The following is a 132,662-nucleotide window of genomic DNA, read 5'->3' as shown; positions in this document are numbered from 1 at the left end:
TGTGATAGACGGAACTGTGTATCACCTTTACCCCGCACTTTTGTAAGAATGTGGAAGTCACTGCGCTGGTGAATAACCCAACTCGTGCGAATACTGTCAAAAGCGCGTCTACTACTTCGGTGGAGCTGAGCTTTTTCAGAGGGATTGCTTCTGGAAACATTGTAGCGGGACACAGCATGGTAAACAAGTACCGGTAACTCGACTATGTCTTTGGTAGAGGCCCTACCCTGTCTATCACAAGTCGTCTGAAAGGTTCTGTTATTAAGGGCACTACCGTTAGTGGAGCTTCCCCTGTTTCTACCCGAGCCCTGGCTTACAAAGTTTTCTGCGTCTTTGAACAAGCCATGCCAGTAGTATTCCATAAACAATCTTGCCTTTGATTTGTTTATGCCTAGGTGGCCAAACCACCCATTTCCACGACAGGGACTCAAGCGGTCCTCCCTGTACTTAATAGGTACAACTAATTGATCCAGAATCCTACCCTTTCGGCCTCTGTAGTGCCGATACAACAATCCTCCTCTGTCATGTATCGTCACGTTGCGCCTGGCAACGTCTTCTTTAGCTGTGAGATGCAATTTAGCTAAGCTGTCATCATTCTTTTGCTCGGCTGCCAGTGGCTCGGCTGCCAGTGTCCATAGGTAAGAACTGATCAAAGTTCTCTGAGGCCGGTGATACTAACGACCCTGTCTCGCTTGCGAGTGCTTCAGCTGGCTCTTCCTGCAGGCGTAAACTTTGATACCCTAGTGATCCGCTCTCAATGAGCTGGTCAGCTGGCAGGCTTTCCTCAACCGTCGTTTCGTCCCCCGAGCCTAGCGTGGATTCGGTTACAGAAGTTACCGCTTTTGCTACTTCCGCTGCAGCAGCCTTTGCATGTTCAGCCGAAAGCGACGCGATTTAACAAGCTTGGGCTCGCGACAATGCCTGTACTACACCCTATCCCAGTTTAAGCAGTTTGTCATGGAGTAACTGATCAGACCGCTTCGAAAAAATGTAAGGGTACTGCCGCGACAAAAATTTGGAAACTGCAGCCTCGGTCACGAGCTCCTCGAACGGTCCACTAATTTTGACTTTGACCATGGGCAGACACGCGCCGTGTTCTTCTAGAACCTGTTTAATCCATGCTACTTCTCCAGTGAAGTCATCTACCGTCACGTAAGACGGATGGACAATGTACATCGTGGCGGCACTGTCTCGCAGCACCCTGAATGGTTTGCCATTAACTTGGAGGTCGTGAAAATATACGCTCAAAGTTCCGTATTTTTGTCTTTTTCATCCACGTAGGAGAAAACTGCGCTAGGCTTCCCGCAGTTTGCAGCGATACGTCCCACTTTGTGGCACTTACAGCAGCGTATTTGTTTAAAATATTCGAATTTTTGTTTCTGCTCTTTTTCTACGGTTTCCCCGTTTGATTTCTCCTCGCTCTTTTTGAGGGCTTTTCCTCCACGTCTACAGGCTGCAGTCGTCTAGTCTGCGAACACTTTTTGAACGGAAATGGTTTCCGCGGTCCATTTCGACCGTCTCAGTCTCCGTCTTCGGCGTTCGGTTTTCTACGCATTGCGTACTTTTCGCCTAATTCAGCCGCCCTTTCCACAGTGTTTACATTTCCTCTGTCTTGCACCCACAGTTTCACAGATTGTGGGATGCTTCCGTAAAACTGCTCTAGACGCATGAACTCAATAATCATGTCTCTGCTGTCGTACGCTTCCGCGCTTTTCAACCACTCGACTAGGTTGGCCTTTAAGCTATATGCAAACTCCGGATATCCCTCGCTATCCTTCTTGCCTGTGCTTCTCTACCTCTGCGGAAAAGCTTCGGCTGAAAGACGGTACTTTTTTCAAAAGACTAGCCTTAACCTTTGCATAAACATATGCACCCTGTGCACTGAGTCTGGCGATTACTTCCGCAGCCTCACATGGCAACATAGACAGCAACCGCTGTGGCCATGTAGTAGGATCGAAGTTCATCTTCTCGCAAGTCCTTTCAAAATTTTAGAGGAACAAAGCTATGTCGTTCGCGACCTCGAATGGCTTTAACAGCCTGCCCATGTGGTATATTGCCACATGGTGTGGCACAGCAAGGGGACTGAAGAGGAAGAGAACGAGGTTCGTCTCGGATCGCGCGTCAACGGTTAGGTTTCGTGAAGTACAAACGCCTGCATCCCCATTCAGCGTGTATACTTCGGCAGGGTATACGCGACAATATTTATGCCTGACTTGATCGTCCCAGAGCCCCTTCACTTAGTCGAGACAACTCCAAACGTTTGCTTTCAAGTTCAAATTTCATATTTCTTAACTCGCGATCTTTCTAGCGCTCCCCCCTCTCTCTCTGTCCAGGTCTCCTTCCCGTTCTTCTCTCTCCCGTTCTTCTCTTTTCCTAAAACGTTGTAACCCAATTTCAATGTCTTCCTCACTGGCCTGTTCGGAAATTAGTTGCAATAATTCCGATTTTTGCATTTCCTTGTGTACCTCTAGGCCCAGTTCCTCACCATCAATCAACAATTCGTCTCTCAGCAGTGTCCTTAAGTCCATGATTGCTGCTTTACTGCCTTGGTCCTGCTCGCTAAACCTACCTAGGAAAACACAACTTAGCTAACAATCAACAATCCAGCTTCCCTAGTGTTCTAAACAGCACAACCACAAAATGAAGCCTAGAGAGTCAAAGCAAGAACTAACCACTCACCGCAGACACAGCACCACGTCGCGAAGTCCGTCTCACCGCTGTCAGCTAGTTGTAATGTTTGGGGTCGGGCATGAAATAGAAGGTAGCTGGCCCATGCCGTCATCCAAGTTATCCACGCTTAGGACGTTGTTAAGTGAGAGTCTTGTTCTCTTTGAGAACGAGGAACATGGGTTTATTTACAGTAGTTACATGAGAACGTTACAGTTCATCAGTCTAACATGACTGAAAGAGGAAGGCACACTGAGGAGCCGCCAATGGCTCCTTAAATACACTCTGGCCTCCCTAGATACCTAGGTGAGGGAAAACGGCCGTTCGACCAAACGGAGCGTCCAAAGGCATCGTAGCCGTCCCGCCTTTGAGGGGGAGGGTTTACGCACTCATTTCCGACAGCTTTTACTGATCACACCGAGGTGAGAAGGTTCTCGCAGACACGGGTCCTGCCCCGAGCTGGCACCTCTTCATTCCAGTGTTGACCCTGCAGACAATGGCCACCGTATCTGTCTATGACTTCTAAGCCCCGTGAGATGGCCGCAAAACATCTTCTCTCAGGATTTCCGCCACTTCTAACAAGCCATGATGGCTACGGCGAATCCACTAACAATACTTGGTCCGCCGACCGCGTTTAGTGATAGCGGAGCCGAGGTAGTGTGGATGCGGCACATCGTCGCCCCTACAGTACGAGTCGCCGTAGCAGGTGGGGGAGAATTCCTTGGTCGCTTCTCGGAAGCTCGCGGCCTCCGCAGTTGCAGCTGACTGGGAAAATTTTGTAGGTCGGTAACCTTGCAGGCCATGCGTAACACTGCCTTCTCGATATCTATTTTGCTCGCGCCTGGATCTGTGATTTCTGCTGTAGCAAATTCATATTTTGTTTACGATGAGCATAATTTGTTTCTTTTGATGATTTGAATGGAATTTTGTATACATTATTGCACCTTATGGTTTTCTCCTGTTGCTTATCAAATGCACATCATGCTGTACTCCATCATGCGAAAATCGCTACTTCCGACTGCAGTATTTACAAACAATAATAAATAATTACTATATTCTGTTTCATACATACCAATGAACGCTGTGGAAGATACGCAAGAAGTTCGGCCAATAAACGTTATCACTTAGCGCGTTGCGTCTATGCTTCGCTGTTCCGCCCATGATCCGCTGCGCGACAACATCGCTCGCTAGCGCGAGAATGCGTGTCAGGCTTTTCAAAATAGGGTTGCAAATAAAAAAAAAACCGTAAAGGGTGACAAAAATAAAAATTATCTAAAACGAGGCATTAGTATACCACAGTGTGTTTATTTCTGAGGATTAAAACTTGTTTCATTGAATATTGAGCCTATATAAATAACAGTTACGAACAAGTTCGGTCAAAACACATCGAAATATATCCAAGTGTGAGCGAAGCCACTGCAAGGAGTCTTTCTAGCCTCCACAGCGTTTATAGAATGGAGTATAGAGGAAAGTTGGGCGCTGTCGTGTACGGGAGCAACAAGCGGGGCAGTTCAACCAGCATGTGAATGATGGGTAGAACATGGATTTGCCTATGCTTGGCCCTACTGGTTTCCAAGGGCTTCGGAATTATTCATTTTTCTCGTACTGCTGTGTAATAAACACTGAATTGAACATTATTAAAAGTGTCCTAGTGCAGAATTCGAACACAGGACCTCTGTAGAGAACCAGTAACCAAGGGCGCTAAAACATAAAGCTATTCCAAACTTTTCTATTCCAATTCTTCAATCAGCCCGCCGCGGTTGGTCAAAAACTTTTTTGGACCACTCCCACTTCGCATGTCTATCATGCGACGTCACGAAAACCGCGATTGCTCCCAATCTGACATGACGTGTACACACTGATTATGCATGATTCTACCGAACAAAAGCAAAATTATTATTTCTGATTCGAGGCATTTTCGCCATTAAACCTCTGCTTTTGGTCAAAAGGTTTCAGGCTGTAGCCACCTCACCTGTTTGTCACTCGATGTCAGAAAACCGCGAAAGCTTATTGCGTTACAGGGACGTCTACGCGTTAAAGATCCATTAATATGTCGAACAAAACTGAATTTTCTTCTGAATAGCCGCAGGCTGCCCCGATCCGAGAGGAATAAAAGATGGCTGCCGCCGATCGCTCAGGCACTGGCTACTCACACATGCCGGAGGGCATGGGTTCGTTTGCTTGTAACCAAACTTTTTGCGTGGCAGTATAATTTTATGGAGTCCTTTCGGCACGCATGCGACATCGCTTTCCCAACTCTTCTTTGCTGACGATTCGTTTTAGTGGCATCTTTAACCTTCCGTTGCACGCCACCGTGATTTTACACGCAAGCTAGCTAAGGGAAAGTGGACCAATCGCAGACGCCGGCACCTCTCTCTTCGTCCGGTAATCTATTTCCAGTCTGCTGGCTCGGCCTCACCAAAACCCTCTACACTTTCGCGTCCTCCTCGCGTCTTGTCAGCCAGTTAGATAAGGGCTCAATGTAGGCAATGTTATTCGTTTTGAAAGCAAACAAAAGTGACCTCCTATACACGGAGAGAGCGTTTGATTGAGCTGTTCAGGCAATGCTGTGGGTCACCGCCCGATACTTGCGTCGGCGGTTGCGTAAACTTGACGTAAGAAAATTGGAATAAAAACATATTGGAATAGTCTTACGCTATAGGGTTCGCAAGGGACGCACAGATTGCCAATCGATCGAGAACGCTCTTATGAATTTATCCTCTGCAAGCCAGCGCGGGTGTCGATTTGGCCACCGTGACAGCGGTGGCAGGCTGAGTAACTCCAATTAGTAGCCATCGTGTGTGTTCGCACTCTTCTGCGCTTAGAAAAATATAGATTTCCTTGAAATTTATGTCAATGAAGGCGCATAAAACGTAGCAAATCAAAGCCAGAAGAACATCCGAACATCCACATGCGCGAAGTCCAGACACATCCATGTACTACCCAGGTTCCAATGGCGGCTGAACGATTCCAGTGCCAGAGTTCCCTCTAGTAGTTATTGTAAAAAACCCTACAAGCGCGGCCACAAAATCAGCTTAAACGTCCGTCGAGTGAAGTAGTGTCGAAGATATGGTGAACTTTATCGAAGGCAGGTTGCGTACGCAGTTCCCGCGCCTACTAGGGCGCCCCTCACAGCGGCGAGCGCGCACTTGGCAGGATATGACCGGCCCGCTTGCGTTCGGAAAGCGTGTCTGTGCACTGCCTCGCGCGTATCTGTACCTTTTGTGAGCATTGTCGAAATGCAACCCGAATTGTTGCGTAGTGGTCTCCAACAGCACGTACGGCAACTCACCAGGAACGAAGTTTTGTAGGTTTCCGAGCCGACCGTATGAAGTAGAACGGCGTCAACGCTGGATCTCGCTCCTCCGACAAACAGAAGTAAGCAGTTATGCGCTCCCGCGTTATGACAAGTGCGTTAACACAAAATTCGTTGCTTTTACAGCAATGATGGCAGCAACTGGACACCTGCAGTGCGTATCAGGATACGCAGCAAACAAAGTAGTTTGTTTCCACACTGTACCACACTAAAGCTGTGAAACTCTTTCCCAATCCTCTCCCATTCAAACAGCGCCTAGGCTTGCTGAGAGCTACAAGGAGGGGTGGCAGCTGGCTGAGCTGGCATACACCCTTCTGCGCCCAGCATATCGACTAAGCGGCAGTTGCGATCACGAAATATTTCACGACGTGGTTTATCGGAACCTCCTTTGCGCGCACTGAAAAATCGCAACAACATAAAAAGTTTCGGATATCCAGTAACTTGGGCGAAAATATTTTCCCAGCGCAGTGTAACACAACTGGTAAGTTCCTCAGCTTATTTTTTTGTTTTGTTTTGTTTGGGGAAGGCAACGCTAGAATACCTCGGGTAGGTCTTACGAGACCTTGGTACGCCCCACGTTCATGGATGAGATGTTTTGGAGTCGCATTTACCGTTGTTTATGTACAGGGCAACTACCGTGGCGTGCTTGCACTTCTCTGCTATGCCAGCACGGCAATCGCAGCTCCCCGATAGGATATCTCTGCTGTCGCTGACCTGCAGGAATCAATGTCACCTATAATTTCATGCGTCCACATCGTATATAGCGATGTAACTTACGCTGAGCTTCACGCATCTCGTTGGTGGGTTGATTTTTGTTTGCGGAATACACCTAGCAGTCACTACCGATCCGTGCGAGTGCAGCAGTTCCCTCACGTCGTACACGTGCCGAGCTTCATATAGACGACTTCCTTTCTCCGAATTCTTTCCGCAAAAGAAAAAACAAACTGTCAAGATCTTGTAATTTCCGAAACCCGGCTAAAATTAATATCCGCACACCGTTTCGCGCCATCGCTACCGTTTCAGAGGGTGCCAAACACGCAGCGCGACCTGCTGACGCCGCGAGAAATCCTACCGCGTTTACGCAACTATTCGCCAGATGGCGGTAGGGTTCCGCAAGACAGGCTGCCGCCTAGCACTTGCAACGTGCCCAGGAGCGCGTTTAAACTAACTCGCCTACTATTTACTACCTCAAATATTGAGGAAACACTAATTGTTGAAATTTACAGCCGAGACTCGCGACATGATAACGAGGCACAGTGTAGAGATGTGGACTAATCTTGCCTATCTGCGTTTAAACAATGTGCCCAATGCATGCTACGTGAGAATGTTCGCATACCGCCCCCATCGAAATGCGCTCACCGCGGCTGGGATTAAACGGTCGACCGCGTGTTCAGCAGCGCAACACCACAGCCACTGAGCTGCTGCCACGGTTGAACTACTTTTCGCGTTGCACCTAGGGTGAGAGGTGCTGAACATCTATTCAGCCTTCTTTCGGCGGTGAGTTTGCGAGTCTCGCTTGCAAAGACGAAGTGCAGAGTAAGGTACTTTGCAAGTGAACGCGGTTGGCGAGATTTTTTTTTTTTGTGTGTGTGTGATTAGGCCACTCGTACTTGGTGCCTAAATGTCGTTGGATATTAAATTTGTGCGTGGGCAAGTGTGGCCAGTCTTCTACTGTAATCTTTTGCTAGACGATTATTTGTTAAACCCTTCTCTGCCTCAGGCATAGCAATTGTGTTCTGCAACAGGTTGATTTTCTGATCATTCCGCCTACACAGAAAATTAAGGCCAGATACCTGAGGTCGGTCAATATTTTATAGAAGTGAAATATTCTCACAAAACGACTGCGTCACTCATGGTTAGTAATATCACAGTTCCCCACAGGAAATTCCAGTCTGTCGTATTTTTCCACGTTTTCTTTCTGACGTTCTGTTGCCTGTATTGTGAAGTCCTGTAGTTGGACGTTCTGTAGTTCTTCATCAATGTTTCATTAAAAATTGACATGGGCCGCTTTTGGGCTATGTGAATTTGTTAGTGCAAAAAGTAAAAAAAAAAACTTTTCCGCCCCGGTTTCTACCTTGCCACGTGATGATCCCGAACCCAGCATCTTACCAGTGCACCACACCTAATTTTTTTTGTTGTTGCACGGAATTATGAGTTGTGTCAAACCAATACGCGACGGTACATGTACATTTTGGTCATGTAAACAGTAACGATCTCTGTGTGCGTTCACGTTTACATTTGTGTGTTGCAGAGCCAAGGTGCGCTTTCACTTCGCCGCGTCAACTGACGCCTCTCTAGAAGAGTAAAATTGTTCTTACTATGGACAAGTGCATCGTGGAGTGCTAGAACATCAACTTTACTTTGCGACATCTATATTAAACAAGAAATTCAGAAATACACAACGGTGACCGGGGACACTGTTAGGGTTTTTCTGCTAATATTTTACAGCTGTCTCTCGCTCTTTAAACTTTTGAGCGCGCATATAATGCCTGTGCTCAGTACCATATAGCTACACAAACTTTTATAAATAAGTATTCATTTAGACAGCATACCGGTTTCTCACGGCAGCGCTTTGCCTGAATTCTGACAACCGAGTGAGACAGCTTTTCACGCCACTTTGTGGAACAACCAAAAACTTCTTTTTCGCTTCGCAGAAGCTTCTGCAATATTTCTGTGAGAAAACTAATGTGTCAGCGTAACGACACGTGCAAGTCCACAGGCCTGTGTGCCACATCTTACCAAATAAAACTAAATCGATACGCAGCCGTTCCCTCAGATGCTATGATTTTGATCAGCTGCCGAATTTGAGGAGGCGGGTAGGGAATTGTTGGTGTCTCGTCGTCACGGCGCAATTAGGACAGTTGGCCAAGTCGGCTTTATTACCGGTGTCGCGGCTACCAACATTGCCGAATTAAGAGAACGCACTGTTGAATACCGCGCAAGAGAAAAATACAGCGTACACCGCCGATGTTAAACTGACATACAATTTTAAAGAGTCCTGATGCAAAGCGCTCAGAACTGTCGTAGCGATAGAAAGTGGCACACTTCTAACGCCATGACAGAAAGTGTCTGCAGTCGCTAAAGAGAGTTCCTGTTGCCACGTCAGAATCGCTGTCGCAATAGAAAATTGTTGTTGCTACTTCAGAACTCTTGTTGTCGTGACAGAACTTTCCTGTTGCTACTTCCGAACTCTTGGTCTTCGCGGCAGAATTGTTCTGTTGCGACTTTCTGTTGATTTTCTGTCGTAACACCAGAAATCTCTGTGGAAACTAAAGAAACGTCAGGAATTTCTGCCGTAAGACAGAAATTTGTGTAGTTGTGACCGCAATCTCTGCTGTTTTTTTCAGCTCGAATTTATTAGTCAGCATAGGCCTTTAATTTATTTTGTAGCACTAAGGTCCCTGCCTGAAAGAACTGCAATTTTTCTTGTGTGTAGGTACTCGGTGGTTGTTTTTAGACGCCATGGACCCCATACCTTGCCATTCATAGGCTCCGGCGCTTAGTTTTATTGTGTAATAACTTCTTTTGGTAGAGGCTAAATTCCTGGCATACTGCATGGAGCTTGTCACATGCGACGATTGGAAGGCCGGACCCGATAGCTTTTAGGTCAGCAGGGGCCGTATACCGAAAACTATTCCAATATGGTTTTATTCCAATCTCCTGACGTCTAATTTACGTAACCGCCGACGCAAGCATCAGGCGGTCACCCGCAGGGTTGTCTGAACAAACCAATCAAATATTCCCCTCATTCATGGGAGGTCACTTTTGTTTGCTTGAATAACGAATAACATTGCCTGCACTGAGCGGCTTGTCTTATCTAATTGGCTCACAAGAGGCTAGGAGCATGCTCTAGTGGAGAGGGATTCGATAGGGCCGAGCCACTGCACTGAATATCGATAACCGGATGAAGAGGGTGGTACCGGCGTCTGCGATTGGTCCGCTTTCTCTTAGCTTGCAGTGGCTCGTCGACAATCGCGACGACATGCAACGGAAGCTTGAGAATGACGCTAAAACGGATCCTCAGCAAAGAAGAGTTGGCAGAACGAGGTCGTAAACGTGCCGAAAGTTCTCGAAAACGTTACGCGGCCGCGCAAAAAGTTTTATTGCACGCAAATAAACCCATGCACCCCGGCAGGGGCGAGTAGCCAGTGCCGCAGCGATCGGTGGCAGCCATCTCCTATTCCTTTCGGAACGGGGCAGCCTGCGGTTATTCAGAAGAAAATTCAGTTTTGTTCGGCATATTAATGCGTCTTTAACGCGTACGCGTCACTTTGACGCGATAAGTTTTTGCGGTTTTGTGACGTCGCGTGAGAGGCAGGGGAAGTGGGTGCAGCCCGAAAACATTTAACGAATAGCCGAGGGCTAATGGCAAAAAGGCGTCGAATGAGAAATGACTATTTTTGTTTTGTTCGGTCAAATTATGCATAATCAGTGTGTACACGTTATATCAGATGGGGAGATATCGCGGTTTTCATGACGTAACGTGACAGACAGGTGAGCTGGGTGTGGTCCAAAAATGTTTTTGACCAATCGCGGTAGGCTGATTGCAGAATTGGAATAGAAAAGTCTCGAATAGTTTTACGTTATAGCGCCCCAGCCCTCCAACAAAATTAAATATGCTGACGTTTTACGTGCTATAACCGCCATGCGATTATAAGGCACGCCGTAGCGTGGGACTCCGCATTAAGATTGACTGCCTGAGGTTGTTTAAGATGTATGGGATGAATGGTACACGGACGTCTTCACATTTCGCGCCGATCGAAATGCGGCCGCCGTGGCAGGGTTTTGAGACTGCGAAATCTTGCTAGGCAATGCAGCGCCCAAGCCACTAGGCAACATGGCGCATCACCCTTCGATCACATGCGCGGGAGAGACAGAACGCAGCACAGCAGTGGTTTGTTTCCTTTTCTCACTCGTAATTATTGGATGTTACACTGTCATCGACACTTTTCGAATACTAATGGTTTTTCTTCTTCCCGGTTTTATTCATGTGTCAAGCTTCCCAATTTTGTTTTCCATCTACGCCTTGTCTAGTCTGCGGCAATAACCTCCACATATGCTTCGAATACAACCCTAAACTTCAAGTTTTTATGCTTGTAAAGAGCTTGTGGCCTGGCTTGGACTTCGTTGCGACACTTTCATTTCAAATTTTGACAACATTTCTACAATATTGTTTTTTTCTTAATTGCAATAGCAATTTGAAATATGGACGCCACACACGCACTTTTGTCTTCAACGCCGCCTTGATGCTCTCTTTAAATTGGAAGGTCGATAACACCGTCGCCGCGCGTGGTATCCTGTATGGGCGAGGGAAAGCACGCGAGGGACGCCGACGATCGCGGCTCCATCTGGCGCGCGCGAAGGAAGCGGAGATAAACGCGCCGTCTTCCGTCTCGCGAAAGGCCGTGGGACTGGTGGGACGATGGGAAGGAGGGGGCCGCGTTGTGCTCCGGCAGCAACTGCGCATTTCGCGAGTAGACGCAAGGGGAAGTGACGACCACGGCGATGGAGGAAGGAATCCTCCGTGATCACGGCTCAGTTTCGCGCGCCATATATGAAAGAAAGCGGGGATCAGCACGTGAGGGAGGGGGTGACGGCTTTGATTCCGCCGACCGGCGCGTTTGGTGCACGGCCATGAGCACCAGAGATCTGCCAACGGCTGATACTTCTACATTTGAACGCGCTGTTCTGGCCGCTCTTCCGTTGAAGCGATAGACCGCACGAAGGTCATTTCGCTCACTGGTGCTGCCGTGCTTGCTCACACCAGCGTTTTGACAGCGAGCGTCCGCGCTTATCGAGGATGATGTGTCCATGTTTGCTTAAACGCTGACAGCATGCCTGTTAATTCAGTTAGTAAGCGAACGTTTCCAAGTTTATACGACCAATAAAACTACTATCCTTAGTTCATTTAGCTATCTACTAATTTGCTATCGCAGTCGATGCTTCGCCTTTCGAGCGACACTGCGACTTTTTTCGTTTGCACGTATATTTACAGCGACAGGAGTTCGTCGGCAATACTTTTTAGTTCAATGGGTGTATAACGGGATTGTTGCCGTTCATTCCTTACTAGTGCATGATGCTAGTAAACCAACCGGCCCTTCAGCCACGTGGGCGTGGGGGTGAAGTAACCTGTAAGTATCCACTTAGTGCATATGCCCATTTCGTCTGCTGCCGATGTGATGATTGACTGGGGTGTCTTTCTCTTTGTGACGCGTCCCCCAGCCCAGCCAATTAGAGCTTCAGCAGCAGATGCAGTGGACATCTCCACTAGGTGTACGCTTAGAGAATTGCATCCCACCTCCCCACCCTGCGGTCTCACACACGACGGGCTGCCTTCCTAAATGTGGCATGTCTGTCGTCGACATGAAAGTTCACAGATATCCTGTGTTGTTCCCATTTTCAAGTGATGATTTATATTTTCATTTGTACAAAAGTTGTGTTCGATATATCCTAAAAGTAAGCTGTGAAAATATGTATTTCAATAATTAAGGAACATAAAAGTTAACCTCTATGCTATTAACTTTCAAATACGTGACACATTATGATACTGGTATTATTAAACATAGTCAACTGCTCTGACCACCAGTATGTGCGAACTTTGTTAAAGGATTTGGTTGGAATACTCGCAAAACTGGTGTGAACCTACATGCCAGGGTACCTAAGATTTGTATTGAAATTGAATAGAATGTCTGTCTATTTTTTTAAACAAAGCATATTTGGATCTTCACCACCGTCGTGAAAGTGTACGATTTATTGTTGGCATTTGAAATTGCTCTGCACTGCGATTTTAAGCACTCATCGAATAATATTTTAGGGGACAGTTAAATTACATAGCTAGGTTTTGCCACACGTTTATATACTAGAAAAGAGTGTCTTTGAACTGCGAACGCGTTTTTTTCTCGTTCGAGAGGAAACGCCTGATCAGGTCGTTTACGAGCTTGGGCCGCTCGCGGTGCAGCCAGTGGCCGGCGTCGGCCACGTACTCGACGCGCCCGCTACCTGCGTACTGCAGGGAGAGCGCTGCGATATTTCTGGTCAGGGCCGTGTCCTGGCAGCCCCACAGAACCAGGGCCGGAACGTACAGCTGCCGGTAGTTGAACGGGTCCTCAGACTGCACTCGGAATGAGGCTCGGTAGTAGTTGACGGGTCCAGTGAAAGCACCTACGGAAAGTAATCGAGTAGAAAGGTCCGCTTATTAAATTGTGCAGAAACCATGGGAGATGACTGTAGAATGAAGCGAACACCTGAAAGCTTCTACACAGCTATTGGTTTTGTAAAAAAAATTATTAGCCTAAATGCGTATGTTTATAGTAGCACGGTTATTTGGTAGCGGTTGTTGTTGCACGGCTTAATTCTGTAGAAAAAATAACTATTAACCACCACATATTCAACGCTTGTGTAAGTGGCTGTACACACAGGTCCATCCCTCATATGTGTGTTGTCTCGAGAGGAGTGAAAACGGCCATGGTTAGCGCAACTATGACTCCAAATTTTATGACACTCCTTACGTGTTAACCCGCAAAGAGCATAATAGTTTGAGTCGGGTTCAGCGAGGAACGTGCCCCGAAACTCGGTTGCGCAAGGGAACGCGACCCTTCCATTCATGCTTTTGTAACTTTTGTGAAAGTATATCCACCACAGTCAACCTTAACACTCTAGCAAATGAAGTAAATCAGTTCTGTTGAATAAATGAACCCTCGACAGCGCATTCAAGCACCATTAGCGCCGTCGCGAACAATGCAATTAGGTGCTTTATCCAGAAACGTCTTTTTGTACAATAGTTCGGAAATAAAGGTTCATTTATCGTAGGTAACCCGCCGCGGTCGCTTAGTGGCCTTGGTGTTGGGCTGCTAAGCACGAGGTGGCGGGATTGAATTCCGGCCACGGTAGCCGAATTTCTTTGAGGCCGTACTTAGATTGAGGTGCATGCTAAAGAATTTCAGGTGGTAAAAATTTACGCGGTCCTCCACTACGGCGTGCCTCATAATCAGATCGTAGTTTTGGCACGTAAAACCCATATATATTTTTTTATTTAATGTAAAAACGCTAAAAGTTGAACTGATATACTGTAAATGAATGAGAGTGTTTTGGGCCGTGACATTTCTCAGACGTACTGGAGAAATGTTTTAGCATAAACCCCAGAGAGATATTAAGCAAATGTTATGATTGCGATTGGTCCACCATGGACAAAGTATTTATGTGTATGTGTGTATATGGCTCCGACGACGCCTGCTGGGTCGACCAACCCTGAGGTCGAGTTAGAGACCACAAACGATAGATGCATTTATAAACATTTGTACACATGCGATAAGAAAAGTGCGATTTCTTGTCCCATTGAGGTTTATTTCAATAGAGCAAGAACTTCACGCATAACCCATAAAAGGTGATAACTGTCTCGTTTTTTGTAAACGTTCAATACTGATACTTCTCTGCTTAGGGGTGGTATTGTGCAACAACATATCTATGCAGCATTTCATATTAGGGTCAGTGAGATCTCGTCCTTCGCCCTACCTGTCAACAGTTATATTATTTCTCAGATATGTCGTGATTACTACATAACAACTGTACGTCGTGAAATTTTTGCGTATTTCACAATACGTTGTAATATAGGGCCGCTTTTTTTCCGGCGCCTTACTACGAGCGCCGAATATCAAAGGGTAAAAAAAAAGAAAGCTTCTTAACAGCGCCTGACGTCTATGCATCGCACACAAAGACGCGTAATTATGGAGTAAAAGATACCACGATGCAACAAATATTTGTCATACGCGGAATTCAGTGCATGCAGATATGAAGCCTCCAGAACCGAAGTTATATGCCTAGTTTTAATGTTTACGTTTATTGGCAGCATTTGTCGATCATGTGTGAAAAACAAAGGAGGCATTTTGTAGGCACTGAGCGCGTTGCGGTGTTACTGCTGGGAACACTTGCTTTTCCTGGTTTGCGATGCTACCGCAAGCAAAAGCGTAACGCCCAAAGCTTGCGTGCTTTAGAGCGCTGCTCCTTGGCGCCCGTCCCTGCGGCCAACGTCGGTTTCGTCCCTCAGCGTCCTGGAAAGCGAGCGAACGGCCACCGCGAAGGTTGTAAGAGCCAACGCGGAGCGATGATGACAGACGACAATAGCGAAGAGAGCGCGACCAGCAACATGAAGGAGGATAGTGCTGCAGCTTAACCACAAAGCGGAAAGCGGAGGAGGAGGGTATGGTGAAAGCGCGACTAGAAAAGCGTAGTTCCAAGCAACACGGGCTTAGCGGCGACGATGGCTACGACATGGCGCCCGTCTAGCGCGCGTCACCTATTCGGAAATTACGCCACCGCTAACATATATAAAAAGAAAGCACTGCAAGTGCTGCGGCTGCAGTGAATTGCGCACGCGCGTCACCCACGCACTGTCTCTCGCAATCTCCTAATTACCGAAGCTCTCGCGTCACGCTTCCCTTCGTTTGCTACGTACCGTAAGAGAGAAATTGTCTGCGTCAGCCAATATATCGTGAAGTGAAAACACGTATACAGCTGCGCTCAAATTTGGCATTCGGGAGTATCGTAATTGTCGTTGAACTTTTTTTGTGCAGTGTTTCAGTTTCCTCGCTGAGCCTGGTATTGGCGTGCGTGTGCCCTACTGCTTCCCGCATCACCCCTTACACCCTTACTTTGTATTAGTCGCGTCCACAGCCCTTCTACCTTGCCATTGCTGTACTACTCAGAGGATGATGGTTAAGCTTGTCCGATATTTCCCTTGCGGCTCGTCCACAAGGCAGCATCTTCCATGACCTTCTGATGGGCTATCCATTCATGCCGAAGCCTTTACCTTTGACATCAACGGACCAAATGCCTCAGTGTCGCAGTACTTTCTGCACTAGTTCAGAAAGTACAGCACTTTTTTTTTTTCGTTTTAGTTTGTGCAACTCGCGCTCTCTTCTGTTCCTTTCGGAAGTGTACATGTCGAGTTCTCGTCGTGTTGACGACAGGTCTGTACTCGCTCGGTGCAGGCCTTTCTTGCAACCAAAGTGCGGCAACATGGCCGTGAGGTAGCGGTGTAGCGCATTTTGATGGTGGATTGCTGCCAGCTGGCTACTTTGGGTTAACGATGTTCAGCGAGATGTTCTTGCTTTGCGGAATGCCGACGCCTTGCTTTTAAGACAACTAAACGGCTACGTGTACAAAACTGCTGAGAATACTTAGGCATCGTTTTAGGAATGTGACAAGCTTCCACCATTAATCTTGCGTTTTGTCGCTGCCTATGCATGCTGTCAGGGCTCATTCCCTAGAGGAACGTCTTGTTCGTAAATTTACTGGCCCTTTTCCTTTTTGGCACAATTACGGATGAGAACCGTTTCACATTTCTGTTTAAGAAGCCTAAACTCGCCGTAGACTAATACGCTTGACGGCATTTTCCATCAACATGGGCTTCTACGCTTTGGGATGCCAAAATAGTTTCAGCAAACGCAAGAATCTCAACTCGATACCGTTCGCTAAGAGCGACGGGTTAGGAAGAAATACATGGATTAGTCGAAATGGGAGGGAGAGCAACAGACCAATATCCTCCGCACGACTATGCGAGGTAAGTTGCGAGTCTCAACAGTAATGTATTCGTCAGGCTTGCCTAATTTATTGCGTGCCTTACCGTAGTCGATATTGCACAGTTCACTGAGCATGCTGCCACTTGTCTGCACGCTTTCACACGATCCGTACGCGGCGTGTGCTTTGTTTACATAAGCACTACGTGGCCGTATTTGGGGTGCTTAATCGTTCTGTACGCCTCCAGACTTGAATTCATGCGCATGACCGGCTGCGAAACTTTTAAGATTCAGCACAGTCCATTGACAAAATTTCAAGCTCGAGCGTGAAAACTCACCGCGGGATAGCGCTCTGCCTTTTGTGCTTACTTACTAGCCTCCTTTAGAGGGAATAGCTTTATTCGCCTCTTTTGTTCGTGTTCGTCGTTGGCGGTCACCCATGGATTAGCGATACGAAGGCACCGATGGAAAGCGTGCGTGTTCTCCCGAAACCGAGTTACGGGGCGCGTTCATCACCGAACGACAGCACCATAGCTCTTTCAGACGCACGTGGTAATTCACGTGAGCTTTAAAGTGTGTGAAGGTTAAGATGTGGCGGTGGAGCACTCGCAAAAAAAAAAAAAAAAAGAAAAGCGTGCGGTTGCCTGCTCGTTCACTGGCTGCTCTATTCTTTGTTCGTTTAGTCGTTGTGGCGTTCGTTAGTTCAAGTATTAGTTTGTACCGCCATGATCTCTCTGAGGCGCACTTCTATAGCGTACTTAGGATGGAGCGCATAATTACGTAATGAGACACTAAATAGTGCCTAGATATCATCGACTACATTGTTCACCGCAATTTCGGCCGCGTCATACCTTCGCGCTGTAATCACTTCAACAAAGTCATATCTAGCAAACATTATTTCGGAGCGAGCGCAAACGTCCTTAATGAATCCCCCTTAGTGCAACTTGGTTCACGACAATACGCTCACTTCGTGAACGGACGAGCTAACCTACGATGAAATGTTCTTCGTGATAAGTCATTAACCTAAACAAAAATATTTTACTCAATGTAAGCTCACTATGCTCGTGTTTAAGACTGACTGAAGCGCTTACACCAGGTTCGCGCTTTGCGAACGAATTCTAAAAAAACAGATTTCATTTTCTAAGAACGCAGAGTGTCGACTCGATGATCGGCGGCGCGCGTTTCTGTCGACTTTGAAGCACGAACAACATAATGGCACCAGCGCCCATCTCTGAGTCGTTGCGCTTAGAAGATTGGTAAGTAAGCACATTGGAGGCAATGTAGCTTGTTATACACAATGGAAACTTCAGTGCAGCGGTCGTTCCTACCATCTCCCAGTATTTGTGCGTCATAGTCAATACGCGTCGCTAATTCACATGGTAAGAACGGCGCGGCATATTTAGGTTACTGAATGCTTGTTGGAGGGCAGACTGGTCGCATTCGGTCATAAACGTGTTATTACAACCACTCGCAACAACATGCTGCGACACGCTCTTCACAGATGTTGCGCACCTAATTGCAGCGCACGCCATACATTCGGAGTAATCATGGTACAGAGCCAGCGCTTGTTGCGATACTTAAAACAGTAATTATCTAAACAGAAAAAAAAACTGCCGTCACTGAGTTTGTATAACCCTCCGTAGAGAAATTCTGTGCTGTGCACGAACACACAGGGAACTAAAAAATATAGAGGACACTTAAGCTTCGCCTTTAAGAGTGGAAAGCGATAGCGCTAAAAAATCCCTGACGGCTTCTCATGCTTCCTGGAAACTGCAGCGTATGTAAGCGTTATGTTTACCGGAAAAGACTTTTGGTGAACACTAACCACGAAGGCCGGCTTTCTGGCATAAACCTGGCCTCTTGCATGGGCCCCAATGCGGTAGAGGCGAGCGCCACCTGGAAGTGTTTCAAGGAAGTGGGCGTGCCGCTCCGCGGACATCGAGACATTTTCTTACTCCGAAATATTTATTTAAATGGCAGACGCCGTCTGCCGTCAATGCATTGTACATTCGGAGTAATCATGGTACAGAGCCAGCGCTTGTTGCGATACTTAAAACAGTAATTATCTAAACAGAAAAAAAAACTGCCGTCACTGAGTTTGTATAACCCTCCGTAGAGAAATTCTGTGCTGTGCACGAACACACAGGGAACTAAAAAATATAGAGGACACTTAAGCTTCGCCTTTAAGAGTGGAAAGCGATAGCGCTAAAAAATCCCTGACGGCTTCTCATGCTTCCTGGAAACTGCAGCGTATGTAAGCGTTATGTTTACCGGAAAAGACTTTTGGTGAACACTAACCACGAAGGCCGGCTTTCTGGCATAAACCTGGCCTCTTGCATGGGCCCCAATGCGGTAGAGGCGAGCGCCACCTGGAAGTGTTTCAAGGAAGTGGGCGTGCCGCTCCGCGGACATCGAGACATTTTCTTACTCCGAAATATTTATTTAAATGGCAGACGCCGTCTGCCGTCAATGCATTGTAGAAACGCTGGAAAAGGGATTTGTTTGAGTGTTCGCGTAACAGAATTAGGTTTTCTTGTATATTAAAGTTACAATCAGAGAGTTATCATGTCTGTAGGTGGTGTGGAAGTCATAGTTAATGATTTTCCCCGCATTTTAGTTTGAGAAATTTAATTCAGTCTATTCCTTGCGTCACATGTGTTGTGTCCGTGATTAAGTTCTGGTTTCGGTCTTCGGATACGGAGGGGTGCAGCCGAATAGTAGGAGTCTCTGGAACTCCACGCGAACGTTCCCCCCTGTGTCGATGGGTGGCGCCACATCCCTGGCAAGCCCCTGGTGTGGGACAGTCACGTGGACAGTGTTTTCGGGCCAAGTGATATTGAGCGGTCGCCATCTGCGACAAAGCTACGTTCATTAGGTATACGTGCAAAATAAAGTAATTGCTAGTACATAACATTGGCCACGAGGCACGTCACTCGTGGCAGTGAAGCCCAGAGGGCATCGTGGAGCAACGAGTGAGTCATGGCTGAGCGCCAGCATGATTTTGCTGCACGTTTGGAGGAGCTTACTGGCTGCATCTGGGCATCGTGGTTTGGCCGGCTGCAATTTTTCTTCGATGCCAACGATGTGACTCACCCTATCATGCAATGAGCACACTTGCTTGTTCTGCGCGGTGCTCAAATTTACACCGTGGTTTGTGCGCTGCTTCAACCGAAGACGCCGGACCAAGTGAGCTATGCCGAGATCGTGGCCGCACTTCAGGCACGCTATAACCCTCGTCCATCAGAAGTCTACAATCGGGCGATGTTCCAAATGCGAGATCAGCTGCAATGTTAGTCGGTAAACGACTACATTGCCGTACTACGCAAGTTGGCTACAAGCTGCAATTTCGGTACGCTGACGACGGCAACAACAGCCACGGTGACGCGAGTTGAGGGAACGGCATCACCAACACTGCAGGGAGCTACGGGCTGCAATCCGACGCTTCTGCCACTGGATGTCGATTCATGTGTGGTCTCCACGACCACAATCTTCAACAGCGACTGTTTGCAGGGAACGATCTGTCCTTTTGCAAGGCTTATGATTTCGACGTTCGACCGGAAAGCAACGTCCAGCAGCAATTACAGATAAAAGCTGATCAGCGGAAGCCAACGATGCGGCACGGGCGCCGGTGACAGTGCTTCGATCTCCAAGACGCATTCTCACCAAGGCCTGTGCTGATGGCGTTGCGACAGTTCGCACAGTCCAAAGAGGTGTAGGTTCCGCACAACTATTTGCAGTTACTGACGGAAACGAGGGCACATTGCCCAGGCTTGAATCTCGAGAAATAAGCCTGAGAAAAAGACATACCAGCGCAGCATCTCCTTACAAACTTCACGGACTGCGGAAGTGACTAACCTAACTAAACATGATGTTTCAATGTTGCATGACCTCTGAACGGTGGCAGGCGGAGTCAGCGCCCCGAAGTTTACTCTGACGCTTACAGTGCACGGCAATCCTGCGACTTTTGAGGTCGAGTCCGGTGCAGCGTGCACCATGGTTAGCAAAGAGACATTTCAAGCCATATGGCACACACGCACCCTACCCTTTCAGAGCCAGGACGACATACATCTGCGCACCTGGTCAGGCCAGTAACTACAGGTTGTCGGAACGGCGACAGTAACGGTTCGTCACAAGAAGACGGCTTGCAAGCTATCACTTCGTGTTGGCCAGGGCACTGGATGCAACTTGTTGGGACGCAATTGGTTTGACAGGCTGGGCACCGAGCATCACGGCATTCACCATAGAATGCACGAAGGCAGTTTGACGGAGTTGCTACAGAAGCATAAAGAAATTTTTATCAAGACACTACTGTGCACACGGGTGCGCCAGTAAACCTGGAACTGAAGGAGGGGTCAAGCCCAAAGTGTTTGAAGACGGTATTTGGGAGCCGGTCCAACACTCACACTGGGCTACACCGCTAGTATGGGTGCGGAAAAAAGACGGAAGCTTGCGTGCCTGCGGTGAGTACCGCTGTACAGTAAATGAGGCTGCAAAAAAGGTTTCATACCCTCCGCCCACAACCGAGGTAGTGTTTAGGACTTTGAAAGGTGCCGGGTTTTCAGCTCCTTGGACTTGGCTCAAGCTTACACTCAACTTCATGTGACTCCAGTGACAGCACAGTTCCTCACAGTCAACAATACGAAAAGGCTGTACAAGTAAACAGGCTTCCATTTGGTGTTTCAGCCGCCCCAGCAATTTTCCAGCGGTTTATGGAGACCAACTTGAGCGGCTTGCCGGGAGTTAGTGCTTACTTGGACGATATCATCGTGAGTGGACCACCAGCAGAAGAGCACAAGGACCACCTAGCGTTAGTTCTTCAGCGGCTGTCTCACGTAAACCTCCGATTGCGCACATCGAAGTGCCAGTTTGCTGTGGAGGAGGTTAAATTCCTGGGTGACAAGATTGATGCAACAGGGATTCACACATCTGATGAAAAAGTGGAATCTATCGTGAAGGTACCAGCGCCCACAAGTAAGCAGACACTGCCGTATTTCTTGGGCATGTTGGCCTGCTATGATCGCTGTCTGGGGCGCCGTGCTACAGTTGCATCAACACTGTATGAACTTCTAGCACAGGAAAAAACTTGGAAATGGGAGCAAGAGCACCAAAAAACGTTTGACGAGCACAAACAGTGCTTGTTGTTGAGGATTGTCCTGTCACACTATGATGGAAACAAGCCCCATCTTGATTTCATGAGATGATTCACCTTATTGAGCAGGTGCCATGCTTGCTCAGCTGGACAGCTAAGGCAGAAAGGCACCGATCGCATTTGCATCCCGGACATTGGGTGCTGCCGAACGTAACTATGCACAACTTCACCGTGAAGGACTCGCTGTAGTTTTTGCAGCCACCCACTTCCACAAGTACATTGTGGGTCAAGAAGTCACGTTCGTGACTGACCACCAGCCGATACTAGGCTTCCCGGACCATGGAAGCTGAAACCGGAAACGCTTTCGCCCCGAATGAAAAGCTGGTGCCTCGAACTTTCAGCATACAACTACGACCTCCAGTATCGTGTTGGTAGTCGTCATCAGAATGCAGATGCGCTGAGTATACTGCCTATTCGAGACCACATTGAAGAACCTAACCCACCTGGGGCCGTGCTCATGTTCGAGGCGTTACCACGAGCGCCGTTGAGAGCTGAGGTTGTGGCCACACTAACGCACGAGGATCCAATTGCAGCAGAAGCCTTTGCAGCAGTACTGAATGGCACCGTGCACCGTCTGCAGGGACGCAGTTTGACTGCATACCGCAGAAGAGTCACCGAACTTGCTATCCATCGAGGATGCATCAGCTGGGGCTCAAGAATTGTCATACCGGCAGGAGCACGACAACAGGCTCTTTCATTGGTACACGCGGGACATCGTGTAATTGTAACCATGAAATCTTGTGCGCGCAGTTATGTTTGCTTGCCTGGTTTGGACGCCGAGATCGAAACAACTCTCAAGTCATGCGAGTAGTGCCAGCGCACCTAGTACGATCAACAAAAGGCTCCAGTTTCAGATTGGACGCAGCCAACGACACCATGGCACACATTGCAAGTGTACTTCGCAGGTCCGGTAGAGGGACATACCTTTTTGCTTGTCGACGCTTTCACCAAATGGGTGGAGGTGCAACCAATGAATAGCCCGACGTCAACTGCAGTCATCAGTGCGCTGCGCTCTCTGTTCGCCACGTTTCACATACCACGCAAGGTTGTGTCGGACAATGAGGCTGCATATGTGTTCTTCGACATACAAGATTCCTACCAGAGAAATGGCATTCGAAGCGTAACGTCAGCCCCTTACCACCCTGCTACATATGGGCAAGCAGTACATTATGTTGGAGACCTGAAGAGTGCACAGACCAGAGAACGATGCGGTTCGCTCAGTGCTCGCTTGTCACGTTTTCTGCTTCGGCAGCATACCACTGTGCATCAGTCGACCGTGCTAAGAGCGGCTAAGGCCATGTTAGGGCGGGAGCTGCCAAACCAGTAGGACTTCACCATTGCATCGGAAGGACAAGAGGGTGCGGAAGCTGACCTCCCCAAGAGTCGTCAACTCATGCAAGGAGAAGTCGTTTGGGTAAAACAATTAAGCAATGGGCCGGAATGGAGGGAAGGAGCTCTGGTTAAGAGGATGGGTCACATATCTTCGCTTGTGAAATGCGCAGGAAGAATTGTGAGACGCCATCTAAACCAGCTCAGGAAGCGTACCGGCGAAGTTAAGCTGGTCAGGCATTCGTCAGCAACGCTCACGTGGGGCATGGACAGTAATCCAGCGGAAAGCACACTAGATATGCCGCGATCACGTCCACTGGGATCCGAATCCAGCATACCAAAACGACCAGCACGGATCCGATGGCAGCATACTTGGTACAAGGCATCCTTCTAGAGGGGGAAAGCGTGTCGGTGATTAAGTTCTGGTTTCTGTCTTCGGATGCGGACAGGTGATGCCGCCTAGTGGGCGTATCCGGAACTACACGCGAACGTTTCCCCCTGTGTCGATGGGCGGCGCCACAACCCTGGCAAGCAAGTGGTGCGGGACAGTCACGTGGACAGTGCTTTTTCGCCAACTGATATTGAGTGCTCGCCTCCTCTAACAAGGCTAAGTTCATTATGTATACTTGGGAAATAAAGTATTTCCTAGCACATAACAACATGGAAGGTCTGGGTATGTGTGGTTCGAAAAATAGCTTTCCCGAAAGAACCTCCGAAGACGGACGTGAGACGCCTACAGCGGATTTTTTGCGACACGGGCTCCTTAACGCTGTTGCGGTAAAAACCAATGCGAATGCTTTAAGCGCACTGCCTTGCTATGCATGCATTGACTCTGCGAAAGGTCAAGTTCTACGCTCAAGGATTAGGCGGTGCCACGTTCGAGGAGGGAGGGCGAAAATGAGGATAAATAAAACAGAGTGAAGGCGGAGGAGGAGAGTGTCAGTGTTTTACGAAGTATGATGGGCTTTAATGATACCCATATAACCCATCCTCACTTCTAATCATGGTTATGAACTTATTTACTGCTTATCTTTTTGGGTTGTGTAACGCTAGTTGTGTGAGTACTCAGAGATCGGTGGCATTTGGGTCGGTGACGAACGCCTCAAGTCAAGGAGCATCACGCAACCACCGAAGCGCATCGGGGGCATAACATTTTCAAAATATCAATGGTCCGAATGATTAAAATGTATGAACACGGGTCTAGATATAATCATATAGTTATCTTTTATTCCACCATAAACAAATCCTTTAGGAAAGCCTTCATTGAGATTGTTCACATTTGATATTTGTTTTTTGCCGCCTGTACAACACATTCATATGGTTCAGATATATTCACGTTCTGGAAGAGTGGGTGGTTAGTAGAACTATTTCTGGAAGGTAATTGCTTATTGAAAGTTGGAACACCTCTCTGAGAAATGGACTGTTTACATCACGAAAGAATAATTACCGGGAGACAAGTTGCCTTACAAAAAGGTGAACTACGCCAAGACCCCCACTTTCAAGAGGATAAGAAAAGGTTATCACGATGCATGGGGTCAAAACGGGAACTCTATGCGTAGGTAGCAAACAAACGATGGCTTGCAACTTAAGCCACAATCAATGCAACACCTGCAGGACATACATCATTCGAGTTGTTAGGAACACATAGCGAGCTTCGGCTGGTCTAAATACGGACAACTACCTCCCCTACACCTTGTTAAATTTATGTTCTACTTCTGCAACTTCTGCTGACCACTCAGGATTGATCGCAATATTGATAGAGGGGTACACCTGAGTACTGGAACTCTTGCGTCCACTGAATACATGCGAAGTGAATTGGCATCGTATACCATAGAGTAAACGAAAATCCTGAGCCCTTCTCGAACTTTACTGCTGCACTGGAAACTCAACACAACTGTTGTGTTATGGCAAGGGCAGCAGCTACATATTTCTTGTCATCACAAACAAAGGTTATGTCATCTGCGTAGACAAGTACAAGGATCTTATTGGATAACAGTATGAACCCGTGAAATCTTTGATCCTTCAGAATTCTGGCCCAAAGCGGTTCCAATTACAAAGCCAATAATAGAGGGGACAAGGGAAAACATTGCCTTAATGATGCCCTGAGGTAGATTTGTTTGAATAGACAACCAATAACTATTAACCTTGTTCTGCCATTAGTGTAACAGATGGTCGTGCCTTTACAAAAGAAGATACCCAATCTTTGTATGCTCTAACACACGATACAAAAAGCAGTAATTACATTTAAAACCAAACAATCAAACGCCGGTCCTCAGTCCCCAGCAGCTGCGAAGCAAATGATCACGGTGGCAGTCGGACCTGTGACGCAGCAGAGGGTGCTAAGAATCTCTGGGTCAGGAGAGGCCGCCATTGGAATCTGAACCTGGCAACGGTTAACACTAGAACGCTATGTAGTGAGGCGAGTCTAGGAGTGCTATTGGAGGAATTAGCGGGCAGTAAATGGGATATAATATGACTCAGTGAGGTTAGGAGGCCAAAAGAAGCACAAACAGTGCTAAAAAGCGCGCACGTCATGTGCTACCGGGGCTTAGCGGAGAGACGAGAACTAGGAGTCGGATTCCTGATTAATAAGAATATAGCTGGTAACATACATAAATTCTATAGTACTAACGAGATGATGGCAGGTCTTGTTGTGAAACTTAATGAGGTGCAAATTGAAGGTCGTGCAGGTCTACGCCCCTCCATCCAGTCATGATGACCAGGAAGTCGGAAGCTTCTATGAAGACCTGGAATCGGTGATGGGTAAAGTCAAAACGAAATACATAATACTGATGGGCGACTTCAATGCCAAGGTAGGCAAGAAGCAGGCTGGAGACAAGTCAGTGGGGGAATATGGCACAGTTTCCAGGAATAGCAGGGGAGAGTTATTTGTATAGTTTGCAGAACGGAATAATATGCGGATAATGAATACCTTCTTCCGCAAGCTGGATAGACGAAAGCGGACGTGAAGGAGCCGAATAGCGAGACTACAAATGAAATAAACTTCATACTCCGCGCTAAATCTGGCAAGATACAAGATGTCGATGTGCTCGGCAAGGTGCGCTGCAGTGACCGCAGGATGGTAAGAACTCAAATTAGCCTAGACTGGAGGAGGTAACGGAAGAAACTCGTGCATAAGAAGCCGATCAATGAGTTAGCAGTAAGTGGGAAAATAGACATCCGGATCAAACTACAGAACAGGTATTAAGGAGTCTGCAATAGAAGTCAATAGAAGTCATTAAGGAGTCTGCAATAGAAGTTGGTGGCAACTCCGTTAAACAGGATATCAGTAAGCTATCGCAGGACATGAAAGGTCTGATTAAGAAACGCCAACGTATCAAAGCCTCTAACCCTACAGCTAGTAAGAACTGGCAGAAATTTCCAAGTTATTCAACAAGCGTAAGGCCGCTGACATAAGGAATTATAATATGGATAGAATGGAGCATTCTCTCTGGAACGGAGGAAGCCTAAAAGCAGTTAAGAAGAAACTAGGAATAGACATGAAGCAGATGTATGCGTTAAGAGACAAAGCCGGCAATATCATTACTAATACGGATGAAATAGTTCAAGTGGCTGAGGAGTTCTGTAGAGATTTACGCAGTACCTGTGGCACCCACGACGATAATGGGAGAGGGAATAGTCCAGAGGAATTTCACATCCCACAAGTAACGCCGAAAGAAGTAAAGGAAGCCTTGGGATATAGACAAAGCGCGAAGGCAGCTGGGCAGGATCGGGTAACAGCACATTTGTTGATGGACGGTGGGCAGATTGTTCTAGAAAAACTGGCCACCCTGTATACGCAATGCCTCATGACATCTAGCGTACCGGAATCTTCGAAGAACGCCAACAGAATCTTAATCCATCAAAAAGGGGACTCCAAAGACTTGAAAAATTACAGACTGATCAGCTTACTGTCCGTTGCCTACAAAGTATTTACTAAAGTAATCGCAAATAGAATGAGAAGCACCTTAGACTTCCGTCAACCAAAGGACCAGGCAGGATTTCGTAAATGCTACTCAACAATAGACCGTATTCACACTATCAATCGGGTCATAGAGTAATGTGCGGAATATCACCAACCCTTATATGTAGCTCTCATTGATTACGAAGAAGCGTTTGATTCAGTCGAAACCACAGCAGTCATGCAGGCATTACGGAATCAGGATGTAGACGAGCCGTATGTTCAAATATTGCATAGAGTGTCTAAATAAATACCCTAGAGGGAAATGTGGCGCTAGTGTCTACGGGGGCTCTCATGAGCGTTGCCTCAACCTACGTGGGAATGATGGGAAGTACAGGCTTCGGATTGACTTCGATCTTTAAACTAGTGGCGTTTGCTTGCGGCGCAGTAAACGACGCTATACTCAAATATTACCGCGTAAAATGTAATTTTATTTATGCAGTATGTTATATAATGTACAAGACGCTACATAAACTTTGTATAACTTTGAGATGGAAGCATGGTTTACTATGGTTTATCACCAGGACACTCCAGGGTATGCATTCTTGTGCGCTTCTGTTCCCGAATTAACTCCAAAGGATAATTATTTTTGGAACAGCAATATCAACCCTGCATGTACTTATATAAAAATACTCATCAAGTATTTATGGAAATAAACATGTTGTATTGTGAGAAAGTGTTGCGTCCTTAAGCGGAATGCCACAAGTGTCATCTACTACGATTGCTGCTCGCTGCAAACGCGAGACTTTTCTCGCAGACGACAGGCACTTGCGACCTCTCTCCCTCTTTCGGAAGGCTGCGTCGGCTGTCACAATAGCTGAACATATTCAAGTACTTTTAAGCACATCTGCTGCAGTGCTAGCTAAGATAATAGTTTCATAGTTTCGGTAGGCATTGAAGTGCTTGGGAAAGTAAGGCTATTTCCGAAGTCCCTAAATTTGAAGAAATGAAAGGTCACTGCGTTTCAACGAGGGAAGTGCCTGGCGCTTGAAAGGCAGGATAAAAGATGCGTGTGTCTTCATTGAACTGCCCATGCGGTGACAATGAAAGAAGTAAGAAAGAAGTGCCAAGAAGCATTGCAGCTGCCAGAGTTGGTGCTAGATTACAACTACGCTATGAGTACTCTTGTCAAAATTGATCACAACCTTACTTACTGCTCGTCCGTGCGGTAACAGCAGAAAGCTTTTCCAACAAAAATCTGTGGTTGTCTAAGATAGGGCTATTTTTAATGCTTTTATTTCCTGCAGGAAGGCTACTAGTTGACGCGACACCAATTTATAAATTCCGATTCAGTCCCGTGGAAGATCTGTTTAGCTAGAGCTCGCGACCTCGACGTCACCAAGGATGAAATTCCTCAGCTGCTAACCTTCCCTGCCCTGTGGCTCGCCACTTCCCCAAATACAATCCGCAAACTGACAAATGTTCAAAGGCAAGAAGGGTCGAACCGACCTTCATATGACTGGAAAATAGGCAGTCGGAAGGAAACCAGGGCCTGTTGTGAACAGTGTTGTTCCAACATGGCTCTGTGAAGCATTCACTGCTTTGAAATATACAACACAGACGCCAAATTTAAGCTCGTCGAATCAACTACTCAAATCAGAAGGCCGACACGGAAGTCAAGAATATGATTGGATGTCAAAGCACTTTGTAGAATTTCTCAAAATATACACCAGTATTTTAATGTAAAGAATGAACATCTGTGTTGGTTTGCTTGACCATGCAGGCTTCGAAGTGTAATATCTTCTGTTTTTACGGTCATGTATTGCGACTCTCCTACGACAAGCGTGTGTTACCATCGTAACAATAGTGTTAACCCACATTATGGTATGGTTGCGACGCGAACACGCAAGAATGTTTCGGTAGTATTTTAGCAAAGTAATGTTGTGAGAGAAGTCGCACAAATATGGGGAGCGCCAGCAAAATAATGCTGTAGTCTTCAGAGAACTCCTAAATAAAGTGGGAGTTTTGAATACACGGTTATCCAATATAGATTACGGATTACGGCTGGACATCAACAATGATCAAGGGGAGCCATATTTTTCAACAGTGATCACTGGCAATGGTCCATGAAGCCAGAACAATGCAATGCCTAGTTATCAACTGGGGCGAGACAGAAGAGCACTCGTGCGCCTTGCATTGGGTGGTCGGCAAGTAATCCCCGGGGAGAAAACTGTTGCACAGTCCGCCACATTGCCGTCTGTGAAAGCCGGTGTGTTGGTTCTTATGCATCGACAATGCGCGAACTTGGAAAACATGAAGTAGGGGGGCGGGGTAGGGTTTCAAGTCCGCTTCTACGGCATCACGCCGAAAGCTACACAAGCTGAAAGGGCACTTTCAACTCATTTTCAGCTTAGTGGTACACGTAGTATCACAAGCAGCATACTACTGAACCTTCTAAATACAATAGTTGCAAGAATTCGAAATGCTTCGGCATCCTTCTAGCATGTTTCGGAAAGCTACTGAGCGCAAAGCAGCGTTGTTCAGCACGTTTGTCACAGATACGCAGTTGCAGCCCACCTGAAAGCGCCGCGGTGGTGTGCGAGCTAGCGTCCTTGTCTGAAATGCCGCACCACATTTGAAGCGTTGATAGAGCACTATCAGGTATGTTTTTTATGAGTTGTAGTGAGTCGCCTTGTGTACACCTCCCCTACTCGGCTTCCAATCGTTAACTGTGTTGTGGCACACGCACTGCTGGCGTGCCAGTGTAACTGTCTGAAGCCTGCGCTCCTGTGTATATTGCTGTGCGTGGCTGATCATTTGTACTCGGTGAGTTTCAGCGAATGTTGTTACGTGAAACATGCATTTATTCCGTTGTTTCACACTGGCGAGATAAAACAGCAAGCTTGTTAGTACAATTGTTCCACAAGAGGCTGTAATAAAATTCCATATTACCATAATGTAACTGGAACTGGGGGGGGATTACATTGCTGAATAACAACTAGGTTAATTCAATGTTATATCTTAAAATTCAAGCTGCCAAAGGTGTGAGCAAACGGTCGTCACTACATATTGCGTACCCGGCTTGCTGAATGCGTATTTGAAGGCCTCCCGCTCCTGCTCATCGTATGCGCCATGCAATGTGTCCAGTAGCTGGAGGTCGTTGGCACAGAAACTGGCTTCCGGTAGCCACGGTAACTGGAATGTCACGAAGTACCTGCAGAGAGCATGTATTGCATTAATATTGCTGATCTGTAGCCGCGTTGTTTGCGCAAGTACACCCTTCAACTCCTTTTGTATTTTGTACTTAGAATGCATACTGCACGAGACCCTCTCAGCGGCTCACAATAGATATCTAATACAATGTCTAAAATAGAGACATCTGTCTTGATGTCTAAATATAGACACAATGTATATCTAAAACGCTAAGATATATCATTGTTCAATCTTATAAATCTACGAAAACCACTGCACTTACATGTAGATGGCTTGCAGTGACAATATGAATTCAGAACAAATAAGAGATCTGGTTTATAATATTTTCATAGTGAGCCAGCTACCAACAACCATAATCAGCATCTTTATATATACACACCGCAGGTTCTGCAACTTATTCCATATGAACAATAGTCAGGAGGTAACATAGAGCTTCTAAAAAAGCAGCACAATGCTCAATCAGAGGAGGCACAAGGAAATGAAGTCGCAGTAATCTAAAGTGTTCATAAGTTTTCACGGCCATTACGCATTGCAGGAAACACGCTTGCTGTCGCTCAAATAATATTAGCTATTCCATGTCAGACCATGGCATTCGATAGTGGCAATCCATATCCAGTGCGAGGCGTTCTAAAATTAGGCATTCCATATCTGCCGGGGGGGGGGGGGGGCGTAAAGGAGACGTAGAACGCCAGGCTTCTAACTGAAGGACGCAACGTGGAATGCTCGTCAACTCCACCACTTCGTTTTCCGGAATGGGGTGGCGCCTGACACTGGCGCAAAAAAGAAATGCTGAGAGGCAGTGGGGCTAAGTTAGGAAGTCCCAATTAGCGTTAGCAAGGACATTCCCTCACTAGAACAGGACTTCTCATCCCTGGTGCAGTATTTCGCCACTACTTCCTTCACGAGTCTTGCAATTAACCCGTGGTCCTCGGACCCCTGTGGGTGCGGAACACCTTACGAACGCGGCTGTCAGATGTGCAATGAGGCAAAGGTTCTAAAAACCTTTGGTTGCGCACAGGCCGCCACTGGAAACTAGCAACGTTTAACGCGCAAACTCTCTGGAGTCAGGATAGCTTAGCAGAGCTCTGTCAAAAATCATCAGTCCTTGCCTGCGGTATTGTTAGACTTAGTAAGGCTAAAAAAACTGGCGAGGCTTATACAGTGCTCACTAACCGCCACGTCCTCTGCGAAAGAGGTAGTCCAGAAAAAGGAGAAAACAGGGTAGGATTTCTATTCCACAAGGATATGGCGAGCAACATTGATATAATCTACAGCAATAATGAGAGAGTAGCAGTCACCGTAATCAAGCATAATGGGATATATAGATTAAAGGTATTACTAACCCACGCCCCTCCTCTACTCATGGTAATGAACAAATGGAACTTTTATGAAATGTTGAATTAGAAAGGGGGCAAACTCGCCATACTGTGTTCATCTGCGACAGCACTGCATAATTGGGGAAAATGGATGTTCGGCAACATGCTCTTGGCAACTACGGTATCGATTCTACGAACACTAGACGAGATACGTTGATAGAATTCGCGGAAATGAACGCACTGTGAATGACGAATACCTTCTTGGGGAAGCTCCATAAGAGGCCGTGGAACGGCAGGGGCCCTAATGAAGAAACAAGATTTCCTACTATCCGCCGATCTCAGCATAGCGCAGGATGTAGAAGCGTTAGGTCAGGTAAGTGCAGTGGCCAAAGTTTAGTGAGGTCTGCGATGTCTGTCAATTTGAAGAGGGAAAGAGCAAAATTATTCGAGAAGAAACAGGTCAACGTAGAAGCAGTAAGAATAAAAGCACTAGAATTCAGGCTGGTACTCGCAAATAAGTAAGGAGCTTTACGAAAGGCAGATGAAGGTGATAGGAAAATAATGAAAGAGTAACTAGGGATTTTTTTTAGAAGCAGCCATTGAAGTGGGAGGAACAGCACCGAGGTACCCAATAGGTCAGCTTTCTGAAGTAACAAATCACTTCAGAAACAACAAAGCACGTAATTGTCCGACTCATGGGAGCAGATAGAATTCGCTAAACTGTCAGAACTGATCAACAGAACAAAGTAAGGGATATTTGAAATTATAACCTGGGAAAGATTGAGCAAGCACTAAAATACGTCTCCGGCATGAAATCAGCGAGAAGAATACTTCACATAGGACAAGGCAAATGTATGCTTCGAAAGATAAGCAGGAGAATGTGATCAGGAATCTCTAAAATATAGATAAACCAACAAAATTCCACGGATGGCAGTTAAAAAGCTGCCGGAATGGCGGTTCAGCGTGATAATGTGAAGTCCTATGGCAATGCTTACCTAATGAGCTTTGAAGTAGGAACCCAGCGCATACACAGACTTGCTCCATCGCTAGCTGCCATTATTGGAAGCAGCAGTAGAAGGCTTCTTCCAGAACATGTCGGAGCTTATCCACCGTATTCGCTTTGATGTGCTCCACGTTTGGAAAACGCGTCCTGAGGCTCATTTTCAGAGTAGGGAACAGTGAAAGTTACCTGGAGCGAGATCCAGAGAGTACGGTGTTTGAAGGACGACCGGAATGTTCTTCTGGGCGAAGAATTTGCTGCACAACAAGCGATTTGTGGCTTGATGCGTTATCGTGATGCAGACAATACTTGTCTTGCCTCTTCTCCCGTCGCGTCCTTGGAACCGTATCGCACACCCTGTGCCAAACTTGTACGTCGATATGGCCAGTTACAGCCTGTCCAGGATGTGCGAACTAATTGTGCACCAAACCGCCGACATCAAAGAATTCAATGAGCATTACTGTAACTTTGGATCTGACGATTCGCGATTGTTTTATTTTGGTCTGAGAGACGCTGGTGTGTGCCGCTCCGATGACTGCTGTTACGACCTGGGCCATAGGCAAACACCCAATACTCATCACCAGCGACTATCGGATAGAGCTACGTCAGATTCTGTGTACTCGTCTGAAACAGCTCGTCAGCGATTGTCATGCGACAGTCCATCTGATCCACGTAGACGGGGGTCTTGTGGCCTTCAACAGCGTCTGCTTGGAGCTCAAACCAGGTTGACCATCGAAGAGGATTCGGCAGGGAAGACGAGGTGATGTAGAAATAAATAAGGGAAGTTTAATACATTGCTACAGCTGAGTGGTGCGCTTCAAGACAAAAATACAGAAACGTTCAGCCTGCGCACACCTGCACGCAAGGGCACAGAAGATGCATCTCCACGCGGTGGCTCACTGGCTTTATTATATCTTGCCCCATGCGGGCAACCTCAATAACTGCTGCTTCCTGGTAGAGGTCGTTGTCACGACACGTCGGGTCACCTTACAGAAAGGAAAACCACTCTTTCGCTTAAAGCGGTGGTACGGAGGTCATGTCTGATCAATCCACAGAGAGTATCATGGGAGGGAAACCACTCCTTGGCGTAGAAGGGTTGAAGCTAGGAGAGAGGAGAGTAGGATTTGCACATTCCGCGCATAATCCCGCCGCACGCACCTGACGGAGAAGTACTTTAATCTTGACGATCGTGACGGCTAGGCACGCCGTATTCCAGGGCTTCGGCATCTGTTCCTCCATTCACTGCCGCACAAAGTGAACCGTAACAGTGTTCAGCTGCCTCGAAACAGCGGAACAAACTTCGCAATGACGCGTCCCATATTCAAATAATTGGGTAAAAGGGCATGGATTGATCCGTGGGAAGTGCCCACTTGTTGCTTTAACTCCTCGATTCTCATCATCGATCACGTCAAATCATTTGTTCCACTTTATCAATAATTTGTTCGTTTCGGGATGACGACGGTCTCCCGCAGCGCTCGTCGTCCTCTAACGTCGCCTCCCTTTCTTAAACCGTGCAACTAGTCGCAAACGGCGGTTTTGTTTAGTGCATAATAATGGTACACTTGCTGCAGGATCGATTTCGTCTATATGGCTGATTTTGCAACTTTGCACATGAAGTTGATGTTCGCACGCTGCTTGAACTGCGACATTGCCCCTACTGCCCACCACTCACATCCACGTCACACTGTGCAGTGACATCACTTTGCACTGAAGCACGTCCCCATCTACCCTGCCCGCGCGCAAACGTACCTAGGCCTCTACACAAGCATGTGCATGCTATATTATCGCTCGTTCGGCATCGGCAAAACGAATATTTTTGAGGGCTATCGTATACTGAGCTGTACAGTACCCAGTGCAGCCACACTGCCTTCATTGAACGTAGGATAAAATGGATTTAGAGGTTCCTTATATAGCTACCGCTGAAGTGAGAAAGGCCTTGCAAGGCATGTCCTGGAGAAGAGCGGCAGGAGAAGATTGAATAATGGTCAACCTAATCAAAGATGGAGGATACATTATGCTAGAAAAGCTCCAAAACCTTTATAAGCCATGCATCAAATTTGAAATTCACTAGAGAGCTGGACAACTTTATATTGATCCACAAGGGGGGAGATGTTCAATAACTCAAGAACTATAGGCCCACTAGCTTGCTTTCAGTATTACATAAAATTAAAGTGGAATCGTGGGCAACACTTGACTTTAATGAACCAAGAGCGCAGGCTGGCTTCCGGAAGGGATATTCCACAATGGAACACTTCCATGTCATTAGTCAGGTGAGTGAGGAATCTGCGACATACAATACATGGCCTTGATGAAAAGGTAGACAAAACCCGGGCCACTACGCCGACCAAAGCAAAATTTAAAAGAAAAGAAGACGTTTCGGCTCCCACCCGGGAGCCTTGTTCACAGGTAAAATTTTGCCTGTGAACAAGGCTTCAGTGTGGGAGCAAAAAAAAAAAAAAAAATCCGCGTGTTGATAAAATTGCATAAACAGGCCTGGAGTGTGGCCTGATGCCGGTGACCAGAACCGGTAACACACTCCCTCACCAGAGCAGGATTGGCCACCCTGGTGCAGTACTTGGCCACAACCTCCTATATGAACACAACAATCAAACCCCGGCCCTCAGTCCCCAGCAGCTGCGAAGCAACTGACCACGGCGGCGGTCAGACCTGCGACGCTGCAGAGGGTGCTAAGAATCCCTGGCTCCGGACAGGCCGCCATTGGAATATGAACCTGGCAACGTTTAACGCAAGAACATTATCTAGTGAGGCGAGTCTAGCAGTGCTATTGGAAGAATTAGAGGGCAGTAAATGGGATATAATAGGGCTCAGTGAAGTTAGGAGGCCAAAAGAAGCATATACAGTGTTAAGGAGCGGGCACGTCCTGTGCTACCGGGGCTTAGCGGAGAGACGAGAACTAGGAGTCGGATTCCTGATTAATAAGAATATAGCTGGTAACATACAGGAATTCTATAGCATTAACGAGAGGGTGGCATGTCTTGTTGTGAAACTTAATAAGAGGTACAAAATGAAGGTTGTACAGGTCTACGCCCCTACATCCAGTCATGATGACCAGGAAGTCGAAAGCTTCTACGAAGACGTGGAATCGGCGATGGGTAGAGTGAAAACAAAATACACTATACTGATGGGCGATTTCAATGCCAAGGTAGGCAAGAAGCATGCTGGAGACAAGGCAGTGGGGGAATATGGCATAGGCACTAGGAATAGCAGGGGGGAGGTATTAGTAGAGTTTGCAGAACAGAATAATATGAGGATAATGAATACCTTCTTCCGCAAGCGGAATAACCGAAAGTGGACATGGAGGAGCCCGAACGGCGAGACTAGAAATGAAATAGATTTCATACTCTGCGCTAACCCTGGCATCATACAAGATGTGGACGTGCTCGGTAAGGTGCGCTGCAGTGACCACAGGATGGTAAGAACTCGAATTAGCCTAGACCTGAGGAGGGAACGGAGGAAACTGGTACATAAGAAGCCGATCAATGAGTTAGCGCTAAGAGGGAAAATAGAGGAATTCCAGATCAAGCTACAGAACAGGTATTCGGCTTTAAGCCACGAAGAGGATCTTAGTGTTGAAGCAATGAACGACAATCTTGTGGGCATCATTAAGGAGTGTGCAATAGAAGTCGGTGGTAACTCCGTTAGACAGGATACCAGTAAGCTATCGCAGGAGACGAAAGATCTGATCAAGAAACGCCAATGTATGAAAGCCTCTAACCCTACAGCTAGAATAGAAATGGCAGAACTTTCGAAGTGAATCAACAAGCGTAAGACAGCTGACATAAGGAAGCATAACATGGATAGAATTGAACAAGCTCTCAGGAACGGAGGAAGCCTAAAAGCAGTGAAGAAGAAACTAGGAATTGGCAAGAATCAGATGTATGCGCTAAGAGACAAAGCCGGCAATATCATTACTAATATGGATGAGATAGTTCAAGTGGCTGAGGAGTTCTATAGAGATTTATACAGTACGAGTGGCACCCACGATGATAATGGAAGAGAGAATAATCTAGAGGAATTCGATATCCCAGAAGTAACGCCGGAAGAAGTAAAGAAAGCCTTGGGAGCTATGCAAAGGGGGAAGGCAGCTGGGGAGGATCAGGTAACAGCAGATTTGCTGAAGGATGGTGGGCAGATTGTTCTAGAAAAACTGGCCAGCCTCTATACGCAATGCCTCAAGACCTCGAGCGTACCGGAATCTTGGAAGAACGCTAACATAATCCTAATCCATAAGAAAGGCGACGCCAAAGACTTGAAAAATTATAGACCGATCAGCTTACTGTCCGTTGCCTACAAAGTATTTACTAAGGTAATTGCAAATAGAATCCGGAACACCTTAGACTTCCGTCAACCAAAGGACCAGGCAGGATTCCGTAAAGGCTACTCAACAATAGATCATATTCACACTATCAATCAGGTGATAGAGAAATGTGCGGAATATAACCAACCATTATATATAGCTTTCATTGATTACGAGAAAGCGTTTGATTCAGTCGAAACCTCAGCAGTCATGGAGGCATTGCGGAATCAGGGTGTAGACGAGCCGTATGTAAAAATACTGAAAGATATCTATAGCGGCTCCACAGCCACTGTACTCCTCCATAAAGAAAGCAACAAAATCCCAATAAAGAAAGGCGTCAGGCAGGGAGATACGATCTCTCCAATGCTATTCACAGCGTGTTTACAGGAGGTATTCAGCGACCTGGATTGGGAAGAATTGGGGATAAGAGTAAATGGAGAATACCTTAGTAACTTGCGCTTCGCTGATGATATTGCCTTGCTTAGTAACTCAGGGGACCAACTGCAATGCATGCTCACTGATCTGGAGAGGCAGAGCAGAAGGGTGGGACTAAAAATGAATCTGCAGAAAACTAAAGTAATGTTTAACAGTCTCGGAAGGGAACAGCAGTTTACGATAGGTAGCGAGGCACTGGAAGTGGTAAGAGAATACATCTACTTAGGACAGGTAGTGACTGCTGATCCAGATCATGAGAGTGAAATAATCAGAAGAATAAGAATGGGCTGGGGTGCGTTTGGCAGGCATTCGCAGATCATGAACAGCAGGTTGCCATTATCCCTCAAGAGAAAAGTGTATAACAGCTGTGTCTTACCAGTACTCACGTATGGGGCAGAAACCTGGAGGCTTACGAAAAGGGTTCTACTTAAATTGAGGACGACGCAACGAGCTATGGAAAGAAAAATGATAGGTGTAACGTTAAGGGATAAGAAAAGAGCAGATTGGGTGAGGGAACAAACGCGCGTTAATGACATCTTAGTTGAAATCAAGAAAAAGAAATGGGCATGGGCAGGACATGTAATGAGGAGGGAAGATAACCGATGGTCATTAAGGGTTACGGACTGGATTCCGAGGGAAGGGAAGCGTAGCAGGGGGCGACAGAAAGTTAGGTGGGCAGATGAGATTAGGAAGTTTGGAGGGTCAACATGGCCACAATTAGTACATGACCGGGGTAGTTGGAGAAGTATGGGAGAGGCCTTTGCCCTGCAGTGGGCGTAATCAGGCTGATGATGATGATGGTGGGAGCAGAAACGACTTCTTTTCTTTTAAATTTTACTTTGGATGGCGTAGTGTCCCGGGTTTTTACTACGTTTTTACCATGTTTCAGCCCGACCATACGGGCTTCCGTCAAATACCCAACTGTAATATATGGTTTCCATAAATTTCAAGACATCACTACATTCAGTAAAGCTACGAGCAGTCATGGAGGTATTGCATAACAAAGGAGTACAAGAGGTATACGTAAATATCTTGAAATATCTACGAAGGTTCCAGAGCTACTATGGTTCTCCACAAGTTGAAAATTATCCATCATGGAATACATTTGGCAAACAGACAATCTCTCCAATGATATGCACTGCATCCTAAAAGGTAATCAAGCTATTAGACTGGGAAGTCTTAGGAGTGAGGATCAATGGCGAATATCCCAGTAACCTTCAGTTTGCAAATGACATTTTCTTGTTCAACCACACTTGGGAGGAGTTACAACAAACGATTGGGGACCTTAACGGAGAAAGTGGAAGATTGGGGCGGCATTATTATATGCACAAGACAAAAGTAATGTTCGATAGCCTCGCAAGGAACAAAGATTTCCTGATGGCAAGTCAGCCTCTAGAGCCATTACAGGAGTACGTTTATCTAAGTAAATACCCAAAGGGGACGCTGACAATGTGAAGAAAATTTACAGCCGAATAAAAATGGGTTGGATTGCACACGGGAGGCATTACCAAATCCTGACTGGGACCTTACCACTTGATCTCAAGTGTACAATTGTTGTATTCTACCAGTGTGAACACATGGCGCGGAAACTTGGATATTAACCAGTTAATAAAGAAGGTCGCAACAAGTTAAAGACCCCACAAAGGGCGATGAAACGAAAACTGTTAGGCGTTACGTTGAGTGACAAGAACAGAGCAGTGTGGATCAGAGAGCGAACGGGGATAGCCGATATTCTAGATGAGATCAAGAGAAAAAAAATTAACTCGGCAGCTCGCTCAGCTCGGCTCAGCTCGCGCGGCTATCAGAAACAAGAACGGGCAGACAAGTGCTGCGTGACCTAGGCATGGGACCAAAGGAAATGGGACCCGAAAATACAGAGGTGCCTGTACCGGACGCAATTAGTAGAAGGCTACGGGTATGTCCGGTGCCAAGGAATATGAACCCTGAGTTCCACAAAGAGCGGCGGGCGGCGAGGGCCAAGGCGCTCATCGATCTTCATGCCAAAGACAGGGGTGCCGTGTTTGTGGACGCGGCAGAGTATTCACATGACAGAAAGGCATTCGCCGCTGCAGTCGTCGGGGCATCGACCGGTGCAACGAGAACAGCTGCGAGTGTGCGGACTCGAGGCGCGCATCAAGCCGAAGAGGTGGCCATTGCTTTGGCCATCGCCGACCCCGAGTGCACGACTGTGCTCTGTGATTCTAGGACGGCAGTGAAAAATTACGTCAGAGCAAGGGTGTGTGGTGAAGCCGCGCGTGTGTTTCGTGTGGTCGATCTCGCGAGTGAAGGTCGGTGTGTGGTGATAAAGTGGTTTCCGGCCCACATGGGCAGTGATGTGTCGGATCGCGGCAACGCTAACCACAGCGAGACGGTGAACGCGGCGGCGCGAGGACTAACCAACCGTGCCGCTGCCACTACAGCCGACCCGTCGTGGTGGTGGGAAACCAAGGACAAAATGACTTCCTATAACGAAATTGTGAAATGGCACCGACTAGAGCGAAGGACTATGCCGCCACCTCATCCGGGCTTGACCCGTAAGGAGGCGGTTTTATATCGACAACTTCAAACGGGGTCATTATTCACCCCGGTGCTGATGAAGCACGTGTGTCCAAGTGTTTATGAAAGTGATCTGTGTTGTGTGTGCCGAAAGGAAAGAGCCACTGCAGCTCACATCCTTTGGGACTGTGCTAAGAATCCGCATGAAGCTGCAACAATAACAACGATCCCGCCGCGGCTCGAGGCCGCAACGAGAAGCTATGACCAAGACGTCCAAACCCAGGCCGTCCAGCAGATCTCGGCGGCCCTCGAAAGGCAACGACCGAGCGAAACCGGAGGGAGGCTGCCACCCCAAAAGAGGGGCAGGCGCGGTCGACCAAAGGGAATAGTGCGGCCGCAGCCGAAGTAGAGGCGCCACACGCCGCGAAGACGTCATGGCCGCGTCACGGTAACGCCTCCCTAACAGGGGAAGGCTAACCGTTCTGCAGGCGTTCACTACAAAGTTTCCTCACTCACTCACTCACTCGGCAGGACATGTAATGCGTATTTTAGGTAATCGGTGGCCATTAGAGTTATAGAGTAGGTGCCAAGGAATGAGAAGCGCACTCATGGACGGCAGAAAAACAGGTGGGGTGGCGCAATTAGTAAAGTTGCAGGTGCAAGGGTGGGAATCAGCTAGCGCAAGACAGGGGTAATTAAACAAGTGGGGTGGTGCAATTAGGAAAGTTGCAGGTGCAAGGGTGGGAATCAGCCAGCGCAAGACAGGGGTAATTGGAGATCGCCTTCGTCCTGCAGTGTACATAAAAATAAGTTGATGATAATGATCGGCTCTTCAAACAGTGCATGACGAGTAGCACACACAATCGGTAGAAAACTTCACGCTGGCCACGTACGATTATCGTTGCATACGTGCTACTGCTGGTGGTAGCGACTTAGTGGCAATACCCTATTGCAAGCTCCACGCTTCTCCTATGATCCGCGGTGCGTACCACCAACTAATGAACTCGTCGTCTTTGATGTGCCCGTACCTGGTGCAGTTGTGAAGGACAGCATCAACTGCTAGCCTGCAGACCTACAATCTACGGTGTGCATTTAAAGTAGCCAGCAGGAGGAGCATCCCACTCCGCTGGACGAGGCGCGTTACGCCGACTATATCGGGAACCTTCCACAGCAAAGGTGTTAAGGCGTGTTTTATATTAAACGTGCGTGTCTAATTAAAACCTAATTATCAAGTGTTGTTGAATACTTTCACTTTGTTAAATAAGATTCCCCCTTTCATAACATGACAGCTTGGCCACATTGCGGTGTTATTGTACTATATGTGATCTGCCAAGTGTAGCTGGACGCTTGCGCGTGGCTAAGTCGGCAAATACGGGTCAAATACGGCAAAAACGGGTCAGTGATAGAGGTAGGTCATTCTTAGAGCTTGTGCCACTGCCGGATTTCAATATAGAAATGACAATGATGCGAACAAACGTGACATGACAAAATGGCTGCGGCATTAGTAATATTTCGTATAGCTTCCCGAGTGCAACCTGTTTATGTTTCTGTTTCTGTTCCTGTTCCTGTTTTACAGGCAAAGACACTTGCATTCCGCAGCGCTCATGTATTGATATCAGAATTGCTTTTCTGTAATGTCAAAGAGTTTTTTTATTGCGCTTTTAGTACCACTCATGTGTGTTAGGCGATAAGGCATGAACGGCATACTTAAAGAAATTGCGTGCTGATTTTATGGCCCACCTTCTTGCAAGGAGCAGAGACGGGACATTTCTCAGAGCTGATAACGTTAGCTTTTGTACATGCAAAACTTGCTACTTTTCATGCCAGGTAATAGAAGATACGAATAAAACCAGAAATAAATATTAAACAATAGCGAATATTAGAAAAGAAAACGAAGAATGAACCAAGTGTAGTCAAGTATTGAGTTTATATAAACCGCTAAGCCACTGACATCCCGGCACAACATCATGAATTGAACACCACCGTATATTGGCGGCCTCCTACTGTGTGGAACCCGTAAACTTTTATCGCTAAATACAAGCGATAGCATTAGTAAAACCACGACAATTCACCCAACCGACACCGCAACCGAAGCAAATGCAACGAACGAGACAGACGTTGAACACCACGAGCGGGCACTCACCAGGACATCAGAATTTGACTGAGACTGTGTTCCAGCTGGTAGCTTAGAGCCAGGGGATGGGGCCCGTTAATAATGACCAATTTGTCCACCAGGCTCTCGTATTTTGTGGCGAGCCACCAGGCAATGACCGCGCCCCAGTCATGGCCCACAATACTGGCTTTCTTCTTGCCTATGAGGAAAAAAAAGCATCGCCACTTGATACGATTAGACCTTCCATCTGATAAGTTCTTTCATAGAGGCCGGCGCAATCTGGCAGTAAAAAATGGCCACTAAAAGTTATCGTAAAGAATATGCCGATTCTTTAATGACAAAAGCGACCATTGGTTTCAACCTTAAGTTATAACTGCCAAGAAGAGCAGATATGCCCCGCTGCCCCAGATCCTGCATACACCCAACAAATGCCACGTGGCCCTGAGAAACGCTTATCGTTTTTCACAGTCATAGAATGAAGAGCAAAGTACACGGACAACCTGCACGGCATCAACCAAATCAAACACATTCATGTACAAAAAATTTTACAAAACATTATCCCCTCTTTTATCATCGCAGGGAGAGGCCTTCGTCCTCTCCCCACGATCTCCAATCACCCATGGCTTGCGCTAGCAGATTTCAACTTGCGCCTGCAATTTTCCTAATTTCATCAGCCTACCTAGTTTTGTGCTCTCCTCGACTGCGCTTTTGCACCCATGGCACCTATTGTTTAACTCAAATGCTCGAGCGGCTACCTACGCTACGCAATACATGGCTTGCTCAGCTCGTTTTTCTTTGAATGTCTAGTAGAATATCAGGTATCCCCGTTTACCCATTATCTATATGACTGTCTTCCTGTTTCTTAACGTTGCCACTAACATTTTTGTTCCATCGCTCTTTGCACAGTCCTCGACTTGTTGTCGAGCGTCTCTGTTAACTTCCAAGTTTTTGCCCCATATGTTAGCACCGCCAGAAAGCAATGACCGTATTAGCTAATACCTCCCGTATATACACCAACCCATTGTATTCTTCTGTAAATTTGCTTCTCATGATCAGAGGCACCTGTGGGGATTGACCTAGATAAACGTTCTTATGGACGGACTCTGGAGGCTGACTGCCGATCTTGAATTATTTCTTTACCAGACTATAGAAAATAATCTTTGTCTTCTGCACATTAATCTTCAAATCCTATATTACTCTTTCTCGCTTAAGGTCCTAAATTATTTGTTGTTTTTCGTTCGAAGTTTTGCTGAAAAGGAGAACGTCATCTGCAAACCAATGGTTGCTAAGATATTCGCCGGTGATCATCACTCCTAAGCTTTCATAGTGCAGTCGCTGGAACACCTCTTTCAACAATGCAGTGAGTAGCACTGGAGACATTGTGCCTTCCTGCATGAACCCTTTCTTGATAGGTAACTGTCTACTTTTCTTGTGGAGAAGCAAGGTAGCTGTGAAATATTTGTAGACATTTCCCAAGATATTCACATACGCCTCCTGTACTCCTTTATTACCCAATGTGTCAATTACCGCTGGTATCTCAACTGAATGAAATGTTTTCAAATGACATGAAAGCCATCCAGAGAAGGTTATTGTACTTTGCCAATTTCTCTATTACCTGATTGATAACATGAATGTGATGCATTATAGAATGTCCAAGCACGAAGCCCTGTGTTCTCTTTGTTGATTGAAGTGAACTGTTGCCGTGATTCTATTGGAAATTATCTTGGTGAATATTTTACACAATACTGAAAGCCACCTAACGGGCCTATAATTATTGAATTCTGTAAAGTCTCCCGTCTTATGGATCAGTGTCATAATGGAATTCTTCCAGCCCTCTGGTACAGTTCAAGTCATGAAGCACTGGGTAGAAAAGGCGGCAAGCTTTTCAAGCATGATAGTTCCTCCATATTTGATTAGGTCAATGTTATTCCATCTTGTTTTGCCGCTTTTGCCTTTATCAAAAGGGCCCTTCTGACTTCATTGTTAGCTATAAAAGGGGCTTCTTTGTCCTGTTTATGTCGAATGAAATAAACAGGACAAACGTATTAGCGGGGCTATAGTCACTGCACTTTGTCCTACCTAACGCTTGGAATCCGCAGAGCACATGAAATCTATTTCATTTCTTGTTTGTCTTTAAGGGCTTTTTCTAGTCAACTTCCCGTTACCACTCTTCCTGAAGAAGGTTTCATTATAGGGAGCATTTTCGTTTCCGCGAATTCTTCCAACATCTCTCTTCTAGTATTCCAAGAGTCGAAGCCGTAATTGACAAATGGTTGTTCCCCAGCCTGCCTTTCTTTACAATTACATTGAAGTCGCCATGGCTAAAGTACGACGACATTCCGCCTTTGTCATGGCTAATTCAACACCTTAATAAAACTGTCATATTTCTTGATCATCGTGAGTATAAGTTGGAGCGTAAGCTTGTACTCTCTTTATTCTATACCTCCTATTCAGCTTTATTACGATGACGGCTACCCTCTCATTAAAGCTATTGAATACGTAAATGTCGAACGTTATGTCCTTGTGGATTGCAAATCCTGCCCGTATTCGTTCTTATCTAGAAGACATCTGTAGTCCAAGACGTGGCTGTTAGTCAGCACTTTTTAAACCTCACCAGATCGTCTAAGCTCCCTATGGTCAATAATATTTCAGGCAATGCCTGAAAATTTGTCAATGAGCGCTGGTAAGGTAACTTCATTCAATAGGGCTTTTGCCGACGTTCTTGTAGGCAGAGATTACCTACCCTGACATTAAATGGCAAAAACTAAATTCTCATTCTCGAAGCTGCAAAGAATATCTTGATCTGATTAATATCTTGATGTTGATCTGATTTCAGTTAATTATCAGCCAAACGACACCTAAAGAGTTTTGACCTTGTTTTATCATCGGCGCCTAAGAAACTAAGCTCCATTGTAGTATGCAGAGTGTTTTAGCTATCTTTAGCCAGAGTTTAAAATTGTGCGAATGCCACGTAGCTGGACAAAACCAAGGTCATTTGCTTGACGTCGCTCGGAGACACTTTGGTTATTTTTTTAATTCCACCCATTCAGATAATTTGTCTTAATAATCAACTTTACAAATAATATTATCATATAAAAATTTCAATTAGAAAATTGTAGAGCGACATGAAAAAATCCCGATACAGATTTCTGTTGCTCTATACGTTCTACATAAGCGATTTTTTTATCCGTTCGTTAAAGAAGCCCGCAAATTTACGCAGAAATTACCACGCGACTGGCTGCTCGAGGCACTTTGCGTGTATTAGCGGGCTTCTTTCACGCTCGGAAAAAGAATTTTAAGTAGCCCGTATTGTGGAATAGACAGCTGTATTTGGAGTTTTTCACGTTGCTCTATAATTTTCTCCATGACACTTTTCATCTCCTTATAATTTTTGCGAAGTTGAATACATAATTAGGACTAATTATATAGTTAGGTATAGTGAAAAAGATAATATAATTATCTTCAATCGACGGCAAACAACACTACCCTGGTTGTGTACAGCTACATGGCATTCGCATATATTTAAGCTCTGGCTAAAGTTAGCTGGGACACCCCGTATATGTTGACGTCTTGAGTGACCATCGCCTGTATGAATGCGTCACTTGACTCCTAGGATCATACTTATATATGAAAAAATGTAATTTTAAAGCCACAGACGTGGTCCCACAAAGCTTCTCACGCAATGTTTTAGCCTGTTTTTTACACCAGTCTGTTAAATAAAATTGGTGTCCTAAACAAGGCTGCCACAGTCGGTACGCGAACCTTTGTAATGCTAATGTATTCAGGTCGATCTTGCAAACCATGATTTAATCAAACACTTTGGACCCATAGAAACAAGAGAAAAATGTGTCATTTCAGAACCGCTAAAGTTAGTAATATCTGGCCGCATCGGCGAAAGGCGAACGTTCACAATTATCTTATTATCTTACTATGATGCGTTATTTCAAGCGGAAGACAATTCATTTTCGCAATACCCTCGGTCCGTTTCAAATAATGACGAAAACAAATTATTGAATGTAATAGCTCCCTCCCACGCTACTGAGGCTACATTGCTTTTAAATAATGTTGCTATTCCAATCGCTCTTGTGGACTGTGGTTCAGGTCTCAATAATTGCTGCACAATTTTCACGATAAAAGACAACACCACTGAGCATCTACCTGCTATATTGCGTTATAAATTTATGAACACTTTTGACGTTACGCCTACTGGTATCTCATCTTTATAATACACTGAAGTATTCAACGTGTTCATGTGTGGGCGATAATACATGGCAAATTCTAAAGCACACTGTTGTTTCATAAAGCATAATTTTTGTGTAGGTAGCCGTAAAAGGTTACCGACGCCACAGTTAATGCAGAGCGCATAAGACAACAGGCGGGGAGCGAAAACGGTTGCTTCCAGCCTAAGCGATGGTAGAACGTTCGCGCGGCTGTCTTCTTCATCATTGGTGGCCTGTTTGATGGCAATGCCAGCTAGAGGAGCTTTCCCCTTAGCGCTTAGTGCGGTACAGAAGCGCCGTGTTGATGTGGAAAGTGAAAATCTAATAATATTTACATATGTACAGATTTACAAGTGAAGTGAGTGCGAGTAACATGGACGGAAGCATATACACACAATAAAATGGGCAGTAAAATTCAGCCGACGCGGCCTCCGCAGAGGCGAGTGGCGCCATCGGGTGGTCAAGGCTGAGGAACGCGAAAGGGCAGGACGATCAAGTCTCTGATGTTTTAGTAAGCAAATAGACAGAGGTACGCCGGGACTTGTGAAACCGATCGAGATGTCATCTGATTGGCGCTATACGTCAAGCATGGTCAGCCGGGCGTTGTAGTTGCTCGATACTTTTTTTAGCACGGGGATGGCTCTTGTGTTGAGACCGTCTTGTTTATAGTTACCTTGTCTGTACCTGGTGGTGGTCATGTAGGGCACGAGCAGGACGCCAAGCACGCGAGTGGCAGTTCTTGATACCAAAGGGAGGCAGAGTTGCTAGACAAGGTGCAATGATGATGAATTTGGTGTTTGATGTTCCGTGGCGCGAAGGCCAAGTATAGCCAAAGAGCGCCAAGCTAGTACAGGCGAAAGCATGAGCTTCCTAAGCCGATAACAGGGTGCGAGCTTCAGCACTATCTTTGTCAGGAAAGGTCGCGAGCAGTGGCTCCACGCACGCGTTTGAGTGCGTTTGAACGCTGAGGTAACTGATCATTCGTCAAGGACACCAATGATGGTACTGTCTCACCATCATACGGAAATCTCTTGGACGTCGATGTGACGCGGGTAGATGGACGACGTGCTTGGCAACGATGTTGCTGCTGATGTTCCGGTGAGTTCGACGAGGGGCCGACGAGACGGCGTTGCGAAAAGGTAGTGGCTGAGGTTGTGACCGCCACCTTTGATGACGCTGTGTCTCTGTCGGAAAACTTAGGGAGGGAAACAGTACAGGGAAGCTTGCCTTTGTCGGTGTTTTGACAGGGAATAATAGGGGAGACGGCAAGCCGTGAACAGCGGTGCTCTGCTGGTCCAGTGTGTTTGTAGAAAACCAAATGATTGGTGCACAGGCGCTACGACACTGACGGTGAAACGAGCGGGAAAGCTGACATCGAATATATAGAGACCTGACCATGCAGCGCTGCTGGAAAGGCGCAATTCATTGTGCCGTCAGAAGTCCTCGGTGAGCCTTGGCACTGTGTATAGTGCGACGCGTGGAGGTCCGAAGCGAAGGAGCGGAAAGAGTCGAGACGCTTAGTGGGCTAGGAGTAAGAGCGGAAAGACAGATAAGGTGCAATACGCCAGGAGCACCATGGAGTTCAGTGGGCGAAGGCAGCTGGCGGTTAGTTTCACTGCTAACGCTCAGGCATTTCCCAGTTGATATAGGCGTCGGTGTACGTTCAGCTGGAAGTCGCTGGCCCGGAACGTAGCATCAGAAGTCTGATAGCCGGCAGTAAGTAGCGCCTAAGAAATTCAGGACGGTAGCTTTCAACTCGTCGTGGGGGCGTGACCTTGGCGGGGGAGGCATGACATAGAGTTGCAAATCTAATGGCAAAACGTAGAGGATTACATTGTCATTAACCTCCGGGATCCATATGTTTAGCTCCAGGGCGGCCAAACTGCGGAAATCCTGTGCAGACATAGCGGGACCGGAAGGGCGGTAAATGTGGGCTGCATCGGAGCTCCAGCCAGTTGTCTGCGACAGCCTGTCGCCGCGTGGACGTGTTAGGCTCTTCATGTACACAAAAATCTGGAGGTTTTCATAAAAGCGACCGCGACCACATTAATAATGAGCGCAGAAAGTCAGCGGCACGGAATGTGAATGGTTGTTTCCAGCCCTCATGATGATGCTGTTGATGTTGGTGATAATAATAATAATAATAATAATAATAATAATAATAATAATAATATTGAGCTTCATATTCTAGGCACGAACCCACTGCGGAGGATAGATCAGCAACAGGGTGATCAAAAGATGCCCGCTGCAATTACCCACAACCTTTTTCAGAGATCCCTACGAACAGTCAAACCTTGAAAATTCCCAGTGATCCCTTTCTTCAAATCCGGTTTCAAGATACATGTCCAGTACATTTCGCCCCAGATCTCTAACAAGAACCCCATGTAAGTACTACTCTGGGCACATTGTTCCATCGCATGTGTCATGGCACTTAAAGCAAAAAAAAAAACAATTTTTTTTTCAAATTCACGACGGCTTTCTCAAGGGGCTCTCTTGCGATACTCAGCTCACTGAGTTCACAAACGAGCTTTTCACCAACATCGATGAAAACCTTAAACTGAATTGCATATTCATTCATTTCGCCAAGGCGTTCAGTCGCACCCAATCGCACATAATTACGTAAAGTGTCATGCCTTAATACTGTTTCTCTTACGGTGTGTTCGATTAGAAAGTTTCTTTGATCTCGCAAGCAGTTTGTTGTCAATAATTACACTTTCTTGGCTCTCACAGAAATGACGTCTAGTTATCCCGAAAGGAGCGTCCCTTGTTCTTTGTTCTTTTTAATTTTCATAAACAACCTTCCACCGGACATCAAGTTGTATAGTCGCTTTTTTGATTGCGATTTCATATATCGCAAAATACACTTGCAATCAGATCGTATCGCTGTCTCACAAGATCTAGGTTGCATCGCAACCTATCGCTCGTCTTGGCTGATGTCCGTAATAGCAGAAAAGTGCAACCAAATGGCAATCACTTGAAAGCTATTAAATTGTACGTTCGAATATTTCATTCATGGTTGTAACTTTTATCGAGTCTTGCCTAACGAATGCGTGTTTGCCTACTTCAAACCCAAATTTTCTTGGTCTAGTCCTATTAAAAGATAACAGCTGACGCGGCTCGCATGAAAGTATACTTAAAACGTAATCATCAGGACGCTCCGCATTCTAAGTACATAATATTCCACCAAACAATTATAAGTCCTAAACACAAGTATGCGCCGTCCATCTGGTCACATGAACAAGCCTGCCTTATCCACTGCTTGGGATTAGTTCAAAATCCCGCCCCACGCTTCATCGTTCATAATTACAGCAAAATTTTAGTGTGACGAGTATCAAACAATCACCATCAGTTCCTTCGCGGAATCATTTCACTTCTTTGTCATCCGCATTAATCATCAACAGTAACTATTATCTTCATCACCGGTTCTTCGACTGCATCAAATGTCCAGCCTTCTGCATGTCCGCAGTTCTGCGTCCAAAGTAAAACATTTCACACTTGTGCATGGCCAACAGCCACTTGAATCTTGAATAACCTTCCCGAATATAGGCGGTTTCTCTGGAATTTGAAATATATTTTATCGTAACGTAGATGTATTTGTTGATTCAGCATTTTGTGCGTCATCCTTCATGGTACTCATTGTTTCACTTTCTGTTTACGCTGTTAAACATTTCTGTAAAAGCGAAAATTTCTTTGTTGCCTTTATTTTGCGATATGTAGTTTGGTTCCTGCTTGTAACAACAAAAATTTCATTCATTCCCCCTCACAGAATGCTTCGTTGTCGGATCTCGGGCGATTACGGATATAAATAAAAAATATAAGTAAAGAAAAATTGAGTTTGCAGAGGAGCCCGGTGGCTCAGTCCTGTGCAGTGTCCTTCGCGTTGTGTGAATGTTTGCACGACATCTGAGACGCGCTTTGTCAGCAAACTCTACGATATTGGCCTTGGCAAAAAATCTCTTAGATTTTCCTGCTCTTTCGGCAATATTCAAGGAAGAGCAGCACTTTTGTTCCCGAAATGAAAGTGAACCACGTGCCGCCTACACTGCCTTCTTCCATAAAACTTCGTTCAAGGCCAGTTCAGCACCAATTCGTGGTTTTCCTATACACTGAATACTAAGCATGGTCAAGCGTCGTGGGAGCTCTCGGTAGCAGGAGACATAGAGACATACTAGTTGATTCATAGTTAGCGGATCTGAATGTTTCCGGCTTTGGCTACTGCAGTTACGTTACATCTAGCATAACGCTGTAAAATACAAGTTCGAGGCCTGTATGGGTATAAGGGCATATTTGTAAAGACCTAATTTTAACGAGGAAAAATGTTTTCAATGTTATACTTTTCACGCGATTGCAAAAGAAAAAAGAAAGAAAACGGAATCCACGGCTGTCATTCCATTGGCACGTGGTGGGGCTCTCACGATAGTGATTTTTGAGATAAAGAAAAAAATACGTTCGCTTTTGCTCCTTAAGCATTTGATGAAAGAGCTTCACCGCCCGCCATAGACGGCACAGCTCTTTTGCGATTTGCGATTCGCAAAAAGGCGTGCAGGGGCCGCGCCACGCTCCCACGTCGTGGAGTGTTGGGCACCGTGCAAGGCGTTCTAGAGAAGTCGTCGAAAAAAGTGCCGCTAAATGAAAGCGACGTTGAAATCGCTTTTAACTCTGCGGAGCAAAGTCGTAGCACATTTGGAAATGCACTAGCGCTTCACCTGCGTCTCTGATGTATATTTTTCTTAAGCGCAGTTAGTAGAACTGTGTGAATGGCCATAGACGCGAAATTATGTGTCACTAACGAGAATCGCAAAAGGCGAGCTTACGTCATTCGTGATTCTCCTTCTTTCGTGTACAGTTGTTTCATGCTACGCCTTGTTAGGAAAAAGAGAGTCGTTTGCCTATGCCACTGCAGCACCTAAAACATGGCGGCTGGTCTGCGCTATATCGGAGCGTCGCACTTAAATGGACAAACGCTGTCGTCGGTCTGTATCGCCGAGAGTTGCTTGCTGGTGAGGAGATGAAGTCGGGAGGTTGAAGGAAACGAGAAACGGGTTTATTTTACATATACTCACAACGCTGTATGGACATAGGAACACACTCCATGTCGGTGCACATCACTGGGCTGATCTCACTGCATGGTGGAGCACACTACGCTGTACAAAAGATGTGCTTCCTTAAAACAGTCGTTCTCCCTAGGTTATTAGACTAGGGCCTTCTATGGCAGTCTCTCGGCTAATCAGAGGGGTGAAACTGTTCACATCACTCTACGTGTTGTCGCACCATCTTGCTGTACTGCGCTCTGATGTACAACCTCCAAACTCGCGTACGTTGCAATGAGGAGGCAACCGGGAAAGAGGGGTCCATGCAGATTCCCGGAACTCGTCGACATTGGCTACTTGCCGCAATTAGCGGGCTCTCCGTGAGGGTCAACTTGTTAGGGTCAGGATCTTCTCTCTGTAGGTCGTCACCGCGTCCTAGATGGTTGCTGTCACCTGACTCGTCAATAGACTGCGCCGGGCTCCGTCCTCGTCTAGGCGGGTGTTGGCGCTTCGTGGGAAGCGCCCTAAGTACGTCCATAGCCGTTTTGAGGCGTAAGAGCGTTCACTGCTTACCTGCTGAGCGCGTTAACGGTTCCGAAAGTATCTTACGCCAGCACAGCTGTCAGCTCCGAGCGCTCTCTCGCGTCGTATTCCTGTCACCTCTCGCGTTCCACCTTCTAATTTAGCCACAGTACTGACGGATGCTCGGCTGTCAGCCGCGTTTTAGAATGTTACGGCGTGTTCAGCAGGTTCTAATCGCCTTTTTCAGTCAGTGAATCTATATCTCATTCAACGAAATAACTTCACGCAGGAGATAGATGGGAAGAAAAGGCCTGAAGAGCAAGGCTCATGAAACCTTCAGTTTGTGTATACACGTTGATAAGTTCCAATAGGCAAAGTGATATTTCCATGCCGCACGTGTGTTAATAGAAGCGCCGATGTGTATGGCTCTATATGTATCTCGCATCTCTATGCCGACAGCGAGCATTTTAATCTGCATCGTCTAAAGAAAGGTGTTATCGCCAAATATAAAGATGGCGTTCAAGTCGCTGCAAGCATCTTATTGAAGGTCGCCTCTGAAACCACTACGGGATATTTACAGCATCAAAGCACAACACAGTCAGCGCTCACCAATTTCGATGTAGTGACTTCGCTTCGTTAGGCTACGAGTGAAAATCAATTCGCCCGTATATTGAATTAATTTCAGCAGGAAAGCGTTTAGGAAAGTTTGGTCTGTGTACTGAACTTAAGCAATAACTTACACAAACCTGCTCACCATAATGCACAACGAACGACGCGACATGCCATCAAAGTGATATTGATAAAGAATCAATGGCGTTGAACATTCACCTCACCGAGGGATACGATGAGCCCACGAACATCCTCCACTAGACGGGGTCCACGATAATCGATGACAAGGCTGGGCTTTGAAGAGCGCCCATAACCCCGGAGGTCCAGTGCCACGACCCTGAAAATAAGTTAGATAAAGATATTCTAAATAGTGTACATTAAAATTCTAAATTAAGGAAAGCTCAACATCAAAATTATGCTACCCTCGCGCTGTAAGAAGTTGTCAAAAACAACGTTAAATTGTGTGAGTAAAAGTTTTTGGAACAAATCTCAATCATTAAGAAATGCTTTCGCTCTAATAGCCTAGTTTTGATGCCGCCTAAAAAATGTTGTCCATCATCAAAAGAAATAAAAAGAAAATACCAATAAATAAAGGCGCCTTATTGTCAACATAAGCAAAAAGCAGAATGATTTTAAAAAGCTACTCCCTTAATTAAAGATGTGATACATTTGAAGTCGTATATTCATGTAGCCTGTATTGTTTCATTGCGTATTTCCGTAGAGAACAAAGCCCGTCTGTAGGTGTAGTATAGAGAGTTGCCTACATTTTTATTTCATTGGCGCCACCTTGCTGAGTGGCGCAATTTATCAGCAGCCAGCATGCTGTCATGTGCGAGCGCTCAGTGTTGTATGCCATCTTTATGTTCGCGGAGTTACTCGTGTTTGCTTTCACGCTCGCACAATCTATTTAGTATGACGTGGAGTATGCTGCATGAGATGCAACTGTGTGAGGCGTACTGAAGTAATTCACGTCTACATGACCGGAGTTTCTGTTTGTGTTGAAGTGGGAGTAGCCCCCATGGCAATGTGTACGCACATGTTTTAGCGTACAATCAGCCTCTGTTCTGTGTTGTGTATTTTCAAAATTCACTTGTCGTGTATCTCTAGACATTTGTCTCATAAATGTAGCCTGACTGACACATTCTCACTGTAGTTCTAAAACGTGTTTTAACAGCAATGAGTAGTTAAGAAACATATAAAACGATAAGTTCTGGTGTTTCCATTGATAAACATTGAAATTGTTATCTGTAGATACATCGCGCGTGTGCCTCGTTCCTTACGTGCATTTTGGCCTGCGAATAAAATAGTTTTCCTTAGTAATAGCAGACTACCGATTACAGTCTGAATCACCTGTGTCAAGTGTTTTAGCGGCTGCTTGCCGACGCGTGGGTCTCTCGAGCAACTTTAACTGCGGGGTTAATCTGGTTGTGTTACAGCACATGTCCCCAGTATGTGCAATGACGATACGTGGCCTTATTGTGGCGTTTGGGCGTACTTTTTCTTCGAAAACGATGACGACCAAATCTGCCGATTAGTCATTCTAGACAAGAGTGCGTGATTACTGCTTTAGAGAGCAAAATGCAATGCCAGAGCACGAGGCCTATTTTTGTCATGCTGGTTTACCAACAGCTGTGATAACTGATCCGCTGTGATCGCTGTGATCCTATTGGGCTCACACAAGGCGCTAGCGTAGACATAGCCTTCTGATTTCTAGTCTACTTGTCTTCGAATATGTAATATCAATGCCGGTGGTTGACGCAAACAATTTGTGATTGGCTTTTAGAAGTTGTGCTGTTACAGTGGGTTGACCGCACAGGAACACTCTTACGTTTTAGTTCCCACGCCGAACTATCAGATTATGAGATCTTACAATTCATGCTTAGCAATTCAAATATGCCGTTGTTTCTTGTCGAGCGGAAACCAATACAGCCAAAATACTTGAGGACACGTACATACACTCCTGCTAGTTGTGTACGTCGCTTGTTTCCGAAGGAACATTATTTCCAAATACTGTAGTTACTGCTTCACTGAAATGAAACACAGTGGTTCGTCGACGACCTTAGATGAACTGACATCACGAAAATATATCGGAGAACGAACTAAAACATAGCCTAATCGTTGTGCCGCACGCGACGGCCACACATTCAATCAGCGCCGCTCCTGCTTGCACAAGCCATAGATGAAGAAAGAACGCAGTGCCCCCTTTCCTGCTCGTCCGATGAAACAGTCTTTACACCTTTTACAGCGAGCAGTCTATGCACCACGCACCTGGAGCCGGCACTAGCCAATAGCCATTGAGCGTCTTAGCAATGGAGGGAAAGCAGGAATCAGCCACCGCTGGCCACTCCCGCAACTTTACACCGAGAGGCCGGGGACGGTTTAGCGAGATTTGTGTAAAACGTGAACGAGGAGAAGGATGACATTCTGTGCCATGAACAAGAATGCGTTAGAAACTTGTAGGGGGTCTATGAGACAATGCGCGAACTTCACCGGCCTCAGCTGCACAAGGAGCGGCCGTGTTTTTCATTATTAATCATACACCCTTTTATACAAACGAGCACAACAAGCTCAAACACCTACGTTGGATAGGAGATTGTCGGCAAAGACCGGCAAGGAATTACCAGCAATGACTGCCAGGCGAACACCGCCTACAGCAAGAACACAGCGTTACAGCTAAGTCATCGCTGGTACACAATATCACAAAAGTATTAACTTCGATAAGCACGCTAGTGAGTTATATGTTCTCCTCATGCAAGTGGTGACTTACTTTCTCCAGCGACTTCACATTCCCAACGTAAAGTAATAGCCAGGCGTTGCGAGTTTTGCTTCAGTGCTGGGAATCAAACAGCGAGCAACCGATCTCTTCGCGACTTGCGATATTTTTGTCCATGCGTACACGAATATATTTTATTATGCTGTGTTAATAAACAGAAAACCGCTCCCAACTTTTTGATCAGCGTTGGCGGAAACTTTAAAACGGTCGGAACCAACCACCCTGGTCAAAGCAGGTCGCAAACTGAAATTTGCTGCGCGACCACATACGCGTATTCACGAAACGAATTGTTGCATATCAAGTTAGCGATGACAACAGGTGCATGGCCGTTGCAATAACCGCTGCAATAACTAAACCACGTATTGTCACGAAGATGAAACGTAAAGCACACACATGAATACAGCTGTTTACACGGGAAAGTTTAGTAACGTATGCGCAACGTGGTACACAAGTCACAATTCTAGCAGACAGCTTTCCACTTCTTGGTCTCCCTCTGGCGTGCGAGGTTATGTCCAAACCCTCCGCAACATAACCTCCAGGGGCTCGAGCACCGTGTCGGCGCCTAATATAATAATAGAAAGCTAGCTTCACAGTATGTGCTGTTAGTCAAGTCTTGCATAGCGTCCTCCGTATAAGCGACATGTTTTCAGTTCATCCCAGATCACCGCATATAAGCGTACTTTCAAGCGAGATCATGCGTGACAAAACGCGACCGACCGGCTGCTTCCGGCAGCGTATTTCCAAGGGCTATTAGGTACACCGGGGCGTGGCACTTGCGGAAACGACGTACGTTTGCGCGCATGCGTGAGTAAGAGCGGGTTCGAGAGAGGAAATGTGCGGACTTTTCCTCCTTAAAAATACGACTCTGCCTAGGTACTACGGATGAGTTTCTTGGCGCGCATTCTATGCGCTTGTCCCTAGGCGTGCCGGAAGAAGTCGCGGGCCGCGGTATTGCTGAACTTAGCATCGCAAGTTGGCGGCTCGACGCAGTTATCTTTATTCAATCATGTTTGGACTAATGAACACAACGTGTCATTATTTCGCATTATTGGCGGTGCCTCCAGGACACCAAAGCGGCAACGGGAATATCAATCTAGAAGCCGGACTGATCCATTGGTTGGGGCTCGCAGGGGCCTGCACGTGCCAGGGGAGTATAAGATCGGTTGTCCGCTATCGCGGACAGCCAATTGTTTCTGCGAAAACCCCCTGGCACGCTTCGGCCTCCACGGCCCCAACCCACTGGTCACACAGCTTCCAGTTTTGATCCCATCGCTACCGCTGGGGTGCCCCGGAGATCCTGCGCCGCCTGCTTTAATATAAGCTCAGGTGCTCTCCTGAGCCCTCCGTTTGCCGGTAAATGTGTCCTCCTGGAGCAGTGCTTGTAAAAAATACGATCTATCGTCGCGACGAAAAAAGCGACCCGCGACTTATACAACACCAGTCAGAACATTGCCCCTTAAGACACAGCTATCACCAAGCGGCGTCCGCGCCCACTGCCTCACCGCGCGGGCAGCCAGCGGTGGAGCGCATAAACTAACTTGACCACACTCCGCAAAGCCGGCATGTCTAGGGGACAAACGAATACAACGCGCGCTAACAAACCTCCTCCGTAGTGCCTAGGCTGATTCATATATTCAAGGAGCAAAAGCCCCCAGATTTTGTCTCTCGCGCCCGCTCTTACTCGCGCCTGCGCAGAAACATCGAGCGCCGTAAAAAGCGCCACGCCTCGCTGTACCTACTAGCGATTGTGAAAACGCCTCTCGGCTGGAGTCGGCCAGTGAGCAAACGCAACGTTTAATGCAAAGCTGAAAATGTGGCGCCGAAAAAGCGCGCAGAAGCGGTGAGAGAGCCTTACAAAGCGAAAGGCGGAAGGAGTGATTAGGGAGAAGTTGTGAGGGAGAAAGAAAAGGGAAATGCAAAGGCCTAGAACGAATAGACTAAAAAAGAAGTCGTCGCCTCTGTGCGTAGCTTTGATGGTGGAGGAGGAGGAAAGACTGCGCCGGCGGGGAAGAAGCAAAAGCATTGTGTCAGCCTGAAGACAAGGCGATTTATCTCGGTGGCAATTATCGTGATTTCTTTGCACCAGCCACGTTATGCGACTGTGTTCGCATTGTGAAGGCATCTGGCCGCGCCGATGGACGCTCCCGGTGATGTAAGTGATGTTCAGTTCCGCCGATGTTGCAGGAAATTGTAAGAAGCCACTGCAATCGGCTGCGGTGAGCCACCATGTGCGCTTGATCGCCGAGCCCTGGAGTGTGCGCTCTATAGCTGCGAAACAGTGTCCATCCGGCAGGTCAATTTTTGCTTCGCGTACGCTAAGGTTATCAATGCATAATTTATGCCATTGCTTTATTATAGGCCAGCAGATAACAAATCTCAGTGAGTTAAACATTCGAACGCGTACTACTAATGCGCACACGTGACTTGAAGGTTTGGCGTGTGAACTACCTATAACTGCAGGCGTAGTTCCGTTTGGGTGTCCTCAAATTGCAATATTGCTCACGATATTTTTTCCTGCGTAGTCAGGTGTCCTTTCGCTGAAATCTTATGTGTGGATTTTCACAACGACTTACGTTTTATCGCGCCGCTAGTAATCGCGTCTGACATTCTAAGCGAAATCTATCGTCCTTTTTTATCTCCTTGATTGGCTATACGAAGTTAATTTTATTCCATTTCGCAGTTTAACTTTTGCGAAAGACGGATTTCTTTTGAACAGTTTTCTGGTGCGTTATGCACTTTCTTCCTGGTAATGTGTGGATATGCTTGGGTTTATATTTTTACTGTAAATACATAGAGTTCAATGGAATGAGAATCCCGATTTAGCTCGAAGCTTGCTCGACGCAAAAGTAATAATTTAACTCCGACGACGCAGCAGCTGAGAAAAATGTGTCGGTTTGCGCTAGAAGCAGAATTTGCCCCAATATCTGCTGGAGAGGGGCAGTACACTTGTTACTTGTAAATGGGTGAAGTTCTATGCCACTGGCAAAATTTCAACGGTGCGATAACTCACGTCGAGCTAGCACTTCCAAGTTTTATTGCAGACTGAAAAATCTGCGGATTCGAGTACTTGCGCCGTTTCATAATCTTGCAAGAAAACACCGCTGCATTGCTAAAGAACTATGAAAGAACCAAAACTTATCAACATGTTTGACATTTTGCTTTTGTGTACTGATTGCTTTGTAGTGTTGATTTTCGTCTATGAGCTACCCACTAGCCCGAAATTAAGTCTTGATAAGGCCTTTCTTATGAGCTTTTCTTTCTGAAGTGAACAAATTTCTGCAACTTCTTTTTATTCTCTCCCAAATTGGTTATTTTTCTATACAGGATTAAAGCGGGGCAGGTCGAAACTAATAACAACACCAAAGAAAGCACTACTACTAGCTTTCTAGTGCGACTATACAGTGGACCACAGCGCCACTAAGCGAAAATCAGGGCCAGAATGGCTGGTCATTGCATTGCGAAACGATCATATGCTTGCGATGCTGAACACGAAGAAAAACTTGATATTTTGCCAGCAGGAAAGTTGGTTGGGCACAGAAAGAGACAGGCACGTGTTTTCAATATTGCTCACACGAGAATTACATTGAAACACTTGCACGCGCTCTACTCTCATTACAGGTAGACACACATTCGCGAGTCCTCTCACTCACTTGTGCTGATTTCACAAGAGTGTGAAGTCACTGTGTCAATTTAGGTGAGTGTAAATGCGAGTGTAAGGGTTATAAATGTGTACCCCTGCATGCCAGCTGACAATTCGGGTCCATTAGTCATTACCTGCCAGTGTAAAGAAATGTGACTCAAGTAAACCTTAGGCCCAAGCACATTGAGTTGCTATTGAAGAGGACACGTATATGTGAAATGTGTTCGTTCAAAAGGTGGAGAACGTAAGTGAGCGTATTTTGCTCGCTGTAGTGGCTTGTACAGAACATTTCGTGTGTTCGTCTATTGGCATGGGTTGAATGCATGGTTTACACTACGTATGCAGTTCTTGTATGCAGATTTACTAGGGATGGACATCCGTGCTTATTTAATAATGCCAGTGAAATTTCAAATACACTCCTGTAACTTGAAAGATCGGACACATTGGCATGTCATTCAGGATCTCGCTGAAAAATCGGTGGATTTCAGAACCTAACGTATTTCCTAATGTTGTCAGAAAGAAGCGCTGCATTGCTAAAAAAAAAAAAACTGAAAGAATAAAAAAAACATAGCAAATTAGACATTTCGCCTACGTCTAGTGATTGCTATGTAATGTTGATTTTCGGCTGTGAGATACCCAGTGCCCCCAAAATAGGCCTTAATAAGTCGTGTCTTGGGAGCTTGTGTTTCTCAAATTATCAAATTTCTGCGATTAGTTTTTATCCTCACCTAGCTGATTTTTTTTCTATAGAGGATTAAAGCACGAGGGGTCGACACTAATAACAATCCCGCCAAAGAAAGCAGATCATCAGGCTCTCCAGCGCAACTAAAGGCAGGGCCACAGCGCCCGTAAGTGAAAATAAGGCCCAGAATGGCTGTTTATTGCAGTGTGCAAAGACCACAGGCTGATGATGAAGCACACAAAGAAAAAGGTAATATTTTGCTAGCATAAAAAGGGGGGTGGAGCTATAAAAGAGGTAAGTGTTTGCAATATTGCTCACATGAGGGTGGCATTGAAGCACTTGCACGCGCTGTAATATCACTACAGCTAGACACACATTCAAGAGCCCTCTCAATCATTTCTACTGATTTCACAAGAGTGGGAAGTCACTGAGTTGAGGGGAGTGTAAATGAATGGCAGTGCAGCTGGATGCCAGTAAGGGTAAGGCACCGTGAGGGCCAGCTTACAATGTTATCTCGCAGCCTCTGAATTATTACCTGCAGGTGTGAAGAAATGGGACTGTGAAACAAGCCATAAGCCCAAGCACATTGAGTTGATTTCGAAGAGGACAAGTACATGTGAAATGTATTTGTGCAGAATGTGGAGAACGCAAACGAGAATGTTTGGCTCGCTTTTGTTGCTTTCTCAGAGCATTACGCGTGGTTGACTACTCCCATGGCTTGACTATATTGTTTACACTATGCATGTACTCAATGTATTCAGAATAAGAAGGCATGGAGTTTGCTTCTAATAACGCCAGTGAAATTTTAAAGTACTTTAATTGTCGGACACATTCGCATGAGTTATGCACATGTGAAGTGTGTGATACAGAATGTTCTGCTTTCTGTAATAAATCATCGCCACCTAGTTTTTTAATGTTAAGGTGGAAAATTGGACGTATTGGTTGGGCATGCTCTGATGTGAAAGGCACAAAGGTGACAAAGAGAGAAACACAGACACTGGGTGCCTTATTTATTTCTAACGATGTTCAGTCAGGAAAAAAAGCCACTATATTATCCAACAAGCACTATCATTGTTCACCTGTGCACATTCGCGTTCAGGTAAAGCAGGTGATTTTGCGATAATGAGATTGATGCAACACTCATGCACCTATCACCTGCATCAATGATCCTTTCGGCCTGAATTACTAATCTAACCCTTTTGTCGAGGCTCCTTGCAGTCGTGAAACTTTTGTTTACATTTGCAATCTCTATATTGAATTGACAGGTGGCCCTCTCTGCCGTTACTAACATTCTTTTATTTTCCCTTGGCCTATCATTCACACATTGCAAGGTTTGTCCCATGTATTTTCTGCCACATGACAAAATAATTTCACGAATGACTCCTGTTTCACAATCGATGTATTTATTTTCGTGATTTGTGACACAGGCCGGTGCCTCGCGAAAAGGGGTTTGGTCATTCTGCCGATCCTTGAAAGCTTGCACTGGGCATAAAAGACAGCCTTTACATTATCGCGCTCGGCAATTTTTTTCAAATTAACCGACATGAGGTGTGTGCAAGGTATGGCGGCACCTTTTTGTTTTTCGCGAAGTGGCTCCTGGACGCGTCGGCGAGTTCTTCTTCAGGATTTTTTTTGCCACGGAAAATGGCACAACTTGCGGGTAGCCCGCCTCTATTAGTCGTTCAATCTTCTTAAGCAAACCCTCCGCAGCTTGGTGCGCGCAGCACATGAAAACGCTGCGTTTTACTAGCTTGACTAGATTGTCTAAGCAGGCTTCACTAGATTGTCTGTCGTCGTCTTGGCGCCTTTCGCATCAGATCAGTTTTATAATGCCGACACGTACTCTCGGAGGAACGAGGAAGAAAGATAGGAAGATTGGCAGGTTTGCCGGCGTAAATACAAGCGAACTACTCTGTGCTAGGGAAAGGGTATAAAGGAAACGAGAGGATACCGGGAAGCCGATATTGAAAAAGAAGGAAAATAATGTGTGCACATCAATGCAATGCTACGCACTCTAGCAACAACTCGCATTTCAAGAAACAGGGCAACGCAAGCGTGTTGAGCACAGCCTGAAAAAGGTTTTCTCCCCAACAAGGTGCAAGAAAGTGCAGTCGAGTTTGGTTTTGTAGCCACACTACAATGAGGGCCGTCACATAATGGTTGTCGGATCGTTATCTCGCAGCCTCTGAAATTTCTGGTTAACGTTGAGACAGGTTTCGTTAAATATCAATAATATAATGGCCTTAAACAACTACAGAAGAAAACAGCCTTAGCAGGGCCAAGGTGAATCAGTTTAGCGAATTGTCTAACGTTGAGTAGAATTTTGTTTCCTTCTAGGTACGACAATCGCCTACAGTTCCAAGAGCCATCAGGACCAGTAAGTCTGAACACACAGGAAGGACGTCGGATGTGTTTGGGTTGACGAAGCAATTATGACAATCTTAAACACGTACTTTATAAGACTTTTTTCTTATTGGTAATGTATACTTAAAGAACTGCAATTGCATCTCTCTGCGTTCACTCAAACACTGCTCCGCAAGACAATACTTTTCCTATGTAGCTTGGCTCCCAGAATAATTCTTCAATTAAAATACCCACATTTTCTTGCAGCACTTTCATTCTTTCTTTTTTTCATTATAGTTATGAATGGAGTCATGGACCTTATCATTAGCCGCGATAACTTCGCCGTTTAGTTTCCTCATTAGATAACCTATCTATAGAAAATGTGACCTTACACTAAGTCTGGGACGTATGTGTGATGTGTTCCTGATTTTGCACTTATCTGCTATCTTACGTAATTTTGTTTCTAAACATTTTTTGCAGAACAAGAAAAGAACAAACAGGAAGCCCAACTTTTGTTGGTCACAGCCACATAAGTTCGTGCGTGTTTATGCCTTATGCTTATTTCACGTTTTAAAAGGTTTAGGCGCGGACACTGCCTATCTATTTTAGTACGTCCTGCACAGTTTGTCTTTTACTTTTTGTTGTCAGAGCTCGGTATATATAAGTCCTCATTCTTTGTGAAGTACCTACACCGAAGCTATGCGACGCACTATGTTGTATTGTAAATAAATAATTCTCCTTTGAAAAGTATGTCTTATGTCTAAGTCTGCATGAACGTATCAGCATGAATGTATTGCATGCTTTCAGATTGCGTACACAGATGAAGAGTACATCCCGGTAAAGTATAGTTGAAATGGTAAGAGAAAAACTTATAATTTAATTATTCGTCCGTATTGGTGCAGTTGATATAACAAACATAATATACGGAGATGCACGAAACTATTGTGTACGATAACTAAATATCGTTCCAATCCTTCTCTACAATCACCGTCGGGAATGTAAAGAGAGCCACGCGGCGACCAAACAGCGTCCCACTCTAAGTGGGCCATAGTAGGTCTGCAGGCGGTCAACGTTGACAATGTCTCGTCCACAACGGCGCATGTCCGAAGACGGCTTAACGGGCTCGCTCACGTAGTTGACAGGAAATGTGCGTTCAACGACGCAGTAGGGACCTTCATACTTGGACATTAGTTTCGGCGAGAACCCAGTGCAGTGGAAGGGACCGAGAGTCACGCTCCGGGGAAGAACGTGGGCTCAGAAGTGATGTCACCGCGAACACTCTTCTGTAGCTCTTCGTCGTTTGCAGTAAAGGCTCGCGCGAGATCGCAACACTCGTCGGCCTGTCTGGCTGCGGCAGAAATAGGCACACACTCAGATGAATCGGGCTTGTACGCAAGGATTATGACAAATGTGTGCGATGGGTGCCTGTCATACAATAAGAAAAAGGGTTAAAAGCCAGTGGTGGTCTGGGTGGAGGTATTGTATACGTAGGTTGCGAATGGCAAAACGGCATCCCAATTGGAGCCGTCGGAGGCTACGTACATTGCGAGGATGTCGCCAAGCCTATGGTTAAAGCGTTCTGTGAGGCCATTGTTCTGCGGATGGTAAGCAGTTGTTGCGTGGTGCAATACGTGGCATTCTTTGAAGATGGCTTCGACGACTTCCGACAAGTGGCACGTCCGCGATCGCTCAGCAACTCCTGTGGTGGACCATGCCGCAGTATGAATCGGCGAAGCAGGAAGGAGGCAACATCGCGCGCTATATGCGCTAGGAGAGCGGCGGTTTCGGTGTATGGCGTGAGGTGGTCAACAGCCACAATGGTCCAGTGGTTACCAGCCCATGTCGAGGAAAGTCGCCCATACAAATTGATGCCGACGCGCCATAATGGCCGGGAAGGACAAGGTAATGGTTGGAAACCGGCTGTCGAGAGGCGCGGTGAAGATTTCCGCACTGACCATAGGGGCACCAGCGAACAAACTTCTGAACGTAGTCTGCATGAATGTACAGCATGCTCTCAGACTGCGTATACAGATGATTCCGCTAATGTATACTTCAGGTGGTAAGAGGAAAACTTATACTTTAATTACCTGTGTATATGGGCGCAGTTGATATAACAAATATAATATAGGCAGAGGCACTAAACGCTACCTAAATATCGTTTCAATCCTTCTCTACAATTACCGCCGGAAACGGAAAGGCCAAATCTTTGCACTACCTCCCAAGTTCGGGCGTATATCCATGACAATGACTTTGCACTTGCGCCAGAAATTCCTGACACATGCGTACTTGTAAAAATGAGGCCGTTCCTCGGCTGTTCTTGCGCAGGACCAGTCGTAGACCTCTTGCCTAGCAAATTGGATAGGTGCCTTACTTGTCTGCCGAAAGTTTGCTTGCAGTAAGAAAGTCAAAAATAGGCGCCCTCGCTGGTCAATTGTTTCTTGCATATTCAATATATCGTGCAACAGTGCACTTGCACTGTGGTCATCTTGATCATGGTTATGAGAGGGGACTTCCATTTTCTTGAAGACGGGATATGCTGCCGTGGAACCACGAAAGTCGCATGATCGCGAAACATCTGCGTCATGCTGAGGATAATTCATGGCAACCTTCAAAGCCCCGGTCAGCTTTCGACTTCAGAGAGTCATGTTTCCAGTAATAAAAGTTCAATATGATCAGTGCTCACCCGGACAGGACTGCTCTGTTGCTTAGATACAGTGTGCGACGTTCACCGGCTTATCGCGGGCAACTGTCATGTCGGTCCACATTGTGCACGGAAAATTTAGAAAGGGCCACGTGTGCAGCACAAGGTTCCGTATTAGAATGCGCAAAGTCTGTAACTGAACAAGTGACCAGGCCAACAAGGCGGCCATCACTCGTTTACTGGTCCTAAAATTGCCACACTTCTTCGTACTCAGCTATATAACTCTCTCTCTCTCTCTCGGTCACCACACACACACACACACACGTGTGTGTGTGTGTGCGACAGAGATAGTTGACGAGCCATCTCATCTTACACCGACATCTTTGTTTGTGTAGAGTGACAATTAGTTTACTCGGGGATGACTGCTAACACCATGAGTAATTCCTTGCGTTGTAAGCGAGCTCGGGTAAGAGCTCGTTGCTTCCGCAAGTCATCATATTATCGGAACAGAGAGTGTCCGCCACAGTGAATGGGGACTTTGCGAAAGGTTCTGAAATACACCACCGTCGATAGCCTTCGTTATGTGCTGTATTTTGGCAACTGTCATTGAAGCGTTCGCAGACTAGCAGAGGTCGGCGACGTCCTGGATATAGATTGTGAAGGTCTTGCAGGGATGTTGGGCCCGATCGCGTAAGTGTCGTTCTGCGCGCAACTTCCGGACGGCAGGGCGGATAACAACGGCCCAGAAAAAATGCCTTGAAAGCAGTCAAGGTCTAAAAGCCCATTTTGGGCTTTTTACACACACGTCTGCTATGTCTGAGAGGTAAAACATGACGTCATTGCACTGCGCGTCCTCATCAAATCAATTCTGCGTGCGCGCTTTCTCAAACCACGTTTAAAACCACGTCACGGTCGTCTTTGCCACTGAACATCCGGGGGTCTCTAGGGAAGCGCGACGGAGCAAAGGGCGACCAGCGGCGGCGGCATCTGCTGAGCCACATCATCTAGCATGCTCGACTGTTGCGTGCGGGATCGAAATTCCAGTGTGCTGGGCACTGTGGCGACCCTGGCCCCTCCAGCGCTTGAGAATAGGTTCACTGGACGCGGGCCGTGCATCGAAAATGTTCTGCAGCGAAGAGCACTGCCTCAGGTCGAACACTGTTTTTTGCACTGCATATCATATTACAGGCAGGTGAGGGCTGACGGGGGCAAGATAGCGGCAAGCACCTATTATGGCATGTAGGTCAGATAGTGTGCGATCTGTGATCGAGTGGACTGTTCAATGAAAAATAGCAAATGGTGGTGCTCAGGTGAAGTTCATGGTTGCAACATGAGTGAGGATGATCTCTTTTGTAGTGTTGTGGACGCCCAGCTGAGTTAGACGGTGGTTGCTGGCACTGAATGGGAGGCCCAAAGCAATGTTCGTTGGTTTGCGCGCGAGTCTGTCAAGGCGATTAGGGATTGGCGAACAGCTAAATAAGAGTGCTGGTAGCAATAGTGAGATAGCAGTGCGTTATCAAGATGAAGATGTTCAGATTCACGTAGGCCCCCAGCTGGCTGGTAAGGCGACACATTAGATCTAAGATTACTTTTCCTTGCTGAAGAATGAACAGGACCGCCGAAGAGGCTCCGCCATCGGCTTGGATGTAGAGGCCGAGGATTTTACGGATATTACTAGCGTAATGGGATGACGATGCAGCCGTAGGGCTAGGGAAGGGGGTTGCTATAGATGATGGTGTACAAGGAGAAGGGCAGATGTTTCATATGAGCATGAAAGCCGGATTGTTTTGGCGCCAGCCGAAGCGGCAGCAAGGGCGTCCTGTAGGCCGTCTTGTATATATCTCGGTGAACCTAGGTGAGACCAGATGGTTATGTCATTTGCATCGATAGTATAGCTGATGGAAGTTAATGGTTCGAGGGCACAGTAAATCACCCACACGGGGAGATGGAAGGGGAAAGGAGACAGAACTGACCGTTGGGATGTGCCACGTTGATGGTGTGAACATACGGATGATGTCGAAGCATTGGTGAATTGTAGGGAGTATGAGCGTCCGAGGAGAAATGAGCGAGCATAATTGCACAGTCGAGCGACACAGCATGTGCGAGCACGTTCCTGCCGCATTGCATCGTTTGTCATGTTGTGGAAGGCTTTTGAGAGGTCCAGAGCTAGTATAGCACGCAATTGCATGGTGCTGGGTCCAGAGAGATTGTACTGTAGGATTTGTAAAAACGCATCGTGTGTGGAGATGTGTTGAAGATAGCCAATGAGAATAGGAGGTACGTAGGGTGCTTCTCTTTAGAAACGGTGAAGGCGGGTAATTCCTAAGGATTCCACCAGTTTACCGATGCAGGTGGTCAGACAGATGGGTCGAAGGGATAGAACTGCGGATGGTTTCCCTGGTTTGGGAATGAAGATGATGTTGGCATGCTTCCATGCAGATGGAAGGTCCCCAGTAGTCACGGCGGTATTCAACGGAGAGTAGGAAATCGTAATTAGAGTCGGCAACAGTGCGAAGGTGATGATTGAATAATTTGTCTTGACCTATACAAGTATTGCTTTGGAGAGCTGAAACAGCTGCGCGGAGTTCATGAAGAGTGAAATGATCCGAAAGATTGCGATTGATTGAGGGGGCCTCTTGTAATCTGGGTAACTTGGTTTATCGTGTGGGGCAATGTAAGTGTGCCGCAGCTCTAGATAGAGAGCTTCCACGGTGTCGTAAGACTCTAGGATCTTGCGTAAAGTGTGCTGGCTGTTTGTGTGTGTGGCCGCAGGATTAAGAAGGGGGCAATGGAGATGGCATGCTAAGCCGAGATGCATGGTAGTGGCTAGATGTTCGCAAGTTTGAAGCGAGCACTCTCCCGTGTTCGGCAGTAGGTCGGTTATTTTGAGCACGTAGACGGTGGTTGCATTTGTTGCGGCGCCATCGTATCAGAAGGCCTCGTCGAGCATCGCAAATAGGCAGGAGTTGGTGATCAGGTGGTGCCTCCAACGCGCTTTCCTGAGCCTATGTCGTGTGATTGTGAACACATGTGCGCAGCATGTCAACCTATTCCTGCATTGTGGAGGCAGCCGGGACAGCGTGCCGCACTCGCATCACCTTAGACCAGTTTGTAATACAGTGGAATTTCGGCGGCGCTTGAATGCTGTGGTATGTAGCATGGTGATGAGAAGAGTGTGGTCACTTTTGAGTGTGTCGTGGGTGTTCCATGTAGCCGTCAAGGGACCCTTTTTAAAGATGAGACCCTGTGTTGCGTCCGCAGAATCAGCGTCATTAAGTAAAAAAAAAAAAGGAATGATCTCGAAAAGTTTTTAGAAGGTGAGTGCCTTTAGGGGTGTTATTCCGATAGCCCTTGGTTGTCCGCCGGGTTGTAAAATCATCTCCGATGACATGAAAAAAGAGGCGCGTAGGGCCTAGATGAAAAGCGGCATCTTGCGAAAGCACCACGAAATGCGTGTTTGCAAATAACTGTACATCTGGTGAACGCGTAGATGTACTTGTTGCGCCAATATAAATCTGAAATAGACTAACTTCAAATGCACTTCTGCACTTCATTAAAAGGTGGTTCAGGGGCCATTTAACAAGTGCGGCGTTCATTTTGAGGCATTAGTTGCTTCGGCTATGTACTACATACTACAATATCATCCCAAGTACATGTGACACTCGTGTGCCAAGGTTACCAATGAACATGGACACAGAAGGACAACTGTATGACGATGCTACAATTACGATAGAAAAACAAGGAAATATATAGATAGAAAGACGTACAACGACGAAGGCATGACGACAATGAGATGCCGATCAATTACAATGATGGTATAACTACTAGAACTTAGCAACGATATGAGGACATTGAGGTGGTGGTGACTGTATACGAAGGTTGCTTGACGATAACATTATTAGGATAATCACTTGAAGAAGCGGGAATGACGTTGATAGCACGATCAAGGCGGTATGACGAGGGATGCGTGATAACGTATCTCTAGCGATGACACAAACACGACGTTGGCATGACAGCCGTGGTACAATATCTATTGAATGATGATAGCATGGTCACGATAGAATGATGAAAAAGGTAAAACTTCGACCGATCGACAAACGTGGTATGATGGCGACAGCATGACGACATTCGGATGGCTATGATGAAAAGACAGCCTGACAATGAGGCGATGACGACAACAGTACGACGACGATGGCTTGAAGAGAGTCGGTTGTCGAAGTTACAATAATGATGATTGAAAGACTAGGATGGCATCTCGACAACGGTATGATTACAAATGCAAGACGACGACTGTATCGCGACGATGACATAACAAAGGCATGATGACAATGATATGACGAGGAGTATGTGATCGCAATGGCCTGACGAAAAATGTATCATGAAAGCGCTATAACGATGATGACGTGACGAAGATGGTAGGACGAGAGTCGGCTGACAAAGCTGCAATGACGTTGATTGCATGACCACAACGGCAATACGACGGCGGTCTCTCATTGGAGGCTTGATAGCCACTGCCTCACGGCATAAGCATGGCTGTAACATCACGATTGAATGACGAGAGTATTATTACAATGCAACGAAGGAGAAAGAGCGACGTCGATGAACAACAAACGCGGTATAATGACGACGGCATGGAGACAATGGGATGACATTACCGAAACGATTAATATGATAAAACCAGCGTGGACGATGACGGTGTGACGTCGATGGCGTGATGACGACGGCATGCGAGAGTCGGATGTCAACGCTGGAAGGACGACGAATACCACGACTGAATAACCACGACAGCATCACTATGGCATTGTGACGACGAATGTTTGACGAGAGTAGTACGACGACTGCGTGACGAAGACGGCATGACGAGTGTTAGATCATAAGTGTGGAATGACGGCAATGCAATGACCACCACGGCATTAGGATCGCGAGCCCATACAAAAAGTTTTGTATAAAACCTACTAAGTATTCTAATGTTACAATGTTACAACACATCTACTTCATTTTACCCTTGTATTATACCTGGTTTTTGAATTTCCTTTGTTTGTTTTCATGTTCTTGTTAAAAATTATTGGTCCCCCACATGGAGCTTGTGAGCTATTTGTAAATAAAAAATACAATAAATACAAGTTTTCTATTGCATGAGCCAGTGGCTCGGCGTAGAAGGCGTGACGACGCAGCAGGGCATGGTTAAGATTACAAAGCTGGAATGACGACAGTAGAAGGACCGCGACGGTATATCGATAAAGAGCACATATCTTGTGGCACAAGCACGCAGACAACTTGGAGCACTTGCTCGGATAAGAGGACGGACGGACGGACGGACGGACGGACGGACAGACAGACAGACAGACAGACAGACAGACAGACAGACAGACAGACAGACAGACAGACAGACAGACAGACAGACAGACAGAGATGGGAGGATAGACAGAAGCAAAACGGCTGAAGTAGGCAACTAATGATTTTTGCCATAAGGAAGCAGACCGTAATTGCAACCACCGCAATATTTTGCACCACTTACGGTTGTTAACGGGCACCACATGCACTCTGCACGAGAGGTTTTGCATTCCACCAGCAGCGTAATGTGGTCGTCAAGGCCTGGATTGAACCTTAGCTACGAGTATCTTTATTGATTGATTCGTGAGTTTTAAGGTCCTGAAGTCATACTGTCGCTATAGAAGACGCAATAGGGGATGGTACCACAAAAAATTTAACCACCTGGAGTGCTGTAACGCGCATCATAAGTTATGCTCACGAGCCTTTTCGCATTCTGCATCCATTGTATTAGGGCCAGCGTGGCCGTGATAAAACCGGGGACCTTAAGCTTGGCAGCAGGGCACCATTGCCACTCATGCATACCACGGCGGGTTACGAGTCTCTTAGCGGAATATATATTATGGGTATACTTAAACAAGATATTGTGCACACATAATGCACGTACTATTTCCATTTAGGATTAGTGTTTTTAATATGGCCCAGATTTTTTCTTTGTGCATTTATAGCGCTCAGGATATCCATTGGTGTAGCTGTGGGGTCCGTTATCTCTCATGTTCAGATGTTCCTATTGTCTGCTCTTAAACTATATACCCTTGGTCTCTGGTGACGTTAAGTATGGGCTCTTTTTAAATGCGCGAGCTTTTTTTAACTACTTACTAGAATGAGGGTGTTTCTCGCTCTACCAACGGAGAGGGTAACTTGCTGTATCGAGGACGTATTGCAGTAGCAGAAGTGGAGGCGGAAGTGCAGGAAGTAGACAGCGGTTGTAGCGAAATCGTGAAAAAGGAAGTCGCTCGTGCCATGGCATTTTCTACGATAACTACAAAAGGAAACTCTGCCGGTGTGATCATTCAGCTATCATGGATATGATGCTGCGTACATAAATGTGCCTGGTGTTCATGCTAGTGGATTTGTAGAAGAGTACACAAAAAGATGTAATATCCTGCTAGGTGGAAGTTTCTCTGGTAATAAATGCGTCAGTCATAGCGAGCAAGAACAGAGCTTTTCAATGCGAAACAGTGACGCAAGCGGATGATCAGAGTAACGCGACATGTCGTGTAGTGTGGTACCTCTCGTGTGGCAAGAGGTGCGACGTGAAGGGGATTGGGCTGCTGGTGCCTCGCGATAACCGGGAGGCAAAGCAGAGGTGAAATGTAGGTGTTTCGAGGAGCGCCGATGACGCGAGTTGAGAAAGGAGTAGATGATTCGATCATAGCGCAAGGGGTGGCGACGTGGGGATCGCGTGAGGGCCTCAGTATTAGATCGGGCATTTCGTATCGGGTAACGGTAAGAACCCGTTTTGTGGCAGGTGTATACCCTACAAATTCTTGTATTGGGGCCAGGAAACGATGAGAACCCTCTAGGAGCTAAGCTCTCAATTTACATAAACCTAATATTTTCGTTTAGTGTCTCTTTAGTATGCTTTGCATGTCTTCATTGGCCTCAACTTCAATGCAAACTACACTTTTAAATGGAGAAGGCAATAACACACTGCAAACTCACATAACCGCTATTGCTTGCAGCGGTTCCACCTGTCGACGTGGCCAAATGGAAACGTTCAAAGCATTTCATCCGGCTGGCTTGCAAATAAATTCTTAAGGGCGTTCGTGCCGCTTGTCGACGCATTTATCCGCGGCATAATGGTTAAGAACTTGGCTTGTTTTTCTGGAGGTGCTGCGTCCGGATCCGGCAGCTAGACGATCTCATTAATGCTTATTTAATGATTGACAACGCACTAATTGTTCAAAATAATCAGGTTGCGAAGTCACGAAGCCCTCTAAAGCCAGAAGCAGAAAGTTTAGGCAAATTCGTGTTGTAAGCGTCATTTTGAAGCCGCCTGAACCACCCTGTTTGCGGCTCCCGTAGGCACTAGCTCCACAGTTCCATCTGGCAATTATTGTATGAAACGCTATGGCTCGCGCCACACAGGTCGGTGCCATGACATCACCTCGACCAAGTGCATAAGGACATGCACATGGTCGGCGCCGGATTGCTTTACGTGGGGTACGAACACTTCACCGACAACGCGTGTACTGTGCGTGTATATGACGTGGGCCATATCACGTCTAAAGTAATTTGAATCAATACTGGCACGTCCTGAAGTGAACGGAGCACTAGTCGCGGACTAATGTGTCCGATGATTAACAAATTAACTGTAATTTCGTGTTGGAATGAAGATAGGCAGCAGGGCCACGCAGGAAGGGAATAGTTCTTTTTAAATAATCTACAATACTTCGTAGATCATCATTAGATTCATGTCACCATATTTAAAGGTGATGTCATGGAGTTGCGAAAATGCTTTTCGTAGGAATAAGTTTAAAAAGGACTATATCGATAGCAGTTCATCCCTACATTCAATGTTTTGCAACGATTAAAAAATAACGGAAAATGCAGGAGTGTAAGTGAAACAAAATAAAGATATTGAGCAGCTTTGGCAGGTACATGTTCTTATAGACAAGTGCATGGTCCGGCTCAATATGCCGACTGTGGAAATCCACTGACGATCTCAATCCTATAAGTAAAAAAAAACACATGGCCGCTATTTATTTTTTGCAGAACGCGTTCCAAGTGCTGAATTTTCCGTCTTTAGAGGCATTTTTGCAGTGTAGGTAAGCCTCTTCATTATACTTAGGCAGACGAGCGAATGATACTACCGTGGCGCTCACCAGAAATCCTTCTTCAAATCCAGGATCTGGTACTTCCACGAGAACCAGAAATCCGGGAAACCATGTAAGAGCAGGACCAGAGGCTTTTCTTGATTTCCAGCTGAGACATAGTGCAACGTGGCATCCTGTAGTGATAAAAGAAAAAAAAAGCTGTCAACATATCATTAGCTGTGTTTATAGCAAACACTTTATATATTTATTTATGCAACAGGCACTGCCGTTTATATAAATGAGCTCATCATTCCGCAAGGCAGAAAAAAAAAATATTTAATGGTGCATTTTATAGCTAAACTTGCATTCTGCACAAGGTTTTCTGTTAGTATTTTTGATACATTCGTAATCTTGAGTAAAATCGTTGGTTTTAAGTATAGCTCTATCAGAAGTAGACAGGGATTTGACATACATAAAACATTATTGCACACTCGTTGATTACTTATTCGCTGGCAGCCAAGCGCAACTCTAATTTGAAGAATCTAACGGGCCAGCTCCTTTTATGGTGTTTATATTCGTCTTCTTAAAGAATGATTTTTCTTTCATGACCAGCTTAGCGCCGGTGGCACCAAAAATTGAGTTTTTCTTATATCAACCAGAGTACATTGGCTAATCACTGTCAATTACTGTACGCGACTTTAATGAAGCGGTGCACACCACACCATTTCGTTCTTTTTGCCAGCTTATCTTTATAGTCATAGCCCTGCAACAAGGTTTTTCTTTGTCATTCACGCGCTGTGGCCCTTGTGCGAAATATATGTGTCTCTCCTGTCTATTAGCATCGTCCCAGCTTGATATATATTTCCGAATTGGCGTAGCTTTAAGTGCCGTCCACTCGGTGTTATAGTAAGCTGTAGTTTAATTAGACGAAGTGGCCAATTTGGTATTTAAAAAAATCTACTCTGCAGGAATGCGCTTATAATTAGGATTATCGTCAAACATACAATGACTTCTTTATTCGCCAGCTTTACTCGGACGTCTGTGCACGAGAATAGTATTCATAAAGCTGATAATGCGCGATCGTAGCTCCTATCCCAAGCCCACTCTGTGCAGAACTGAAGTTACTTATAGCAGTTAATGCTGTTCCACTTTCTCATGAAATAAGTCAGCGTTGAAGAACCGAGAGAACGGTAAATCATCTGCTACTTAAGCTATCCAACATCATAAAAACGGGAAACACAAAGGCGGAATGACGACAATAGAATGAAGGCGACAGCATCTCGACCCAGAGCACATATCTTGTGGTCCAAGAAGATAGACAACTTGACATATAAGACACATGACATATATGCTACCAAAGGCGGTAGATTAATAGCTATGGCGTTGCGATGCTGAGCTGGAGACCACAGGTAGGATCCCATTCATGGTGGTAGCATATCGATAGGGACAAAGTTCAATAAATCTCGTCTATTTAGATTTAGGTGCACGTTAGACAATCCCACGTAGTCAAGATAATCAAGAGTTGCCCACAACGGCACGTCCCGTAAGCAAATCACAAGGGTGGCATGCAAAATTCTGGATATTTTTTTACTTTACATACAAGAACACACTCCAAGTTGGCGGAATTCGTTGGGCAATGCACTTCCCGCGATGTAAGAGTTAAGAAAGGAAAAATAAGACATCCACCCAAAAGCAGGTATGTGCTACAAAGGAAACCCATACCGGTTCTTCAAAAGAAAAGCTTCGTAGTAGGAGAAAAATTTGTCCCACTACGGGACTCGAACCGGGAACCACCGCCTTTCTGGGGCAGGGGCTCTCCCATCTAAGCTAACCAGGCGGCTAGCGGATGACAGGCGAAGTGGAATTTATCAACAACTCACAAACAAAGGCAAGAGTTTGACGTACTAGTTCTGCGGAAACCCGCAAGGTGGGGAGAAGTAATTAATAAAGGCAAAATTAGAGATGCACCCAAACGCAGCTAAGTGCTTTCAAAGCAAAAATATACAGGTTCTTGAAAGAAAAGCTTCACAGCACCCGGATGATTTTTTCTTCGACTGCGAAGCTTTTCTTTCGAGGAACCCACATCGGCTTTCTGTGTAGCACTTAGCTGAGTTTGGGTGGATGTATCATTTTCCCATTAATAATTACTTCTCTCCACCTTACGGGTTTCCGCACAACTATTACCTCAATATGTAAGAGGATTCTGTACCACTAGTGATACCATCAGATACATCAATCAGAATAGTGGGCATGTGTGTGCTGTTTGTAAGTTGACCATGACCCAAGCAGTTATGCCAACTACGCTATGTTGCGCCTAACAGACTTCACGTATGAAAAAAATTACTAAAGATAATTTTGACCTAATAATCGTCCAGACGATGTATTTGAAATAAGCAGGCAAGTAGCACTATCCACAGTAATATTTTATGCCGACAAAAAATTGGGGATTGCATTTATAACAGCAGCAATACGCTTTTTTCAAATTCCCGTAAAGGTTGGGATTCTAGGCCCGCTCATTATTTGCGCCTACAGTTTCGGCAAAATATTCGTTAACGGCCTACGAAGAAAGGAAAAAAAAAAACTTTTGTATCTCCTTACAACGCACAATCGCCATTCATCATCTGCCGCTAACCTGTAGGTAATGGGAAGCATATCCTTTCCCTTCTGTGCAGACAATGTACAGATAATGAGCAGCGAAGGCGGGACTTATTTAGAGCGATGGAAAATCTACGTATTTTTCATGCGGAGCCACAAATAAATGCTGGCTCACCTCAAATGTGATGAAGTCGTGACCACCGAATGCCGGATCTCGGAGGCATTCTGGTTCTTGGCGTTCTCTAGGATTCAGAGCGGCTCTTCCTTTCAGCAGAATCAGGAGACCAATCTGAATGAGCAGTATAGCGGAGCGGACAGCACCAATAGTCAACAGGAGCACTGTACTCAGCGAGCGGCGCAATGCAGCGAGCAGGGCCATACTTTATATGGAGTCTCGCTGCCAGTGGCCAGTTGGTGTACACGTTGTGCTCGAGAAGAGGAGTGGAAGCAATCTGAGCCTCCCTACTGACGCACCTTCAGCCTTTGTGCGCAACGTGTGCAACGTGCTTGGCTTCAGAAGGCGGTATTCACTACACGCTGCTTGTAGTGTACCTCGATAATGTTTTGTATAAACCAGCAAGCTAGGAACTGTCATAGCATTGCACTCATGATTTACACCAGATGACTGCCGTCCCGCTGAATACCTCCGAATTCCCGCCGTTCCGAAAAATTCGACGTCAGTGATTTGCCGCCATCGCTTTCCCAGTTGAAGGTGACGCGGATGGCGTGGCTTTGCGGATCTGAGGGAACATCGGCCGGCGTCCTGCAGATCAAGTGCGGAAAAAAAGAGAAAGGTTTTGCTGAATAAAACAAATGTATTTAACGTGTTATATCTGGACTATAAAAAGAAGGAAGATTTTAACATCGGCTGCTAACATAGTTCATGATTTCAGCACTGAATGTTTGCTGACACAGTATCAAGCTACATCAGAGAAATTCTGGTGCAAGAATACTTGTTGATTTCATTGCGGTATTTTTGCTTCTATCTATTCAAGGATGTGCTTTGCAACGAACGGTAGTAACATTTACTGTAGGAAACCTAATCAGTGCTGGTATTCCGCATAAAAACTGCCACCGAGCTATAAACACCTTATGTTAGGATGAGCAACTTAGGGGTTCTCTGTATATATTGCTTTTTTGTTTACGCAGGCGTTCCACATACAAGCACATATGGGATTGCAACAGTTTAACGGGTCACACCATTTTCATCAACTCTACTGAGTTGCTCAGCCATCGAGGCTAGACAGGACCGGAACTCTCTCGAATTTTTTTATGCTTGGCAGGATTACTTGTTTGAGGGAACAACATTATTTTTTTAGAACACAGCTTGCTTTACGTGCTAACGGGCGTGATTAATAAGTGCTTTAAGGAGTGCTAATGTTCTTATGTGCAGAGAAAAAGATGAGCCACTCAAATACATTTATAATAGCTGCAAGTATGCTACGTAGATATTAGGATCAGCGGAGAATTAGCACCGCTTCGTCAGCGGCATTATGCAGACCGTTGTTCGATGACTACTTCTGCACATGTCTACATAAACATCTTTACTGCAAGAATGAGTTTGCATTCTCGGCACTGAACTCATCACCCACAAATGTGTACATAGAGTGGAGACGACCGTGCGTTAAAAAAATTTGATAAAATATATTTTCCTACCCAAAAAAGATAAAAAAAACGGAACTTTCAAGGTGATGGCTCAAGAATATAGCGAGATAAAGTCGTTCTTTTGAAGCATATTTTGTTAATGCAGAAAGATTCTTTTTTGAATTATGAAATAAGAGTAAGCGAGTGTTTTCGCGCGCTTGGGCCCTATAACAAAGAACTCTGCCAATCAGTTTTTTTTTAATTCTCGTAACGTCAAATTTACGTAACAAGCTATGCAAGGATCGGGCAGTATCCCGCAGCGTTGCATGAAAAGTCCAATAAAACGCGCTTCTCGTTTATAGTATGTAACTAATTCCTTGCTTTCAAAGCGAATAACATTGTCAACATTGAGCAGTTCCTGTTATCTAATTGGCTGACAAGAGGTGAGGAGCACGGTCAAGGGGATCGAGTTTCGATGCGGCCGACCTATCACAGTAAAAGTATATAACCGGATAAGGAGGGTGGTGCCAGCGTCTGCAATTGGTGCGCTTCCCTTTACTTAGCTTGCAGTGGCTGGTCAAAAAACGTGGCGGCGTGCAACAGAAAGTTAAAAATGTAGCAAAAACTGATCCTGGGCAAAGAAGAGTTGGCAGAGCGATGTCGTATACGTGCCGAAGGGTCCTCATAACGTTATGCTTCCACGCAAACTTGTTTATTCTACTCAAATAAAATCACGCCCCTCAGCAGTTCCGAGTAGCCAGCGCCAGAGTGATTGGCCAGCAGCCATCGTCTATTCCTTCCGGCACGGGGCAGTCTCTGGCTATGCAGAAAAAAAATTCAGTTTTGTTCGGCATAATAATGCGTCGCTAACACGTGCACGTCACTTTGACGCGCTGAGTTTTTGCGGTTTTGCGACGTCACGTGACTGACAGATGAAGTGGGCGCAACCCGAAAACATTTGACAAATAGAAATTAGCCAAACGACGCCTTCTTCGCCATTAGCGAGGAAGGCGTGGAAGAAGAAATTACGTTTCTTTCGCTAGGTCTAGTCATGCATAATGGGGATGTACATATATCAGACAGCGGCGTTTTCGCGCTTTTCCTGACGTCGCACAACAGACAGGCACAGTGGGGGCTGCCCGAAAATTTTCTGACCAACCGTCGACCTCCTCAATTTGGGAATTTACAATACGTTCGAAGAAATCTTTGAAGCCCAAGCGTTTTCCCAGTTTGTCAGACTCTTCGGTACCGCAGCGGGCCGAGCCGTACTCGGCAAGCTTGGGTGTAACCCCACGGTTGTCAGTCCAGAGGCTGTGAAGCTGCCCAACGACGTAAGATCCAAGATTTACATACACCGGATGCCACGCAATATGCCTCTCACCTACAACGAAGGACAAGAGGAGCCAGGGGTCAACCTCCCGCTCGCCAGTGCCCGCTTGAACAAGGACCGAACATGCTTCGTAGACGCTGCTTCGTACGTTCAAGAAGGCTTCTCCTCGGTGGTCATCAACTGGGATTCTAAAGTCCTTAGCTGCGCTACCATCCGCACTTCCACTTTCAGTCGGGTTGCTATTGCTCTTGCATTGACGGACACCGTACATGACACGATTTATTCTTATTCCAAGGCAGCTGTCAGGGCCTTTCAGATGGGAATGGCGGCTCCCCAGGCCTTACGTATCATCCAAAGTGCCAAAGACATGAAACATCATTCTGTGGCCTGGTTCCCTGCGCACCTTGGAAGCATTGAGGGTGCCTCGATCAACCCCAACGAAGAGGCGCACTCGGCTGCACCAGGTTTGACTGACCGAGCGCTTGGTAACGTGTCCTCTCCCCGAGCCCCCGAGCCCCGCGGCGCTGCACGCAAAGTACCCCGAACGGTTCCCAAGCCCGGACAGCCCTCTTTGGGGCGATTATGCTTACTTCCAGCATGTCCTGTGGGGCTGCGCCTATGCCGGTCCCCCTTTCACCCAAGAGGAAATGATGCTCATCAGGGCCCACGACCAGACCTCTCAAATCCTGGCAGTCCGGAGGGCTCGCGAGAGGACAGGCAGGTTTCACCTGATGGTCCCCGAGTGGGCCTAGCCAGGTGACGATGAGTTTTCTCGCGTCTATTGTGGACCAAATAAAGTCGTTCCACTCACTCGTTCACCGACCGTCGAAATTGATTGCAAAATTGGAATAGAAAAGTTAGGAATAGGTTTACGTTATAGCGCCCCTAATAAATGCATGCATTTCTCGGACATCTGCTAATTAGAGCTACGCACATGCACACAGGCACACACACACACACACACACACACACACACACACACACACACACACACACACACACACACATATATATATATATATATATATACATATATATATGTGTGTGTGTGTGTGTGCGTGCGTGTGTTAGCGACACAAAGCATTTACGAGCAACGGTAGCAGTGGCTGGGTTTATATAAATATATATATATATATATATATGTGTGTGTGTGTGTGTGTGTGTGTGTGTGTGTGTGTGTGTGTGTGTGTGTGTGTTAGCGACACAAAGCATTTACTAGCAACGCTAGCAGTGGCTGGGATTTTCAAATGCAAACTCTATGCAGCGTAGGAGAGGGATGGCTGAAAACCTACCCAGACACGTATGAAGTGAAAGAAACCAATATCAACACTCCAGCGAAAACCTAAACACATGTATAAGCTTACAAATCGGCTATCGATCATTAGCATGTGTCGTCTTCACAAATGTTGTCATGCCGTAAATTTTTGTAAGCGTTTACTTTTTCTATTGCCTACCTGCTGATGAACCAAGATCCTCTGTTTCGTTCACCGCAGTGTAGACAGCTGTCGTGGATCGCTGAAATGTCTCCATCGTAGCTTAAAAGCAACAAGATGCCTTAACGCCTGAAGCCACATCGCTGGAAGTATTGAGGACGATACCCCCGTCACCTCTTGAGACAAATGCGCGCGTGTGTACCCATCTAGGGCAGTCGTCTGGCGCGGCCACGCTGACTGTTGCTGATGCCGCGGGCACACATATTTATGATGATGATGATGATGACCTCGAAACATGCCACATACCCACTAAATGGCATTGCAGAATCCCGGCCAAACGATGCATGCCAGTTGCGATGGTCGTGGCACGTGAATATTTAGTGTGACAATGCACACAGAGAAAAAAAAAAAGAGGACGCAAATTACCATGGACCGACTCTACCGTTTACCTACTGTTCGTGTTAGTTTGTCTGCAGCCATAGGCCTATTTAGGCGCGTTTGTAAAAGGTAAATAAGTGTACTTAAATGTTCGCTGCCATGGGAGCTGAAAGTGGTCTAACAAATTGTTTGTGAATTACGTCCTATAGAAATGTCGTTGAATTTTTTTGTTACGGGACGTTCCCTGATAGGTTGTTCGTTATATTGAAGTTATTTTTGTTTAGTCTAGTGTTCATCCCCTCCAGTACAGCCAAACCGCCACGTGGGTAGGGGCCATGTTTTGACGCCACATCGGCAACAATAAGAATAGGCATAGTGCGAATGGATTATGCACAAGAAAAATTGCGAAAGTCTATTGAGCGAGGTAGTCTGTGACTTCTTTAAGCGGATCCGTATATTGGAATATAATCAGGAACCTTTAATTTTATAAACAACTTGTACTTCCCCTTTTCAGCCAGCGGTGTTTGAAGGTCCACATCGTGAACGTTGCTAGAGAAAGCCACATCATCCTGACGGGTGTTTCGCAGCATGGCAGAACTGCAGCATGTTCCATATTGTCTCGGCACTGTCACGATAGTGTTCGGAATGGGCCATTGCGTCAATGTGGGAGAAAAACGTGGGGGAAAATCAAGGAACAGATTATTAGTACACTTAAAGTATACACTGCATACTTCCTCATTATCAAATAGTTGGAAACATTAGGACTGGGTCGCCGCAGTCCCCCACAGCCTCCACGTAGCAATCGTCAACAGTTTCAACCAAAGTCACGTATGATGAGATCGTCAACAACTTTACCATGCAGTCATCCAACCGAGAAGAGGATGCACAAATGCATGCCTTGCATAACGGTGACGACCGCGGAACCATCTTCACCATCTACGCTCTCGACATTTGACGTGCTCACACCGTTATCGTGTACGCGCGGCCCGCCAACGGGTGTCTCGTCACGCGACACTTCAACGGTTGTCAAGCAACGCCCCATCTCAAGCGCTCCTAAAAATTATTCTGGTGAAACGAAGACAAAATCGGAATGCAAGTGCCAGCGTCAACGCACATACCTTTCAAGGCGAAGATAATATGGAGCCATATACATCTAGAGATCTAGCTCCTTCTCGACTCTCGAGCCTTCTTGTGCGTGCTACACCGCAACAAGACGCCGCGAGTGCAGACGCCGCGAGTGCATGTCCTGGTAACAAGCTTTTCTGAACAGAGTATTAGCAAATTTTACGGTATCCAAGATTTACGGCACCGTGGGTGCCTCGATGTACGTGTCTTCGAGATTCCGTACACTTTAAACGCAGACACAAAGGACGCTGCAGCTGAAACCAAAGTCTGCTGCCGAACGTGTGAAGCCGTAGTGGTCCATCTTGCGCATTGCACGGAAGAGGGGATGAATTTCCTGGGGGATTAATTAAGAGAGACTACTTGTTTTTCCTCTATCCGGCCCACCCATTTGTTCTTTTTGCTGTCTTTATTTAGTTTTTTTCCGTCTTGGTCTGGTTCGCAGGTAAGTGGAGATCATGAAACCAGCCAATTATTGGTGGCTTGCACTGGCCTCGTCCTAGGCACCACGCTGGTAAAACACCGTGGTGAGAAGCTGCGCCTGTCGGCGTCTCTCGCTGCTCCAACACAGCCGGTAGGACAGGTGCTTCTCCTGAAGTCTTCTTCCTCCTTGACAGCAGGACACCTCTGGTAGTGAACATAACTTGCTGACGTCATTCTGGGCGCCATACCGGTGAACCATCACGGCGAGACGCTGTGTTTACTGCGACATGCATCTGAGGCGCTGCAGAACTTCGAACTTTAATATTTCACCGATAAGCCGAACTGCCTAATAATGTATGTCTTTTTTCTCTCACTAGAGTCGCAAACGCAGAATACATACTGAGCATTGCGCTGTAGAGCTTATGGCCAGACTAGTATATAGCTGTGTATCGGTCATTTCTCTAGCCGTGTCAGTTATTTACTGCACTTTGAGCACTGGTTGGTGGGAGAGGTGCATTACATTGAAGTGCCTTAGTGGATACATTTAAGACAACGTGCGTAGTGTGCCACGACCATAGCTTACCACAGTATCCTACAAGAGCATTCACATGTTATGTAATGTCCAGTGATGAAGTGCCCACAACGCTAAAGTTCCAAGCTTTTTAATTAACTTATCTGTGTACTGGACATATGCCTGCCGACGGAAACAATGCCATATTCGGTGATACCAGGATGAACGTACTCTGATAAGATGGTGCGACTTCTGTTCCACGTTGGATATACGTCAGCCTATAGCCAAAATTTCGCTATAGGTTAACTTTTGAGCGAAATGCTTCGGGGTCCGTCTTGCTTGCCCTGGCTAACGGATTGCCACTGTTGACAACCGTGCAAACTCAAGCCCAGGTTCTGGTCAATAGATGTCTTGTGTGTCTTTTTCGGGCTGCGGCGGTAGCGTGTAATTTTTCTTCTTGGCTGCTTCCGTAGGGTGTTTCCTTAAGACGTGCGCGTTGCTATGAAATCAAGTCTTGAAATAAAACAAAGTTTCGCAATTTTTGCGTCTTTCGCATAAACGAGGTAGACAAAACATTTTTTAACCATGCCATAGACTATTTCGCATAATGGAAACTTATGATTAATGGAACTTTATTATCTAGGAGTTCAAAAACGCTGGCAGTGTGGCGCCTTGCCACATGCTATTTTCGTAGTCGCCGTTTCTCGGCAGATTTCCCAAAAGGCGGCATGGTTATTTGCCGCCAAGCGAATAGATCACACCACTTTTATTTTTCCGCTGCCGGCCAAGGAAAGCAATAAGCTGCGCCTTGCGCAGGCATAGTCACTGCAACGCAGTCGGACAGAGCCTGCGAGTTAGCAAGCCTCGTTGTTCTCCGTGTCCACTTCTCCGCCGGCCAGGGAGGAGTTCGAGGAAGTCGAGAACACTGATAGAAGAGCTATGAACTGCGACGCGCGGACAGCACGAGCACCATCTATCTCAACTCGCGTCACGTGACTTCTGCGCCGGCAGCATTAAGAATGGTGCTGCCAGTGCGTTGCTGGCTTTGCTGGATGCTTTTGCTGGATGCTTACCACTGGTGCGCTCCAACCTTGAACCTTGGATTTGCGTTTAGGCTTAGGGCATTTTATCTAGAGTAATTTGAGCTGGCAGTCAGCAAGAAAACTCTAACATGTTCAGAGACCAATGGCTTCTAGAATGCACTTGCAGTGCCAAGAAATTCGTGGTAAGGTATTTCGGAGGCATAAATATAGGAAAGTGACGCAAATGATGGCTAAAGAATGAGGGCAGAAAGGCAGGCTCGCTTGGCGTGCCCTAAGGCGCTGTGTCAGGAGAAACTTTTATTTCTGTTATTGTTGAACTTGCACTGCAGTGGGCCGTGAACCGATATAAATGTCATTTATTACCCTTTTACAATTTGTTCTAGACAGCGCTTCTGACGCAGGCGGTCGACGTACCGTGCTTAAACATTTTTCAGAAAGATCACTAAGTTGAGTTCCGAGGCATAAGAGGCCGAAAGGTAATGATAGGCCTCTGACGACAAATATCTGCATCGTAAGGGGAAGAAACCAAGGCTGCTTTCCTGGCGAGAGGGTGTTCCAAGTGAACTCTCTGAAAAAAGAAAAAAAAAACCATAACTGAAACTCTGTTTCACTACCGAGTCCATCTGAACTGGTGTTTTAGTTGAGAATGCCCAGAATATGTAACCAGTATTGACACACAAAGGCGAATCCACTTGTTCATACAGTTGTGAAGATAAGCAAAGGTAGTGAAACTTCATTTGCGATATTAATATTTCCTGTGAGTGTAGCAATTACCTAAATCTAATGCTGCATACAAATATTACTGCAGGAAATTCCTAAGCATGAGAAGCCAACTCTGTCGAATGTTTTTCTATTCTTTCTTATATCTAATAATTCGGGCCGCGCGCTTTTCTCGTTTCAGTGTTGGTCTGAAATATAAGTGTGGCTGCGACATGTGCCGTTATTGAATGAAGATTTTTTCGAGCAAACACATCAAATTCCATTTATTCAAAGTGCGCATGCTTACACACACAGCGCGAAACTTGTACCACCAATGGCAGTGATCACCAAACCGAAAAGAAATATACAACATGTTCATTTGCTTACAAAAGCAGAGCTACATGGATTAGTATCGTACTAAGTTGGAACATCTACATATAATTCAATCTAAAGTAACAATAACGTGTTTGGGCAATACACAAATAAAGAACTCAGTTCAAATTCTAAAGAATTGTAACACTCGTGAGAAGTATGGCAGGCGCTTATTCGCTGCAACAGAACGCCGCAGCCTACACCTGATAGCCACATCAATCTGCGGGTCTTGTACTTCGTGGTGGCGGGACCCTACATGGCAGCACGGCTGCTTTAGGAGAACCACTGGCAACTATAATCAGTTGGAACTCACTGCAAGTGACAAGTGGCATGGGCAACTGCTTTAAAGGAGGAGCAGCTGAAGTACCAGTGATCGCTTCCTTAATAGGTCACTCACTTTTGGGAGGAGACCAACCTTCACAAGCTGTACCGTTTCTTTTGCCGCACCTATGAAGCGCAGCACGGCAATCAGCACTCGAATACGACGAGAGAAATTATTGAGACATGTAAAATTTCCTTGAAATAAATATGGTTTGCGAGACAAATGCTTGTAAGTATTGACCCTCTTAAAAGATGAGGGGAAATTTGCGCTCACCGAGAGGGCATCGTCCGTACAAGACCACCACCAGGCACCTTACTGAGACGTGGAGAGCTTTGCGGCCGGAACAAAGACTCCCGTCCCCGCCGGCCAAGAGGGGGAAACGCGCTTTCCGATCGCTCAAGGTTGCGCGGACATAGTAAAGCTCTAGCGTCTAGGAGAAGCTTAACCAGGTGCGATGGCGGCACGCATAGCGTGGGAAGCTAGCCGCCAGAATAACAATCTCAAGGACTGCTGCTGACGAGGGCGAAATACCTTCGTGTAATTATAATAACCCTAATAGGACTACTTTCGAAAGAAAAAAGAAAAAAAAAGAAAAAAGGGAAAAAAAAGGAAACGGCCCAGAGGGCTATACTACGAGAGCTATGACTGATAGTTTTCTATATATATACATATATATATATATATATATATATATATATATATATATATATATATATATATATATATATTCATCTCATCTATGGGATCGCATGCGCGCGCTGTTGCTTTGTCTCTGCGTGTAGTAGTTAAGAGAGCCAGTTTAAGGGCGGAGAAGAAGAAAGGAAAGGAAAGCAAAAACTGCAGCGCCGTGGTTTTAAAGCGCACCCATGGTAGAGGAACGGAAGGCGATATAAGCGTGCGTAGCCCTGATACGCACACGACAGACTGCCTTAAAATATTTAGACTTGAGGGAAAGCTTCGGTAACAAACAATATCACAGCAATCAGCACTCGAATATAATTATAACCCTAATAATAATTGTAAATATTCATCTCTTCTATGGGATCTAATGAGCGCGCTGTTACTTTGTCTCTGCGTGTAGTAGTTATGAGAGCCAGTTTAAGGGCGGAGAAGAAGGAAGGAAAGGAAAGTCTCTGAAGCAAAATTGCAGCGCCGTGGTTTTAAAGCGCACCCGTGGTAGAGAAACGGAAGGCGATATAAGCGTGCGTGGCCATGATACGCACACGACAAACTGCCTTAAAATATTTAGACTTGAGGGAAAGCTTCATTAACAAACGATAGCATGGCAATCAGCACTCGAATATAATTATAGCCCTAATAATAATTGTAAATATTCATCTCATCTATGGGATCTAATGCGCGCGCTGTTGCTTTGTCTCTGCGTGTAGTAGTTGAGAGAGCCAGTTTAAGGGAGGCGAAGAAGGAAGGAAAGGAAGGTCTCTGAAGCAAAATTGCAGCGCCGGGGTTTTAAAGCGCACCCGTGGTAGAGAAACGGAAGGCGATATAAGCGTACCTGGCCATGGTTTAACAGGTGTTTATACTTCGTTATCACCGTGCTACGCTACACACAGTGCGCCGTGCACATACAGTGCTCACTCTTGAGCTGTTTCCTTCCTCCTATTCCCACTTTCCTGCCCTGCAGTTTAGGGTCGCGAACCTGACGCCCGTGTGGTTGACCTCCCTGCCGTCCCTCTCCTTGCCTGTTATCTCTCTCTTTTTCTCAGTATGGTGTTTTGCGGATTAGAACTGCTGCCTGATTATCAGGCACCCCGTAGTTCGGCACAGCTGTAATAGGCTTGACCACCTGGGCTATTCCACTTCAAAGAAAATCTTATTATATGAGTGTTTTGTTGACTGCTTAACTTACGTTTTAAAAATGCGGCTTACGTGCCAGATCACGAGGTCGTGAGATGAAATCCCCGCCATAGCGGCGGCAGTTTGATTGGGTCGAAATACAAGAACACCAGCGTACTTAGAGTTAGCTGCGCGTTAAGGAACCCCAGGTGGTCCGAATTTCCGGAGTGCCCCACTGCGGCGCGCCTCATAACCAGGTTGTGGTTCTGGCACATAAAATCCTTTAATTCAACTTTTTTGATGCGGCAGGGATTAAACTCACGACCTCGAGCTCAGCAGCAAAATGCGTTAGCCACTGAGCTACCGTGGCGGATCAATAGCTCCATATGATTCCTAATGTTGATGGCGCGCTTGCATGTCCCTGGCAACATGCCGCAGCGAGAATATGACATCATCACGGTAGGTATGCTTCCTCTTGCTCTGCATCATAATAATCCCCCCTCCTAGGCAATCGTCTTATTAGGAACGTGAGACAACAAGCTAGCTGCAACTTAACCGGGACTTCCACGTCTAACGCTCCCGCTCACTAAGACTTGATGCTACGCACTGTCGCCCGCTTGGCCACCAGCCCAGTAGGGTTCTGCCCCGATAGGAATCAGTTGTTTCAGTAAATTGAATCAACTATCGTACGACCCCACGCGCGGTCGTAGTCAGTAAGAAGTATATGGTGTTGGTGTAGCTGTTGTATGGCCCGCGTCATGCAAGTACAGCAAAACGAAGGGGGATTCCACACATTGCTGTATCGGCCAATTGCCGCAAACGAAGGTCGCGGGTCAGCTTCGCAAACAGGGGACGGGGAGCCACCACGCATGGAAAGAAATGTAGCTTAGCGGTTGCGTCGTAGAATAGCCGCCAAGTCTGCACCCTGTCTCGGACCAAAGAGAAGACAGTTCGTGCTGAGAGGGAAGCTCACGGGGAGATGAGCGCGAAGACGAAAGGTTGTGCTTGAAGTCGCTTCCATCGCTAAAATCCACGTGCTTCCCAATTGTCCTGTTAACCTTCTCGGTCGCCACCGCGCATTGTTGTGGGCCGCGCATTGTTTGTTGACACGGGGAAGCGTAGTCAGGGAAATAAGGCGACGCGACATGTGGCCATCCAGTTTCAGTGTCATTGTTTGGCATCAACGCGCAGATTTTGAGGATGCCTTGTGAAAACGGCGATATTTTTACGACCACTTAGCCGGCTGCGACCGAAGAATACTTTTGTGCGCGATCGCTATCGGGCCCCAGTAACTGTGTTGGGATTGTTCAGGCGATCCAAACCACAGTTGTTCGAGGGTCTAAGTTTTCTTAGTGCTGGCAGTGCAGCCCACTGTCAGGCCCACATGTATTCGATAAGCCATGACCTCGTGGGAGCATTCTCGCAGCTTCCATGACAGCTTCTTGGAGATGTTTATTCCGAGGGCGCGTGGGTAGGCACAGAGAAACCACACGGGCAATTTATCGGTACAAGTGCGAGCTTGAGCCTGGCCTCCAGTGCCGGAGGACATCAAAGCACAATACTCGCAGCTTAACGTAGGGGAGAGGGAGATGACATGTTTCTTTGAGAAAACCTATCCCCTCGCGCATTGTAGATTGCGTCACCGTTTTGACCAATGCCATGCCCGTCACGAAAGTTTTTGTATTATTGGTTTTGCAATGGTGTGAACCCGCATGTGTGATCCGCTGGTTCGTGAATCTCTTCTTCATCTGAAGGTTTAGACTATCATATGTCATCTGATACGGAGCGACGAAACACCATTCAAGAAAAAAAGATATCTCAAGACTGAAGACTTTACGTTTTACGAAAGCTCGGGTCTGTCGCTGATCAAATTTATCTTTTACAACGGCCGCAATAACTCAGGAGAGTTAAATGCCCCTGTTTTATGTAACGAAATAGCTATTTTTTTAAAAAACATTTACTCGATTCTCATGGTTCCTTTACTAAACAGTTTTAAATTTGTTTAAAGACGCATCTCCATACGGATACACCCAGACTAACAATTTTTTACCACACCGGCGACCCAGAAATAGCGCGCCAAAATTTGAAACTTCTGATACATTTTGGACTTATTGCTACATCTGGTTCATTACCGAAAAATTAAACCTTGGTTACTGCATTCGTGTGAATTTTTGGTGTCGTACAAAAGTCGCCTGATGCACTGTTTTATCGTGATGCCGGTAAATACTAACATTTCCGGAGAACCAAGCGAAAGACTTCGGTCTGGCAATTAGGTCGCGTCGTTGAGTAGTGGTCCGGATATCAGTGACTACTAGTTTGATGCCAGATGAATAGAATTTCGCTTTGACGAAGCTTGTCTACACAAGCAGCCTGGGCAGTTGTTCTGGTAGTTGGGAACTTCTTCTGCGCAGGCAATCTAGCATTGTGTTTCTTGGAATGTTATTCATCAATAGCTCATTTTAAGTCAATATCCTTGCCCTAAACATGCTGTGATTGTATGAGGTACGATGCGAAGGACCACTAGCATCAGCAAATCCTGCCTTATTTTCTGTGGCGGTGCGATTACGAGAAGTGTATGACAAAAACCAGAGCCACTGCCTTAAAGGCGATGTGTTTCTGTGCATCGCTGCTGAAAAGAATTGATTCTTCTAATATGAGAACCTGCAAATTCGTCGATGTAATAATGTTCTTCCTTTCTGTGAACTGCCAAAGCAATCTTGTGAAAAGAAGTTAGTATTGAGTCGCGAGGTCTCCGTATGAGGGCGCGACCAATTTGCAACCGAATGGTGCAGGAGAGGACGATTTTTTTTCTTCTCAATCGGGACACCTAAACAACCAATACCTTCATGTTTAAAAATTTTGCCGGCGGGATATCATAATTCAAAAATCAAGGGTCTATACTTACATTACAAAACCCTAACGCTTAACTTAAGTTAGTGATAAGCAAGAAATACTTCTTGAGCAGTCGTTTATTGAATTCGTTGCATTGGTTTGCAGTTTTCTTTGGCCAAAGCATGCACCTGTCCCGTATGACAGGTACGAGGTATTGGGCAGTTTTTAGGGTGGATGGTCAGCTTCTGCTGCAGATGAAGAAAAATGACCATTTCCAAGTGGCGATGACAGCCATGTTGGCAGTGTCGCCTACGAGATTCCAACACCACATATGTTGCGCAGCATGGGGCTGTAGCTGCTAAGAAGCCGATCTAACACCTTTTGACAAAATGGAGTTGTAGAACATCTCCTTTCTTTACTTTTGACCATGAGTAACGTTTTACATTGTCAAGTGGCTCATGGCTAAGGGGACGCAACTGCCCCAACGGCATTGTTCTACCAACAAACATGCAAAACTCCGTACACCGTTCCATCGGACCTGTTGTAAAATAATTCGATGTTCTCCATGACGACGAATTCATACAGAATTTGAAAAGGGCAGCCGTCCGTTCTTTTGTGATAGAGCACTCTTGCTACCCTATCTTCGCGTTCAGAAAGTGCAGGCGGGATGGTGGGGTAAAAAAATTTGTGAAGTCTACATCATGTTGCTCGGGCTGTTGCAACAGCGACACCATATCGTCAAACAGTCTGGAACAAAGTGGTGGGCTCACTGCTGTCTGTTTTTTCTGCGTAGATTTCCATTACACCGGATTATCCATCAAACGAGCACACCAGTTATACGTTATACCTCAAAACAAAGGGCTTACCTTAACTGAATATTTTGCATGAATGATTCCAATAATTGGGAACCATTAATTCATAAAGGCCGAAGCGTCCGTGAAGAACAGCAAACAGAAACACTTGGTTCGACTGCTCATCATATATAGGAGTGACTTTTCCCGTCAGTTTTCTTTCAACAAGCTATTGTCTACGACGCAAAACAATCTCTGGAAATGACGAAATCGCCTAATCACTTCCAAGACATAGCTGTGACTGTAATGTAAACAGCAAAGTCTTCCAAGGTGCTCTATGTATGCTTCTGCTGATGCCATGGAGTTAGAACCGCTACACAGGAGGAGGCCTAGAAGCCGACCAATATTTACCGTAGCCACATGCAGTGCGCGCCTTCTTTTCTGTGTGCGCCTTGTGGTCATTTTAGCTAGAGACATCTGAAGCTGAAGTTTCAAGAGCTTACAGAATTGGAAAATGTACTCATATCTGCTATCTCAGGCGGCGTTCCCAATAGAACATGTGGGGTTCCTTAGAACGTTCTTCATCAAAATGAGAAGATTTCCTCCGCGGTGCAGCCTTAGGAGAAGGTGAACATCTTACTATGTCTTCGTTTTATTTGGGTCCTGTGGCCTGCAGCAAGTTGCGGAAAGCTCTTGCTCGCTATCTTCTGGTGGCTGCCACGAAAATCTTATTTTCCCTGACTGGGTTTTCTGGCGACGCAAGCCTTTTCTTGTTCCCAAGGTGTGTAGCCTTTTCCAGTTGCAAGAATTGATCGGGACCACAACTACCTACCCTAATTACGTTGGCCTAATCATATTCATTTATGTGTCCTCGTCAGGCGGTAATTGAAAGATACAAGCGTCCACCTGATATTCATTGCAGAGGCTGAGGAACAAGTCGATAGCCTAGCCAAGGTTACGTAGCGATTAGCCATAACCCAAATAAAAGGATATCTAAACCCTAGTATATTGTTTGAGGAGAAAGCAAACAAAATACATTGCCGGTGTCCACTTGCATGTGGGAAAGATTCGATCCGGAAAGCGGCGAAGCTGCAAGACGCATAATCATTCAAAACGCCTCTGCCTTTTTGTACATCATGTTATCACATAATATTGGCAGTCAAATATCGCATGCAGGCAAGCCTACAGGGCTTGTTAGATTTTGTAAATAAATCAGATGGAACAACCAATCGGACACAAAATGTGATGGCGCATTATAGAGACGCATTGCGCCTGATACCTCCGGACGCCAATGCTCCAGACGTGGGACGTTTCGAGGAACCCAGTTCTATATAAATTTGGAAAAGGGTACAACGGCAATTTTTATAGTTGTGAAAACCATACTTCTTAGCTTATAGTTTAGTCTAAGCACAAAACTTTTCTCGCTTCCTATATAGTGGGGCTCCGAAGATTGGTTTCGACTAGGCTTCAAAAATTGAAGTATTCATGTCACAGTTTCTGCGCCTGTTGAGTAAAAATTTCATAGCCGATATTTAGGTGGGCTCCACCAACTGAAGCTTAATAAATGACAGCGATACTGCGCTATTACAACGAACGTGGGATAAACATCAGGAACATTCGTCAGTGATTGTTTAACAGCATCTCTATGGCGCAGAGGTGCAAACGGCTTCATGCAAAAATCATACGATCATGAATCCCCCCCTATACCACTTTTTTCTTGCTACTTTGGAGCCTATTAACTGCTTTGAGTCTACAATGACGTTTGCTGCAGCGCGACTATGCCACCATCAATGCTCTCACTTGCTTCCCTTGGCCACTCAATTGACAACGTGCATGCGCAGAACATCACACCTCCTGTGTCCATCGCAACGCAACCGCCCGTACGCGCTGCTTTCCCGATGTTTACTTCTAGCGGACGGCAAAATTGAATTCGCGGTTACCCCGCAGGGGCGTCTGCGTCAGCAGGCGTTTGTGCGTTGCAACACCACGTACCCGAGCACACGAGGGTTGGAGCCTCCCGCGTGTAGCCGTGCGCGACTTAGCCGTGTCTGGGGAAAAGGGGATCCTGGGGGTTTAGTCGATGCTGGATATTTGGACCTTTATGGCCCCCCGGCGGAGGCAACGCACCTCTTCGGCCTCTGCTCGCATAGACGGCCCCTCCAGACTGACCCACGTGGAGGAAGAGGGAAGTCGCCTTTTCCGTTCTCTCTCCACTAAATATTCGTCTTTCTCTATCACTTTTGACCTTTCCTGTCTTCTTATCTCTTCCTTTTACTTCCTTTCTCTTTGGCGGCAAGGGTTAACCTTGTGTGGCTATCCTGCCTTGGGTACACCATATTTGGTTATAGTCATGGCGTACAACTGGCGTCGTGCACACTTGTGCGCAAGCTCTGCCGCGTCCCCTCGTTGGGCTCCGTGGTGGGCGGTCAGCGCTGTTGCCGATTTCTTGTTGTATATTCATGGAAATTTCTTTCCCCCACTTCCTGATTGGCCTCAGAAACGAGGGCACACCGAAGATTTATTCTAGTTTTTCGGACACCAAATCCAGAACTTCCCCCTCTTTCACGTTATGCACTCTGAAAAGTCAGACAAACCAGTGCGAATCATTTCACCGTTCCTTGTTTCAAAGTCCTTGACTGATGTTTTTGGTCCAGGTTACAAGGTGTCGAGAGATGGTAGGCGCTGACCTCCTCTTGGAGCTCCGCGATCAGAAGCAATATGACAAATTACAGAAACGAGTGTCATTTGGGGAGACCCACATAACAGTAACCCCGCACCGTACAATGAACACCACCCGCGGTGTTGTGTCGGATGGTGATTTGCTTGAGCTTACTGAAACGGAACTCCTGGAGGGCTTCAGTGAACAAAATGGGATCCATGTAAAAAGAATTAGGATGAGGCTAGATGGTAATTAGATTCAGACGAAGGACTTAATAGTCACCATTGGTTCAAGTGCCCTGCCTGAGTCAATCGAGGCCTAGTACATCAAGCTCCGTGTAGGCCGTACGTGCCAAATCCCCTGCGATGTTTCAAATGCCAACGTTTCGGCCACAGTTCGCAGAGCTGCTGGAGCCGACAAACATGTGCAAAACGCACTGCCCATGAACACAACACTGAAGCATGTGAGAACGTTCTCCACCGTGTAAAGTGTGATAGGGAGCACGCCGCGTTCTCGCGGTCGTGCCCATCCTGCAAAAAGAAAAAGAAATTCTAACGACCAAAGTACAAGAGAATGTATCATTCAGGCAGGCACGCAGGCGGGTTTCTTTCTTGCCGAAGAAAACCTTTGCCGATGTGACGCGTCAGGGGGCAGCGACACAACGGCTTGCGGCGGCTTCCCGACCCACAAGCAGTGAGTCGGCAGTTACGCCATCTGCCCCCGCGGCGGTTGCAGCTAGCGCTGCTCCGTCAACCCAGAAGAAGGTACTATCGACCCAGAAGGTGGGCGCAGCCAAGGCTGCCGCAACCTCCCAGGCCCCTTTCAGCGCTGGCAACAGCCGGCGTAGCCCAATCCCACAGGCAGCCCCATCGACCTCCGGGCTGGTGAGCGCAGGGCCTTGCCCTCCGAGGCGAAGCTCTCTCAGGATAGTTCTCGCTCGCAAGAGCGCGTGTCCGGCGCCTCACAAGAGGCAATGGACACTACACCTATCCTCACGGCGCACCAAGCGCCTAAAGAGCGGCGAGGCTCCCTCGAACGCTCCAAAAAGGGCAAAATCCCCGTTACAGGGCCCCGAAAGAGCTCTGTCATGTAAGGCATCACTTCTTTTTCTGTATACACAGCACCAATTCTCTCAACAGGATGAAGCATGCCCGCTACTTTTCGTCAATGGACCTAAACAGTGGCTATTGGCAAATCGAGGCTAATGAGAGAGACAGTGAAAAATGGCCAGGCTTAGCTTGGTTAAGCCAAGAATGCGTTGCATATTGCGCGCGTGTTGGGGCCCAGATTTTCCTCCGGCTGTCGTGACGTCACGTCACGTGGTTGCGCTAAAGGTCAATGGTGGCTGCCCGCCCGCGCCCAAGGGCTGAACTGAGTGATTGCAATATGCAACGCATAAAACTCTAGTGTAGGGGTATGAGCCACTATGATGGCTCATACCCCCAATGGTGGCTGCGCGGCCGCGCCCAAGGGCTCAACTGAGTGATTGCAATATGCAAAGCATAAAAAGTGCTTTCGTAACGCCTGGTGGCCTTCACGAATTCAAGGTCCTATCTATTGGTTTATTCTCCCGCTCCATCAACTTTTCAGCGACTCATGTAGACGGTCCTGTCAGGTTCGAAGTGTCAGACATGCCTTATATACCTCGAAGACGTCATAGTTTTTAAAACACATTTGAGGAACACCTGAGACGGCTGCTAGTAGTTCTACAAGCGAGATGGTACGCCGGCCTAATACAGTAGAAAAGTGATTTGGTTTCGACGAACACCAGTTCTTAGGTCATGCTGTGAGTCATGAAGGCCTCCACCCTGATCCGGATAAGATCACGGCTGTCGAAAAGTTTCCAGCGTGAACGGACAAGAAGGCAGTGAGGCGTTTCCTAGGCCTCATCCCGTATTACCAAAGATTTATTGCCAATTTTTCACACATAGCTTGACTGTTAACGCACCTTACAAGCGAAGACGTTGCCTTCGTATGGGGCGAAAAAAAATAAGCAGTGCTTAATTATCTCTGTAAGCGCCTGCAATCGCCTCCTGTACTGCTTTGACTAGGATGCTCCTATCCTGATTCATACGGATGCTAGCAACGTGGGTGAAAGCGCTGTGCCCGTGCAGTGGCAAGAGCCTGCCGAGAGAGTCATTGTATAAATTAAATTAAATTATGGGGTTTTACGTGCCAAACCGCTTTCTGATTATGAGGCACGCCGTAGTGGAGGACTCCGGAAATTTCGACCACCTGCGGTTCTTTAACGTGCACCTAAATCTAAGTACACGGGTGTTTTCGCATTTCGCGCCCATCGGAATGCGGCCGCCGTGGCCGGGATTCGATCCCGCGGCCTCGTGCTCAGCAGCCCAACACCATAGCCGCTGAGCAACCACGGCGGGTGTCATTGCATACACAAGCAGAACGCATTCACGTCCTGAGTCTAATTACTCAACGAAAGAGAAGGATTGCATTGCGGTGTTATGGCCAGATATGAAGTTGCGCCCTTATCTCTATGGCCATTCCTTCAGTGTTGTCAGTGATCATCACTCACTTTCCTGGCCGACGATCTTGAAGGATCCGTATTAGGACCGTAGTAGCATCCGTTGTGACTGGCGCGCTGTAGCCTTAGGCTTCAAGAATTCGATATGACCGTGGTGTAGAAGTCCGGACGACAGCTCTCCGACGCCAACTGCCTTTCAAAGTCACCGATTGAGCAGGAAGTCAGAGAAGATGAAGAAGACATGGTTTTATAGTTCTAGACACGGCCAACATTGCAGCTGCGGGAAGACAGCGAACTGATTCCGCTAATTGATTTTTTAGAAGGCTGGATTACAAGCGCACCCAAAACATTTCCAAGAAGCTTGCCATCATTCTGCTTCCGTAATGATCTTCTCTACAAGAGCAACTTCTCTGCAAGCCGAAGCAGCCGCCCACTTGTTGTCCCAACATCGATCCGTCATGAGGTCTCGCAAGCCTGCCACAATGAACCGACTTCTGGCCAACTCGGTTACACGGGAGCACTGGCCCCCGTCAAATAGAAATATTACTGGCCAAGGACTGTCACCTTTGTGAAACATTACGTGCGCACGTGCCTCGATTGGCAGCGACGCAAACCGCTACCATATGAAACAAGCTGGGCTACCACAACCAGTGCAGGTGCCCACGACCCCATTTGCAGAAACCAAGATGGACCTTCTCGTACCATTCCCAACTTCCAAAAATTCTACGGGCACTAAGCTAAACTACGATATGCGAAAGCCTATCTATGACTGCCTCTGTTGCAGTTGACTTAATTATTCTGCGAACAGAAACCGCCGTGGCCGCGAGCATGGGATGCAATTACAGCCATATGGCTGCAAGCTTTGTAGCCAATGTGAGCGCACCCCCACTCGCATGTCCGCGCTCTCCCACGCACCCACTCGCCCAGCGGTACCGGCATCGCGCCTCCTCTCCTCGTTCCCTTCACCGGTGATCACCGCTTTGCTTGATCTACCATGAACTGTGCACGGGCACTCATGAACCACTAAAGGCTTACGCCTTAATACTGGCAATAAGTGGGTAATAGCTGCCGCCGATTACGCGACACACTATGCAGAAACCAAGGCCCTTTCAAGCAGCACCGCAGTCGAAGCAGCGCGAATCTTTATTGAAAACCTGCTTCTGAGGCACGGTGTGCGAACGGTGATAACGGACAGAGGGACTGCCTTTAAGGCTACACTGCTGAAGGGAATGCTTAGCCTCAGTGGCACGGCTCACCGAAAGGCCAGAGCGTATCACCAGCAAACGAACGGCCTGACAGGACGCTTGAACAAGACTATGGCCGATATGCTATGTATGTTGACGTGGAACGCGAAAATTGGGATGACATTCTACCGTACATCACATTCGATTACAATAGTGCGCTAGAGGAAACAACTCGAAAGGCACCATTTGTCCTTCCTCATGGCTGTGCAGTGAAGAAGACGCTCGATGCGATGTTGCCACATGATTGCGGGGATAGAGGTATGAAGGCTGAAGCTTTCGCTCAATTTTCTGAAGAAGTAAGACAACTCGCGCGCGTCAGAATCACCCTACAGCAGGACTACGATGCTCCACATTACAATCTACGGCACGATACATCACATACCAGCCAGGCGACAAAGTGTTCGTTTCTAGTCCCATTTGTCGGTGAGGGCTTTCAGTAAAGCTACTCTGGAGCTACATTGGTGCATACAAGGCTCTACCGCGCCTCAGCGAACTGAACTATGAGGTTATCCCTGACGGTTCTGCTGAAGGCAGCACTATTGTTTGGAATGATGTGAAGTGCCCACGCCTCGTCTGACATACCTTCCTTCCGCTAGGTGAGCATCGGGACGATGCTTTCACTGGAGGGAGGCTATTGCGACATCCTATATGGGGCACGTAGAAAAAGACGAGAAGACGAGGTCCCTGCGTATTCTTTTCCAGTTTGCCTATAAATAAGGTGTCCTGCCTTGTTTTATCAGTTCCTGCTGCTTGTGGGTCGTGATGTATATATATATATATATATAAATATATACAGGGGACCCGAAGTTAGCTAAATTTACTGTAACAGAAATGAGGTGGCGATTCCTAAGTCATTACGGGAACATAACGAATACAACGTTGCGACGCAGTGTGGCGAATATTGTGCTGACGACGACATGACGGCAGTCCAATGACGAAGGTCCAAATACGACGAACACCGCACGAAAAATGATGCATGATAGCTACGTCTGACGACGGTTGCATGACAGATGCCCATCTTCACGATTTAATCACTACATTATGATTACGTTAAAATTATGAGGAAGCAGTGAAGTCGCTAAATTGGCAAAGGCGGTATGATAATGACGGCATGAGGACAATGGAATGACGTTACTCAAGTGATGATGGCGGTAAAACTACAGCATTACAACGACAGCATGAGAACAATGGCATGGTGTTGACTCTGTGACGATGTTAGCGACGTTAGACGGCAAGAGATGGACAATAAAGTTAGAATGACGACAATTGAATGACCGCGATGACATCACGACGAAAGTACGGTAACTGATGCTTCGCGACGACTGTATGACGACTACTTCGAACGGTGTGACAACAATTCGTAGACGACGACTGCATGACAATGGCTTTACGACTTCTGAACGTATCACGAAGCATGCATGTCGACAATGTGTTGTCGACGATGGTGGGACGAGAGGCAGATGAGAAAGACGGAGCGATGCCACTGCCACTGAAACCCGTTAACCTTCATAAGGCTACGATACTCTCCTCCTCCGCCTTCACTGCTCCTCGTCTCTCCTCTCTTTCACGCTGCCTCCTCGACAATAGCGCCGCCTACACCGCTCGAGCGTAGCATAGCCAGGCCCCGCACACTCTCAAGTTCAACAAATGGCAACAGAGGGCGAAAAATCAATCGAGGCGTTTCAGCGTAAGCGCGAAAGTGGAGCTACTGTAATTTGGTCGCATACTTTAATTTGTGATTTCTCTGCTAGGGGCGCTAAACATGCTGAATTTTTTGCTTTACACAAACCATTAACATAAACAGTCCAGGTGTCTAAGGATGTTTTTTTTACCTCAGACAAATAGGCAGTTCATTTATTAAAAAATTGATTGTGGAAGCTACTTTTCAGTCATAACCCAAGGTTTTTGTACTTGATTAACCACCGACAGCCGACAGCCTATTGGTATCGATGTGTTTCCTGGCCGTTGGCGTTCGAATACTACGGCGGCAAAACATTTTCGAAAAACATGCTGGTTTCGTCTGCGAGTCATTACATAGACTCGTAGACGAAACCAGCATTAGTGCCTCATTTTGTTTAGGCGTTGATTATCATAATGAATGCGGCGGAGGTTGAAGGAGTACGCTTGAAGGTACGTTTTTATGCCGTTGATCTCCATAACACCTTAAGTATGCAAATCGATGTCACAGAACACCCGATGCATCATTGTGTGTTCTCCGTCATCGCTTGTTTGCTGTAGGCCTACTAATTCTTTGTTTCTTCTTCAAGTGTTGCATCCTCCTTTTGTCCTTCTTCTCTTGTGCTTCACTTACAGTATGTCGTTTTGTCAGCTGTAATGCGCATTTCCAAAACCAGTACATGTTTGATAAGACGCAGTGGTTATCATAATTTCACTACACATGTATTAAGCTGGCACATATGGTCCAGATACAGATACCTGTATGCGGACTTGCACGACGTTGATGCGGAGATTAGGATTATTATGACACCAGTAAAGAAGAGGCAGCTGACGGCCGTAAGCTGTTGCGTTCTTTCCGCCAAACTACCCGGCCTGGTAGTGCTGTAATGATGCTGTATAAAAGTGACACGCGGTGACAGGGAAATTATTATACTTAGCAGCCGACCGTACGTTTTGTAGCTTAGGTCTTCTTTCTTGTGCGTTTGTGCTACCCTTATTAATGAGCCATTTCTTGACTATGTTCTTGACTATGTAACCGCGTTTGTGTGGATGCGTAGATGTGTGCTTTTTGTTGTACTTGTAAAATGCAAATAAAATATTTTCAAGCTTACTCAATCATTGGTGTCGTGTGCGTTTATTCCAGTCGAGGCCATCGTGCCACCTGGAAACCGCATTCTGTCAATAGTCCTACACGAAATGCAACAGCTGGAGCGCGGAGGCACAACTCGGGGTAACGGCGGCGAAATAAACGAAAACCGCTCGTGATGCCCTTAAAAGTCAGTTCAGAGTGTGCCTTAACTCGATATGACTCAGCGCTACATATATTCTGCTGCGCCTCGATCGTGCTCCCGCCAGTTTGGTTGCTGTGTGGCAAACGTAGCGCCTACATAGGCGCTACGTTTGCCACACAGCAACCAAACTGGCGGGAGCACGATCGAGGCGCAGCAGCCAGAAACCCAGTAAAGCCACAGAACACCTGGTAAAGCGGCAATACTGTCTCCGTTTCCTGTTGTACAGCGCCGTCTGTGGTCGCATACTTTAGTTCACGACTCCACCGCTACGCTTATTTTCGTTGCACTGTGGAAGGTACAGTTTCCCTTCTCTAAGTTTGTATAGGTGTTCTGTGGCATAGCGCAAGAATGTCCTCCTCGCCACTCCGTACAAACTTCTCGAGCGAAAATCGTGCTGAAGCACGGCGCCAGGACCCATGTGATGCTATTAGGCTAAGAGCTACGCGGCGTCAACCTCGGTCACAGCTCGCGAGGAGGCGGCGGCACTGAAGACTGCTTTTTTACGGGGCTTTAATTGCAACCACCCCGATGATAGGATAGCGGATGAATGATAGCCACTGTGTGATGACGCAATAATGACGACGGCATGACAACGGTTGCCTAAAAATTACACAATAGCCAATAATGAGTGATGTCGATTTAAACAGTGCTCGGTATGAGGAAGACTGTGTGACGACAATAACATCATGACGACGGCATAGTGAGAGACGGATGGTGTATTTAGAATAACGACGATTGAGTTATCATCATCACATCACAAAGAGGAATGAAAACGAACGCTTTGCAGCATGTGTAAGATGCTGACGCAATGATGGCGATGTGCATGGCATCGTCGTGAGTAGAGGGCCTATGATGCGAGTGAATGACGACAATGGCGTGACGACGACTGCATCGCCAAACCTGGAGGACGAGGACAGCGTGACCACGGCAACATGGCAAGAGACAGCTGATGTTTCTGGAGAGGAGACAATGGAATCACTACGACGGCAGCATGACGGCGGTGTGATAACAAACGCATCACAAATCTGCAACGACAATGGCTTGCCGGCAACGCGAAGCGATTGGCCTACACTAGCCTAGGCTTCGACAGCGGCGTGGCCTGGCCAATCGCGTGCGACGACACCGAACATAGGCTTTGCGAACGTGCACAATATAGTGGCACTGCAAGCTACAATGATGACCATGAGCTACCACACAAATTCATGACCACCACGAGCCCATACACAGTGGCCGAATTCGATAGACAACTTCGCTCTTGTGTCGGCGTTAGATAGAGATAGATAGATAGATAGATAGATAGATAGATAGATAGATAGATAGATAGATAGATAGATAGATAGATAGATAGATAGATAGATAGATAGATAGATAGATAGATAGATAGATAGAGGATTCAAAACACCTGAAGTGTTCAAAGACTACTAATCACATTGAAAACGAGAGTGTATGGGCATATACATTGCTCAAAAAGGAGTTGCGATGATAGAAGCATAGTGTACTAACACCATTATTCCCCTACAGAGAAGTAGAGCAAACAAATTTCTAAAGTAAACAATTGTTCGTTATTCTCGCATCGTGCGCATAAACTAAACTTCATATTAACCTAGTACGAGCACATTTGATGCGCGGCACCTTGCCCCAGGCTGCTTTCGTGGTCGCTGTTTCTCGACAGTTTTTCCGAAAGACGGCGTCTTTTATCTGCTGCCAATTGAAAAGATCCCGTCGCTTTTCTTTTTTCTTTTTTTTTCGTTTGCTGCTGCCGCCCAAGCGAAGCAGTAACCAGCGCCTTGCGCAGGCGTCGTCAATGCAACGCGCTCGGACAGAGTCGGGGAGCGAGCAAGCCTTGTTTTTCTCCTTGGCCGCTTCTCCGTCGGCCGGGGAGGATATGGAGGAAATCGAGAACACGGCTTAGAGCAGTTGTGGAATGCAGCGCGTGGACAGCACTTTCACAATACGTCTCGACTCGCATCACGTGACACCTGCGCCCGCAAAATGAGGAATGATGTGGCAAATGCGCTGCTGCTAGCCGCGTAGCGGCGACGTCGCGTGGCGCCATGGCTAGAAGCCTTACCACTAGTGTGTTCTAGCCCCAACCCGTGTAGTTCCGCTCAGGCATAGTGCACTGTATGTATAATAATGAGAGCACATGTGCAAATGAGGTCATTTCTCTAGAAGAACTGAAGCGGTGGTCAGCGAGGAAGCGCTAACATATTGAGAGAGTAATGAGCTTGCTTGAATGCTCTCGCAGCGCCAGGAATTTTGTTGCAAAGAATTTTAGAGGCGCAGATCTAGGGACGTGACACAAATGATGGCCAAAGAACGAGTACAGAAATGTAGGCTCGCTTGGAATGTCTAAGGCTGTGCGAGGAGAAACCTTCATTGCTGTTATTGTTGATGTTGTTCTACAGTGGGCGATGAGACGATATGAAGGCCGTTTGCAATACTTTCCGTGTTTACGATAGGCAGCGCATGTGGCGTAAGTGGTCGACGTATGGCGTTTAACCTTTATTCAGAAATATCACGGTTTGCGTCAATTTCCGAGGCATGAAAGGCCAAAAGGGAACTATGGGCTTCTGAACACAGATATCTACATTGTAAGAGGCAGAAAACAACGCTGCTTTAGTTGCGAGAGCGTGGTCGAAGTTAAGTAAAGCCTTTCAAAAAAGAAAAAAATGTATCCAAAACGCTGTTTCGCTACGGAGTCCCTTTAAGCTGGTGTTTGAGTTGAGAAGGCCCAGAACATGTAACCAGTATTGACACACAAAGGCGAATTCACTTGTTCAAATAATTCTGACAGTAAGCCATGATAGTGGAAGTTGATTTACCATATGGAAATTGGCTGTGCTCCGTTACAAAAAGCTAAATAAAAATCTGCAATCAAACAGTACAGTAGGAAGGTGCCAAGCGTGTGCAGTTGATTCTGAGGAATGTTTCTTCTTCTGTGCAGCTATAATGCGCCCTGCGAGTTTTTGACGCTTCATTGCGGATGTTAACTATAAAATAGCAAATTATATCGAGCGCTGAAGCACAATGAGCCACGGGTTTCTTCGAATCTGAATTTGTACTACAGTGTGCGATCATATGATGTAAAGGCCGCTTGCTATGCTTTCGATGTTTAGGCTACGCTGCGCTTCTGACGTACGTTGTCGACGTACGGTGCTGAACCATTTTTCGGAAAGACCACTCTTTCAGTGGATTGCGGAGGCATGAGTCCACCCAACGTTGTAAGAGGCCCTACACGGCCATACTGCGACACGACAGGCGGATGCTTTGTCCAAAGAACAATACAAATAAGGGCAACGAGTGGAAGAAAGGACTGCACAAGAACTGCTTTACAACTTACCTTGGACTGTGAGTAAAGTGCTAGAAGTTAATTATATGAATATAAATAAACGAGACAGGAGAAAATTTTTTTAAGAAATAAAACAACTCAGGTTATTTCACCATCTTGTCGGCTTGTCGACTATCTTGTGCCACAAATGTTACATTGCAACGTGGCTGTCCCTAAGTCTGCGGCTGCTTAGGGGTGCACTGAGTAAAGTTTGCAGGGAATTTTATTAAATTGTTGCCCATAATATACTGCTGCGTTTCAGCGGTTTGGACACCGTCATACTATATACTGCATGCAGGGTCCTATTGAGTCATGTATTTGGTGTCACATATAGAGACGGAGCGCGTACGGTGTGCGTCAGAGAATTTTTCGTACATGGGGTGGTCGGTATTGTATACGAGGCGGCCGGATTGCTTCCGGTGCTTCTCCAATGGCGTCGCATTAGTGCGCGCTGTAGGTGCCGATGTGACACACGTCTAGGGATGAAGGAATGAATTAAATGTAAGGGAAAACGAAGTGCACGGCCTGTGCGTTGTGTACAAAGGCAGTCGAGACATTTTACTGCAACGAGTGATTGCTGTCGGTGCATAACCCTACGCCGATGGTGCCCAAGGTGGCGAAAGTGCGTAGCAGCCGGGTTTGGCGGCAGCGAGCATGTGACGTGTAACTGCCGATTGAGGCACGGCTAGCTTGACGACGTCATGCACGTATGAGACGATGGCCTAGGAGGGTGATTATTATGTAACAGATGATGAAAAAGCATAGATATTGATGAGGTTGGCTCAGCGGTTGTGCCTCTAAAGTGGCTACTAAGCTCTTCTGCATGCAGCTGTTTACCGAGGTGATCATCCTGACGGTTCTCCGTGCTCCCACCGTCACCGCTCCTTCGTGCATGCCAGTTTCGTGCGCTACATGGCCCCACGCAAACAATCACCCTGAGGCTGTTACAATGCATCTTCGCGTAACTACTATGAATACCACAACTAAGCAGTTGGTGTATCCCCCGCTGCTCCTGATCCCTGGTTAAGCCAATCAAGCACCATCGACATCGACACCTATACTTTACGGCAGCTTCACGGCAGCTTCACGGCAGCTGAATATCCACCGCATCTGTGCCACTCGTTTCGTGGGCTCAGTGGCTTTGCCTCTAGAGTTTCCACTAATCCGCTGCTGTTCGCCATGCAGGTTGGTCCGCCACGAAGTTTATTTGCTAAAAGAACGAGCAATTACCTCATCGTACAGGTGCCGAGTCCCCAGTGTTTGTTTTCTATGGCGTGTGAGTGCTTTGCTGTGGCGCTTTCGTGCTGCTGCAGTCAGGCCATATTGAGCTGAATCCTGAGCCTGATACAGCGACAGTGTTAGCGGAACTACAGAAACTATCTTCTGGGCGGTCCAACTTCTCTCGGAAGTCCAGGATCCTAAACATCAACTCCTGGTAACTAATAATGCCCTGATCGAACTCACTAACCGTCTAACAAGCGATGAAGCAAACTTCCAGCAGATTCCGACCTTGAGGCAGCGGCTCATAACCGTGCGAACCTACACCGCTGAGACGGTCAATCGGGTTTGTAATGTTGAAACTCGCCTTGATGATGCCGATAACCACTCTCGGCGTAATACCTTGATCTTTTATAGGATAACGGATGCTAACGTATATGAATCATTTCCTCATTCAGAAGTACTGGTCATTGGGCGGTGTTTTTACCACTTAAAAGTTTCCCTAGATCCAAGAGAAATCCAGCGAGCACATCGCCTTGCTCGATACATCATTGGTCTTAACCAGCCCATCACTGCCAAACTTTCCTTCTTTAAAACAAAAGAAGCCATTTTGTCGAATGGCCGCCAGCCTAAATACACTTCGTACAGCATGTGTGGGGATTTTTGTAAGCAGGTATAGAACGCGCGAAAATGTCTAGCCGCTCTTGCACGAAGGCAATCAGTTCCTTTTTCTCTTCACTTTAAAAGATTATACATAGGTTCACTGCGCTACTATATTGAGGGGGAACCCCAATACGTGAAAGGACTACAGTTACCGCGCTGTCTCCAGCAATTGTGCTGCCTGACAAAATCTCGTTCAATATCTGTTGTTATTACTAACACAAGAAGCTTTCTTCCGAAACGAGAACACGTATCTGATCTACTATCTTCGTTTGGCAGTGATGTACTTATACTAGCTGAAACATGGCTGACAGGGAAGTTGTGAGTGAACTACCGAATTTCGATGTTTTTCGCAAAGATAGGCAGGGTACTCGCAACCGTAGCGTGCTTATCACAGTAAAAAGACATCTAATGTGCTACACAGTGCATGCGACCACTAATCTAGAAATTCTATGGCTTATCGTTCGTGCTAATACGCCGCTACTACTTCGTGGTGTCTGTTATCGTCCCCCCAACAGTCATCCTGACTTCTCCGGCGATCTCAATAACACCTTCAACCATTTAACGAAAAAAATTCCTGAAAGGTTGCATCTTGCTTTTTGGGATTTAAATTACCTATATGTCAATGGATCAAATTATTCTAGCACAGTTACGATTATGACAGGAGGTAGAAAATTCTTAGGTATTTGCCTTAATTTTAACTTCTCCCAGATGATAACAGAGCCAACGCGTGCAACTCATGTTACTGCTACCTTCATGGATTTCATACTGACCACTCATCCTGTAAGCATGTCCAATTAGCTACCTACGCAAAATAGGTGATCACAAGGTAATACATGCTGTTTTCGCTTTTTCACCTATACTACGTCATTCAGATGGGAAAACAATCCGCCCGTATGAACAAGGGAATTATACCCCGATAAACAACGAACTAATCGCTTTCTAACCATCATTTGAATTTGGTTTCGAAAATCACTCGATACAAGAACACTGGTTGCTCTTCGAAAATAAAAAGACTAACCTTGTTGCGCACTTTATACCAACTATCTTACTTCGCTCTAATCGCAACAGACTATGGTTCACGAACGCACTAAAAAACTGGAAAACAAAAAGAAACGTCAATTTCCCTCCGCTAAACTCAGGCCAAGCCCTAGCTCCTAGGAAAAATACTACGTATCTGAACGCGCCTCCCTGATAGCTATGCGGCATCCGAAGCACTCTTTTTCATTCAGACCTACCCCGCATGGTCAGCAGTAACCCCAAAATATTTTGCCGGGTAATCAATCTCCAGTCATCCCCTGGTGTCAGAATTTTGAAAGATGGTGAAATTTTACCTAATTTTGACTGTGCCTAACTGTTTAATAAACGTTTTCATCAGTTGTCACTACCGAACCCCACGTGCCTTTCTTTGCTTTCCCTGTTGCTGTCATGCCTCCAATGCCAGGTATTATTTTTCACCACATGAAATCTCTACACTTATTGATAATCATAAATTATACTCATCAGCCGGTGTTGATGATGTTCACGATATCACCACAAAGCTTTCCAAGAACACAAAGCGCATCTATGCCAAGTACCTAACCCCGCTGTATTCCCAATCCCTATCATCCGGTACCCCTTCAACCGAGTGGAATAACAGCAAGGCCGTTCCAGTCTACAAATCAAGTAACGGTAATTCACGCTTAAATTATGGTCCAAAATTCATAAGTAGTTTTCTTTGCAAAATAACGCAACACGTCATATACTCATACGTCACGAATTTCCTAGACAGTAATAACTTTCCATCCGTCGCAGCATGGCTTCCGTAAAGTTCTGTAATGTAACACTGAATTAGCTAGATTTCTTCCAGAACTACACTGCAATCTCGGCACTAACACTGTGACCAATATCATTTTGCTTGACTTTGCAGAGGCGTTCGATAAAGTAGCTCATCAACGCTTATTATTAAAGCTTTCTCACTCAAACTTCCACCCCAATTACCTAACCTGGATACAGGAATTTCTTAGTAAACGATCGCAGTCCATCATTGTTAACAATACTACCTCAGAATTTCCTCCCGTAACATCAGGCGTTCCTCAAGGTTTAATTTTAGGTCACCTCATGTTCCTAATATACATTAACGATCTTCCATTGCATGTTTCCTCTCAGATTTGTATGTTTGCTGATGATTGCGTTGTCTATCGAAATACGCGAATAGACATGACTGCATTTATCTCCAAAATGACCTGAACAACATTACAGCCTGGTGAGATCAATGATTAATTGTGCTAAACCCTAATAAATATAAATCTATATCAATTTCCCGCAGCCATAATCGGTATGACTTTCTCTACACAATTAATGATATCCAAATCGACACCGTAATCTCAATTAATTACCCAGGTATTACGATCACGCATAATTTAAACTGGTGCTCACATGTAACTAAGATCATATCATCTGCTAACAAAACCTTGGGATTTCTGAAACGCAATCTCCGCAATGCTCCCGAAAATGTAAAATTACTAGCATATAAAACACTGTATAGCCCAAACCGCGAATACATATCACCCATATGGTATCCCACCAGATTTAGCTCAGCTACGCATTAAAATCCATACAGAACCGCGCCGTAAGATGCATTCACTCGTCTACTCATACGATATCAGCGTGTCACTATTAAAAGTAGATTACGGTTTGGACACACTAGCGCACCGTCGCCGTATCGCGAGCTTATCATTGTTCCATAAATTGTACTCTAGTTCGCTCCCCCCGTACCTTACATTATACCACCTTCACGCAAATCGCTGCGCACAGGCCGCCCACAAATAGTTGATCGCCCTAGTGCACGCACTCTCAGCTGCTCGTCATCATTTTTTCATCGCACAGCTAAAGACTGGATAGGCCTTCCGCACCACGTCGCTGCCTTCATCACCTCATCTACCTTCATGAAAGAAGCAACAAGTGTTCTTTCTGTAAAACAACATATCGGGCAACCTCGTGTATTATTTTTATACGGCTCCCTCTTACATAATACCCCACAAGGGGTATGTAAGGTAATGAAATGAAAAAAAAAATGAAATTGATGTTCTGAACTAGCTGCGGCATATTGCCTGTGAAGTAGAAGCATGCCTTCAAATTGAGGAATCGTTTTGATCGATTTACCCTCCACAGTAGCTTAGTAAATAACGCGTGGAATCGTTAAGCTTGAGGTCGGGCCTTTAATCCCGATCCCACCAGACGCATTTCGATGAACGTAAATTATAAAGTACAAAAAACGCCCGTGCAATTATATTTTGTTTGAAGTTGAAGAAACACAGTTGGTCAAACTTAATTCATGTGTACCCACCTATGGTGTGCCTGGTAATCAATTACACAATAGTATTGAGCCGTAGAAGAGTAAACTGAGAAAAAGAGATAGAGAGAAAACGGAAGTAAAGGAAAGGTGGAGAGGTAAACCAGACAAGCGTCCGGTTTCCTAACTTAGGCTGGAGGTAAGGGAACAATGTCCCAACACCAGTTATACTATGTAATTCGCCGCAGATACGTTGCGATGTAACCATTCAGACAGCCCGTGTTATTGTCACCGACAAGGGAGCGAAGACCTTCGAAGTCAGTCTTGCTTCTTCCCCGTATATGTGTATGTATGTGTATATGTATATGTGTGTATATATATGTGTATATATATATGTGTGTATATATATATATATATATATATATATATATATATATATATATATATATATATATATATATATATATTACTTTCTTTCTTCTTAGGTATTTTTGTAGTTTCACCTTTCGTTGACTAAGTCGAAGCCTTGTTTTTGTTTAATACGTACATTTGCTGCTTTTCTGTTCATTTATGCCTTGTCTCCTTAAACCTTTATTCGTAATTTTTCATGTTGCCATTGTTGTATGTATTATTAATTCTAGTCATCATGCACAGGAGGTCCCACTTCAGTTTGTAACTACGGGACCTCCTTCTGTATATACATATGTTGTAATTATCCTCATTTTGTCATGAATAAAACTGATTCTGATTCTGATAGGATCAGCATTGAAGCGTGCCGGATTCGCGGGGTGCATTATAGCTATACTCGGAGAAGAAACGTTCGTCAGAAGTGAATGCTCGCGCTTCGCACCTTCCTACTGTGTTATTTCGTTGCAGATTTTTATTTAGCTTATTGTAACGAAGCAGAGCCAACATCCATATAGTAAATGAACTTCCACCTTCAGAGCTTACAATCAGAATTAAGTGAACAAGTGAAGTCGCCTTTGTGTGTAGATTCCGGTTATATATTCTCGCCATCCTATACTCAAACACCAGTTTAAAGGGACTTGGTAGTGAAACAGCGTTTTAAATATACTTCTTTTCCTTTTTTCAAAGGCTTCACTTAACTTCGACCACGCTTTCGGCACTAAATCCGCGTTGTCTTCTGCCTCTTACAAGGCAGATATTTGTGTTCAGAGGCCAATCTTTGCCTTTCGGCCTTTTACGTCACGGAAATTGACTCAAAAAGTGGTCTTTCTGATTAAAGGCTAAACATCGTACGTCCATCGCATGCGCCAGAAGCGCTGCGTAAACATAGAAAGCATAGCAAACGGCTTTATATCGTTTCATCACCCGCTGTACTATAAGATCAACAATAACAGGAAGGCTGGTTTCTCCTCACACAGCCTTAGGCATGCCAAGCGAGCCTACATTTCCGTACTCGTTCTTTCGCCACCATGCGTGTCACGTCCCTAGATCTGGGCGTCTAAAATTTCTTGCAACACAATTCCTGGCCCTTCGAGAGCATTGTAGCAAGTCCATTAATGTCGCAACAGGTTTGCGCTTCCTCGCTGTCCACCACTACAGTTCTTATAGAGCAATGAACCTCGTTTGCACTTGTGCTCAAAATATTATAGATACGGTGCACTAAGCCTAAACTGCACTACAAGGGTTCGGGCTTGAACACACTAGTGGTAAGGCTTCAAGCCATGGGGTGCCGCGCGGCGTCGCCGGCACGCGGCACACGTCATTGCTAATTTTGCCGGCGCAGGAGTCACGTGATGCGTGTCGAGACGTATTGCGCACGTGCTCTTCGCGGGCTGCAGTCCACAGCTGCTCTCAGCGGTGTTCTCGACTTACTCGAAATCCTCCCCGGCCGACGGAGAAGCGCGTAAGGGAAGCAACAAGTCTTGCTCACATCCGACTCTTACCGAGTCGGGCATTGACGACGCCTGCGCAAGGCGCTGGTCAGTGCTTTGCTTGGGTGGCAGAAGCAAACGAAAAAAAAAAAAAAACGGAAAAAGAAAAGCGACGGGATCTTTTCGATTGGCAGCAGATAAAAGAGTGGCGTCTTTCGGAAAAACTGTCGAGAAACGGCGACCACGAAAGCAGCTGGCGATGAGGCGCTGCGCCGCTAATGTGTTCATACTCGTTTATTATTATGTTTCGTTTATGTGCGCAATGCGAGAATAACGAATTTTATTTTGTTTTAAAAGTTTGTCTCCTCTATCTGTCTGCGGGAAAAGAAAAAGATGCTATTATACTATGTCTCCGTTATGACAACTCCTGTTGAGCAATGTATATGCCCATGCACTCACGTTTTCAATGCGATTAGTAGTCTTTAGAGACATCAGGTGTTTTAAGTCTGTCTGTCTGTCTGTCTGTCTGTCTGTCTGTCTGTCTGTCCTCTTACGCCGACACAATGGCCGAAGTCGTCATGTGCTCGCGGTCGTGATGTATTCGTGGTCCTTTATGGTTGTCATTGTAGCTTCCAGTGCCACTATCTTGTGCGCGTTCGAAAAGCCGACGTCCGGTTTTGCTCGCGCGATTGTCCAGGCCGCGCCAATGTCGAGGCCTAGGTCAATCTAGACCAATCGCCTGACGTTGCCGGCAAGCTATTGCCGTCCCATATTTGTGATGCATTTGCTGTTACACTGGCGGCATGCTGCCGTCGTAGCGATCCCATTGTCTCCTTTCCAAATACACACCTGTCTCTTGCCATATGACAGTCGTCACGCTATTCTCGTCGCACAGGATTGGTCATGCAGTCGTTGTCACGCCATTGTCGACGTACACTCGGATCATACGCCCACTGTTCACGCCGATGCCATGCACATCGCCATCATTACGTCATCGCCTTACACTCGCGTCAAAGCGTTCGTTGTCATACCTCGTCGTGATGTCATGGCGGTAACTCAATCGTCGTTATTCTAAATACACCATCCGTCTCTCACTGTGCTGTCGTCGTGATGCCATTGTTGTGACACAGTTGTCGTAATACCGAGCACTTTTTTCAATCGATATCAATCGTTATTCGCTATTCTCTATTAATTAGGTCACCGTTGTCTTGCGGTCGTCGTTAGTGCGTCACCACACAGTCTCTATCATTCATCCGCTACCCTATCATCGGGGTCATCGCAATGACATTGCTCCATCTTTGTCATCTGCCTCTCATCCCACCATCGTCTTCTTCACCTTGTCGGCATGCATGCCTCGTGATAGAGTCGTCGTAACGCCGTTGTCATGCAGTTGTCATCTACCAATTGCTGTCCCACCGATGAAAGTAGTCGTCATACAGTCGTCGGGATGCATCAGTTGCCGTACCATCGTCGTGATTTCATCGCGGTCATTGAATTGTCGTAATTTTAACTTCATTATCCCCCTCTTGGCGTCGGTGTCACGCTGTTATTATCACAGAGACGGCGCCATACCATTCTCGTCATGCCGTCATTGTAATGCTGTCGTTTTACCTCCGTCATCACTTCAGTAACGTTATTCCATTGTCTTCATGCCATCGTCATCATACCGCCTTTGCCAATCTATCGACGTCATACCTACGTCATAATTTTAACGTGATCAAAATGAGAAATGCATTGACGTTCCAGTTACTTGTGTCCTTCAGTGCATGAAACGACGTTTTGTTAGCAAATCAACTGGATCAAATGGCACTGTTGACTGGAACGTCAACACAGTGAGCACATGTTTTACAGTGAAGCTGTAAGCCTCTAGGTGTTCGGCATTTTTTGCGTCCGTCTGTGAAGAAAAAAAATAAATCATCATCAACAACAGTTCATACGTCTTTAACCCAGAAAAATTAAAGGTTAAACTTCTCGTTTTGCAGGCGTTAGAATCACTCAACAAAGTGCTGCGAACAGCGCATACAATCATTGGAATGATGCGCTACAGAACAGCGTAGGTTTCCATAAAGAACAAGCTCAAAACAAGCACCTGTGGTCGTCAGCCATGGCTGTTGCAATTGATCATAATACAATGGATCATACCGCCGCAATCATTGGCTCATACCTCCGTAAGGAAACGTAATGGTTCATACCCCTTAGGGCAGAGGCTGAAAGCGCTCAGGAAAGAGACGCGAACAGAGCATACATTGATTGAAGTCAGCCATACAACAGAGAGGAGAGCATGCGTTTACATAAAGAACAAGCTCTAAACAAGCATCTCAACCATGAAAAGAGCATTCCGTGTCCCCCTCCCTAGTTATAGTGATGGGGTTGCAAAGACATCGCTGAACATCCGCTTTCGCCGGGCGGGAATGGCAAGCCACTTTTTCAACAAGCGCACGAGCCCGTTAATTTTAACCGTGTGGCAACCAATGATCGTCTGCTACATTCAAGTGCATATATGTATATATATATATATATATATATATATATATATATATATATATATATATATATATGAAAGGGACATTACGATGACACAGAATATTCATGAAAGAAATACGCGCATCTTAATCAACGTTGGCCTAGCCTTTATTCGAGAAAATGGCACTGCAGAACACTTCCGTTTCAAAATCTTCGGAAACTGGAGATACACTTGGAAAGGACATGTGGCACCAAACGAAGTGTTCGTGAAAAGAAAAAATAATAAAATGTCAGCTGTCTAAAATCTTTTTTTTTTTTTTTTGGAACGGGGAATTAACAAACGGATCGAACGCAATACGCTGGTATCTGCAATGAGTCACTACAAGGCAGCGCTGTCCTCACCTTCAAACAAGCTAAATAAATAAAACAAAAAAAAGGGCCGTTTGTATGGTGTTGGAAAGAAAAAAACATGTCGGTTGCTGCGGCGAGCCTCGCCTAAGGCGGCACTCTCCGCGGGCTCGCGGGATCGTCATTGCTTAAGATTAGGGGAAGCCACTCTGCTACACACAAGCCGTTGAAAGGGCACGCGACAAAATGATGGCTCAAAACAGGGCAAAAAGAGATTCTGAGAGGAAAATGCAAATTTGTCAACACGAAGCAAGGAAAGACGCATCGTGGTTAAGTTAAAAGGGAATTGCTTCGAACATATAACATGATTGGTCTAATTGAAACGCAGAGACTTGAGGTTTCCGGTGCTTTCATTATTACCCGAGGCGACGGTAAAAAAGCTTATAAAATAAGTAGGACTCGCTATTTTGTCGGTCGTTGTGTCTGCGACGGCCTCGTTCCAATGTTGTCGCTCTTAAATCATTGAAAACGTTATTAGAAAAGTGGAAACATTTACATTGGGAATGGTTAAAAAAATATTCCTGTGACCTATAATAAATAGAATGCCGAAAGGTGCTTCTGTCTGACCAAGGAACTTTTAATTTACCGGCTACTTTTGTACGTTAATGCATAGAGCGTCGTTTTCTTAAGAAAGTAACTGGAACGCCAATGTATTTCGCCGCAAAGTTCTGGCATTATTATTTCGAAACTGGTGTCATTGTAACAATTCATTCCAAGTGGATCCACCTTGCCAACTCTACGTCTAGAATTTGCTGATTGCTTTATTGGCCCCAATGTAATTAGTTAAACACTTAATTAGTTATTTTTTATTTCGTCGTTTATGCATTTCAGTTTTTGGTGCAACTATATCCGCCTCTTCGAGTAGACCAGCTCATGATGTAGGATTGTGCCATCTCCCAAAAGCAACCTTTAAAAGTTATAAAGTGTTCGCTGAAATGTAGATACTACAATGAAGATGCAGAAACACTTAGACTCGCGCCCTGGGCATGCGGGCCCGGGCAGAGAGAAGACGCTAAGGGAAACAGGCGTTCTAGCGGACAATCGTTTGTCTTCTTTTCCCATTTACAATGGCGCAGTCGACGAAAGCTCCATCTTAAGGGGTTCCAACTTTAGGCAGCGTCGTCCTGGGTGCCTCTAATGATCAGGGAAACGCACCCCTGACCATGCTTCCGGCTATATTGTGTACCGCGGTCACCACTAGGTCTGGCTCAACGGATGTCGTTCGCGCTCCTTTGGCCATTAGTGTGACTGGCCCGAGCACTGTAGGTGCAGCCGTCGCCTCATTGTGCACGGATTCCGCCCCTGGCTCGACGGGTGGCTGAGCCGACAACTTGACGGACGTCATGCGAGCCCTACGGCTGCAATCGCAGCAGCTGTACTCCATCATTTCTGCCACCTCCATTATCCAGCCTGCAGTTTTACCATAACCGGCTGCCTCGTAAGTACCGAAATTTCACGGATTTCAGAATGCCGCCTTTCTGTGTGTGCAAGCAGCCAACGTGCTCGGCGCTCGGCCTACCCTACCTTACAACATTATATGGCTGGGTGTGGCGTGGCTGGGTGCAGCGAAGCACGGCTTTGATGACTGTTTTCCGCTCATACGGGACTACGACCACCCCGACCAGCACTGTTAAGAGACCGGAGCTCGCGAGGTACACCACCTAGACGGGCCAGTAGCGCCTCGACTGAGAGGCCCGCATTGCCGCCCCCACAAAAGCTGGTAGCGCAGAGGATGGCCGTGACAATGACTCCCATTCCAAAGTATTGAGGAATATGCTTTTCCTTTACCACAGCCCTCACAACCGCCTGAGCTACCTTCTGCATCGTGGTCGATTGTAATAAACGGAGGCACGCACTTGGGATTGCGCGCTCGGACTGCGGGCGTGGGTAGAGACAAGAGGCAGAAGTGAACACGCGTTCTGGTGGAAGGCCGACTGTCCCCTTCACTTTTTTACGACACACACACGCACACACACACACACACACACACACACACACACACACACACACACACACACACACACACACACACACACACACACACACACACACACACACACATATATATATATATATATATATATATATATATATATATATATATATATATATATATATATATATATATATATATATATATATATATTGTGACGTGGTAGTGACTGACGAACACAGTAGCACGAGTGTAAATGGCGAAAGTGCGGTGCTTGTGCTACAAAAGCAAGTTACACTTAAAGCGGAACGGTAGCGGCGAACATAGTCGGCGATCATCGGAAATCTCATCAGCGGATCAAACGCGCCGGCTTTTATACATCAGTCGTCCAATGTTTCAGAGTAATAGCTGGGACCCGCGTATCTTCCACAAAGTTCTCCACTATTCTCGTCGCCCATACATGCAATCACATTACTCAAGGTTCGGTGGCACAGTGAATGGAACCATCGACTACATTCCAAAGACTTAGTTCCGTTACATGCAGGGTGTCCTATACGCTGTGCGATAACATTTGTTAGGCGGTGAAACGTGGTCGCCCGACAAAGGTAAACAAGTGCACGTGTCAATGCCCACCTCTTAAATAGCATCGACCCGATGCTGCAAACAAACGAAAATGAAAAACGAAAACACCTGTAGCAAAAAAAAAAAAATAAGGAAGTTCGTCAGCGTACGTAAAAGGGCATCGGATGATCTCGTAAGGTCCGAAATAGCGGCGCAATAGTTTCTTACTGAGTTCTCGTCGGCGTATCGAGGAGCAAACCCAAACATGGTCGCCCATCTGGTACTCGACGTAGCATCGTCGAAGGTTGTAGTGTCGACCGTCGGTACGCAGCTGGTTCTTGATCCGTAGGCAGGCGAGCTGTCGGGCTTCTTCGACGCGCTGGAGATAGGTGGCGACCACAGCATTCCCTTCGTCGGTGACGTGCGGCAGCATTGCGTCGAGAGTTGTCGTCGGGGTCCTGCCGTAAACCCGCTTTAACGGCCTGACCTGCGTTGTTTCTTGCACCGCCGTATTGTAAGCCAAGGTTACGTACGGCAGGACAGCATCCCAAGTCTTGTGTGTGACGTCAACGCACATGGCTAGCATGCGGCGAGGGCCTTATTCGGGTGCTCCGTAGCGCAATTCGTCTGCACGTGGTAGGCAGTTGTCATCCTGTGCATTGTCTGACTGTACTGCAGAATGGCTTGGTTGTCCTCTGCTGCAAAAACCGTTCCGCTGTCGGTGATAAGGACTTCTGGGGCGCCATGTCTCAGCAGGATGTTCTCGACGAAGAATTTCGTCACTTCGTCTGTGCTGCCTTTCGGTAGTGTTTTAGTTTCAGCGAAGCGGGTGATATAGTCCATCGCTACGACGATCCACTTATTCTCGGTTGTTGATTTCGGAAAGGGTCCCAACAAGTCCATTCCGATCTGATGAAATGGTCGGGAAAGAAGTTCGATCGGCTGTAGTAATCCCGCTGGGCTTGTCGGTGGTGCCTTACGTCGCTGACAGTCTCGGCATATCTTGACGTAACGGGCAACATCAGCGATCATGCGCGGCCCATAATACCTTTCCTGTACCCTCGATAGCGTCCGGGTGGATCCGAGGTGCCCAGTGGTCGGATCGTCATGCAGGGCGTGCAGCACTTCTGTACGCAGCGCTGAGGGAGCAACAAGAAGGTAGTTGGCGCGGACTGGTGAGAAGCTCTTCTTAACTATTAGGTTATTTTGAAGCGACAACGAAGACAACCCTCGCCTAAATGCCCTAGGGACAACACTGGTGTGCCCTTCCAAAAACTTTACGAGGCTTTTTTTACTCCGCGTCTGTGGGTTCCTGTTCAGCCAAGTCTTCCGCGCTTAATATTCCAAGGAAAGCGTCTTCATCCTCGTCAACTTGCGGCTCGTGGGTCAATGGGGGCGCGTTATACGCAATCGGCATCAGAGTGTCTTCATTCGGAATTGTAGGTTACAGTGATGTCATATTCTTGTCTGAAGCTCCACCACGCCAGCCATCCTGAAGAATCCTTTGAATTCGCTAGCCAACACAACGCGTTATGGTCGCTGACGACATTGAATGGCCTGCCATGTAGATAAGGGCGAAATTTTGCCGTAGCCCAAACGATGGCGAGGCATTCCTTTTCGGTCGTGGAATAATTGTCTTCCGCTTTTCACTGTGACCGGCTAGCGTAAGCTATCATCCGTTAAAGCCCGTTCTTCCTCTGGACTAGAACGGCACCGAGGCCTAGGCTACTGGTGCCAATATGAATTTCTGTATTGGCGTACTCGTCAAAGTGCACAAGTACCAGTGGCGACCACACGCGTCCTTTGAGTTCTTCAAATGTGTCTGCCTGCGCCGTTTCCCAATCGAACCTGACGTAACAATTATGCCATCTTCGGCTGGTCATTTCTGAGCTCTCTGGAGCGCTTTCGCGAGCGGCGTTGTCTGCGGCTGGTTGAAAGAGGGTGCGCGCCTGGCGTTCGGCTGGTTCTTCTCGATTACTCTCCTCCATGTTCGAGCGCTCTGACGCGCTCCGAGCCATTTCGTCGGAGCAGCCAGTGAGAGTGAAGCCTCATCGCAGCGGCGCATCGCTGCTGTTGGCGACCGCCCACCGTAACCTGGGCAACCTAGGCCACTGCATGCTGGCGTCTCGACGAGCACTCGTCCCACCGGCGCGTCCACTGGTATTCCGGGCAGCGCCAGGAGCTTTGGATTGACGAAGCATTGGACGCTGGCAGTAGTCACCGGGTTTCGCATCTGCCATTTCCTCCTCCGCGAGCTACTCGCATGTTCTGCCTGCACGCTTGTCCTCTATCTCTGAGCTCGGGGAACGCCAGATTTGCCCGACTCTGCTTCCAGGAATGGGAGACGCTGGCGTCGGCGTCAAGAGCAGTCGCACCTCGCGTCGGATCCGCCAATTTTCGGCCCTCGTGCCGGTTCTTTTATCCCTATCCGGATAGTTTCTTCACGAGTGGGTGAAGCAAGTCATCAGGGCCATTTCGATAGCAATCTTATACTAATACTTGCCTGGGATGACCCAGGAGAGTTTTGGGAAGCGCTTGACCCCGCCGTGCGCGACCTAGGACTATCCGGCCTAGCTCGAGTGCGGCCGCCCGCACGCCAACGCACAGACGACGGAGCAACCACCCGGTCGCCCGCCGCCGCCTTATCGCCCATCTCCCGGCTGCCCGCCGCCATGGAGATCGCTGTCCAAGGACACGAGGTGACCCCCGAAGAGCTTTCGGATGCTCCCTGGCATAGGCCAGGCCTCCGCGCCCAAGAGAAACGCCGCGCAGCGTTGCGCTTAGCCGCCGCAGACGCAGCTAAATCGCCGCGATCGAAGCAGGCAAGTGCTTCGCCTCCTCAGCCCGGCCGTCACGCTCCACTCCCTCGCCTCCCGGCCGACACGATTCACGTCGTCGGCCGCCCCAAAACCCCCGTCGACCTCACCAAACTCCAGCCTTGGCAGCTATACACCGCCCTGCTGCAAGCAGCCAGCCTGCAATACCTCCCGATCGCATCTCCCGACACGGTGCGGATCCACCCGGTCAACAACACCTTTACGCTCAACGTCGCGGAATCGGCTCGCGCTCAAGCCTACCTCCGCATCACCTCCCTCACGGTGTCCGGCACCACTTTCGCCATCCACCTCCACGCCCCACCACCGGACGACGCCCTACGGGGCATACTCTACCACGCCTTCGACGATTTCACGGATGAAGCCACCCTTGACGATCTGCAGGCAAGCAATCCTGCACTTTCTATTGTGGGTGCCCGCCGTATGGGCAAGACTCCCCATATCTTGGTCACCCTCACAGACCCCAAACTGCCCCGGTGGATCTTCTACCATGGAGTCCACCTTCAGCTCCTCCCTTTCCACAACAAGGTGGAGGCCTGTTTCAACTGCCGCTCGACTGGCCACCGGACCGACGTGTGCCCCAAGCCACAGCAGGACAGGTGCCGTCGTTGCGGCGACACTCACCCCCCACAACTCGAGGGCTCGCCCCCGACTTGCACTCCCTGCTGCATCGTTTGCAACGCGAATCACTCCACGCATAGCTCCAACTGTAAGCACAGTTACGTGCAGCGCCCTCAACCCCCGAAGTAAGCAGCACGCGGTCCTCCTCCTCCTCCACCCTCCAAGTCGACCACTGGCTTCCCGCCCCTTGCCCCGGCGGCGCCCGAACCAGCCCCTAAGCCCACCCAGTCGACTTCGTCCCGCGGCCCTCCCGGCGCTCCCTCGGCGTCCTCCTCGCCGCAGGTCGTCGCACTGCAGCAAGAAAACGCCTCCCTACGACAGCAGCTCACTGCACACACCGCTCAACTTGCGGCACAGAAGACTCAAATTGAATTCTTCCAAGCCCAACTGCGAGCTCTTGAGGAGAAGGCCGCCATCCCGTGCCCATCCTGTCTGCCCTCCTCAATCGTTTGCTCTTCTGACATGGATGCTCAGACTTCCGCAGGAGGCACTAGCAAACGCCGCAGACCCAACACCCCCGTTGCATCTCTCCACTTTTCCGAAGAGGTCCAGGCAGCCATCAAGACGGCCCTGGTGGACCTCGAAAAACGGCTGAATAGCCGTTTCAACTCGATCTACCAGCTTCTCATGGCACAACAAGAAGCCATCAATGTCATGCGCATGGACCTCACTGCCTATGCCCCCGCCACATCCTTCCAATCTCTCCAAGGGACGGCCGATAGCCTTCAATCTTCCATGCTCGCAACCATCCGAGCCAAGCCACCCCTCCACGTCCACACCACCTAATCTTCTGCCGCCCGACCCTCGCAAGCACCAGCCGAGGCAACACCATTTTCTTCCGCTACTAATCATGGCTGACCGCTCTGTCGTCACCGTTTGGCAGTGGAACTGCCGTGGTTTTCGCCCCAAACGTAACCACCTCCTTCTACACCTTGAACAACTGGACCCCTCGGTCTCTCCTGACGTCATCGTACTACAGGAGACTCACGCCACCATTTCCCTCTCGGGTTACGTCGCCCTCGACCAAGTAGCTCATCACCCTCTGCCCCATACCGTCACGGCCATCCTCACTCGGCGGACGCTCACGGTCAATCGAGCCGATCTGCCCTTCCCTATGGTCCACCATGTCTTTATCGAGGTCCTACCTCGGCGACGTGAAGACCCCTCTCTTTTTATTCTCAATGTTTACACCCCCCACGCGTAACCAAAGACTTTTCGCTCGTTACTCTGTTCCGTGCCGCTGCAGCGAGAGCAGCCAAATCCCCCCTCCTCGTTCTCTGCGACTTCAACGTCAGGCATCCGGACTGGGGTTACTCCAAGGCCGATGGCCCCGGCACGAGGCTGTGGCAGCTCGCACACGATCTTCACCTCTCCCTGCTCACCGACCGCACGCAACCGACGCGCATCGGCAACAGTGTGTGCTGCAACACCACTCCGGACCTCAGCTTTTGCCGTTACGTGCACCACGCGCGCTGGTCCAATACACATCAGTCCGTGGGCAGCGACCGCTGCGTCCTCGTCATCCAAGCCCGTACCTCCCCGTGCAAGCCGCGCCCACACACGACCCGCTATACGGATTGGGATGCGTTCCGGGCCCGCCGGCTCCACTCTGCTGCCCCCGACATCAAGGACCTTTCGATGTGGACCGACCACCTACTGGTGGACCTCGACGGAGTCACCGCCTCGATCCCCACCACGGAGGACCATCCGGCAATAGACTCCCGCCTCGCCCACGTGTTAGCCGCTCGCCCGGGCCTCACCAACCGTTGGCATAAGCAGCGTCACAACCGTCGCCTGCGCCGCCGCATCGCATACCTCGATCGCGAGATCGAGCATCACACCACTGTGCTCGCCCTCCAACAGTGGGAGCAGCTTTGCTCAGGGATCTCCGGTCTGTTCGGCTGCAAGCAATCTTTGCATCTCCTCCGCCACCTCCTCGACCCTGCTTCTGCCAAGTCAGTCGCTCGGCAACAATTACAACGCGTTGTCCGGGCCTACCCCGGCGACACACCGTCGCTGATAGCAGACCTGACCCCCAAATACCTCCAGCTGCCACCCCCTGGCACCTCTTCTCCCCCTCTCGCGTCCTACTCCGGGCCCCCCAACCCCGAACTAGATGCCGATATCACGGAAGCTGAAGTCTACGCGGTGCTACACAAGCTCCGCACCACCTCCGCCCCCGGTCCAGATCGCATTCGCAACAAACTTCTATGAAATCTTGACGCCCCTTCGGTCGTTGCCCTCACTTCGTTTCTGAATGAGTGCTGGCCCTCCGGCAACCTACCCCAGTCGTGCAAATACGCTCGCGTGGCTTTCATCCCGAAGCAGGCCAAGAAACTCACAATCGAGAACCTCCGGCCCATCTCACTCACTTCGTGCGTCGGCAAGCTCATGGAGCACATGGTCCTAGCTCATTTGCAAACGTACACGGACGCTCACCACCTCATTCCCCACACCATGATTGGTTTCCGCCCCCACCTCTCCACACATGGCGTCCTCTCGCAACTCCACCACGACCTTCTCGATCCACCCACCTTCACGGACACTAAGGCTCTCCTTAGCCTCTACCTTCACAAGGCGTTCGACAACGTCTCCCATTTGGCTATTCTTACCGAACTCGCCACCATCAACCCCGGCTCTCGCACCTACCACTACATTCGCTCCTTCCTCACAGCCCGCACGGCCAAAATCATCGTGGGAGATCTCTCATCTCCCACGTATGCGCTTGAATCTCGTGGTACCCCTCAGGGCGCCGTCTTGCCACCTTTCCTTTTCAATCGCGCCCTTCGCTCACTTCCCGACAACCTCGACCGTATCCCCGGTCTCAAACACACCCTGTACGCGGACGACGTAACTCTATGAGTCACGTCTGGCTCCGACGGGCACATTGAGCAGACGTTGCAGCGCGCAACTGGCGTCGTCACAAGTCACGTGCACGCCGCCGGTCTCGCTTGCTCAGCGACCTAATCGGCCCTCCTCCTCATGCGGCCCCCCGACCGGCATCGCCACAAGACGCCTCCCCCCACCATCACGATTCACGCCAATTCCACTCCCGTTTCCGTCGTCTCGCATCTCCGGGTGCTCGGGCTGATAGTACAGTCAAACCGCCATAATGCTCACAGCATCGTCCGTCACACCGTCTGCACAAGGTTTGACTGCAAGATGTCATTTCGCATGACAGTGCACTTGTGCGCATAACACCTTATGGGCAATGTTCTGCAGCACAGAATGTCATGACCTCTCGTATGCATCGGCCACCATCTCACAAACCGGCTGCTCCTTTGTTAGCTGGAATGTAGCAATAATCTGAAGCAGCTTTGATGTTCTAACAGAAATAAGTGTGCTGTCCGTACCCCTATATCTGCTCACTTGATGCCTAGTGTTATAATAGCATGATCGATACAATGAGTGTCAGTGTGGTGTATAATTATGTGTATGGTGCGGGGGGGGGGAGGGGCGGGGGGTACAAGAATTTTAGCAACTTTCCCGGGTGATTTGAATCAGTATTGTGGAATACTTTTTTGTTTTTTCAGTCATTGTTACCAAACCTCACTTTGGTTGTGGAACAAGTATAAATGTAGTTTCCTAGCGTTTCTGCCAACATATATAATGTGTAGGCATTTGTGTTAAAACAGACCAGCTAATTGTTTGCCAGGAGTTAAGGTCCATTTAGACCATCAAATGTTAGCGTACACCTGTGGCTATTACTACTGTATGAATGCCCACCCAAGAGAACTGCCCATAATATTTTCTTCCGTTATAATAATGCTGCAGCTTTGAACAGCATTTGAACATCGACTTGTCTAAAAAATGGCTTATTTCCTTCTTGAAGTAAGACAAAGGTTACACAGGAAGACAGACTTGAAGCCGTCAACCGCGCCATAAATATCAACAGCGCTCAACGTTTCGCAAACTTGTACGTGGTTATCATATTGCCCATCCAATTTTTTTTCGCAGGCTGTTCTTTACTGTTTTATGGTCATATCCAGTTTAATTTCGATGTACTGATTTTTGTATTATTTGGTCAATACATCTTTTCTTCATTGGCTTTCAACACAATGTGTATTCATAATGTGCCTTCATTTAACATTTACACTGATCTTAACCAGATGAATCCCGATACAAAATTTATTTTCTTAATTCTTCGTTGCCTTTTTTCAAGTGTGCACACAGTTTACCTTAATATCTATTTGGACTTCTGGGAAGGCTAAGTCTATTGGAATAATGATTGCTCACATGTGTACATAGTTTTATGTTTTGGTAACCCTTACTCTTTCGAAGAATTAACAGCAGTGCCCCTGCCCGCTACATCACGATCATCACTGCTAAGCATACTCTTCCTGCCTTTATTTTAACACTTTGGCTTCTCTTGACCTACTATATGCACAAGCTTCTCCTCCCCCAATGAGTGTAGGGGCCAATGAGCTATGCTAAAACAAAACACTGCCAAGGAAAACATTTGCTACCCTGATGACAAACACATATGTCGAAATGTCGCCTACAGCAATATCTTTTGTTCCAACAATGTTCGTCTGCGTACATGCTTTTCTAACACAGAAGTTACTGCTTTGATGTGTTCTGTTAGTATCCTTTTCTGCCGCTTTCTTTAAGATGAAAATGCTCGAATACTATTTGCTTCTCCTAACAGCAGCAAGATTATCCTTGCAAGGCGCTTGGGGGGAAGAGCAACTTTCACTATCAAAAAGTGCAAGACGAGTGATTGAAGAAAATAAAGTTGCTCCTGAGATCTAAAAACTAGAGGACTGAAATTTCGCACCTTTATATATATATATATATATATATATATATATATATATATATATATATATATATATATATATATATATATATATATATATATACTATGCGCTGCATTCATAACACAAAGTGGAAAGTGTTCCATGTTGTCAGCTGTGTCATTGTGCTGGCGCAACCATTTTCTCATTGGTGACCTGCTGCTGTGGATATAAGCTGCGTTCATGACATTTGCATTATTAGATATGTACTCTCATTGACAAAAGTGCCTTGGAAGTGCAAGCGTCGACCATGTGCGTCTCTGCGTTCAAGACCGCTGGAAACAGTGGACCACGTATGCGCATTCCGGACGCAGATGTTAGCGTGCTGATTCCATCAGATAGCGCGCCATTAAAATTCGGTCGACGCTCGTGCGTCCTGGGCAATTTTGACCCCGTTGGTAAATTCTGCAAACAATGAATATGCTCTGTAAGACGAAATACGGGAAGCACTTCGACTTTAACGAATATAGTACAGATTCAGCATACAGAGTCTTGCGTTTTCCGAATACGGGATGCACCTGTATTTCAACGGTTATTGTACGGGCTCAGTGTACAGTCTTCCGTTTTCTCGTATTTTGTATTAGCACTCGTATTTCGTATTACGGTTTCTATTTACGGCTGTCCGTTCTACGGAAATGAGCGTTCTATATTTATGGAAAAATATTCGGTCACACATTAGCAGCAGATCTGCCGTAAAGTGAGGAACATTCTTTTACAGTGTAAGCTCGGTGAGCGAACTGCTAGTGATAAGGTGTCAGGATATAGCAAGGGCCTTGCGCCCACACGGCCTCAACAATCACCATAAGACATCGCAATCGCAGCTCTGCATGCTCATTTCAGCACAGCAAGCAATGTTGCGGCCAAACGGCAGCGTTTCGGTAAGCGCGTTCAGCAAGCTGGTGAAGCAATTAAAGTGTACGTCACCGAATATCGAGAGCTTTCTGCTTCGTGCTCTTTTTATTTCTATGAGGTTTCGCTTCGTGGCCAGTTCGTAGTGAGTGTGTCGTCTCGGAGCTCGTGTGAGCGGTTTCTTCTGGAAGTCTCCTCTCTTTCATGCGCTGCAGCTGTATTCATGGAAACGCAGTTTGAGCAGGCAACCAACTATCTCGAAGCATTTGCCTATGCAGATGTTCAGCGGACCAATACTCGTGATGTACGCCACCACGCGCACCGTAATAAGACGGCAGCTCGAAGCGTTCCGCCAGACAGCAGTCCTGTTGTTACCACTGCCGTTCACCCCATGCACATTGCTGCCTCATTTCGCTGTCCCATCAAAAGCAAGCGTGTTCGCCATTGCGGCATCACGGGTCACGGCCGCCATGTTTGCAACAAACGAGTCATTGCACCGGTTCGTGATGTAGAAAGCGAAAATGTATCCTACGAGGAAGTTTTCAGCATTCTGGCGGTGATGACACCTCTCGCCCTGCGATTCACGGTACCCTGGTAATTGGTCGTGCGCATATAGCTTTCTTTGCAGATTCTGGATCAGTTTCTATTCTATTTTATGCCCTTTATAGGTTGCATTTCGATGAACAGGTGCTTTCTGCCCTTAAATTTAGGTTAGTAGACTATTTAAAGAGGACAATTCCAGTCCATGGTTGTTTCTTCGCAGACGTCACAAACAAGTATTGCAGATCATGCCTGCTTTTCTATGTCTATAAACAAGGCACCTCACTCTTGGGCGTTGGCGCCATCAAGGAACTTGGTCTGTATATTGATGGCTCGTGGATGCGATGCCTTGAAACGACAGCGCTAACTACTAACGCTCGAAAGGTTCAGTCCTCTGAACAGACAAAGGCCCAGCAGATCAATTACGTTCCAGCGGAATTAGTTCGAGTTTGGAACTATCTTTCGCCCATGGCTTGGACTTGCAAAATACTTTGTTCACCGTTTGAAAACACAATTCATAGTTGAACTAGTTGCATCAAAGCTTCGACGGCTTCCACTCCAGTGGTGTCGGAAGAATTGCGTCTGTTGCTAAAATTGATGTGATAGAGCACGTGCAGGCATCGGAACGGGCGTCCCCGATCTTCATGGTGAAAATCAAAGAGGGAAGCATACGTCTCTGTGTAGATCTTCGATAGACAGACAAAGCCGTTGTAACGGACAGCTTTACATCAAGATGGCGAGTTGGTCTAGTTCGTTCACGTTCATATTTGAGGTAAATTCAAGCGCACCTAAGACGCAGACACGCTAGAGCTCTACTGTAAGTCCTGTCCTGTCTCTTGCTATCTGTGTCCACATCTTAGTTGTGCTTCAATCTCACCTACATATGAAAGTCAGCCAACTAGCCCAACATGCCATCTTATTGCAATATACGTCCAGTACGCAGGTCTCTTTACAATCTAACAAGCGCTGTTCTGTCTACTCTCTTTCTGCGTCCGTGTCTTAGGTAGACAGCTAACAGCTAACACAGACAACCTTTACATACTTCATAGACAAGAGATATTGCAGGCCAATGTGGGCAACACATTTTTCTAAGCTAGCTTCGTATTCGCTTACCACCGGGCCTTAGTGCATCCTAAGAGCAGCGATTTATCGGTATTTATATCCCACGAGGGCATCTTTCGTTTTTAACGAGCGTAATTCGGTCTGGCTTCGGCACCCTCTGTCTTCCAGAGTATGATGCCAAAAAGTCTACAGTGATGTAGTGGCCTACCATTCTATATTGATGATTGTGATGGGTGTGTTGCGCAATATGGTGCGGCGGTTCGATACTCTGATGTGCGTAGTGCGCAACACGGGGCGGTGGTTGGAGAGGACAAGAAGCAGATGACAAGTAGAGCGCGCGCCGAGGCGAATTCCATGCTGGATGGAAAACGACAACGTCGAATATCGTCCTGCCCGTGAGCACGCGGCGCAAGAATAGAAACTAAAGAAATAAAGCCAATCCATTCAGAAGAAACCATGGAGCTTCAAGCGGCCAATGAGCAAAGGACGAATGGGCCAGAGTGGTAGAAAAGCGATGCGCGCTGGCAGAAGGGAGAGTTCGCGGAAGCGACGCCAGGAGAAGGTCGGCCACCTGATCGGGAGTTGAAGACAGGCCGTCAGGTTTCGGACCCGAGCCACCAGGAGTTCACCCGACCGGGGCCTCCTGGCAGCCCGTTCCTGTGCGTCGCTACTCTACCCTATAGTGAAGTGCTGCCCGAGGTCGGCGAGCTTCTGCGCCCGTGGGCAGAACGAGAGCAGTCGGGCTACGGGCCTCAGGCTACGGGCCTCAGCCAGGACTCCACCGACATCTCCTCGTGCCGCCAAGCCGCCTGACTTCCCTCTCCAAGCCAGAGCTGCCGCGCTCTGGTCGCCCGGTCAACGGTCCAACACCCCAACCTTTGGAGAGACCGACACCACTTCTCTCGTCGTCCTGTCTCCGCTTCTCCACATCGAAACTAGACTGCGCCCTCACATTCATGGTCAGCCCTAAGCGCTTTTTTGCCGTGATGTCTTTTTGAGTGTTTATTTTATGGGTTTTTATCCTCGTTCTAGTTTTACTAAAAGGTTGTGCGTGTATTTTTTCAAACAAATGGCTTTAACCTCAATTGGATTCTCCGAAGCTCCGCCTCAGAGAACCATCTGAACCTTTTAACAAAAGAACCTGCATCACAACGATATTGTTACGGGGACGTTGGGACTACAGAAAGACTGTGTTTACAATATATACATAAGAAGAGTGAGTGCAGTTAAAATGGCTGACGAGCAACGACACAAAGAGCCAGCGTCTGGGATCTTCTTGCTTCCTCTTCACTTATTCTTCTATAATAGGACACCCCGGTGCTCAAGCGTCGTCTTCGCGCATGTTAGGCGAATAACTGCGAGCGCAGTAGGCTTCAGCCGCGAAACGTGCACGATGTCAACAGGAGCCGGACTTGAGGATGGATCAAACTTTAACGACGGAATCTCGTAATTAACGTTGTTAGCTTGACGTAGGACTTTATAAGGCCCTGTGTAGCGAGAGAGAAGCTTCTGGGAGACGCCGACATCATAACATGGTGACCAAAGGACCACCCAAGCACCTGGGGTGAACTTAACATCGCGATAGTAGCGGTCATAACCCTTGCGAACATACAAAAGATAAAAGGATGAATATCCTTCGGTGTCATGTCGCGACGAGTTATACGCGAATGTCACGTAGGCCAGCGTGGTTTCCCAGTAGTGGTGATCGTTGGTGACGTACATTGACAGCATCTCTGTGAGTGTTCGGTTGATACGTTGCGTCAGACCATTCGTTTGTGGTTCGTGGGCGGTCGACAGCTTGCGCTCAGTGGCATAAAAGTGGAGGAGGTCGTTCACAGCTCGAGACAAGAATAAGCGGCCGCGGCCTGTAAGTAACTGTTGAGGTGCACCGTGGTTGAGAATGACGGCATCGAGGAGCAAATCGGTGACTTCGATTGCGCAACCAGTCGGCAACGCCTTTGTGATGGCATAGTGAGTCGCGTAATGAATAGCGACGGTGATCTACTTATTCCCTCTAGTCGTCGTCGGAAAAGAGCCAAGTAGGTCAAGGGCTACTCGAAGGAATGGTTCAGATGGAGCCTCAATTGGACGGAGTCGTCCGACAGGTGGCAGGGGAGGTTTTTTCCCGGCGCTGACACAATTCGCACGTTGCGACGTAACGATGCATACAGCGGTAGAGATCCAGCCAGAAGAACGGCGTCGTATGCGGTCGTATGTATGCAAAACTCCGAGGTGTCCCTCCGTCGGCGCATCGTGAAGTTGTTCGAGAGTGACTGATCGCAGATGACGAGGAAGGACAAGGAGGAACTCGGAGCCGTCAGGCTTGATATTGTGGAGGTACAGTATGCCGTCGAGCAGCACGAACATGCGGCACGTGCCGTCGCTGCTGCCAGATTGCACTGCGGCGATGATGGATTGTAAGGACTAGTCGCATTGTTGTTCAGCGCGCATGTCGCTCATGTCAGTAAAAGCCATCACACAGGTCACCTGATCTTGCGCAGGAGGATCAAGAGGATCCACGCGGAGACGAGAGAGTTAGTCACCGTCCTTGGGGAGGCGTCCAGTCTTGTAATTTACAACAAAAATAAAATTCCTGGAGCCGCAAAGCCCAGTGCCCAAGCCGTCCTGTCGGGTCCCGGGCGGAAGACAGCCAGCAGAGTGTGCGGTGGTCTGCAACGACCGAAAACATGCGGCCCTACAAATGTGGCCTCAATTTGGCAACGGCCCACACGGAAGCCAAGTACTCCCGCTCGCTATTGGAGTAATTTCTCTTGGCAGGTAAAAGCGGTCGGCTGGCGTAAGCTATAACGCACTCGGTATCTTTCTGTTGTTGGGGGAAAACAGCACCGATGCCATGGCCACTTGCATCGGTGTGGACTTCGATTGGTGCAGATGGATCAAAGTGAGCATGTATGAGAGGGGGAGTGAGACACCCGATGAGAGCTGCGAACGCGTAAGCCTGTTCCGGGCCACATGAGGATGGCGTGTTCTTCTTTAGAAAATCTGTCAAAGGCCAACAAACGTCGCCGAACTTTCCCACGAAAGGGCGAAAGTACGAACACACGCCGACAAAGAAGCGAACGGGAAAATCAGAACATCTCATAGGAAAACTACGAATGGCGCGAACTTTTTCCGGATCTGGCTGTACACCGGATACGTCAACGAGGTGTCTAAACACGGTAATCTGACGGCACGCGAATCGACATATTGTGGAGTTCAGTTGGAGGCCAGAATTTCGGAAGACCGCAAGAATGGCAGCGAGTCGGGTAAGGTGGCTGCTGAACGTGTGAGAAAAAACATTAACTTCGTCAAAGTGTTTTATTTGTAGCCTCGCAGAAGAGAATCGATCGTATGTTCAAATGTGACATGCGCATTGCATAGGCCGAATGGCATGACTTCGAACTGATATAAAACATCCGGCGTTATCAAGGCCGTCTTCTCGTTGTCCATTTCATCAACTGAAATCTTCCAGTAGCCGGATCGAAGATCAATGGACGAGAAGACGAGAAGGACTTAGCTGCGTGCAAGCACTCCAAGGCGTTGTCGATGCGTGGTAGAGGGTGGACGTCTTTTCGCGTGATATTGCTTAAGTGGTGATAATCGACACAAAAACGCCAAGTAGCATCTTATTTTTTCACAAGGACAACAGGCGAAGCCGAAGGGCTTGATGAAGGCTCGGTGAACCCTTTGCGGAGCATTTTGTCCATTCCCGATCGGATGACTCGACGTTGAGCTTGCGATACACGATATAGACACCGAAGAATAGGATTCATGTCTCGAGTGCTTATACGGTGGGGAACAGAAGACGTTTGGCCTTAAGGTCTGTCGCCGAAATCAAAGATGTCGCTGTACGATTTGCGCACGAGACGTATGCCCGTGCCTGTGCAGATGTGAGGTGAGGTGCAATCATTTTTGCGAAGACATCCGTTAAGGAAGCAGAGCTGTGAGCTGCAATTGGTGCTAATAAACCACTCTTGGCGTTCAACCTCTCAATGACAAGTTCGGAACGACGGGAAACGCTGGCCAAGAACGTGCCGGCCGGAATCACTTGAGGGAACAGGCTGAAATTCAGAAGCGGTAGAAAGACGTCGTTATTAGTAACCGTGACCAGCGTATGCGAAACAGCAACGTTCTTTTTCAAAAGCACGTCGACGATGGGGCGAAGCACATATTCACCGTCAGGAAAGTGTGGCTGAGCGGTCAAAATGACGTAAGTAACTGCCTCTTTTGACAGACGCGCATCGTGAAGCGAGCCCAAGTGTGGTGGGTCGGTGCTTGGAGCTTCGGCGAGTTGAGGCAGTTCTAACTGAAGAACGCCGGTTGTGCAGTGGATGAGAGCAGATCCATTGCATAAAAAGTCCAATCCAAAGATAACGTCGGCAAAGAGAACAGAAGTAGGGCAGTTGGCTATACTTAAACGCGCAGTACACATTCCAAGAACAACCAGCACGTGGCCGGCAGCCACACGAAGCACTCGGGCAGCTGCTTGGATAAGGACCTTCTTTAAATGTCTACATAAGCTAGCACTCATCACAGATACGTAGGCTCTAGTGTCGACAACTGCTTGGACAGGTACATTTTCTATTTCAACGAAAATTACACTTCTCCTTGTCGGAACAGACAGATGAGTTGTTGAGATGAGATGATGTGATGAGACAGATGAGTTGAGTAGTAGGTAATGCAGCACGACCTCTGAGGGCAGCATTTCTTAGTTTTCCGAAAGGGTGCGGCCAACAGCCCCAGGGGACGAAAGACGACGTCGCTGCGGTGAACGTGAAAATCAGCAACGTGTTTGCCGTGAACGAGAATAGTGTCCATGCGGCGAAGGTGAACGACTGTACCACGTGGTCCTAGTAGATTTGTCGGCGCTATTAGACGTGGTGGTGGGCGAAACACTGTGGGCATTTCCATCAAAACGGGTCAGGTTGGTCGGCGTGCGAGCTGTTGAGGGCCACTAGTTGCGACAGTATCGAGTGGCCTGACCGATGCGGCGAGATGTGAAGCATATTGGCTGGTCGTCCGCAGTTCTCTACTCTGTCGGGTGGCGATAACGCGAACGAAGGCGTCAGGGTGGAGCAAAAATAGTAGAAGCGCGTTCGCTGACTCTGTGGGTGGCGGCAAAAGCAAAGACAGAATGTAAACCACAGTTTTCTAGTTCCTGGCGAACGATTGCTTGTACGAGGCGAACTGAATAAGGCGTAGCATCACGGCTACGCGAAGAGAAAGCTGCGGGCCCCATCGCATGCAGTTCATCTCGAACGATTTGCACCACGTCCTCCGATGGTGACGCATGCTGCTGTGCGTGTTGATCTTCCCCCATGTCGACGTTGTGGCAGTATTGGGAAGTCTGGCGAATAATTCCAAGACGCGTCGGATTTTGGCTTGATGAAATTGGTTGCACTCGTTTACCATAGCATCAACTATCGAAGAACTTTGTAGATGAGCAGATTAAAGACTTCGTCAGCGATGCCCATCAGCATGTGGCCGACCTTCTCAGCTTCTGACATGTCGTGATTGGCTTTACGACAGAGCACCAGCACGTCCTGGATGTACAGGACATAGGACTTCGTGGATTATTAGGTACAGGAGGCCAGTTCCTGTTTGCGGAAATATTACGGCCAGCTGGTTTGCCAAACAACTTTGTCGAGTTCCCTTTGCATTGGTCCTAGCTGGCTAGGTCCTCTTCGTGGTTTTTCTACCACACATTTGCCCTACCTCTTAGGTAGAACAGATTAGATTATGGGGTTTTACGTGCCAAAATCACCTTCTGATTATGAGGCACGCCGTAGTGGAGGACTCCGGAAATTTCGACCACCTGGGGTTCTTTAACGTGCACCTAAATCTAAGTACACGGGTGTTTTCGCATTTCACCCCCATCGAAATGCGGCCGCCGTGGCCGGGATTCGATCCCGTGATCTTAGGTAGAACAACAGTTTAGCTTGCACAAGCGTAAGGTCCATCTCTTGATTCCCCTCACGCCTTTGTACATCGCCAGCCACTCCTTAACGTCGGTGCCATCGGTCTCCCAGAAAGTTTCACGATCCTTCCGTTTCACCACTACAAACGAAGGGGGAAGCGTCGTAGCTGGCGATGGTGATGTCGGAGGTGGCAAGGACACTTGATCCCACGTGCTTACCGTCATTTATGGTGGGGATGATGATGCTAAGTCCAATGCGGACCTCCGTTTCCAGCTATGTTACCCAGCAACCCCCCCCCCCCCCCCCCCCCCCAATATGTTACGCCGATGTTTGGAATATAAAAAGAATGTGCTGACAATTTATACACAGAGCCAGCGTCGTTAAACATGGTGGATCAGCAACAACATGCAAACGCCAGCGTCTCGCGATCTTCTTCTTCCGCTCTCTTCTTTTATACTTCCGTGACAATATTATCGCCTTCGGGAAGAGCAGACAGGAGCACGTAAAACCTTGCCACAGTACTAAGCCTCATTAGACACAGGACTCAAACCGAACAGGAAATGCGTCGTGGATACGCAATAGGTTGCGTTTTTGGGTCCCAGGGTAACAACAAGCGGTATTGTTCCGCTGAGGGAAAACTTCGTCTCTCCTCCAGGACATTGAGGCGTCAAGTGACCCAGCCAGCCTTCGATCATCCTTGGTACTGGTAGGATACAACGACATACCTTTCCCAACATTTTCCACATTTTGAGCCAATCTGTGTTCTTCTGAGAAAGGAGCGGTTATTCGTTTGAGCTAACGAGGTAGACGCCCGGTTTAAGAAGGGCAACAAGGCACTTGCGTCCAGCACCATAGTGAGAATGTTCAACGCACCCTTTCTTGTTGTCCTTTCTACTAATGCTTCGAAATGCGCGCTTAGAGCTGTTTTGCAGCAGTTGGGTGGCTAAGTACTACGTACTGTCACCTTCGCATCTTGACGTCTTTCGCCAGAACAAAGGAAATATTCATTAGGAGGACGGAAAGCATACTTGGGGGAGCGTAAGCTGGTACGGTACCTGTGGGGACGCCATTTTACTCTGCTGACTCACCACCAAGCCTTAGTAACATTACTCTCAACTCAAGCACAAGGTAGGCGACCTTTGCGGTTAGCAGGATGGGCAGAGCCTCTATTACGGTACAACTATGTAGTGAAGGGTGGCAAGCGGTCGAAAAATCTACTAGGGGGTGCACTTTCATGTCTCCCCCGTCATTATCACAGGAAAAAGAAACTTTGTTAGACTAAGCGGTATCAGTTCTCTAAATCCCTGGTTGCATTACCAGAGAACATTTTCAACAGACCCAGTCGAAGGACAGCACACTGAAACAAAAAATAATGCCTATGTATGGCCGTCGTGACCAGCCCGCAAATCATTGCAGGACGAACTTCAGCCCTTCTTCAAAGTAGGCGACGGAC

General features: G+C 47.0%; 1 protein-coding gene across 1 annotated transcript; it reads right to left on the bottom strand.

Annotated features, from left to right (window-relative positions):
* Positions 1-12,724: 12,724 nt before the first annotated feature.
* Positions 12,725-75,669, bottom strand: LOC126534887 (epoxide hydrolase 4-like). Its single transcript, XM_055072886.2, has 6 exons — positions 75,088-75,669; positions 72,387-72,511; positions 52,373-52,485; positions 41,798-41,966; positions 29,954-30,090; positions 12,725-13,144 (listed from the first exon to the last, which is right to left on the bottom strand). Exons 1-6 carry the CDS (start codon positions 75,289-75,291, stop codon positions 12,843-12,845), a joined length of 1,050 nt encoding a protein of 349 aa, XP_054928861.2. The 5' UTR covers positions 75,292-75,669; the 3' UTR covers positions 12,725-12,842.
* Positions 75,670-132,662: the final 56,993 nt, after the last annotated feature.

This window comes from Dermacentor andersoni, chromosome 7, assembly GCF_023375885.2.
Source record: "Dermacentor andersoni chromosome 7, qqDerAnde1_hic_scaffold, whole genome shotgun sequence".
Taxonomy (NCBI): Eukaryota; Metazoa; Arthropoda; class Arachnida; order Ixodida; family Ixodidae; genus Dermacentor; species Dermacentor andersoni.
The sequence above is the reverse complement of the archived record's forward strand: the minus strand, read 5'-3'. Positions and strand labels throughout refer to the sequence as shown.

What these genes read in the sequence shown, in the direction of transcription:
- LOC126534887 (XM_055072886.2), bottom strand. Translation starts at nt 75,291, where the DNA reads ATGGCCCTGCTCGCTGCATTGCGCCGCTCGCTGAGTACAGTGCTCCTG. An exon ending in TGGGCTCATCGTATCCCTCG is followed by an intron (nt 41,967 to 52,372) that starts GTGAGGTGAATG and finishes TTTTCCTCATAG; the next exon opens with GCAAGAAGAAAGCCAGTATT. An exon ending in ATACGCATTCAGCAAGCCGG is followed by an intron (nt 13,145 to 29,953) that starts GTACGCAATATG and finishes TACTTTCCGTAG; the next exon opens with GTGCTTTCACTGGACCCGTC.